This window comes from Armigeres subalbatus, chromosome 3 (assembly GCF_024139115.2).
Source record: "Armigeres subalbatus isolate Guangzhou_Male chromosome 3, GZ_Asu_2, whole genome shotgun sequence".
Taxonomy (NCBI): domain Eukaryota; kingdom Metazoa; phylum Arthropoda; class Insecta; order Diptera; family Culicidae; genus Armigeres; species Armigeres subalbatus.
The window spans coordinates 203,492,094-203,636,272 of NC_085141.1; the positions used below are offsets into that span (position 1 = coordinate 203,492,094).

The following is a 144,179-nucleotide window of genomic DNA, read 5'->3' on the forward strand; positions in this document are numbered from 1 at the left end:
AAAGGTGTAGCTTACGAAGCAGTTCGAAGTCGTCTTATGCTTCCACAGTCAGTGCCTCATGTCATCAATACTCTACAACTTCTCTACGGTCGGCCAGAGCTTCTGATCAACGTGTTGCTGGACAGAGTGCGTTCAACTCCTGCGCCTAGGGCCGAACGCCTAGAAACACTCATCGAATTTGGGATGTCGGTACAAAGCCTTTGTGACCACATGGAAGCAGCGGGACAGCAGTCTCATCTAACAAATCCGTGTTTATTGATGGAGTTGGTGGAGAAGCTGCCAGCTCACGTGAAAATGGAATGGGCTAACTACATGCAACGTTTCCCAGCCGTAAATCTTAAGACCTTCGGGGATTTCATGAACGGCGTGGTGATCTCTGCAACTAAGGTTACCTCGTACACGGGAGGATGCGGCAAAAGTAGTCAGGTGGACAAGTCGAGGGCGAAGAACAAGGGTTCAATTAACGCGCACGTTACCCAGTTGGAAAATTCTACGGAAGAAGAAAAGATGTGCGCCGTTTGTCCACAAAGAGGACACCGTGTCCGAGATTGTTACACCTTCAAGGCACTCTCCGTCGACAATCGGTGGAAGGCTGTGCAAACTAACGAACTCTGTCGCAGCTGCCTAAATGCACACGGCAGGCGTAGTTGCCGGTATGCCAGCCAATGTGGGATCAACGGATGGACCTTCCGCCACCACTCTCTGCTTCATTCAGACCCTAGTATTCAACCGTTGCGTGGCATGACAACGCCAATCGTTGAGTCTGCCGATAGTCATACACATCGAATGTCGACTCAGGCATTGCTTTTCCCATTATTCCCGTTATCCTGTACGGACCGAAAGAGATGGTAGAAACGTACGCCTTTCTGGATGAAGGGTCGTCCCTTACACTCGTGGAAGATGAGCTGGCGAATAATCTGGGAGTAGATGGGAATGTCGTGCCGTCTATTTTGGCTTATGAAAACGCGGTTCCAAGGCTGTTGATAGGAGTTGACAATCTCCGACTTACCCTTCCGCTAAGAGTAAGATAAGGTAAAATAAACGAACCTGTAGCCACAAAAACTCGGCTGGGTTGGTGTATGTATGGAGGAAGCGGTAAACCGTCGGTACGTTTGGTCAATTTCCATACATGTGAGTGCGATCGAGGCTTACAACAGTTGGTGAAGGACTACATTACACTGGAAGACGTCGGGACCAAACCGGGGGTAGAAGTGATATCGGCGGATGATCGTAGAGCCCAACGTATCCTAGAGCAAACAACCCAAGTAACACCAAGCATTACAATATTGCACATATATCAATCACAAATCGGCATGCTAAATGGTAATTGCATTAGATCTGTTTTAACGATGTGTTGTTGCATTTATTTATCAACTGTCAGACAACGATACTCTAAATCAGCAGTACGAATGCAGCGATGCATTACTGGTGCTTTATTTCAACATGCCAAAGTAATGAACCATTAATTCGATCTTATAATTGCCCTTTTCCACTTTAAGTCAACTTTTAGTGCTGTGTTTTTTACATGCATATATAGCTTCATGGTTACTTGGGAACTGTACGCGTAGGTGAAAGGTTCGAGACCGGTTTGTTGTGGCGTTTTGATGATATAGAGTTTCCGGATAGCTACGGAATGGCCTTCCGCAGATTGGAGTGTCTTGAGCGTCGGATGGAACAAAAGCCCGCGTTGAAGGAAAACTTGCATCGTCAGATTGAAGAATACCAGCAGAAAGGCTATGCACACAGAGTCTGCGAAGAAGAATTGAAAGCTCTAAATCCAAAGCGTATGTGGTACCTGCCTCTTGGAGTAGTTGTGAATCCCAAGAAACCCGAGAAAGTGCGCCTTATATGGGACGCCGCAGCTGCGGTCAACGGAATATCGTTAAACTCCCTACTCCTTAAAGGACCCGATCAGCTTACATCGCTGCCAGTAGTTTTGTCAAGATTCCGCCAATACGCGGTAGCCGTCTCAGCCGATATTAAAGAGATGTACCACCAGCTAAGAATCCGTGAAGAAGACCGCTGTGCATTGCTGTTCTTGTTCCGAACCAAATCTTCCCAGCAACCAGAAGTTTATATGATGGATGTTGCTACCTTTGGGGCAACTTGCTCCCCATCATCGGCACAATTTGTCAAAAACAAGAATGCTGCTGAATTCGTGAACGAACATCCAAGAGCAGTGGAAGGAATCATTTCAAACCACTATGTTGACGACTATTTGGACAGCTTTAGTACTGACGCGGAAGCAACGAAGATAGCAGAGCAAGTGAAAGAAATACACAGCAAAGGAGGATTCTTTTTGAGGAACTGGCAGTCTAATAGCGCACTCGTAATACAACGCCTGGGAGAACATAATGAGACGGGAAATAAACATTTGTTTATTGAAAAAAGTACCGAATATGGGAAGGTGTTGGGAATGATCTGGGTGACAGATGAAGATGTGCTGAGCTACAGCGCGCAATTTAAAGAAGACGTTCAACAAATAATTGTCGGTGTATCCCGCCCCACGAAGAGGCAAGTGCTTCGAAGCCTAATGAGTGTGTTTGATCCCCTGGGACTGTTGAGCTTTCTATTGGTCCATGGAAAGATATTGTTACAGGAAATATGGCGCGTTGGAACAGAATGGGACCAAGAAATCAACGAGGAACAATGGGATCGCTGGAGTAACTGGACTGCTTTGTTGCAACAAATTACGACCATAACCATTCCTCGATGCTATTTCCCAAACGCCACCACGCAGACCTATCGTCGTCAGTTACAACTACACGTGTTCGTGGACGCTAGCGAAGCTGCATACGCAGCAGTAGCGTACTTTAGAACTTTGGATATAAACTAAAGTAGCGCCATTGAAACACCTGTCTATCCCTCGGCTCGAACTTCAGGCTGCTGTGCTTGGGACAAGATTGATGCGCTCAGTCGTTGAATCTCATACCGTGAAAATAAACGACCGATATCTATGGTCAGATTCCACAACTGTTCTAGCCTGGCTGAAAGCGGATCCCCGCAAATATAAGCAATACGTTGCTTGTAGAGTTGGAGAAATATTGGAAGAAACAGAAACAAATGAGTGGCGGTGGGTTTCGTCGAAGCACAACCCTGCGGATTGTGCAACCAAATGGGGAAGCGGTCCGTCTCTGGATACTGATAGTGTGTGATTCAAAGGGCCAACGTTTTTGTATCAGTCACAAGAGGAATGGCCCAAGCAGAAGGTAATGCAGTTCCCCGTGGACGACGAGCTACGCGTTTGCAATGTCCATGCAGCTACTGTGTAGCTACCGCTAAGCTATTGGGAGAGGTTCTCCAAATGGGAGCGATTACACCGAGCGATGGCTTACGTTCATCGCTTCGTCGGGAACCTCAAATGCAAACTACACGGGCAGGCGAAAATTACTGGATATCTCACTCAAGAGGAATTACTCCAGGCAGAGACGACATTGATTAGGATAGCACAACAGCAAGCATATCCCGATGAAGTAATGGTACTCTCACGCGGTAACAATCATCCAAGATCCACAAAGGAAGGATTAGCTAAAAGTAGCGTTTTGTATTCGCTAACACCATTCATGGATGACATCGGTATTATGCGCGTTGATGGACGAATAAGAGCGGCGAAACACATATACTTCGAAATCAAATTTCCGATTATACTTCCCAAGCAACACAATATAACAGCTCTCCTTGTAGACGCGTACCACCGAAAGTTTCAGCATGCTAATTCGGAGACGGTAGTGAACGAGATGCGACAGAGATATCACGTGTCCTGCCTACGAGCAGTTGTCCGGAAGATTGGCAACGTATGTCAATTCTGCAAAATACAAAAGGCAGTACCTCGTATTCCACGGATGGCGGAGCTTCCTCCAGCACGATTAGCTTCGTTCACTCGACCATTCACCTTCGTCGGTTTGGATTTATTCGGGCCCTTGCAAGTGAAGGTAGGGCGTAGCAACGCCAAGAGGTGGGTAGCACTTTTTACCTGTTTAACCATCAGAGCGGTACATTGCGAAGTGGTGTACAGCTTGTCTACCGATGCCTGCATGAAGAGTATTCGTCGTTTCGTCTGTCGTAGAGGTGCCCCTTCAGAAATCTACTCCGATAACGGCACTAATTTCCGTGGAGCAGAACGGGTGTTAGTGAAGCAGATTCAGCAAGGACTAGCAGCTACAGTAACGAGTACAACAACAAAATTCATTCCTCCTTCGTCTCCTCATATGGGCGGGGCATGGGAGCGCATGGTGCGCTCGGTAAAACAGGCAATGATGGGAGCATACAATAGTGATCGAAAACTAAACGACGAGTCGCTGAACACGTTAATTATCGAAGCGGAGGCCATCGTTAACAGCAGGCCTCTTACTTATTTACCACTCGATGCAGAAGAAGATGAGGCGCTGTCACCCAACCACTTTCTTTTGGGAAGCTCGAATGGCATACGTCAACCTGTAGCAGAGCCAATGGGAAGTTCAGAAGCTGTGAAGAATTCCTGGAACATGATACAGCATCAGCTGGATAGCTTCTGGAGACGTTGGATTCGGGAAATGCTACCGGTGCTAACAAAGCGAACGAAGTGGTTTGGCGAAGAGAAGATGATGGAAACTGGAGACTTGGTGCTCATAGTTGAAGATAACAAGCGGAATGATTGGACCAGAGGAAGAGTGACCGAAGTAATTCCTGGAGGCGATGGCCGTGTCCGGCAAGCAATTGTAAAAACTGCGAGGGGATTGCTCCGCCGACCGGCGTCAAAACTAGCAATATTAGAGGTTGTAGGAGGTAAAACTGGGACTGGTGGCCAGTGTTACGAGGGGGAGGATGTTGCTGCCAACACTTCCATGCGGCGTTAATCTCGACGACGGCGTCGATGTGACAGAGGGGAGATGTCAAACTGGTCAAAGGTTGAATGGTCAAGGATATAAACGGATATCATTGTTATCAAACCCAAACAGAAGAACGCATGTGAGTGCTAGCCAGAGAAGTTATTTATTTTAGTTGAAATTGGAATAATCCTACTTAAACGTAGTAATTACAGCCTAACGAGTTGGAATCAGCTTAACCTACACACCAAAATCTTAAATCGCATTTCAGCAAAATGGTTTGCTGAAAATCAATCAGCAATTTTGTAGCTTACTGAATGTCAGTAAATTGATTTGTCCTAACTGAAAATCAGCATACTACTTCAGATTACTGATCGTTCAGCATTTCCCATCGACTTGATAGTTCCATTGAAGAGAAGCAGCCATTTTTTAGGAAAAGCAGGAGCTTTTCTAATTGTTGTTGTTAATGTGTGTTATTTGATGGAACACTGAATTCCCCTCAATCCAACATGATACTGGTAACTTGGTAAGTATTTTAACTAATACTTAGGATTAATATCGAATAGTTATATGGAAAATTATACATATTTTTCAGTCTATACAATCGCAGAGGACGTCTAGCGCTCAGGGCCATTTCATTCACACAGGTCTGATGGAAGTGTTGTATATGTTTATCATAATGATATCAAATTTTTGATGTTTTCTTTTGCAAATAAATACATATGAAAACTAAAATCGATTTGATATTTAGTATTTTGAATAGAAAAATCTAATAATAGCAACAATTACAAATATTCTACTGAATTTAATCAGCATAATGCTGTCAAATCCGGCAACGACCGAACCAACTGAATTTTCAGCAAACTTTTCGAATTTGCTGATTATCCAGTAAATAGTTGTCAAATGAAATGTCAGTTCACCTTGCTGAAATTTTCAGTAATTTCTTTTTGCTGAAATAATTGCTGATCATTCAGCTCGGCAAAATTCAGCAAAATTTTGCTGGTTTTCGGCGAAAAAAAATTGGTGTGTATTGTATCACAGTTATATAATCACAGTAACAGCATCGGATTATCACAGCAAGTAGGTGGGATTTGAGCTTATATGAACTATATCTAACCTAAAATATTGAATAGCAGGCTATTGTGTTAACGTTAAGGACGAGCACGAGATTGAATTGGATTAGGCTTGAAAACCGAAATTTGTAAGTATTCTTAAAACAAATGAAAACCTAAGACTTATGCACAACTAATAAATTACAGTTTAAAGCTGCATTTGCATCCAAAAACCAGTGTTGCGATTTGCTGTGAAAAATCGGAAAGAGCCCCTTTGTTCCCCGGAACAAAAGGCGACAAACTGGAGTGTGAGAACTTTCGAGCGATCACCATCCTTAATGCTGCCTACAAAGTGATATCCCAGATCATCTTCCGTCGTCTGTCACCATTAGTGAACGAGTTCGTGGGAAGTTATCAAGCCGGCTTCGTTGACGGCCGCTCGACAACGGACCAGATCTTTACTGTACGGCAAATCCTTCAATAATGCCGTGAATACCAGGTCCCAACGCACCATCTGTTCGTTGATTTCAAGGCGGCATACGACAGTATAGACCGCGTAGAGCTATGGAATTTATGGACGAGAACAGCTTCCCTGGGAAGCTTACCAGACTGATCAAAGCAACGGTGGATGGTGTGCAAAACTGTGTGAAGATTTTGGGTGATCACTCCAGTTCGTTCGAATCGCGCCGGGGACTAAGACAAGGTGATGGACTTTCGTGCCTGTTGTTCAACATTGCGCTAGAAGGTGTCATGCGGAGAGCCGGGTGTAACAGCCGGGGCACAGACAAACAGACTTAACACATTGAACATTTACTCATCAAATTCATCGTCGTACAAGCACTAACGACACCTGTTGCTTTCACTTAGTTGGGCAAATCACGAACCAGATGGCGTTAGTGAGCAAACGTCAAACTCGAGCAAATGCGATACGCACGCCACTTGTGACCGATTGGCCAACTAATGATTATTTAAAATGACTGGTAAATCAGTGAACGATGAGAATTTCATGAGTGTTATGTCTGTTTGTCTGTGGCCGGGGTACGATTTTCAACAGATCCAGTCAATTTATTTGTTTCGCGGATGACATGGACATTGTCGGCCAAACATTTGCAAAGGTGGCAGAACTGTACACCCGCCTGAAACGTGAATCAACAAAAGTTGGACTGGTGGTGAATGCGTCAAAGACAAAGTATATATCTATATATATAAAAATGAAATGGTCTGTGTTCGTATCCGCATAACTCGAAAACGGCTAGATGGATTTTCTTCATTCAGCAGATATGTTCGTTACCGTTTCCGACGGGTTTATATGACATTTCCTCATGCGAAAATTACGCGTAAGGTTGTGCAAATCGTAAAAAACTAAAATTAGGATTCGTATGGAAATTTCACATGGGCATTTTCGCCTACTACGCAGGACAACGTCTATATATATATATATATATATATATATATATATATATATATATATATATATATATATATATATATATATATACTGCTCAAGAGAATAAACAGCTCATAAATACCCAGCATTGGCCGTGCCTTAAATATTTATGCACATGGTAAAACCACAGAGAACAGACATGGAGGCTCGAACAAAATTTCTTGCGAAACATGTGTAAACAAACAAACCGAACACCAACGCCATCGACGTCGACATTGCAACTCACAACCTCATTTTGACAACACGATGGTGCCAGTATGCTCTTGCATGCATAACGACACTAGCGCACAGTGACATTTGTTGATGACTCTAGCGCTGATTCTGCACGGGATAACGGCGATATTCCAAAGTAATTTAAAATGAACAGTAAAAAGTCATCACAACATGGCGAGTGCAGCTTCAACGTCTGTTCTCTGTGCCAATACCATCAACAGATAGCCGAAGCCCCAAAGCTACGTGTTGGTGGTATTGGTTTGCGTAGGCGTGCTCTCAGATTCGTCAAATCGACGTTTGATTCTTTGTTTGCAAAAGCAGATAAGTCGTTTTGAAAATTTGGTATTGAATTATAATAACTATTTCGGAATTAAATTAATTACTGCTACATTATTTTCAGTGTAGTGATACATCTGTTGTCTGTGCATCAACGTCGACATTGCAACTTTAATATTTCACATGTAGACGGCGTTGCGGATTGAAATCAACTCGTGTTCCATTCTTTTTTGTTAAGCGTGTTGGTTGCACTTGATTTGACATTTTTCAATCATGTTTGCAAAACATTGGTATGTATTTTTGGAATTGATTCGATTAGATTTTATTATTGCTGAAATCCACGCTTTATAGTGAATGAAAACTCGAATGTAATTGCATTTGTACTGTTTATTTCGTGTGTTCCCCACGGGCATAGTATCAAGTGTGAAAATTAAACGTCAAATTGCCGGACGGCCTCAACATGGCTGAGAGTAATATTCATCTCGGTGGAAACTCCGGAGAACAGCAAATGGCCAAACCGCTGCATATTCAACGCTTGGAAGCAGCCCTCGATATGCGTCCATTTTTGTCGTACGCGAAGAAAATGTTATCGAAATCTCTGACCAGCAGCGACGATGAAGATGATGACGATTCCAGTGACGATTCCGATTCGGATTCTTCCAACGGAAATATCCGGAACTATCGCAAGTTGGCGTACGGCTTCAAAGTGTCGAAGCAGGGTACGATGGAGAAACTTGATACAACAGCAAGATACTAAATATACTTTTTTTTGTAGAGCGGAATGAAGACAAGCGCTATTTGTACAACTTGACATCCGTTGGTCCGGAACGGTTGTGGATTCAAAATCTTCTGCTATCCGATACCGAGACAGAGAGTGAGATCTCCGACGAGGATGATTATATAAAAGAAATGTTAAAGAATCATCTGAGGGACAAAAAGTATCGCGGGAAATATTACAGCACTATGAATGTAAGTAGGTGGCATAATAATTACCGAAATTTCATTGATCTTTAAATAGAATTGCGATCGACGGAAATTTAGGAAATTTTGAACCACGTTCCCATAAATCTGTTAAATTAAAATACTTTCAGAATTCCCAATACGGTTATTATGGAGCTGGGCTTTTGTCCAATTATGACATGTTCATCGAACATCAGCGATCAATAGTTGGCGTCCGGAAGCGCAAAATTAAACGAGAGAAGAAGATGGGAAAATTAAAACCTGGACGAAAAAAAGCTGTGAGTATTTATTTATGTATCAAATCATATTTTATATAGAAGGTACCTTAATTAGTCACTAAGAATGGTTGTTGTTGAAAATTTCATGGAAACGTAAATATTTTTACAATTTTTCGTAAAACCAGTAATCTGGTCGAGTTCAACAATCAATTGTAATGAAAACTATCCGCAGTATTTTGAAGCTGAAATTTATACGTTCCAAGAGTGAATACTAACAAGAGAATTTTCGTGGTCCTAATGCCAATCATCTGAAAAGACATTGTTCCTAATTTCGTTCATTTGCGTTCCTAATTCCAGTCACCCGAAAAACATTTTATTTCGTGGTAATGTCTCTGTTTGGAATTATTTGTACCGCTGTCTAATTCAAACAAAATGTTTGCTAATGGTTCATTAACACTTCGGAACACCTTCTTTAGGCTTCGCTAGGTTGGTGCTTTGCCGCTATCGAGTTCTTAAGATTTCAACAAAACTCCATTTTTCCTTTATAGCATTGCCAAATTAAACTTTTGTTTTTCGCAGGTCAAAAACGAAACGGAGGATCGCATTTCTGATCTGGGTGACATCGACTGGGAGGAGCAGTTAGCAGCCTTGAAGAATGACAATGATGACGACATCGATTCTAAGCCCACCAGCCCAGCGGGCACGAAATCGAAACGTGGGCGAAAATCGGCCGTCAAAACGCCGGAAATGATGGCGGCCAGACGACGCAAGATGTGGCAGCTGATGGCCAAGAAAGAGCTCGGTAAAGTGCAGCGCGCCAAGGTCAACAATCACAAGGATATGGTCACCAACTGTCGGCGGGTTGCATCCTTGTGTATGAAAGTTTCTCGCCAGAAAGCGATGCAATCGCAAAAAATAATGAAAGAAACCATTTGGAAGGCCAAACGGCTGACCCGTGAAATGCAGGGGTACTGGAAGCGGTACGATCGAGTGGAACGGGAAACAAGGCGGCGTATGGAAAAGGAAGCTGAAGAGCAACGCAAGATCGACGTCGAAATGGTTGAGGCGAAACGTCAGCAGCGCAAACTTAACTTCCTCATAACCCAAACGGAACTGTATGCCCATTTCATGTCAAAAAAATTGGGAAATGTGTCGAAAGAGGAGCAATTGAAAATCCTATCCCAGCTTGATGAAGAGTCTAACCCCAGACTGTCAGCCATTGATAATTATGATAGCGAGTTAATGAAGCATCAAGCCCACAAGAACGCAGTGGATGCCTTCAACAGTGAGCGAGCTCGTAAGCAACAATTTGATAATGCTGTCCAACAGCACGTCCCAGTTAATCAGAAAGTAGATGAATCAGGCATGATAATTGATTTGCCGCAACCGGGAATATTCCGAGGGTGTTTAAAAGGTTATCAACTGAAGGGTATGACATGGTTAGCAAATCTCTACGATCAAGGAATCAGTGGAATTCTTGCTGATGAGATGGGCCTTGGAAAAACAGTTCAGTCCATAGCATTTCTGTGTCACATTGCGGAAAGCTATGGAGTGTGGGGTCCGTTTCTTATAATTTCCCCAGCCTCAACACTGCACAATTGGCAACAGGAAATGGAGCGATTTGTTCCGGATTTCAACGTGGTTCCATATTGGGGTTCACCGAATGAACGTAAAATTCTCAGACAGTTCTGGGAACAGAAGGATCTTCATACGAAAGATGCCAGTTTTCACGTGGTTATCACCAGCTACCAATTGGTTGTCTCGGACTACAAATATTTCAATCGAATCAAGTGGCAATACATGGTCCTTGACGAAGCGCAAGCGATCAAAAGTTCTAGCTCGGTGCGTTGGAAGTTATTGCTAGGATTTAACTGCAGAAATCGATTGCTTCTGAGTGGTACCCCGATTCAAAATAGTATGGCTGAGCTGTGGGCCCTGCTGCACTTCATCATGCCAACGTTGTTCGATTCACACGAGGAGTTCAACGAATGGTTCTCAAAGGATATCGAAAGTCACGCTGAGAACAAGACGGGTATTGATGAAAGTGAGTATGATATTCGATATATTAATGTTATGAACTTGTTTTTGATAATTAAGTGATACGTAGTCTGGTATCCTGCGGATCAATATCGATGTTGATGTCCGACATTCTGACGGATACGTATCCGGCTCATTGCAGTTATTATTTGAATTACCGCTAGATATTGCAAAAAACTTCCTTTTAAAGAACTTTTGAACCCTGAACAAACTATTTAGGGTTAAAAATGATTCTTTGGTCTTCGGCAAATATCTATACTGTGATTATTTTTGAATTAATGTTATTCCGATGCTAATTTGAGGACAAGCCTCCAGGGATCCAAAACAAAATTCGCTTGCGTTTCCAAGGGCACATCACTGAATAAGGAAGCAACACACAATCATCATTTTCATTATTGCACACATATTCTGCAACGCAGCAAAGCTGGAATAATAAAAATGACATTTGTGCGTTGCTTCCACATTGAGTGGTGTGACCTTGAAAAAGCGAGTGAATGTTGTTTTGATTCCAGGATGCTTGTCCTAAACGTATTTAAGTCTCTAATTTAGAAATTATAGTTTTTTAAAATTCCTATATTTTGTATAAAAACCCCTGACTTTATTTTATCGTAGCTTAGAAATTTTTCTCTGTATCAAACGTCGACGTTTTCGACACGTACAGCACAGCAGGATTGAAACAAATCTCGTTTAACTTTTCAAAAGGACCTAAGTAACATTTTTTCATGAATTAATTTGAATACTGCAATCAATAGCTTTCATGTTGTTCTTTTGATTGCGCTATTCGAATTAAATCATGAAAAAAATGTTACTTAGGTCCTTTTGAAAAGTTAAGCAATGAATGCAGTCAAATATGAAAACGATCGAACACTTGACCTTTGCTTCGTTAGCGACGAACTGCGTGAGAGCTGTTCGAATATACAGGCTCCATCTCCACTCGGTCAAATCGGTCGACATCGTCCTCCCATACTGACACATCTTAAGATAAATCTGTACTGTCACTTCTACGAGCCGTCTGAAAGCGTTTCATACGACTTTAATAAGGCCAATTTCAACGGCATGAATAATTTTCTTGCACACGTTGACTGGGACGCTATTCTTTAAGACTTCGATGCCGATCTCGCTGCATCGACTGTGTCAAGCATATTACTGTACGCTATTGATCAGTTTGTTCCGCTGATATCTATATCCAAACCAGCCTGATCTAATGCTCATCTTAAAAACCTCAAATGAGTGAAGCGCGCGGCAGTTATTTGAAGGCAAACTCTGACTATCAGCAACTCAACGATCATCTTTATAACGTCTTTCAAAAATCGTCTTCAAAATCGACTCGAGACTAACCCTAAAAGTTTTTGGCGGTAAGTCAACGAACTACGAAAGGAATCAGGACTGCCCTTTTCGATGACAGATGGTTTATGCGAATGGTCAATTTGTTTCGTTCTCAATTCAGAAGTGTCTTTACAAATGAGCACCTCGGCTCCCGAGCTGAAGCCAACGCCACCCCCGTTTTGAGGCCGCTGAGCAGCCGTTCTTTGTTACCGACGATAATGTAATAACAGCTAGTAAGGTATTAAAAACTTCAATTGGTTGCGGCCAGGACTGTATTCCGTCTCTTATTGTGACACGCTGCGCTGATACGGTCGCTTGCAAAGCCGTTAGACACAGTATTCAACCTTTCATTGACTACCGGATTGTTTCCGAACTGCTGGAAACAGTCATATTTATTAAGAAAATTATTTTGAGCTTTTTAGTGGAATGTCTTCACTTGTCATAAGACGAGTTTGTACAATCCCATTTACTTCTACCACTTAAGAGTCATATTTATTCCCAGTTTTCAAAAAAGGATTTGAGACGACTGTTTTCAAATAACGGGGAATAGCTGTGCTAAGTGCCATTTCTAAGTTGTTTGAGCTGATTATTTATGAATAAACGATCGACGACTACTAACCTACCCAACTAACAATTTTGGTGCTAAATGCTTCAACTTCTAGCCTTTGGCTGTATAATATTTGAAAAAAAAGCAGCCAATGCTGAATAAAAGAAAAGCCTCCGCGAATAATCCCTTAAACTTCAACTCGACTATTACCCAAATATCTATCAGCTAATCAGTTTGTGCCGAATATAATCCATCTTTTATCGTTTATGCAGCTTCCATATAGTCATTGTTGCTCGCGATCTAAAAAATGGACTGTAATTTCATTATTCGTTTAGGTTTCGGTTAGAGAAATAATCAAACACGACCGATTCACTTGGAAGATGAAATAGAACTTATTTATTCAGTTTTTTTGTGGAGAATACAAAATGTATTGGAGAGTTTGTTTAGGGATGACTATTTTTTATAAAGATAATCGATCAGTAGGGGTGATAAAGTAATCAACATCCTCCCCGGGTTGAAATAGGTATTTCAATTGGTGTCTTGATCCAATGGCAGCAAACAGACTTCAGTTACTGCCCTCTTGAATTGGGCTCCGGTTGGAACCCTTACTGTAACAACGCGAATCGCGCCATCTTCACCTGGATGTATCGCAGTAACTCTTCCTAATGCCCACTGCAAAGGTGGAAGATTTTTGTCCATAAGCAATACTAAAGCGCCTACAGGTATTTCCTTCAGTTTCAGCCACTTCTGTCGATTCTGCAGCTCTGGGAGACATTCCGCAGTCCATCTCTTCCAAAAGTGCTGAACCATACACTGCACAAGCTGCCATCTCGAAAGAGTACCTTGCTTCAAATCCAAATACGACGGTTCCGCTACGGATTGCATCTCACGTCCGATCAAAAAATGAGCCGGTGTTATTGCACTGTAATCTGATGGGTCGTTTGAACACGGCGCCAAGGGTCTAGAATTTAGTACTGCTTCTACTTGCGCCAACGTAGTGTATAACTCTTCGTAGGACAACTTCCGCTCGCCAACGATTCGGGTCAAATGATGTTTGACTTGCTTCACTCCGGCCTCCCATATACCACCGAAGTGGGGGCTCCGTGTCTTGGCTCCGACAAAATTAGTCGCATTGTCGGAATGCATTGATTTTGGATACCCGCGTCGGCTCGTAAAGCGTCTCAATGCAGCAAGAAACGCATCAGTAGTTAGGTCTGATACCAATTCAAGGTGGATAGCACGAGTTTGCATACAAACAAATAGGCTCACATAAGCTTTGGTGATCAAAGGTTTACGCGCAACAGTAGATGATTTGATCCAAAACGGTCCAGCGTAATCAACGCCGGTGTTTGAAAAAACGGGAGCTGGTTGAACTCTATAGGAAGGCAAATCTCCCATCATCTGCGTAGTTTTCAATGAGTTTGCCCTGAAACAAGTCATGCAATTCCGAATCACCTTACGAATTGTAGCCTTCACGTTCAGTGGCCAGTATCGTTGTCGAACGATTGCTAAAAGACCCTTTTGTCCAATATGCAAGTTTTCCTTATGCAAATATCGAATGAGAGCCTCAGTAATCGGATGCTTCGCTGGAAGAAGCATTTGATGGCGACTATCGTAGGGAATAAAGGCTCGCTTGATTCGGCCGCCCACTCGTAGAATGCCGTCGTTGGGATCCAAAAACGCCTTCAATCCGTTGAGTCGATGTCCTTTATTTATTCCTTCCTTTAGTGCTAACATTTCTGGTTGAAAAGCTTCATGTTGAACCAACCGTACTATCAATACGATTGCCTTTGCAATTTCATCCGCAGTGAGTGGGCCCTTTACAACTTCATTCTTGTTGGTAATAATATATTTTGCAAATCGAGTCAAGTAAGCCATGCAATGCACGACCTTTTGAAAACTGCTAACCTTGTCAAAGATTATCATTCGTTCAACAGGAGCTGTCGAAGCAAGTACTATACCAGTTCGCATTTCTGGAAGATTTTCATCACAAATTTCGGCTCCTCCAAATTGCTCGATGTTCTTCTTCTTATTGGCATTACATTCTAAGCCAAGTTATCATTTTTGCATTCGTATATCATGAGGCTAACACGATGATACTTTTATGCCCAGGGAAGTCGAGACAATTTCCAATCCGAAAACTGCCTAGACCGGCACCGGGAATCGAACCCAGCCACCCTCAGCATGGTCTTGCTTTGTACCCGCGCGTCTTACCGCACGGCTAAGGAGGGCCCCTGTTAGTGCAGGCTCGATGTTAGTGCAGTTCAATATAGGCGGGCCATTCCACCACATATTGGACGTCACAAGTTTCTTCGGTTGTTCTCCCTAGAATTCGGGATTAAACGGTGTATTTCTCCCACCCGATTCGAGACGTAGGTGTTTAACATATTCGGTGTCTTTCCTATCCATGCCAAAACGATGTTTGAATCGCTCCATAGGTTGATCGATTCAAATTCCAGTTCCGTAGCTTCCAGGAATGTGGCAGCCAATCTAGCAAGTAACAATGCTGCCAAAAGCTCAGCACGAGGTGTCGTGATGGCCTTCTCTTTCTTTCTTTCTTCTGGCAGCTTCTGGAAATTCATCTTCATGATCCACGGCAGTTTGCTTAAGCGCCATGGTGGCTTGGAAAGGTGACGGCCCCAAGCCGTATGTAACTGTCGTCAGCTCGCGTACGGTCAAGGGATCGTGTCGAGTCGATTGTATCGCCAGAATATTCGTTGGTACTTGGCGTCTTCAAAATGCATGCTAACTTGTCGAAACATATTAAGAATAAGTCGTTCTGTATAGTTGGTCCTTTCATCAGGACATCGTTAATAGAAACGCCGGTTGCCGTTTTAGCAGAGCCATCGAAGACGACTCTTAATTTCGTGGTCGTACTTGCTGGTCTCAGTATGCAGTGATGCGGCAGGTAGAACGTAGAACTTCATCAGTTAAATCCTCTTGCACCTCACGCATATGTCCCAGCAGTTCATATTCTCGCAATTTTCAGATCAGGTTGCTTGTCCAGTTTTTTCTCCAAGTTTAGAAAGCGTTTTAATGCCATCTCACGAGAGTCACCCAGTTCTCGCTTTCTAGCATTAAATGGAAGCCTTACCACAAATCTTCCCTCTTCTGTTCGTTGGTGTATGCGCTGAAAAGGCTTTAGACATATTTCGTCGTCCATCGTAGGTGACGAGCGGATCATGGCGCAAGCTTCCACCTTGTAAAAACTTTTTAACAGCTCGATAAGCGGCTCGTCTTCAGCAGTCTGGCAAAATGTTCGCGCAACGACAGGGGCGTCGATCGCAATTACTCTTCCAGCAATCCATCCAAACTTGGTGTTCATCAACACAGGCAGATTCGGGCCGAGTTCGATTCGGTCGTTCTCCAGCAGCTGCCAGAAGTATTCAGCGCCGATAAGCATGTCGATGCGTCCTCGCTTATTAAACGTCGGATCAGCTAGTTCATGACGGTTAGTGATTGGCCATTCCGAAACATCAAAACCTTTTACTGGCAGGTCACCAGTAATTCGGGGAGTCACCATCAAGTCTAGATCGATTGCATAGTCTCCGTGGCCAGATCTAACTGTGGTGTGCAGCATATGGCGAATCCGTGTATTGCTACCATTCAACCCACTAACAGTGCAGTCAGCAGGTTCCAATTTCAGGGAAAGAAGATTCGCAAATCTCTCCGTGACAAAATTCATTTGCGAAGCAGAGTCCAGCAGAACGCGGCATGGGTATGGGGTGCTCCAAGATGAATACACAGCTAGGTGTTTCAATCTGCCCAATTTATGGGCGAGAAGAAGGCGGGGTGAAAAATTCATTTTCGGTGCAAAACATAAACAAACCGGCTGGCTCTCCCATATTAAAATCCAAGATGGCTGAATCGTGAATTTGGCAGATTGGAACACCTAGCTGTGTATTCATCTTGGGGTGCTCCATAGACCCTGGGCAAATACGACGGCAGTCGACAGCAGTGTTTGCTTCTTCGTATCTTTAACACTTGCGCACAGTGTAGTAGTAACATTTCCTCCGTTGTCAGCACTTTGTTGTCACAACTTTTACATCTGATGTCGAAGGCGGCAGCTTCAAAGAAGCCTTCTTTGCTCCATCTTCAACGTGCAGCAAAGTATGATGCCTCTTCGAACACTCACGGCAAGAATGGGTTGAAGAACACGCGTTGGTACGATGGCCTTTCGTCAAGCAATTAAAGCAAGCACCACATCGCTTCAGAATGTCATACTTTTCACTCACATTTTTGTTTCTGAACGACTCACACTTCAATATTCACACACACAATATTCAAAATGTTCGGATTCGGTTCGTCATCACTTTGTCGCAAGGCACTGTTCACACGCGTCAGCTTTCCTTTTACTGCCCCTCTCTGATGAACTAGCACCTTTTGCCGTTTCTTCTTTTGTTTTGTATTTGCTTCTGAGTGCTTATTGGTGTTCTCGGTATTTTCTTAGATGCCGTATACATCTTCTTCGCCGTCACAAACTATACTATGTTCACCAGCCATTCGCATGAACAAAACAGAGAACACCGAATATCGAAGACGACTCTTAATTTCGTGGTCGTACTTGCTGGTCTCAGTATGCAGTGATGCGGCAGGTAGAACGTAGAACTTGCTTCATCAGTTAAATCCTCTTGCACCTCACGCATATGTCCCAGCAGTTCATATTCTCGTATAAACTGGCAATACTGGTTTTTCAGATCAGGTTGCTTGTCCAGTTTTTTCTCCAAGTTTAGAAAGCGTTTTAATGCCATCTCACGAGAGTCACCCAGTTCTCGCTTTCTAGCATTAAATGGAAGCCTTACCACAAATCTTCCCTCTTCTGTTCGTTGGTGTGTGCGCTGAAAAGGCTTTAGGCATATTTCGTCGTCCATCGTAGGTGACGAGCGGATCATGGCGCAAGCTTCCACCTTGTAAAAACTTTTTAACAGCTCGATAAGCGGCTCGTCTTCAGCAGTCTGGCAAAATGTTCGCGCAACGACAAGGGCGTCGATCGCAATTACTCTTTCAGCAATCCATCCAAACTTGGTGTTCATCAACACAGGCAGATTCGGGCCGAGTTCGATTCGGTCGGCGCTTGACATTACTATCTTGCTAGTTCATTGATTTCAAAGCAGCGTACGATTCAGAGAAAAAAATGAGCTATGGCAGTAATTGCACAGGTAATTGTTCCATGGTTTTTCGGCGAAACTGATTAGACTGATACGTGCAACGCTTGACGGCTCGAAATCAAGTATTCGGATTGCAGACGAAGTGTCATAGATGGATTGAAGCAGGATGATGCACTTTCGAATTAATTGATCAAGATTGCGCGGAGAAAAATAAAAGAAAGCTGGAGACTCCAGATATTCCTTCTAGCTCTAACATTGAAAATAACTCTTCACCTATCGAACTGCGCAATCAGTTCGATTTGATTCATGACGAAATTGGGCAATTCGAAACTACCTCTAGCCCAGGTAATTCGATTCATGCAAAGAAGCAAAGGGTTCCGCCAATTGTGTATCTGTTGTCGAATGTTTAGGTTCTGTTGTCTTGCTTTAGGAATGAGATTTTGAGTTACCTTCAGGGGACCAAGGTTTCATTTCAGATTGGCAGGAAGGGTGACTGCCGCGTTTTGCCGGGATCCTTTGACGATCGCAAACGTCTTTTTCAGTATTTAACTAAGAAGCGGCATAAATTCTTCTTATCTTTATTAGGAGTAGAGAAAAGCCCGTTCGAGTAGTGCTCGTATATGCACTTTCTCGAATGGGCGAAAACCTTCTCATCTTTTCGTATTAACAGAATTTACATTGATTCCAATTGATACATTATAGTTTTAAATATACAATTATACACTACTTACAACTAACATATGTACAGAAATATTTTCAAGAAAAACACCGTACAATTAAAACAAACAAAAAACTTACTATCGTGTAGAGTTGGTAGTGGTAGTGATAAGATGGGTGAATTTCTTTTTGAGAGTACGACGACAAGACAAAACTGAACGATTGTTCAAAGTCGTCTTGAAAGATCTTCCCAGTGATGATAAATTACTGGAAGAGATTTAAACTGAAATTTCCCATTTCCTTTATGTTCACCAGTCTAAGTAATTAAGATGAAAAAGAAATCTCGCTGTGGTTCTTCCCAGAAGATTCCAATAAATTTAAATGTGCCAATAATATTTAAATGTGATCTTCAAATTCTTATTCGCAACAAATCCATTTGTTTTCATATTTGGTGACTTCAATGTCAAACACCGTTCATGCTCAAAGCAATTTCAATTGTAAAATTTTATTTGAAGATTGTTCTGCGGGATATTATACAATTCAATATCCCAATGTACCATCTCGTTTTTCTTCTAATAAAAATCCTTCGACATTTTATTTAGTTTTAACGGATTCAAACCAGCTGTGTAGCCAATTGGTAACTCATGCTGACTTTGACTTTGATCAACTTCCTGTGACGTTAGAAATCTCACAAGAAGCCATTAGCAATCCAATTTATTATTTCAGCTTTGCTACGTTGCAGCATGCGTGAAATGATAAAAACGACAATTGTGCGTTGCTTTCGCACTGAGTGGTGTGCCCTTGAAAACGCGAGTACATTTAAATTTGGATTCCGTGAGGCTTGCCCTTAAAAAGGGAAATAAAATTTTATTACCAAAGGGCGAAAAAGCTCAAAAACTTGCTCAGCAGTTTGAGAGTGCCCATAATTTTAGTCTAGGTCCCAATCAAGAGAATGTGTTTGACCCTTGGTTGGGAACTAATTTGGATGAAGTGAGATCTATTACTAGAAAATTTAAAATATGAAAGCCCTGGGTGATGATAGTATTTTCTAGAAATACTACAATAAGAGATCGGCGAAGACGCCATCTTGTTTCCAATTGAACCGTCAAAAGCGGTTCCAATAAGGCATTTTATGAGACGTTTCGCGGTGGCCCGACTATTTACTGGTATGATTCTGCGTGAACATTCCGTTAGGTCCGAACACAAAATAATGTTTGTAACGTTTTACTTTTCATTCGTGTTTTCGTCAGCATTTCATGCTTAGAATGCAATGGTATGAATAATTCAACGACATGTTATAAGAATCATATGAAAAACTTTGTTCTAAAGCCCCGTTGGACGAAAAGTTAAATAGGCAGAATTGATGGTGGGACCCATCGGAATGTTCAGCGCGAAATTACCAAACAAACGGGCTCCCACTGATTGTCAAAGTACATAAACACGAGAAAAACAGCTGTTTCGATCTGTCTCATAAAATGCCTTATTCGACTTGTTTACATTTTGCATCCATAAGAAGCAAGAAAAAAGTGCTGCCAGTCTTATTTTCACGATATCATGCATTTTCATACGCTGCCTTTTCGACAGTTTTTCACTCCGCCAATACCTAAAGTCACTTAATAGCTTGGAATCGAGGGGAAAGGAAGAAAGCGTGGACCTCCCGTACCAAACGCTTCCAATAATATAGATAGTATAGTATAGATAGATATATAATAAAAATCGTGTGCGTATTTATGTATGATGTATATAAGTTTGTTTATGTGTGTATATATGTATGTGTGTTTTTTTTTTCTTCCTAAACAATGGAGGGGGAATCTGCTCAACAGACATCCTGGGTTGACCAGGAAGTGCTGGGTTAGGGGCCACCTCCAATGAGGGAGGCAGGGCTGCATCCCCGACCAGCTAAACCGTTACCATTGCCGCCAAGCCCATCGTCCCTTCGGTACAACCAGAAAGTAATGCTTCAAAGGGGGGCCAGTGCATGACGCACCCTCGAGGTTAGCTGCGTGTCCTTGCAGCATCGAACATCGGGACTCGCTTTTTTGGAAGAACACCATGGTATCGTGCCAGCGCATTGCCGGCTTTCCAGGTGGCCTTACCACGCCCTATGTCCTCGGAAGGTGGGCAGGGTCGACTTCGCGCCTGCTTCCCTCTGCACGACTGGTATCAAGAATGATGATGCCGCGTGCACCCCAAATTGACCTTTCTGCGATAGGGCCTATTCGCCAGCACACAGAGGGACTTGCCGACGCGAGGCCTACGCCTGCCCCAGCCTTGACGAGGACCCCTTTCCGTCCTCGGGCTCGGAACCCGCCTGGTTGACCGACGCCGCGAAAGCGACGATACCATATTGTTCTTCGCGCGGCCACTTGTTCGATAAAAGGATCGAGTTCGACCACAGAGCATGACCACCGGTATGACCCATGAAGCCGACTCCGATCCCTTGGACCACCTCTTATTTGCGCCTGAACTAGCCATCCTTGAGTCCACGCGCCACCTTCTGTGTAGCCCCGAGACGATTTGGGCGATAGCCGATAAAACGGCGTTCCAGCCAACTTCGTCTTTACACATCCTCCGAACTAGGTTGTCCGGGGTAGTGTCCAGACCACATGTGGCAAGCATGTGGTCACGCATTGCGCGAAAACGTGAGCACACGAACAACACGTGTTCCGCCGTTTCCTCTAAACCTGCGCACACCAAACACTCGGACGAAGCCGAGCAAGCCAGCTGTTTTATCTGCACTTTGATTTTGCAGCACGCTTAAACGCCGGGCACATCGAGCCCCCCATGGGGTGCTTGCTGTTCACAGCTTTGCTGGAACAAATCAAACAATTGGGAGGGTTCGTGCAGCATTGTGCCTTATGTCCCTCCAATCCGCAGCGTCGGCAGAGATTGCTTCTGTCAGGGCCTTTGCAGTCCCATTGCTTGTGCCCCGGTTCCAGGCACTTGAAGCAAACTTCGGGTTGCTCGTATATGCGCACAGGGCATACCGACCATCCCACCTTGACGCTCCCTAACTTGACTACCTTGAGGCGTCCGCTGCAGATAGCCGAACCAATGCTACCTGCGTCCCTGCCGGACCTTTCCGTAGCCGAACGGCTGCGGTGGGCGTCTCCACTTCACACTGTCGCCGCAGTGCCGTGACGAGCTCTTCGACTTCAGTGATCTCGTCCAGGTCTTTAACCCTTAGATTCACCTCCGTCGTGAGTGCCCTCACCTTGACCGTCTCGCCTAGGACCTCCTCCGCCAACTTCTTGTAGGCGGCGCCCTTTGGCGAGACGCCCCGCTTCAGCTCGAGTATCATCTCGCCCATCCGGGTACGTCTTATTCGACGTACGTCGGCGCCGAGTTCACCGAGCTTGACGTCACTCCTCATCGCCTTCAAAACATCCGAGTACTTAGCCTCGTCCGCCGTGATGACTAGGGCATCGCCCCTGGAGCGATTGGCGCCTACCCTAGACTTCTTGCTACCCTCATTCGCCGGGGCCTTCTTTTCGGCCCTTGACGTCTTCGGTTTCCTCTTGTTCTTGACCAGGGTCCAGGAGGCGTCATTCCCCTCTATTTCCCTGGTCTGGTGCGGCTGAGAACTTTCAGCCTGCCGTAACCCCTTACCACCGTCTTTCCTGAGTGGACGGACCTTTCCAGGTCCTTCCCCCCCCGGTATTGGAGGTACCTGACCGGGGTTCAGCTTCCAGCCCCACTACCCTTGTTCGGGGTAGTAACCCTCCGCGTTTTGGAGCGGCCCCAGGGAGCTCATCCCTGGAGACTGTCTCCCCGTTTTGTGTCTGCTCCGTTGGAGTAGTCACCCCCGACGTACCCGCAAATACTTGAGCCTCAGTCTGGGTAGACTTTGGCACCACCGTCTTAGCTGGCACGCCTTCGGTCGACTCGACCTTGCCTGAGTCCGCGAATCCTTGGGCCTCAGTCTGGGTAGACCTCGACTCCACCGATTTCACGGGTTTACACTTGGCCGTCCTGACCGCCCTCTCCAGCTTGGCGTCCAGCATCGACTTTCGAAGTTTCTGCAAGCTCCTCTTGAGGTCCTTGCTGATATTATGCTTCGATGACGCAAAGTCGATGATGGCGTCCAGCTGTTCCGTCGCCACCTCGAAGGCCGAAAGCCCATCGCGTTTGCGGTTCATCGCCTTCACAAGCCATGGGCCGTCAATAACCCCTTCCGGCGTTTTTATAGCCGAGAGGAAGGTTGAGTGACCCACGCTGGCGCTGCGCACTGAGCTGCCGACTATTGCCTCTGGCCTCCTAGGCGGAGACCTGAACAACCCACCTCTTGCGAAGGGGTTGTCGCCTACACTAGTACCACTAATTGAAGAATTGACTTGGTTTTCCATTTTGGTCCCACGAGTTGCTCGGGAAAAGAGGTCCACCACGCCAGAGCCCAGCATGACGCGGTAAGGGACAATTACTGTGGAGGGTGCCCAGGTACCCCACAGGCTCCGTTAAAGGCCTAGCTTATTATTTCACCCCCCTGGCCATGCATCCCCTCGGCACGGGTCGCTTGACGCCTTGGGATTAGGGGTTAGGGACGATGGTCCCGGTCTAACTCGCAGTGGCCATGGGGAGGGGTCGTCAAGCCCTTGGACAAAGTCCCTGCTGCCCCCATATATGTATGTGTGTATGTGGGTTTATATGTGTAGTGGCGTTATTAAAGTTATTTAAATACGCACGCACCCACAGAAAAGCACACACACACATTGTGTGCTTTTCTGTGGGTGCGTGCGTATTTAAATAAATTTACAGTTTATCAAAACCTTACGTCTGCTCAAAAATTCTGACGTTGAACCGAGAGCCAACACGCACTGAACTAATTAACTTTATTACCGGCCGCGCATTGCAAAACACAAAATTTCGGCAAATCGCGCGATCGTAATGCCGTCCGAAACAAGAGCCAACACGCACTCGTTGCTAGTATTTTCTACATAATTATCAAAAAACTTCCCTATAGTTCTTCATCCTTTTTGGTTAATTTATTTAACCAATGTTTTCAATTGGCATACTTTCCAGTTAAATGGAAAAACGCCAAGTTGTTCCAATTTTGAAGCCGGACAAAAATCCAGCTGAGGCTAGTTATCGCCCAAATAGAATGAAGGTTCATATTAATGACTGTTTCGAAGGAGTAGATGACGATGAGCTGTGGTTTCTTCTGTGTTCAAAATCCAAGTGTCTTTTTATTTCGGTCTAAATTCGTCTTGACCTGGCAACTTAAAACTAATACTACTTCAATATTTTTAGATATAATAGTTCATGTAGAATGTCACTAAACTACTTGCAATTCTACCGGAAACGTTTTGACGCAGTCTTGGTTGTTTGTAGTGGTTCAAATAGTTCAGTTCTTAAGAGTTACGAATTTAATTCCACTCAATAAACTGGATGGACACTCGACTGGATTTGCTCTTCTTGATATAGAGAAAGCATTTGACAGTGTTTGGCATGAAGGTTTGATTGTAAAATTGATGAATTTTAATTTTCCTCTGTACATTATTAAACTGATCCAAAATTATTTATTAGATCGCTCACTGCAGGTAAACTATCAGAATTCGAAATTCGATAGATTACGTGTTCCCCAAGGCAGCATACTTGGGCCCATATTGTATAACATTTTTACTTCTGACTTACCTGATTTACCACCAGGGTGTTCAAAATGTTTGTTTGCAGATGACACGGGATTAATCCGGAGACTTTTGTTCCCATGTAAGCCCTGTCCACAGCGTTTTGATATAGTAAATATGATGACTGCATCTAGGATGCCAGAGAGTGGAACAAAAACGGATTTTAGTAATCACCAGATTCTGCCCTTCTACGCATAATTGTCCCATGTTACCTTTGATAAAATAATCCAAACTCGAGTTGATTTGTCCCACTGAAAAAAATGAAGTAGTCGTTTTATGATAATAGAGACTGAAAAACGTTTATACATAAGTAGTGATCCGTTTTGTTCTGGAAAAGTGTAGTCTACGCTCATTACATTCCAAAAATATTGGTTAAAGTTTCAGATCCAATTGATTCATCGGTGTATTATGGAAAGTGTAAGTTCTCGGATTTACGCTGATGACCTGGCCCAGCGACCCCCTTGTACATCATGAAAATGAAAATGAAAATGAAAATTTCAGATCCAATTGATTCATAAATCGGGACAAATTGACGCTGGATTGATTTTTTTTCAATTGTAACATGGGACAGTTATGCGTAGAATGGCAGAGATTGATGCTAACGTTAAACAAATACTATTTATATGCGACGTCAGATCTTTCGACACGTAAGGGAAATTAATACGTCACTAACTTTCGGCACTTATCCTTGGCCGATTTACTCGAAACAAATTGCATTCGACGAGGATCCTATCCAATTGTTTCCTATTGAAATTTAACCAAATCGGACTATGGAGGCTCAAAATTTCAAAATACTTTTTTTTTATAATGAACGAGTTCGGAGTAATATTAGTTCTACAGTCATATAATCATTAAAGTCGTTTTTTGTAAAATTGATTTGCTTTTTATTGAGTCATGTGGCTACCAATATTAACATGTTCACTTCTTCTTCTGCAATGGGCCGGACCGAGAATCGAACTCGCCATCTTTGGATTGGAAATACTATGCCTTTGCTCGAAAGGCTAACTGAAGATTCCACCCTTGTGTTTACTACATTTTATATTTCCCTATTAGTCTAATCATGTTGCATTTTTATGGTTTATAATTACAGAGCAAATCTCCCGCCTTCATATGATACTTAAACCGTTCATGTTGAGACGTATCAAGAAAGATGTTGAGAACGAGCTCTCTGACAAGATAGAAATAATGGTCTACTGTCCGTTGACGACGCGCCAGAAGTTGCTTTACGTAGCGCTGAAGAAGAAAATTCGGATCGAGGACCTGCTTCACCTAACTGGGCACGGCACGGGCGATGGACATTCGTTCGATAAAAATTTCACGTCCAACCTGATGAACTTGGTGATGCAGTTTCGAAAGGTGTGCAATCATCCGGAATTGTTCGAGCGTCGTGACGCCAAAAGTCCTTTTTTCTGCCGAACTGTGGAATATCCTATTGCGCGATTGGTTTTCAACGAGGCACTTTTGGGCAGATCATTACCGAGCAAAAGACATCTTTTGTTCAACCGGTTTCATGTGTTCAAAGGAGAAAATGTCCATCGAACTCTATTCCATAATCGCGATGGATCAAATGTAAATTACAGCTGCATAGAAGATCTGGGCGTGAACAATGCTTTTTCATTCTCCAGGCTTTGCTCGCTGTCGCCGCTGGAAGTAGAGCGCTTGACCCTAGAAGGGCTGATCTATTTGTGAGTACAGTCATAGTTAATTTATTTCAGCAGACAATATTCATCACATCATATCGGATATCTGATGGGATGTGATGAATTGTCCATGGTAGGAATCCTATCCACGATACGTAGAATTTATCCATTAGGTGCATCTGTGAACAACCATTATCCATGTTAGCAACAGTTTAAATAAAAGTAAAGTAATTAATGTAACTTTTCAACAGTGTCCAACATATACAACGATGGCACCAACATCTCAAACTATTGCATTATCGATGGGTCTGGTGGGAACAACATTCCTCCATCGATTGCATGTTGTTGGAACCATCCTTTGAACGGTGGACGTCAAAATTATTTGCACCGTTTTACAATGTGATGACAGATCTGATTTTCACCGGTACCAGCCAAAACAGCATCTACACCCACACTGAGCATCGGATATGTCCCATGCAGGAAACCATGGAACATCGTATTCTGCGGAGTCGCAAAGCGCTGAAGCTATCAGACAGCGAGCAGCAAATGCTGAAGGCAAGTGCAAGTATGAACTTCGAGGATATCGCTGATATTCCATCAGGTTCGGCTAAAGATAAACATTCCGGAACAAAAGCATCGGTGGCAAATATCCCTGTGCTTCCCGAGTTTATCCACAGGTTACAGGCTGAGCAAACGTTAAAATGCAAACAAACGGAAATGCCCAAATTTCTGTACAGTTTAATCCCACGTGTTGTTAGCTCTGGGAGGAAATATTAGTAAGTATTAACATCCTTGGTTTGCCGGTAGATTGTTAAAACTATTGCATTACAGTTGTGAAAGCCGCGAAGCTGCTTGGACTGCCATCCGTCATGAGCATTGCGAATCTGTTGATGGGTTCCGTTTGGTCAATCAATCTCTCAGTTTGTCGTATCCCAGCGCATTTGGATGGTCGAACATCGTTATTCCCGACAAGCAAACACTGGTTTCCGACGCAGGAAAGTTAGCGGTGTTAGATTCTCTGCTTACACGCTTGAAAGCCCAGGGTCATCGAGTGTTGATTTATTCACAAATGACCAAAATGATTGATTTGTTGGAGGTGAGTACATGTCACGTTTTAGGTGGTCACATTTTAGTAATGTAATTGTTTTTGTTCCGTAGGAATATATGTGGCATAGGAAACATCGTTATATGCGGTTAGATGGTTCTAGTAAAATATCGGCTCGAAGAGACATGGTTGCCGATTTCCAAAATCGTGCTGATATATTTGTCTTCCTACTGTCAACTAGAGCTGGGGGGCTTGGTATCAATTTGACTGCTGCTGATACGGTAAGTGTTTTCAATTGCTATCAAAATTTTGCTGTCAAAAAAAATCATGAAAAATTAATAAGTGGAGGGTATAAGAAGCCTTCACATCGCGAAGCTATGTGGATTGACAATCTCAAGCCTTCGCTGGCAAGACCAATGCTAGGGTACAAGGTATATTTACAGATAAATGTTTGACCATGCGTTATCAGATTAGAATAATTGAATAATTTATCTCAAATGGGGAAATATGAGCACCCCATTTTGAAACAATCAAATAATACGCAAAATAATAAAACTCTTTTGTACAACCTTTAATCATGATTTACTATGAATCTGTTGAGTAATGAGCATATCAAATTTGGGATGTACATTAGGGTGGACCAAACTTATATGAAAAAAAATCAAAATCATTTTTTTCGAGATACATACTTTCCACTTTTTCATCTCTAGGTGGCGCTGTAGTAATTCAATCCCGCTCATTTGTGACAATTACAATCTTTACATTATTGCTATCAAAAAATGAAAACAGTTATAGAATGTAGAGTAAATGTTGGTTTTTCAGCAGCCAGAAACCAATTTTTCTTATGCAAATAGAGTAACCAGAAGTTCAAATTAAAAATAAACCCCGTTAATTTGAATGAGGTACCGCTCGGCAAATGCTGGGTAAAGCGTACCATTGGTACTTCGCGTACCTGAAGGAACAAAATAGACCCCATCTTGCGGTCCTTAGCCTCTTACCCAGCAACTCTTATCCCTACCTCCTCGTGGTGCTGGCCGGTATACGAGCAATCTTAGGGAAGATCGGGTAACCAACCCCGGTGGGAGCTATGGTCGTATGCTGACAGGGAAGGGGGAGGTTTGCTCCTCTCCGGAGGTTCAAATCTTACTGAGCGTCTGTTCTCCATGTCAGAATCGGCTCACAACAGCGTCTGTTCTCCATGTTAGGGGCGGCTGATCATCGTCCGAGTGCCAGCGAGGGACTCTAAGTGAAACTGTGCACCATGGTTCACCGGGAATAAGGAGAAATGCTCCTCCGGAAATTTAGGGGGTTTTGTGTCAGGCCCTGCAAGCCAGCCTTTAGAAAACATAAGCAACCGCGACGAAATGCAAATCTCTCAACTTCATCGGGAGCACACGCATACTCGCCGATGTGCTCAAGGGCCGTGGATTCAGCATCGTAGCGCTGGTTTGTTGGAAGGGATCAATGGTGCGAACGTTTAGAGGTAATCATACCATCTACCAGAGCTGCGGCAACACACACGAGCTGGAAACAGCTTTCATAGTGATGGGCGATATGCAAAGGCGCGTGAACGGGTGGTGGCCAATTAATGAAAGAATGTGTAGGCTGAGGATCAAAGGCCGGTTCTTCAACTTCAGCATGGGCGTAGCCAGGATTTCGAGAAGGGGGGGGGGGGGGCAACTTTTTTGGTCTTCTAAATCGTAGTTTTATAGTAGTTTTATAGAAAACACATGAATATTAACACATGAAACCAAATCCAAACCAAATCGAAACAATAATGATTCAAACAATAATGGATTTAAAAATGCGTGATTTATTGCTCATCAGATATTTTTAAATAAAGTGAGAAAAATATTAACGAACTTAGTATTCAGAAAGAATATAAAATCGGCTATAAAAATTATTAAAAAAATCCTGCATTCTTCCATAAGTCTTGTCTTATGCATTCTTCCATAAGTTTAAGAAAACTAGAACCATACATCTGAATTTCTAAACAAATCCTCTCTGAAATGATATTTATTATAAAATAGACAGAAAAATCAATATGCAAGCTTTCTCCAGGAATTCCTTCGACAATTGCTCCTGGCATTCTATCCTAAATTCTATCAGGGATTATTTAGGAATGCCTCCAGCAACTTATTCGGCAGTGTCCTCAGGAATTCCACCATCAATTTTGCCGGGAATTGATCCGAAAGTTCCACCATTATTTACTTCAAGAAAATCTTCACGAACTTCTTTATAAGTTCTGCAGAATTCCCTGCAATAATTCAAATAATTTCGTGCTGTTTCCCATAATTTTTAAGAATAAGAATATTCCGTGGAAATTCCGCAGAATTGCCAGTAAACATTCCTGAGAATTTCACGAAAATCTTCGAATTTCTTGTGTAAATTCCATAAAATTTTCCGTGAATTGTTTCGAATAATTTCTTGTGAAAATTTCAAAGAATTTCTCCAGGAATTCCACCGGAAATTTATACAGAAATTATACCGAAAATGAAATCAACAATGGAATTTTCGGAGGAATTCCTAGATTAATTCGCAATGAAATCCTGAAAGAATTCCGGTGGAAACTTCAAGATTTCCACTGGGAGATCCTCCAGGAGTTTCTCCGAAAATTCCTCCTGGAATTCTTCCAGGAGTTCCACCGGCATTTCCAATTTCTCTAGGATTTCCTTCGAGAATTATTCCGGTAGTTCTATCGGCAGTTCCTCTGAAAATTCTTTCGGGAATTTCGGCAGAATTGGAATTTATTGAGGCTTCTTCAGGAATTTATATAGATTTTCCACCAGAAGCTCCTCTGAGAATTTCTCTGCGAGCTCCTCAGGGAATTCTCCGGGAGGTCCTCTGATGGTGATGATGGTCCAGCTACAAACCCTAACAAAGGTTTCTGCTAGACGAGATTTGTCTATAAGATGAATTCTCTTGTTTCCGAGAATGCTTCTGGTAGTTTCCCCGGGGTTCCTTTGAAAATTCTCCCGGGAGTTTCTTCAGAAATTCTTCCAGAAAATTCCTTCGAGAGTTCCTCCGGGAATTCTACCAGCAATTCATCCGGAAATTCCTCCGGGAGTTCCACCAGAAGCTATTCCAGGAAATTATTCAGGCTTTTTTTTCAGGAAATCATTTAGGCTTTCTTCAGAAATTAAGCTGGAAAATCCTCCAGAAGTTCTTCCGATAGTTTCTCTGGGAGCTCATCCGGGAGGTCCTCTAGGAATTCTTCTAGGAGTTCCTCCTGAAATACCTCCGGGAGTTCTTACGGGAGCTCCTCCGGCAGTTCCTTCGGGAATTCCTCCGGGAGATCTACCAGCAGTTTCTACGAGAATCCCTCCGGGAGTTTCACCGGCAGTTTCTCCGGGTGTTTCTCTGAAAAGGAACTCCCGGAGGAACTCCCAGAGTAATTTCCGGAGGAACTCCCGGGGGAACTTCTGGAGGAATTTGTTGAAGAACTACAAGAAGAATTTCCGGAGGAAATCTCGTAAGAATTCTTGGATTAACTCCCAAAGGAACTTCCGTAAGAATTCCAGGAGGAACTCCGGGAAGAATTCTTAAAAGAACCTCCCGGAGGAATTCCCGTAAGAACTCCCAGAGAAATTCTCCGAGGAACTTCTGGAGGAATTTGTAGATAATTGCCTAAAGAAATGCTAAATGAATTCCTGGAAGAAAGCCTGATTGAATTCCGGAAGGAACTACTGGTGGAAAGGAACATCCGGTGGAATACCCTAGAGGGAGAGAAAAAATATTTCTGAAGGAACTTCCGAAATCCCATTTCCCGTGAAATTCCTGCCAAATATCGTCCAGGAATTCCCTGTAAAGTTCCTGGAGGTATTACCGGAGAATTTCTTGGAAAAACTCCTGGAAGAACTCCCGGAGGAACTCCCACAAGCAGTTCCGAAGGAATTCCCACATGGAAGTCCAGAAATAATTCTTAGAGAAGTTCCTAAAGAAATTTCCGAAAAAATATCTGAAGGAATTCCCAGAAAAATACCAGGAGGAGTTAATGCAGAAATTCCTAGATGAAATCCTGAAAGTATTCCCAGATGAATTGCTGAAGAAAATCCCTGCGGATTGTTCCGAAGAAATTTCTGGAAGAACTCTTGGCAGATATCCGAGTAAATTCCGAGTGAAGTCCGGAAGGAATTCTAGTACACTTCCGCGGAAAATCTCCCGGGAAAATTCCTGAAGAAATTCCTGGAGAAGTACCTGAAGAAACTCCCGAAAAAAATACCTGTAAGAATTTCTGGGGAAATACTTGGACGAATTCCAGGAGAAATTCATGAAGATATTTCTAGAGGATTTCTTGAAGAATATTCTGAAGTAATTGCGAAAAGAATTCCAGATTGGAATGCTAGATGACTTCGCTATTGAATGTGTGGAGGTATTCCCGGAAAATTTCCTGGAAGTAATCCCGGAGGAATTAAAGGAAGAGTTCCGAGAGGAATGGCCGGAGAAGTTCCTAGAAGAATTTCCGAAGGAACTTTTTATAGATTTACAAATGAAATTATGGAGCTAAATTGGAGGATTTCCGTCATATATTTTTTAAGAAACTTCTGGTAGAATTTTGGGAAGAAATTCCGTATGTATTCTTGACGGAACTCTCGAATGCATGCCTGAAGGAAATGCCGGATTCTTCCTGAAGTGAGAATAGCCGAAGAAATATCTAGAAGTAAATCTTGGAGAGAAGAAAAGAAATCTTCAAGGAATTTCCTCGTGAATTTCTTAAAAAAAAAATGAGTGGGGGGTTTCTAGATAAGGAGGAATCACAATTACATGAGAAGGATTTTCGAACGATTTTCAGAGGAATTTGTGGATAACTTTCCGGAGGAATTCAGAAGTTCCCAGGGGAGCTTCTAGAAGGATTTCAAGGAGAATTTTTGAGTCCGAAATGTTTCGAGTTGTTTTGAACTTTCATATATTATCCCAAGCAGCACATATGTGGCATAGGGATTTATGTAACCTAAATGCAACTGAATTTGGTCACATTTGAGTTGCAGCAACCTAATCGGTCCGAATTGTGCTGCTAGGGATGGATCCTGGATGCCCTAATAAGTTTTGGGAATCTTTTGAATTTCAACCACCTATTTCTGTATATGATTGGATCGTAAAGTGCACATGTTTGAGGGAATTCATTTCAGTACCCGTTCAATCTTTCCACAATTTAGGGGGGGACGGCCCCCTGCCACCACCCCCCCTTGGCTACGCCCTTGAACTTCAGCATAATCAACGTTTATAGCCCACACTCCGGAATCACTGATGATGATAAGGACGCATTCTAGGCGCAGCTGGAACGTGAGTACGACAGCTGCCCAAGCCACGACGTCAAAATCATCATAGGAGATTTGAACGCTCAGGTTGCCCAAGAGGAGGAGTTTAGACCGACTATCGGGAAGTTCAGCGCTCACCGGCTGACGAACGAAAACGGCCTACGACTAATTGATTTCGCCGCCTCCAAGAATATGGCCATTCGCAGCATCTACTTCCAACACAGCCTCCCGTATCGGTACACCTGGAGATCACCACTGCAGACAGAATCACAAATCGACAACGTTCTGATTGATGGACGGCACTTCTCCGACATTATCGACGTCAGGACATATCGTGGCGCTAACATCGACTCTGACCACTATCTGGTGATGGTTAAACTGCGCCCAAAACTATCCGTCATCAACAATGTTCGGTACCGACGACAGCCGCGGTACGACCTAGAGCGACTGAAGCAACCTGATGTCGCCACTGCATACGTGCAGCATCTCGAGGCAGCGTTGCCGGAAGAGGGAGATCTCGATGGGGCCCCTCTTGAGGACTGCTGGAATACAGTCAAAGCAGCCAATAACGACGCAGAGGAGAACAATGTCGGGTATATGGGACGAAGTCGACGGAACGATTGGTTCGACGAAGAGTGCAGACAGATTTTGGAGGAGAAGGACGCAGCGCGGGCGGTCGCGCTGCAGCAAGGTATCCGGCAGAACGTGGAACGTTATAGACGGAAGCGGAGACAACAGACCCGCCTTTTTCAGGAGAAGAAAAGCCGCCTGGAAGAAGCGAAGTGCGAGGAGATGGAACAGCTGTGCCGTTCTCAACAAACACGCAAGTTCTATCAGAAGCTCAACGCATCCCGCAAAGGCTTCGTGCCGCGAGCCGAAATCTGCAGGGATAAGGATGGGATCATCTTGACGGACGAACGTGTGGTGATCGAAAGGTGGAAGCAGCACTACGAGGAACATTTGAATGGCGCTGAGAGTACAGGCAGTGAAAGTCAAGGCAGCGGGGGAGATAACGACGTCAGTTCAGCGGACGATGGAAGCCAACCAGCCCCCACCTTGAGGGAAGGTAAGGATGCCATTCAACAGCTGAAGACCAATAAAGCAACTGGTAAGAATGGTATCGGAGCTGAGCTCATTAAGATGGGCCCAGAAAAGCTGGCCACTTGCCTGTATAAATTGATAGTCAGAATCTGGGAAACTGAACAACTACCTGAGGAGCGGAAGGAAGGGGTTATACGCTCCATCTACAAGAAAGGCGACAAACTGGAGTGTGAGAACTTTCGAGCGATCACCATCCTTAATGCCGCCTACAAAGTGCATCATGATGTCCCAGATTATCTTCCGTCGTCTGTCACCATTAGTGAATGAGTTCGTGGGAAGTGATCAAGCCGGCTTCGTTGACGGCCGCTCGACAACGGACCAGATCTTTACTGTACGGCAAATCCTTCAAAAATGCCGTGAATACCAGGTCCCAACGCACCATCTGTTCGTTGATTTCAAGGCGGCGTACGACAGTATAGACCGCGTAGAGCTATGGAAACTTATGGACGAGAACAGCTTCCCTGGCAAGCTTACCAGACTGATCAAAGCAACGGTGCATGGTGTGCAAAACTGTGTGAACTGTGGGCGAACACTCCAGTTCGTTCGAATCGCGCCGGGGGCTAAGACAAGGCGATGGACTTTCGTGCCTGTTGTTCAACGTTGCGCTAGAAGGTGTCATGCGGAGAATCGGGTGTAACAGCCAGGGTACGATTTTCAACAGATCCAGTCAATTTATTTGTTTCGCGGATGACATGGACATTGTCGGCCGAACATTTGCAAAGGTGGCACAACTGTACACCTGCCTGAAACGTGACGCAATAAAAGTTGGACTGGTGGTGAATGCGTCAAAGACAAAGTACATATGCTTGCGGGCGGGACAGAGCGCGACAGGGCCCGCCTGGGAAGCAGTGTTACGATAGACGGGGATACCTTCGAGGTGGTCGAGGAATTCGTCTACCTCGGATCCTTGCTAACGGCTGTTAGCAAGTGAAATGTTAGTTAGTCGTGAAATACGATCAAAAAAGATTCGCGGTCAAAAAAGATTCGCCACCGCACCAAATGTGTACAAGACGCTAAGTGTTGTAGGGGTGAATTTATTTCTTTTCAAAATTTTATTTTGGTAGAATGTGGCAAGGTAAAATATTTCTCAGCATTGTTTCTTATGCGAAACACACTTTCTATAAAACGTGTAATCTCGTCGAGCAATGCAAAATTTAAACATTTTTAGTAACATAGTGAACGTATAAGTAATGTAGGTGATGTTATACTAACTGCGTTGAAATAAATAAGTTTGAAAATTAGACATTCTAACATGAACTTACAAATGGGGCAAGATGTCAGCACATACTGAAGGGCATAGTTCGTATTCAAAACATATTTTCCATTGCTGGTTTAATAATTTTAAGGTTACTTTTGCCATAATGATGTTATTTGTTTATTGAAAATGTCTATTTTTTGTCTTCAAAAAAGCAATACTCAGACGGCTTGTTTTTATAAGAATTTGTAGACATTTTTGAATGTAGAACCATTTCTTCATCCAAGGCTCAAACTTTTTTTTTATTCACTATAATCATTGGAAATAAAGCTATCTATTTGTGTGTAATTCAATATTGGGAATAAAAACATTATTAATTGCAGTATTTAAAGGTGACCCATCTTGCCCCGCTGTTTGACCTATCTTACCTCGTCATTTTTTGATTGACAGAAAAAAAGACTTCTACTTTAATGACTCGAAATTGAATAAAAAGTGGAGTTTTTGTTATTTCATACCTCTGGCTTACAGATTATGAGCTATTTTTATAGATCCATGTTGTTGAAAGTTGTTGAAAAAATGTTTCTGTTGAGTTGAAGTTGAAAAGTTGAATTAAAATGTTTCTGTTTTAAGATATTCAGTATTCGCCTTAGGCGACCCATCTTGCCCCATCATACCCTGCTTAAAAGCTATCGATCATCTATTGCACGCTTAGCTCATGGTAGTATACGAGTAGCATGTAAAAAGTAAAATTTGTGAATATACTAATTTAGCATTAAGGTGTACATATGTGTTTTTATTCATCAGTAATCTCCCATTCTTGACCAACATGTACCCATCATTTTGAACGTGTAACTTCAATTTGCCACCAAAACATTTGCATCATCGGAGACGAGCCAGCCTCGGGCTGAAAGTCTCCCTAATAAAGACATACAAAAAAACATTTGCAACATGATATAATGCGACATAATGAAGATAATATTAAAGAATATTCTAAAACCCAGATTAATCCACCTACAGTGAGATTTTGACCCTTCCTTAATTAAAAGGAAATATTTTCAGAATCCAGTATTTAAAACGAGATTAAACTACTCAACCTCCCAGGGCGATAGAAAGTGTAAATGACAAATTAATTGCCTACCAAAAGGCGGATTCCATGCGTTGAGTGACAACAAAACGAATGATTCCGCACTGTACGTCAGGTTGCCTATTTATCAGGCGCTCGTCGGATTGAATAGCTTTTGTAACATGTGGTAACGATGGCAGCATGTATACTCGTAATTTCCAGAGATCTTGATATTAATTAATCCAGAACTAACTTAATCAGTCATTGATCTGAACGAAACTCAATAGCGTTCAATAATAACATATATTTTGCCTTATGGCTGCCTAATTTTGTAAAACTAATGATGTTTAATACCTTAAAAATGAGCGAGATTTATATGGTAGTATTTTTTTTAATTTGCACACATACGCACACATACATGCATATATGTGGTCTATTAGTATCACAAAACCTGCTCACATTTGTTATCTAGCTTCCACTAAAGAAATTTTTGAAATCCCTTCAAATTTTTACGTTTTTGCTTTTCTGAGAAGGTTTTGTGGTACATGCTTCTATATGTTCCTCAATTAAAATCAATTGTTTCTTTGAAACAAATCCGAAAAATAAGCATATTTTCATATCATATCACTTGTTGTAATTATATTTTCAATATTAAAGTGAATTTGTTTCAATTGCCATACATTTTATTTCATAGTTCAAGAGGTTTATTGATAGATTAATACATAACACGCCTGCGTAACGCATACGAAGTGAAATTATAGACACTTCCGAAGGAAGGGTCAAAAATGTAATACCATGCAAAAGTTCAAAAAACGAGAATGGGTTTTTGGCCAGCTATTGGTTCTAGCTACCCCATCATGTGGCGTTTGAGTTTGCAGTTAAAATGGCTTCTATTTAGCAAAACTAGTACCCACAGTCACAATGTAGGTACATAAACAACGTGAAAATGAGTGAGTAAAAAAGGAAACCCATCTTCAACCAAAATTAGAGAGCGATTGCACATTAGGATGTACCCGGGTAGAAGAAAACAGCAAAATAATATCAAATTTTGCTATTAATATATGAATAACTGAATAGCAAAATCTGCTATTAGTTTGTTTGATATAGTTGCTAAAATAGCAAAAATAATAACAGACATTGCTCTAGCAAATAACTCATAAATAACTCATTTTGCTATTATAATAACAAACCAATAGCAAAATATTTGAAGAAAAGAAAATATCAAAATTAGTTATTATTGGTATGTTGAAAATGCAAATGATAAATGAATAACAAACTTTGCTATGATTGCAAAATGTGTTCTTCATTTGTTGTTCTGCTCCTTCTTACAATAACATATAAATAACTTATTTTACTATTATAACAAAATTTGTTGTTGGAATGTTATTTTATGTTATTTATGAATAACATAAGAATAACTAAATCTGATATCATAGCAAAATTTGTTATTATTATGTTATTTGTTTGTTATTCACCTCTACCCGGGTACCCGGGTAGAAGATAATAGCTCATTAACAGTAAAACGTGTTATTGATAACAAAACATGATATGAACTTGTTTGAAATAAGAGTAAAAATAACAAGCGAAAATAATAAAAATTTGCACCGAAATATCATAAAAATATAAGGTTTGACTATTAAGAAGAACTTATTAATATCTTGAGCTATTAGTTTGTTCTCGTTAATAGCAAAACCTGATATTTTTATGACATTTTGGTGCACATTTTTGCTTGTTATTTTACTCTTATTTCAAACAAGTTCATATCATGTTTTGTTATCAATATCACGGTTTCTACCCGGGTAGTGGATCGTATAGCTCAAAATTATTTTCTAATTGAAAACTTTCTTACTAATATAGAAACTAGTCAAAGTTGTATACCATTATCTTCTTTATCTTCTATTCTATATACAGTCCCTTCCAGATTTTGGCAACACGACCGGATTTTAATGTTGCCAAAATGGGGATGTTGCCAAAAACGGGAAAAAAATTTCATACAAAATTTCAATTTTTTTTTTGTTTGCCTGGTTGAAGCTAAACACTTAGAATATGTACTACAAAGTATGTGAAGTGTGTTTAAGTGATGCATGGCATCATATTTGTCATTTTTGCGATATTATTCATAACTTGGAGATTGTAGCTCAAACAAAATTAAAACAAACTCAAGAATGGTAATCAAAACATATGTAACTGATTAATAATAATAATATTTGAAATTAACAATAGCGTCGGCCATGTCCTTACAAAAAAATTGTAGTAATAAAAAAAACGTTTCTAAAGTACAGTAGCCGCTCGATAACTGCAAAATGTTTAACGAAAGCCGTTCGATAACTGCAACGCATTCTAGACGTCAAATGTTGTCAATCGACGTCAGATGCACATTTACAGCTCAATGCAGCTGTCATTGAGTTTGACACCAGTTTGAAGTTTTGCGGTCCGATAACTGCAAAACTGTTGCAACTATCGAATTGCAGTTAAAAAGCATTGCAGTTAAATGTAAAGTTAAATGTAAAATTGCGTCCACTGTAGTCCTGAGCTGACTTCAATCTGACATCTCATATAAAATTTAGTCCTCCGAAAATGCTTGTTTTTATCATAATTCTCTATATAAATCAAATAGCGATCCGACGGATACAAGATGACTAAATGTGCTACAAATTTCGGACATTGGTCAAGCGTATCCAATGTAGTGTGAGTATGGATTACTTACCCTCGACTCACTAAAACCAAATCCCTTTGCACTAGTCGGTCTCCTAGCACTCAACCCAGGAATATTTCAGGCGGCAATGACTGATCCATGCGCACTATGTGCACCTCGCACTACGAGTGATAGTGTGGCCAATTGGAAGCTGGAAGACCATTTGCGGCATGCCACCTCTGACACTCGATAGCAGTCAACCTACTGGTGCTCGCTGCAGCTTATCGCACTCCAGTTCTCCATGCTAGTGATTAACACGTTGAAGACGAAGTAGGCTCAAGAGAAGACAACGGCTATTCGACAAAAACAAGGTGGTTGAAGAATTCGTGTACTTGGGCTCACTTGACCTCCGATAACGATATCAGCAGACAAATTCGGAGACGCAACGTGGCAGGAAAGTGTACGTACGAGATCAATGCTTGTGGAGGACCAACGAGCACTTGGAGTAAAAATGGTTCTCTACAACGATCCGACAGGCACAATAAGGCGAGGTGTGCAGCGATCAAGGTAGATCGATCAGGTGGAAGACGATTTACGGACCCTCCGTAGACTGCGTGACTGTTAACGTACAGCAGTAGACGGAGACGACTGTTAAATACCGCAGAGGCCACTCACTCAGGCCTTAGGCTGAATAAATAATAATAAAACCACATGTGACGCATCACTCGCCTATCGAAGCAGCTAGAATTACACCAGCGATCTCATGGGAACTTCACTCTGATACTTCGCCATCACAAACAAAACACACGAGAGCAGGCATTGGAAGTGTGAGTGAGCATTGTGAGCATTGATCTTTTGCAATCTATGCTACATCCATAGCCAATAAGTGAACTGCCTCATTCAGATGGATGTCAAACAATGAGTAGGAGCGATCGTTGCTATGATAAACAATAAGCGACACCGTCTAACAAGCCAAGCCCTGGTGAGGTATCCATGTAAGCAACGATTTCGTACCCCGCTTGCTCTAGTACAATGAAACCAAACAATCAAACCACATCATGCGTTCTTCTTTATTCGCCCTTCTTTCAAGGTGATAAGATAGTCGAGAGAAGTATCAACGCCTCCCATTCAGTGTACTAGAGTTCCAGACTCATGGAGGTCTTCATTTTTAGAATGCTTGAATGACTTCTTCTATCAGCGCACCGGAACGACGCTCATTGTTGTGTTACCAAGTGATTCGCTTCACTCAATCAGCTTCCATTGGTGAGCATTGAAGATCAATAAACGATGAATCATCGCACATTCAATTTCAAAGATCTTAGGAAGCTCATAACTTGCCCCCCGGCAGAGCATCAAGTAGGCTTAGATTAACCCGATTTTTTTTTCATGATCTGATTTAAGTCAATGCCTGCTCGAGAGCTTTACGGTTACATGTTACCAAACTCTTACCATTAGTATTGAACTGTTGGCAAACATGCTGGAATCAAAAGGCTCGTTATGCAATTGACACATGTAATTGATGGCTAGACAGCGCATTTAGAAAATAGAATGTGCCAATCACTTGCATATAAACCTACGGGGGTTGCTTGTTACTGGATCACTCAGACAGTATCGGTTGCATTGTGATGTAAACAGCGGGCTTCGCTTTATAGTTGTTGTACTATGTACAACGGTGTTAGTCAGCTTATCGACGACAAAATCAGTGAGATGCCAAAAAATACGACATTCTACGGTGGGCTGGTTAGATAAGGGTAGTGTGAATAGGGACATGGAAAACGTGAATAAAAAGAGCAGAAAAGTTTCAATAGACAATGTTTGCAATGAGCGGTAATACGAGTGGTGGTTCATTAATTCATTGAAAGTGCCCACTATTCGTACAGAGCCCATAGTACGCATATAAGCCTTAATAACATTCGCTTTTAGTTTTGTTTATCCTATTACATAATTAAAAAAAGGTTTTAGCTCTAAAAAGTAATAAAAAAATATTTTCGAGGTTGTTGCCAAAATCGGGAAGAAAATGTTGCCAAAAACGGGTGTTGCCAAAATCGGGGGTAGACAAAAACGGGTGTTGCCAAAATCGGGATGGGACTGTAATAATTTTTTTTTTCATTCCTTCAGCATATATGTTTGTTATCATTTGCGACGGGTTTATATGATATTTCCTCATGCGAAATTCACGAGTTAGGTTGAGTAAAGCGTGAAAAACTAAAATTAAGATTCGTATGAGCAGCTCACCGCGCGTTTTCGCCTACTATGCAGGACAACGTCTGCCGGGTCAACTAGTCTTCTTCTTCTATCTTATATCTTCTATATGATAAAAATGAAATGGTCTGTGTTCGTATCCGCATAACACGAAAACGGCTGGACGGATTTTCTTCATTCCTTCAACAGTTAAGTTCGTTATAGTTTCCGACGGGTTTATATGATATTTCCCAATGTGAAAATCACGAGTAAAGTTGAGAAAATCGTGAGAAACTAAAATAAAGATTTGTATGGACATTTCGCATGGGCAGTTCACAACCCGCATTTTCGCCTACTATGCAGGAAAACGTCTGCAGGGTCAACTAGTGGTTGATAATTCAATTAAAAAGTTTTATTTTTAAAAATAAATTAACATGTTTCAAGCTATGACACCCACAGTCTGAAGAGTTCAAAAACTCTTTCCTTGGCAGCAACCATTTCTGGAGAATCTATGTCACTTATTGATCCAAAGTCGGCACAATGTGAAGCCACTGAAATTATATGAGAAGTTTGATTAAGTGCATTGCTTATAACTATCAGGTAGGACATACTTGGAATAATAATAGTTGGGGAGTGTTCATTCAAGTCTTCTTGTAGTCCCATCGGACGCCAGGGATCAAGCTGTCCATGTGTAAAAATAACATTGGTGACAGCTGGGTTCATATGTCCATAGATGACGTTAGTTCTTTCAATGTTTGCATCCAGTCTTGCCCAGGTGAATCTGAAATATGAAGTTGTGAATTGTAAATTTTGTATTGTGCTTCGTTTTTATTAGAATTTAGTAGTCCATGAGGATATGTTATTCACCTATAATCATACAAATCGTAGCACATGCTTACGTAGAGGTCGACAGGAAATCCTGTACCAAATATTTGATTTTCTGAGCCAGATGTTTGGTACCATCCATATTCAGCGCAGGTTTGATATAACCATGGTCGCACTACAAGCAAAATATTATGATTACTGCTAGAGAAGAAACTTGTTAAAACCCTTGCGAACAGATACAAATATGTTTATGTATTTTTCGCATGTCTATAATGCTAAAGAAAAAACATCATAAATATTTTTTCTGTACCATTTTTTTCACAAAGGTTTATTTTGAAGTGATCATACTTGCTCCTGTATTGGCGCTATGGTTCCAATCAGTTGATCTATAGTAACGAATTACGCCACCGTAGGACATATCCATGCATCCGCTAATGCCCATAGTAAACCAATTGGCCAACGCTTCCATATCGTTTGTGAAAGTCTCGTCCATAATGATTTCGCACACACCTTCAATATCTCCAGTAGAATGATACTGAACTATTCCAGCAAAATAGTTTGATATGGAACTTAGGAACATTGCGGAGTCCAAGGTATTGTTGAAGTTGATGTTATTACAGACTTTGAACATTTCCTTAATCACCTCATGTTCTCCTCTTTCCAGATAGTCTTCCATTTCCGCATATGCCTGCTCAATTCTATTGGCGCACGAATCTCCTCCTACTATCTGGATCGCTTCGGATACGACTTCCTTATATTCTGAAAGAATAGATACATATTTGTTATCTGATAATACTATTTGTATACTCCAACAAATAGTGATCCCATTTCCCGACACTGTTTCATGACCCGGACTTTTGAATCTGGAGGATTTTGTTTTCATCAGCGAAATGTGTGATTTTTTTTAGTAATAGCCTATTAGTCAAATTAGTTAAACGATTTCATTTAACAAATAGCTTCCAAGGACCGTAAGCTGTTGTTGAAGCTGAAGATGAAGAAATGGTCAGGATGTGAGGATGCGATTTGCACAAGTAAAGAGCTGCTAACTCAGCAGTATACACGGAACTAGGCTCTTTGAGCTCAAAGTAGGCATTATAAAAAAACGCGGAAACACCGAAACCAGCTGAGTCATCAAGTATTGACCAGTCTGTGGAAAAGTTTCTTCCTCGCTGGCGAGTCCGTGTTGGCTTGCAAATAGTGCAGGTATAACCTTCCCTTGAAGTATGTTGTTTTACGAACCTCATGCATCATGATCAGATTAAAAACACAGAGGATCTGTTTTGGAATTTAACTTGATTGGTGTCAACCGAAGATGAGCTTACTTCTTCTTCTTCTTCTTCTTATTGGCATTACATCCCCACACTGGGACAGAGCCGCCTCGCAGCTTAGTGTTCATTAGGCACTTCCACAGTTATTAACTGCGAGGTTTCTAAGCCAAGTTACCATTTTTGCATTCGTATATCATGAGGCTAACACGATGATACTTTTATGCCCAGGAAAGTCGAGACAATTTCCAATCCGAAAATTGTCTAGACCGGCTCCGGGAATCGAACCCAGCCACCCTCAGCATGGTCTTGCTTTGTAGCCGCGCGTCTTACCGCACGGCTAAGGAGGGCCCAAGATGAGCTTACCTCCTCTAGTATTTACCAGTAGGGATGAAAACTAATGAATCGACAATAATATGCAAAGCTTGTGATGATATAAATCTCACGATGTTCCTTCTGTCAAACAGCTGTATTAAAAGGGAGGGAAAGAGTATCAGTGTGGAAGCGAAGCTGATATCTCTGCTCTTCATAATGGAGTTTGTCAGAAGGAATGTCGTGAAATTTATATCATAACAAATATTGCCCTCCGCTCGCTTTCTAACGAAGCATTCCTCATGCATGCCGTATCCTAACGGAAATATCAAATCTGTAATTTCGCCTGTAATTCTATCATGAGCATGTACGTCGAAGTCTGGAAAAAATATATTAGCATTTACATATCATTGTAAAAATCGTTTAACTTGACGCTGAAGTAGTACTTCTTCTTCTTCTTCTTATTGGCATTACATCCCCACACTGGGACAGAGCCGCCTCGCAGCTTAGTGTTCATTAAGCACTTTCGCAGTTATTAACTGCGAGGTTTCTAAGCCAGGTTACCATTCTTACATTCGTATATCATGAGGCTAGCACGATAATACTTGTATGCCCAGGGAAGTCGAGACAATTTCCAATCCGAAAATTGCCTAAACCGGCACCGGGAATCGAACCCAGCCACCCTCAGCATGGTATTGGTTTGTAGCCGCGCGTCTTATCGCACGGCTAAGGAGGGCCCCTAGTGAAGTAGTACACTCATCTCATTAATTATAGTAACGAATCGAGTTTAAGTGTTTTGTTTGACCTACTTTCCGAAGATTTTAATGGCCATACTTCTAGACTCACCGTATGAGTATAAATCATACAACCTAATGTAATCCTTAAACGACAGTGCTGAATCCGTTGAAATTTGTTGTGTTTGTGTTTAGATAGAAACAGACAGAATGGTTGTTCGATTTCACGAGATAAGATCTTCGGAGTGCCCTGTTCGTGTTTTGCATAAAGTTCATACTTTTCTAGGATTTTTGAGTTTGATACACAATGTGTTTCCCGAAGGTGCATTTCGAGCCGAACCAGATCCGAGGTCATTCTATGAGTGATTGTTGGTTGTCAGTTGGTCCTGGAACTTTGTTGCCTTAAGCTTTTTTGCGAAGAAAACCATCTCAGTTTTCTCCGAAGATAATTCGATAACAACTCCAACCTGGTTGGCTACAGCGTCGTTACACCTACGTCTGGAGCATTGTAGAGCTCCAGAATCGTCGGCCTCGGGCGATGTTCTTCCAGTTTCCCCGAATATTTGGGGTCCCCATGTCCGATTCCATCGCCAGCAGCCAGCGTGTTCTTGTGATTGTGTCTCTGCACGCCAGATCTCCTAATCGTATCCTCGAGTGCGATGTTGAACAGTAAATTCGAAAGCGAATCACCCTGCTTTAATTCATCTAAGGTGACGTTTACAAATCCGAATACTGGATTTCGAGCCATCGAGCGTTTAGCTATGTACAGTAGGGTAAAACGTCCTATCGTTGTGGTATGTCCTAATGTTGCGGTAGTGTTAAAGTAGTCCCTTCTGGATATAATAGCATTAAAAATAACTGTGGATACGCTAAAACTCTTCGGATTAACGGCTAGAGCAACTTTTGTTTGACAAAATTCCATTCAAAATGATGAAAAATCAACATTTTTCGTTAAAAATATGAATCTTTTGTGCCTATTATTGCGGTAGTGCTAAGGTCCTATTGTTACGGTATCGCTCTCCATGAGAATTACATGCAATACCGCAACAATAGGACTGACCTTCAAAAAATATCGCAACGATGGGCAACTGCGTCCTATTATTGCGGTAGTTTGTTTTTATTGTGATAAAAACAAAACAACATAAGTTCAGCACAATTGACGTAATATTTACGAAACTATAGTTAACGAGCATCCTATTCAACTACTACAATGTGGAAATCGACCAACAGGTAATGTTTGAAGAATTTTTGAAATCAATTTTGTTTTGACACGGTGCTTAACCCCTCCATAATAGGTCGTTTTACCCTACAGAAATCATCTGCCACAGCTCATATCTTTTCACTGAATCGTACGTTGTTTTAAAATTAAAGAACAGATGGTGAGTCTGCAAGTTGCACTCCCGAAATTTCGGATTCTTCGCAGGCACATCTGATCTGTTGTTGATCCGACGAATGACTCCTCAACTACCGTAATCTAAAAAATGACGTATACGCCATTCCACAAAAATGGTGATAATGAGTAGTAGGGGAAGGTGATCGGTTGTCGGCACCCCGACGTATTTTTTGATAGAAAACAGATAATATCATATAATATATGACTCAATTTCCGTCAAAAGCAGGATTACTCATAGTTTTGAGGTGTCCTGCTTTTGACGGAAATTGAGTAAAATTTCCGCGGGATAGAAAGAGAGAGCAATACAATTTTACTCAGTCACTGAGTAGGTAAAAGTTAGCGTGTATATCATGCGTGCGCTATATAAGCATGATGTTTTTGTGTTAATTTCCGAAACATTCAGAAGCCTTTGTTTGGATTGGCAAAGAAAACATTTTTCATTAATAGGAAATCCACTCGAAAGTTTTTAGTACATTACTTATTTACGAAGTGAATTTACTCAATTTATGGTCCAATATCTAATGTTAACGTAGCGTTCGCAATGAAATATTTATTTCCACTTTTCAAAATGGTTACTAATTTTGGTTGTCGGTACCCAAACATGGGCGGTTTGCGGCACCCTTTTTTCGAAGGGAAACATCAAGACAAAACAAGGTTTATTACCTAATTTCTGGCTTTTAGTCATTACTAGTCAAACCTACGCGATATAACTCGGGTTTTATTTTTGATCGTCGCACTCTAGATCAATTTCAGTTCAAGATTGGTGGCTTTCTTCAGAACTCATCAAACCATTGCATTTTGGCAATTTTCCAACTTTCCCCGCCAAATTGATTCACCCTTACTTACTACATATATAGAAACACAGCTGATCCCAAGACGAATCTATTAGTGAGGAAATCTTGCAAATCGGTCCTTGCGTTATTGAGTTATATTGCCTCGAAGGAAATGCGAACTCATTTTTAAATATAGAGATTGGCTATTATTATTGAAGAAAAATAACAATATTTCAAAACATGATTAAATATGTATAACGTGTTTAAATGTAAATAATTGTATTGCTATTTACATAATAAATCTTAATGTTTTCAGCCATAACCCCCTCAATTAATATTTTACAATTTTAAGTGGATTCTTTGGGATGCCTACAAACGACCACTTTTTTTTAAACGGCATAAAATAAACACTACGCATTTTTTTTTTAATTTTCCAATGTATAGAATACATTAAATCTATTCGCCAGTAATTAGCTTATGCCTCTAGAGTCTAGATTGCCGTCGGTCAAATATCACCATTTAGTACAATTGGGCGAAAGATATCAACCGAACACAAAAGGGTGCCGACCACCGACCACCTTCCTCTACTTCTTTAACATGAAAATGGAAAACATGTAGGGGAAACTGGGGTAATATGCACCCCCGGGGCAAAACGACCCTTTGGCATTTTTGAGTACATTTTCGGCAGTTTTTCGATAGTATTTACTACAGAACATGTAGTTCGGGTCTCGAACTACCAACTCAGTAGTAAACATTCTTGAAAATATTCCTGGAACACCGCTAAAAAAGCCAAAAGGTCGTTTTGCCCCGGGGTGCATATTACCCCAGTTTACCCTATGCTGTAATTCGGTGCAAGCGTCACTTTTTTAGATTACGATAGTCTAGCGGTCTCAGTCTGTCAACAAAATACGTGACAGAATTTTAGACGCCAAGTTTAAAAGAGTATTCCTTCTGTAATCTGCACACTCTAGTCTAGATCCTAATTTGTATTTGTATTATTAATTAACATTAACAACAGATTAATAACAAATCGAACATAGAACTGAGCAGCTTGTTAAGGTTAGTTGTGTGTGGTTGAATTGTAAATTGAATGACTGGGGCCGGCAATGATTTTTCCTCTACACTGCAGTCATTTGAGCACAATATAACACACCTTCATTTTCACCATTCAACAAATCCTCGAAGTGGACTTTCCTTCTTCTTCTTCTTCTTCTTCTTATTGGCATTACATCCCCCACTGGGACATTAGTATTCATTCAGCACTTCCACAGTTATTAACCGCGAGGTTTCTAAGCCAAGTTACTATTTTTGGATTTGTATATCATGAGGCTAACACGATAATACTTTTATGCCCAGGGAAGTCGAGACAATTTCCAAACCGAAAATTGCCTAGACCGGCACCGGGACGATTTGTCCAAAGTATCTTGCAACGTTCCTTTCAGATCATCTGCGATTGGCTCAAAACAGAAATAACACAATCATCTGCAGACTGTCTTAACAACCAATGTTACATAAAACATTCATCAATATCTCTGACGTAGAAATTGTCTATGTCGCTGACGTAGGGGCCTCAAACATGAGCCTTGAGGGAGACCCATGCAGCCAATTTATGAAGTTGCTGTGTCACCATAGGAAAAATCATACGATTCTCTGATACCAAATTGTACAATGTACAATTATAAATTAGGAATCGTGTACAGTTTATACGCGTGGATTTTGTCTGACAAGACATCAACGCAAAATAAATGAAAAGTCCCATTAATGTCCAAAAACATCAAACCCATTTGTTTTTTTAGCGAAAGTAAGTTAAATTTCTGAAGAAAGCAACGCAAAACAGTGGTTCGTTCCCCAACGCAAAACAGTGGTTGCCTCTGAAAAACCATTAGGGGACATCCACAAAGTACGTCACGCAAAAACTGACGATTTGCAACCCCTCCATCCCCGCTCCGTCACACTTTTTGTATAAAACCTCTAACATTTTTATATGAATCGTCGCTGCTTTCTTGTGCATCACTATTTTTCTGTGCAATGTGAACCGATTACAGAATAACTTCGCCTGTACAGTTATTAATTGTCAAAATATTGGACCCAAGAAAGTTTTGATATTGGCTGAGTTTTTCACGTAACAAGTGATTAAGTTCACCATACTTACCAACAAAGTCGAGTTTAGCCAACAGCGGCGCACTAGACGCCCATCCGCCGTCAATTAAATGAGGATACTTTTGCCTGAACCAGGCCACCATCGTCGCAGAATAGGAACCACCGGCCATGATAACTCTGGAGTTTGAAGCATCTGGAATTGTTTTCTTCATTTCTTCGACGAAGTATGCTACATCCGCTAGAGCTTGATCAATATTCAAGAATTTTAACAAGTCAGTCCGAGTACTCCTGCATACAAAGAAATAAGATTTAGATTCCTTAAATCTCCATTAAACAATTTCTGATTCGGCTCACGCAGTTGGACGGCTTTGACCATAGTATCGATGTTCGGTGTAGAAAAGATATGCTCCCAGTTCTTTAGCCATATCATAAAAATGGCCATACGATACAAATCCACTGCTGATTTCCCACTCACCTCCCAGGAAAATGAACAGAGGGCCTCCGGGCTGATAATGTTCTCCATTTTGCAGGTACCGCTGCAAATAAATAAATATTTTAATAAAGATTATATTGTTTCATGACAAATCGTACGTACCATGCTCCATCTAGATTGATTTTGTGGGTCAAAATTGTCTACATATTGCATAATCCAATTCCATTCAACTTGCCGAGTACCGTTTCTTGGAATTCCTCGAACAGGTGGTTCCCGATGTAATTGTTCCCAATAAACATGGTTCAATGCCTCCAGGAGTCCAAATGATCCAAGCAAAAATACTACAGAGATGAACCTCATCTCAATGACCTTTGCTTTTACGGTGGTCACAAACAATCTGATGTAATACCCGTTCAGCAAATGAAGTGGACTTAAATAGTGGAGGGTATATTTGCTGCTAATCTTATCGGTCAGTAATGTTTGATTTTTATAGCACCATAAATAGCTAAATCGACACGATAACACGATCTGGCGGGAATTTCGCTGAACTTTTGGGTGTAGATTAGGGGGAATCAGAACATGCCCAGTCAACACAAAATCGTATATAATGGAGTGGAGGCGATATACGTACATATTGTATGGGGAAGTATCTATATGGCCTCCACATTAGTATCTTATATGATATCATATACGATCTGGGTGGGGTTGACTGGGTGTGTTTCATACTAGAAAGAAACTGAAATGTTTTAGCTAAAAGGTACTTCACGATATTATAACACAGATGGATGATTGTACAAATCGTGGGTGGCTATACAATATTCAACTTAGCAATCTACTGTATATTGCCGCAAATTGGTACTTAGGATTATTATCATTTCCTATACCGAAGCAGTTGTATACCTGGCCACGTCCGTACAATCACGAATAGAGGGAAAGGAATGTTAGTTCAACATCTACTAGTGAATATGCAGGGAACCCATACTACCTTCATAAAAGCTAGAACATTTAGAAATGGGGCACTTCATTTTAGAGATAGTAGCGTTCCAAGTGGTCGGATATACAAACTTTTCCCAGCGTTTTATAATCAGTTAACAGTTCTGCCTTATCATGCTAAAGATTCGCAACCTCGATCAAAATCGACTATTGGAACGACCATTCAATATGCATTGTCTATTGAGTTAAAGCTTTTGCATATTTCTAGGAACTTTTTTCAAATAGGCGTAACTGTATTTGACCTTGAAATTAGAAATGACTCCTACTCTCTCTATTCAGCATATTTCGTGCAACTGACGTAACTACCTGATAGATCGTAATCTATTCATTCTGTTGAGTACGTTAGTTGACTAAAATAGTTCGAGTTAAGAGCACAATCGTCATTCCAAAAATCAAGGTCAGAATCAATTACGCCCATTTGAAAAAAGTTCCTAGATTTCATCTCCCCCCTCACCAGCGCCCAATGACGGAGTGGCACAATCAGAATAATGTAAAATTCAACCTCGGCATATCAAGCCCCCTATTGAAACCAGCCCAAACCATCGAACGACACCCGCAATATGAAACATAATCGGTTGGCGAAGCAAAATCATTTTTTGAATCACCCTAATTATTAGTTTGCTGCTATCGGTGCCGGTTTTTACATTAGCTCCGCGATCAGTTTTTAATCGTTTTTTGGGCAAAAATAGCAGTTAATATTAAGTTTTCGCTTCGAACAAGTGACTGATTTCAAAAGGTGATGTTTAATTTGCATTCGACCAACATGTCTGTGTCTGGTTGTCTAAGGTTATCACTGGTTTTCTTTTCTGCATCTGATAGTAAAAAGGAATTGAAGTGTCAAATATTTTATTTTTTTGTGAGAATTTCCCCGCGTGCTGCGTCTGGTTAGCTAGTCACCGGATAGACAAACAGGGCTATTATATTTATGATGATTCGAAATACATAGAACTCTTTGAAGAAACATGTTCATTATCAAGCTAAAGCTAAGCTAAAGCTAAGCTAAAGCTAAGCTAAAGCTAAGCTAAAGCTAAGCTAAAGCTAAGCTAAAGCTAAGCTAAAGCTAAGCTAAAGCTAAGCTAAAGCTAAGCTAAAGCTAAGCTAAAGCTAAGCTAAAGCTAAGCTAAAGCTAAGCTAAAGCTAAGCTAAAGCTAAGCTAAAGCTAAGCTAAGCTAAAGCTAAGCTAAAGCTAAGCTAAAGCTAAGCTAAAGCTAAGCTAAAGCTAAGCTAAAGCTAAGCTAAAGCTAAGCTAAAGCTAAGCTAAAGCTAAGCTAAAGCTAAGCTAAAGCTAAGCTAAAGCTGAATAAAAGTCAAACAAAAATATAGCTCCGACTAAATAAAATCGAAAAAAGGGTTTAATGAAAATCAAATAATAAATAAGAGAACTAAACAAAAACTAGGCGAAACTTAAAAGAAAGTTGTTCGAAAGTTTGGGATCGCAAGAAAATCACATCTAAAGTTTAAAGGAGGCTGGGTTTTGTGACAGTCTGTGGCGGGGGAGTATGTCATCTTATCATTCCGGGATTTTAACTGGATAATAACCATCAGACGGTTATATTTCAATCTATTCAATGAGTTTCAATTTTCGTTGCGTTGAATTTTGAATCTAACATGTTCAGCGTTTTCTGACCTAGCAATGGTTAACCACATCCTGAAGGCATTAATCGTCTGTATTGATGCACAGCATTGTTCCTTTGAATCTCCGTGTTGTTTATTGTGGTTTTAAAGTAATTTCAAAACTTATTCCGTTTAACATGTTTCAATTAAAACGGATCAATTATGTTGAGGTTTTTCTCTCCCCTGCGGGCTTCTCATTGAAGTTGAGAAAGAAGACGTGCTTAAAAATACGATAAACCACAAGCACAGCTCATGCGTCAGGCGCCGTGTTTCATTATTGCATTTACTACTGCATGCACTAAACATATCGGGTGCAAAATCATTTCCTCAATATGAATATACAACAATGCCACCAGTCGGTAATCTTCACGATCATGTCTGTTTTTGACAACACACAAATTGAGGGAAGCACACTTGATGACGAAGATGAACAATCGACTGATGTTTCAGTATTGTATGAAAAGATTAAATATAGATTTTAAATGATCCACTGAATGTGTACAAATGTGTTATTTATTTATTGATATTCTTCATAAAAATCAGCAATAGGTTTAGCAATTATTCTGATTTTTGTGCCAAATTTTCTTACTTCTTTACATTTTTTTCTAATAATTGTATAATAACTAATAATATATCTATTAATGACTAAAGATTATAATTATATTGTTTTCTATAACTAAAAATCAAAAGTATGTAATGCCTGCTTAATTCATATTAATTTCTTTGCCCTCGTCTCCTTCCAGGTTATTTTTTACGACTCAGATTGGAACCCCACTGTCGATCAACAAGCTATGGATCGCGCTCATCGTCTTGGTCAAACGAAACAGGTTACTGTTTATCGTTTGATCTGCAAAGGGACGATCGAAGAACGGATATTGCAGCGAGCACGAGAGAAAAGCGAGGTAAGTGAATCCCATTGTTTTGGAAGGTTATTTTATTAACTTTACAACAGTTACCAATATTTAGTGATTCCATATCGAAAAATGTACACTCTATTCTGGAATCGATGCTGTTTGAAAAATGAGTGCCAATAAGGCTGTCCAAAAACACAGTGTTGAAAAAAGTCATGATGCTCGTCCCTTGATTGAGCTACATTCAAATCAGGTACATCTGTAATGGGTGCCATGCCATTGTGGGATCATAGGGAATAAAAAAGTTGATTTACTGGCAATACAAAGTTCAAGTGTCCAGTTCAGAGAAATTGAACATTTCTGCGAAGTCTTAGCCTTAGAGTCTTGCCTTAAGGCAATTTAAACAGGTTATCATTCAAAAAAAGCGAATAAATTATTAAATCCGAAAGAAAAATTCTCTGAGAATAGTTATGGGTCTGCTTACAGGTCATTGTCCGACAAGATATCATTTGGGAAAGATAAACAGAAGTTAAAGTGATATCTGACGCTTTTGTAACAGTAACATTTTCGCATTATATTTCGAGTGGAAAATTAGTAGGAATGCAAATAAAAAACACTCGTTATGAAATTTCACGAGATTCAACAGCTGATTGTAGCAAGAATGTATGTAAACAATCATAAAGTCATGCAGAGTCTTACGCATTTGTGCGCCCTCATGCAGGATGGGAAGAGAAATTCGAAGAGCGGGAAATGATTGACAGCTAAGTAACTGCAACAAAATTCTGCTTATGAGATTGATTTCAAAAAATCCCTCTTCTCGCTTGAGAACAGAAAAGTGGCTCTATCCTCAGCACCCAGCTAATAAGGGGTATATCACAGTAGATCACGTTTATGGGCGTAGAGGTTAAAATCCCATAAAAATGTACCTTTGTGGGTTAGGGTGCCAATGGAATGTATGGGAAAAATTTGACCATCGGATTTTTAAAAACGAGTAGTGCTCAAAACTTCCATCTCCTCGAAAAAAGCCCCCGCGCAAAAATGACTTTTTGGGGCTTCGAAAATTTTTGGGACTGAACATAGGGATTTTTTTCGTTTTTGAAATTGAAATTCGAAAAGTTGATTTTCATTGGCACCCTAATGTGGGTAGCACGAGTTTCGGGGGCGCTCTCGAGTCCTTTTCAAACGATCGCCAGATTTACATGACATTAATATTATGGGACGAAACAAAAATTGAAGATGTCATTGAAAATGGAGGAAATTTTTAGTAGGATGTAAGAAATTTAGCTGGAGAGTCAAATAAGCTCTAATAACACGTGTTAATATCTACAACGTGATGTTTTGAGTCTAAATGATGTTTTTACTCACGTGATAGGAACTTGGTCATATTTGGACATGATGCAGTAGTGTCCGGTACTCGAGGACACTTTTCTGAACCGTGAAAATTTTCACTAAATTTCACCATCAAAATACATCGTCGAAAAACGTGTTCAAATGATCAAATATAGTTTATATGAATCATCAATGATCATATTTTGTGTATATGGTATAATACAAGTAAACATAATTTTTCGGATAATTCGTGAGTTTTTTGTTAAATGGCTTATGTGTCCGGCACTGGGGGATCTCCATTTTTTCTCGAGTCACATAATATTTCAAAGAAAAATATTGCGAGCCATCTATGGTGAGTGCAGACGGGGGCGGTACCACAGATAAACAGACGTCGCCGATGGCGCTTATGTATCACGTTTGTTCACTATTGCCACCTGGTTGCTCCTTGTCCACCTATAGTGCATTTAGCATTGGGGGATAATGTTCCCGTAACGATGATTGCATTTTTTTCTAAGTGAGACGTTTGTTTCTCTGTGACGGCACGTCTGGCCAGGCACGTAACCGGACAATATTTCAAGCTCAATGTGAAAGGGCGAATGTCGCAAGAGAGAATTCTCTTCGTCGAGTGCCCCTCTTTTGAATGAAAGTGACAAGCAAAGGATTTCTTTGCAGTTTACCACCTCAGAATGCGAGTTCGCATTATTTTCTATCGTTCTAAGGTGATAACCCACATAGAAATCCGCTGCTTGTCACTTTTATTTAAAAAACCCAAATTAATCCACCTAGCGGTGACGATGCCTTTCTCGATTAAATCAAGATATACTGAAGGTGGTAACTTCGTTTTTTTCCAATGGATTATTTTTTAACTCACTTTGCACTCACCGCATCAAAACAAAGTCGCTACTGTATATGTAGTTTAACATGCGAGAGGTTTTGAAGGAACTGGTCTACGGTGGCGCTATCTACTCGTTTCATAGCGGCAAATTTAGCCTTTTCATTAATCCATTCCTTTTTACCAAAAATGTTGGCAATTTTGTTTTTCTGTAAAATAAGCATAATACATTATGTTATAATCATGTTATAACGATCGTGAAATTTTCTGTCATCAATTTTTGACAGAGAATTTATAACAAAATTATTTCAAGTATTGTTATTTGTAACACATATTGATATAATTGTTATGACTAACTGGTTGGTATATAACATCATGGGTCTCCAAGACTTCTATAGAAGGTTCGATTTTGGAGTGAAATGTACACGAACATTTTGGAAATTCAGCCAATAATTCTCAAGGACGACTTAAATATGACGTCAAATACATTTAAGATTTTTCAACCAACGACACCCCCACCCCCCTTTGCCAAGGCCCCGATGCAATTTTTGAACGATTCCTAAATATAAATAGAAGACAAACAAAACCGCATACATAATATAATATGGAAATAAGGAGATGTATAAAACGAAAACTGTATTCAATTTGCCCTTGAAATCACCCAAACTTCACCATAACTCCACACCACCCAAACCAAACAGCATGTTGAAGCATCAATAAAACCCCTCTTTTCCCCTTCCAATGTATGATACAAAACAAACGCAAACACAACCATAGCCACGAGCGTACACTGAAAAAAACTTTGTAGTAAAAATTACAATTTTGTGGTAAAATTAAGAACAGTACCGACGTTTTTCAACCGAAGGGACAAATCGCTTAATTTTACCATAAATGTAGTAAATATTATTAATATTATTTTCAATTTTACCACAAAAATTGTTTTTTAGCTTAGACTCAAACAAAATAGTTGATTTTACCACACAATTTTACTATATTTTCAGTAAGAACAACCATGTAAGCGGTTGAATATACTATTTTTATCGTAAAATAGACCATATTTTAGTCATTTTAAGACGATTGCCACTTCGGTTGAAAAACGTCGGTACTGTTCTTAATATTACCCCTAAAATGGTAGTTTCTACTAGAGGCCTGAATAAGAGAAACGCGGATAGGTATGTGCCGCCAATCGAACCGTCAAAAACATCAGCCAATCGAGCAGGAGACCTGTCAAGCAGCCAATATATTGGCTCAAATACTGAAAACGGCCAAATTCGATTTTATGCAATTTTTAAATAAACAAAATTGAATGTATTTTACATTAGTTTGCAATAATATATGCAAGTCATTTATAGATTATGAAATAAAATTCCATTGTTTATTGGATTCTATTGTTAGGTGGTGTGGACACATAAAATAGCGGATTGTGAGATTTCATCTACATAAACCATTTCTTCCTTTTCATGTGTTGTTCTTTGATGAAGAAGATTGAATGCAGTGTTGGCAGAGTCATATTTTCTATCCGCGTTTCTCTTATTCAGGCCTCTAGTTTCTACTATAAAATTTTTCTCAGTGTAGGAACCAGCAGGTAATCGTGTCGTTATCGAGTGCAATTTATGTTGCCAACGATGAAACATACAACTGTGTGGGAGCGAATGCTCCGATAAAGTATAATGGCAATAATCATCATCGAGTCGGCTCTCAACTTAAAAGCGCGTGCGTTGTTCGTCGATTAGTTTTCGTGTTCAACACGTTCCCTTATTCCAGATAGAGCTTGATTTGTGGGCTTCGTGGCCGTGCGGTGATTAGCGGTGTCAGTCGTCTAGCTAGACGCATGCGCTGTGGAGTGTGGACTGTGGGTTCGATTCCCGTGCTGGTAATGAGACAACCTTTCGTGAAGCGGAAAAATCTCTAATGGTCGAATAGGTGTTGTGTAAATATCCTTTCCGTTAACTCATGCTAGATGTGAAAGAGGAAGTAAAATTGGCAACCACGTGTTTTAAGTAAGTGTTTGTGCTCGGTGCAGCACTACCACAGCTATAACTCTGCGGAAGACGGAAAGAGACAAACAAACACTCCGTCGATGATTGATCGATCGAAAATCTCTTTCCTTCGTCCAATGTTGTTTAAGCCTTAAGAGTTCAGTCTGTGAGACCTCTGGTCGAAGATGGTGATTCTGTCTTTTCTTTTAAGAATCCCGCTGAACATATTTCTCAATAGCGATCGGACGGGAACAAAAAGGCTTGGTGCGCAATAATCAAGTGCTAAAGAAATTATATGAGTTTAGCTACATGACCCTTTATCTTTCAATTCAACAAGTTATCAAATCGATCTCAAGCTTTGCTCGGGCTGCCTGACAAGCTGTTGTAAGGTGCAGCTCTTGGGCCACTGACATAACCTAGGACATAACCTCCTTGATGGAACACAGCGGCTGGTTGATGTCTTCAGGGGATTCTTGGCACGCCTCGCAGTCGGCGTTGGAATCATCAAACTATCGAAACAGCTACCTTTACACTTGGTGATAATTTCTTCGAGATGCTGAGGCCGGTTTACAGCGGAAGCAGCCACAATCGGATCAGTGCTAAGATCCTGGTAGACAACCAATCACTACTTCTCCACCAGCTTGATATTGTTGGATGCTCTTGAGCGAGCAAGCGTTCCAGTAGACCAGGACAACCCAAGCAGCTCTTTTCAATAATTGACCTTTCCTGTCAAAAGTTTTTATTCGCTCAATCGATTCTTTGGCTTATTTAGGGTCAACTTTCCCGAAGAACCCATATTTTTGACGAATCTAAGTATTTTAAAGTTTAAATCAAAAATTGAAAAAGTGCTGTTGCTGTCCCAACGGGTGAATTTTTCAGGCCGGTTCACACGTGCAGCACTTTTTCGGTTTTTGTTTTCAATTTCAGAATAGTTAGAGGTTTCAAAAAATATGAGTTCTTTGGGAAAGTTGACCTTGAATAAGCCAAAGAATCGTTTGAGACAATAAAACGAGACATAATTTTTGACGGAAAAGGTCAATTAACATCCCAATAATAAAGACGGGCATTGAAACTGTCAAAACGGGCGTTGAAACTGCGAGGTAGTAGATTTTCCCGGTGGAAGAGCTTCAACTGTCGACGAAATCTAGGAGGAAGCGGGAGTCACTCACTGTTGGATGGAGCAGCTTGTGTTGCAACTTGGAACGCCGTAGCTGCCGCTCCTAATTGGCCGAGCAGTTGCAGAATATTCGAGAGACGGGTGCTTAGGACCATCTTTGGCGGTGTGTTGAATACCGAAAGGGTACGATGGGCAGGGCATGTTGCAAGAATGCCGGACAGCAACCCTGCAAAGATGGTGTTCGCTTCCGATCCGCTTCCGCTCAATCGGCATACTCTCTAGACATAAAAAATGTCTAGCTCAAACCGGGTCTCGTCTCAAAACCAGTTACTTTCAGCATGAGGCCTGGATGCACATGAACACGCTGTATTATAGTCTCTGTTTCTTGATTAGTATACTCGGATTCTAAATTCTCAAAAGATCTATCATATTTCTGAGTACAGAAGATCAAATTTCTTAGAAACTGACTTATAGTAATATTCTTTTTATACCTGTAATTTAGATCATAGCTCCAAAATTTTACTCCGAATTTCGCTTCTTTTGGTGAAAGTTGTTAAAATGTTAAAAGACAAAAAAGTTACAATAAAAAAGATTTTTATTTTCGTTTTCAAAATGGGGGTTGGTAACGGAAGTGTTAATGGAGGATTTCCGCTAAAAAGTCGTTCTACATAATTTGGATTCCCTACTACGCGGAAATGATCTGGATTTAATTTAATTTCTGCGCGGATTTGGTGTGGAAATAAATTCAAGATCCTCCTAACAACTCTGCATAATGCAATCTATAGGACAATTTTAGGTATTAAAAAATTAAACTCTGGTTTCACCGCAATATTTTTGATCCCGTGGATCAATATGATCATAACTTGAACGGTTGAACGAACACAGTTGAAAAAACACTTAGATATAGCCATTTTAAAATTTAGTTACAACGAGATACCAAACGAGTGAATCCTAGTGTTGAAAAGCAATTTTCGATCGGCACCCGTAACGGCTCATCGTAACAGTTTTTATACGAAAGATCCATTTACATATATGTACCTTCTTAGATTTTTTTATTTGTAGAGTGATTTTAGGCCCCTACGTAATACATCGCGCATCGGAACAGTCACGGAAACGGCAGGATTGACAGTCAGTCCATATATTTCTGTCAAATTGTTACCGTTGCCATTCCGCTGAATTACGTTTGGGGCTTTACAGCTCTAGGTTGGCTTATCTCTGTATAGGGGAGAACGGTCCAAAATGCACCCTTAAGCTTTTTCGATGTTTTCACCAATATAAACAAGAATACCGAACCATTTCAACGTGTAGATGCAAAATTTACAAAACCAGCTACATTTCACATTGATCTCCTATTCAAAACCATAAGGTTTGAAAAATAGGCATGGGGCAAAACATCCGAATGGTGGTGTAAAATAACTCGATTGCATGTAAAATAATGGTGAACGCATGGTTGTTTGTTGTTTCTTAATGTATTGAACTGCAATCTTACGGGAGAGTTAAATTTGTTAAATAGTTAAATTTGAGTGACTATGTAGGGATTTTCCTCATTTTTTCCAATGGAGTTCAATAATGGATAACTTATCATTAATTGTAATGGTAATATTCGTTCATGAATGTCCTACAACAGATTACATGAGTTTTTTATGAGTTAGGCCATTTTGCCCAGGGGTGCATTATGCACTGTTCTCCCCTACATATTTGGATTTCCTACCTCATCCTTTAGTGCTATGCTATTTTTGAACGAGCCCCAATGAGAACCGTTGAACGGAATCTGCAAGGAGGCGGCTTATCTTCGATGTAGGTAGGTAGGTAATGTTTGATTAATGATGATTCGGTGAGAACCTACCGCAACTTTTCCCAATGTATCTTAGTGCTTGGACAGGAACAACCATTCAATAAATTTAGCGCCATTGTTCAACACATTGTGCTCTTCATTATCATTACGCTTCTATTGAGGCGGGCTTCTTGATGATGGTTGTGGGCACATCAGAGCAGAGACTTGATCAGAACGATGTAGGCAGTTTTATAGATACAAAGAAGTAACTCGCAAGCCATTCAAAGTAGCGTAAAAAAAACAAGACATCCGCTAATCGATCCACTCACCTTGGCTCGGTGCGCGTGACAATCTTTTCGGTTTCTTGCAGGCGATAAGTAATTTGTAATCAATGCATTGTGATTGAATTTTATGGGAAATTTTACTGATTTCGATCCGGTAGCGGCGGCACTGTGAACACATAAATAGACCGATCATCGACTCACGTTGGCACGCACCACATAAAAGAGCCGCGAGCACGTTTTAGATGAGAACAAAAAGGGAAAATCTTGAGTGTTTAGTTGATGAAGCGTATTTCGTGGGTCTCTAGAAAAGGGTGAACACGTTTTGTCTGTCGCGGCACGTGCACACGTTTATGGAATAAGGCGCCTATCGTTAGCGACCGGAAGAAGGATGGGGGGAAATGATTAAAGACAATTGATAGATATATCCATTTATCGCTTAGATAGATTGTTCGTTCGAAAGGGAATGTCATCATAGAAGTGGGATAAGTTGCTCTTTTTATGTCATATACCAATATAATTGAAGAGAGCAACGAAAAAGCTTTTCTCAGCAGCGATAAAAATTGAAAACATGACTCTATTTCCGTTAATAAACTACTTCATATATAAATATTTTTTGTTTAATTGTGCTCTCTCTTATTTGCAGATTCAACGAATGGTCATAAGTGGTGGAAATTTTAAACCTGATACTCTGAAACCAAAAGAAGTGGTTTCTCTTTTATTGGATGACGAGGAGATCGAGTTAAAATGTAAGTTTATTATATATAGGATTTCATATCTAAAATGGTGGTTTAACAAAAGTAATAAGATATTTCCTACATATAATCGGGATTAACGACATATTTTATCCTCATGATTAGGGATATATTCTTTGAAATTACATCCACATGGTAACGAAATCGATGTTTTCGAAAAGATCTCCCGGGTAGAAGAAAACGGCAAAATAATATAAAATTTTACTATTAATATATGAATAATTGAATAGCAAAATCTGATACATATTAGTTTGTTTGATATAGTTGCTAAAATAGCAAAAATAATAACAGACATTGCTCTAGCAAATAACTCATAAATAACTCATTTTGCTATTATAAAAACAAACCAATAGCAAAACATTTGAAGAAAAGAAAATATCAAAATCAGTTATTATTTATATGTTGAAAATTCTAATGATAAATGAATAACAAACTTTGCTATGATTGCAAAACATGTTCTTCATTTGTTGTTGTGCTCTTTCTTACAATAACATATAAATAACTAATTTTATTATTATGACAAAAGTTGTTGTTGGGATATCCTATGGTATGGGATATGCTATTTTATATTATTTATGAATAACATAAGAAAAACTAAATCTGATATCATAGCAAAATTTGTTATTATTATGTTATTTGTTTGTTATTCACCTCTACCCGGGCTTGTACTTGTACTTGTAATCACAAGATTTCTTATGACGAACATCGTATCGTTTTTAATAGATGTCTTATATGGGGAACTGTCCCGTTTCCCATCTCACTGAACACATATTCATCAAAACGCAAAACAAAGAAACAGCACCAATATTGTCGCTTCTTTTCGCTAACATGCGTGCTCACTGCTGAAAAAAATCACAAAAATTTGAAATAAATCAAATTTCATTTCATTGTTTTGTTTTCGATGGAACGAACATGAGAGGTATCAGAACCGTTCCCCTATGTCTCATTGGAAATCACAACGATTCACATGACCGGGTAATTTTTGATTTTTAAATTGTCACGTTTAATCTTAGTTTAAAGCGGGAAATGAGAAATAGCCTCAATATCCCTCAACGAATTCCGACTTTTCCTGTTACCCCATATGAATATTGTGCAGTCACGAGGCTGTAAATAAAACATTTTAAAACGGAAAGAATAATTAATTCACTTATGCCTGTTTTATTGTTTCTCTTCTTGATTTGGTCGGGGCGATGCTACCTGCTGCTGACATAACATCAACCGCTGTACTGTATGGAAACATCCAAAACACCATCAGACCGACAAAAGACTGAGGAAAGGAAGTCCACGGCCGAAGATCTTCCAAAGAACGATAAGGAGCGGGATCGAAAGCGAAAGCAGAATGCCGCATCTAGCAAGGTAAGAGAAAACAGAACTAAGGGCATGTGGTGCTTAAATTTAATTTTTATTTTCTCATTTTTAAATGCACATATAAATGGCTCCCTAATTATCCCATCTCTTGCATGATGGTCGGTTGTCATGAAAGCAACATTGACCTTTCCTATCAACAAACGAGAAATAGTTGATGTGTTAGTTTAGGTTTTAGATTGCTCTAGAACTTAACCTGCTTACAAATAGAACACTCCAATTTTAAGTTATTGTATTTTAAATATTCTACAGTTGGTTGATCCGAAGAAGAATAGAACGGATGGGTTACTCGATGCGTACGATTTAGCCTTCTTGGAATCTGGGGCGCCTAGCCCCGCCATGAGTGAACAGTCGAACACAAGTGGCCACATCAAATTGTCGGATGTCGGAAACCGCGGTGATGATTCTAGCAACGATGAGCTTATGGCTGATTGTGACAGCACCAGTGGATCTCACACCCCAGGTAAGCGTCAATCTTTTATTTCTTTTATTTTGGTAAAAAACCTAGTACGATTGTGATTGAAATTGATTTATTTCCGGGGAATAAAACGTTGTCAACAAAATAAGAAATTACTGATTCACGAAGCCCCGGGTACAAGAAATTACAAAAAAAAAACCAAAACTTTGCCGTTAATATATTATGAACCGTCACCGCTGCCATTTTTTTGTATTACAATTAAAATTTGTTGAAACTTTGGCATAGTCCAGAAAAATATATTTTCACCAATTGCGGGCTTACGGGCTATTCGAAACAATCATCAATAATCGACTATAAGCTATTAAAAAGTGCACAGAATATTAAGGCCATAGGTGTGCAGAATATGGTTTCCAACATTAGATATTGAGTTGCTACAAAAATCAAGTTACTCTTTATCGTGATACTTATTATAATAAATGGCGTAATCTGAATAGGCAATTAGACAAGAAGCTTCACGCTTCGATTGTGTACTGTTCAATAAAAATGATCTCTATGCCTCCCTTTCATACTCTGTCGCTTCATACCTACTTGTTCGCGAACGGCTTTCAATCTGTTGATTTTTAATTATTGTTCAATTATCACTACGCATCAATTAAGAAAAAAATTCTCGCTTCAAGATGAAACCAAAAATTAACTGAGGTTTGGGGTCTCTAGTGACCCCTGGTGAAAGAATTTTTGAAAAAAGTTGGAACGCGGCTTCAAAATCCAAGACGCAAGTTTGTATGAAAAATTAGGGATGTTCAAGTCAAAAGGGATATCAAACATTGGTGGTTGACCAATAATTGTCTAACTTACGGGGATTAACAACCCGGTACTGCATTTATGTTTCTTCAGTTTTCATCGTTTTTCGATTGATTTTGATTCTGTTTTTTCAAGAATTAAGCTTTAAACAATTTCAGAAATGTGAACATGTATGCTACAGTAAGTATTACTACAGATGTTCTAGGTTATCCAAATTATCTGGAGTTTAGATCGTTTGGTCTTCCAAGGAAACTACAACTGATATGAAATCGAGTTAACTGCTTATGCCCATACAGGCACATAGAGTCCAAGGGTATGATTTACAATTCAATTTTGCCCTGCGCAAATGTTAGGCACTTCAAATTGTTCTGGAGCCCATACCGTTGGCAGTCATCTACATCTGGTTAAACCGTTAGAACCCCATCATAGCTATTATATTGTTCAAAAGATATGATTTTATACTTCCTAACAAGCTGAAGCTGAAATAATAGTTTGTGCAACTAGTTGCAAAAAGATGATTTTTTCAGCAAGAGTTGTACGTTTATCCAACGAGGCTTGCCGAGTTGGATAAATACTACGAGTGATGAAAAAATCGAGTTTTGCAACGAGTTGCACACGCTATTTTTTGCAATGATTAAAAATGAGCTTTGTTATGGTAAATCTGTAGCAAAATAGTTAAAACCGTTTTACTTCACATGATAATTCTTGCCAATAAATAATGTTGCTGCAGAGAACAATTAGATTCTATGTTATCGTGTCACATCGCATAGCTCTACAAGCCTTGAAGCGATAGATGAACTCGTGTTTGGAAAATTATGATGTTATGTCCATCAAACTATTTCATTTATTACGCGACGCAGAGAATACACCATCTGAACACTATCCCAAGCTAATTCAGCAAAATGTAGTCATGCAACTACTGTTCCGATGTTGGTTTTGCATTATAGCACCCAAATGAGTGCTATAATGGATATTATGCAACCCATTTGAGTTGCAGTTCATTAAAGCACTAGAGTGATTCAAATTTTGACTTTTTCGCTCCCCTGTGCTTAAACGATTGTTTTTGCTATTTTAATAGTCCTCCCAAATTTTTAGCTGATTTGGATGTAATTTGATTGTGCACGTGCCATTTGAAGGTTATATGAAAATTACTATGAGAATTGCCACTTGTAAAGGATCGTTTCGTGAAGCAGCCCAGAATTTATTTGAATATATTTAACGCATCGCCATCATAAAATAGATCCTAAGCTGAAAGTCAGTTGTTGTTGCGAAGCAATCTGACTTTTGTGAGCAAAATTATAAAGAAAACAGAAATGCTCTTTATTGATATTGATGTTATTCTTTTACGTGTTAAGGCTCCCCCAGACCTAAGCGATTTCATCGCCGCGACGACGACAAGTAGTCGCCGCGATTCTATCGCTGGGTCGCTGCAGGCAATGTTCTATTTACGCTTCCATACCAACGGCGACAGAATCGCTGTCGCCAAGCGATAGAATCGCGTCGCGTGTGTTTGGGGGAACCTTTAAATTGAATTTCTCACAATTCAGTATTTTCCTAATAATTTTTGTTGCCAGCATCAAATCTTTTAGCAACAACGACGATATTTTCCCTTGTTAAATTTCCTACGCTGGTAACGTATTCATACACTTTAAGAGCTTAATGGGCAATGATGAGGAACGGTTTTTCACAAAAATTACTGTTTTCATAATAATTTTCATACAAGTTTCAAACAGCTTGTGCTCAGTCAAATTACATCCAAATTAGCTCAAAATTTAAGACGATTATTAAAATAGCAAATGTCATCGTTTAAGCATAGGGGAGCAAAAAAGTCAAAAATTGAATCACTCTATTAAAGCACCCATTTTGTTGGTATGGAAAAGTAGGCGGTTTTATCACTCAAAGACAAACTGTAAGCCAGGTATGATTAGGAATTGCAAAAAAGAGGTTATTTCTTTGAAAATGAGCTTCTTCAGCTGAACAGTTCAGCTAAAATTGTTTTTTGGGTTGATTTTTGATGGAGTACAGCTCTTCGATGAACCTTCGCCGAATGGAGTATTCTTCTCCACTGTACTCGATCCTGGGCCTATCGCTTCCAGTCGTCTTGAACGATGAGTGCAGGTCCTCTTCAACTGCAAAAAGCCATCGTGTTCGTGGCCTTCCACGAAGCCCGAAGTCCCGTAGTTTGCAAACGAAGACAAAATTCGCGCTGTAGGTACTCTGATTCTTCCGGTGGCTTTATACGGACATGAAAGTCCACTTGAACATCCCTAATTTTCCATAAAAAACTTGCGTCTTGGATTTTGAAGCAGCGTCCCATTTTTTTTTCAAAAATTCTTTCACCAGGGGTCACTAGAGACCCCAAACCTCAGTAAATTTTTGGTTTCATCTTGAAGCGCAATCCAGTGTTGCGCAGTGTTATCTCCTCCCTCATACTTTGAGTAGAGCTGACCGATAAAGCCGATAAACTAATCGTTCATCACAATCACGGTCGTCAAACAAAAAAAAAATATGGATAGCAATAGCATAAAAAAATATGTTGCATTGTTTTTTTACGTTATTAGTGAAGAACAATAATATAACGAAACCAATTTTCTGGAGCGCTGATCAAGGACTGATCACATTGTTTTGTTTTTTTACCACTGTATAAAGAAGAAATAATTTATTCAGATCTAGATCTAGATTCAGATCTCGGGTTTTATTTTTGATCTGTTAATCATTTAGTTGATTGCAGCGTTGCACTCTAGATTTCAGTTCGAGCTTGGTGGCTTTCTTCAGAACTCATGAAACCGTTGCATTTTGACATTTTTTTATCAGCTGTTAATATGTACAAACACAGCTGATCCAAAAACGATTCGATCAGTGAGGAAATCTTGAAAATCGGCGCAACCGTTGTGAGTTATAATGCCTCAAAGAAAAAGCAAACTCATTATTATAATATGGAAGATGTTAAGCTTTTGGTTATAAGATCTTAGATCTCAGTGTTACGAGTTGGCAAATGCCACCGGACGTGCACGGCGTGATTCTTTTTCTCGTCGAGCAATTAGCTTAGTGTTTGGAGAATCGTTTGTTAGTGTTGCGTGTCGTTTCGGTCTGAGGGTGGCTGGGTTCGATTCCAGGTGCCGGTCTAGGCAATTTTCGGATTGGAAAGTGAGAAGTGAGTACTGGGAAATAGAAGTATTGAGTAGTAAGATGTGTGTAGTAAGATGTGAGTAGTGGGAGGTGAGAAATGAGAAGTGAGTGGTGAAGTGAATTGTGAGATGTGAGAGTTGTGAAGTGAGAAGTACGATGTGAGTAGTGAGACAAACAGAAGCAAGGGGTGAGAAGTGAAATATAATTGGGAAGTGAGAAGCAACATGTTGAGTAGTGGGAAGTGAGTGGAGAGATATATAACAGGAAGAAGAAAGAAGACAGAAGAAGGAAGAAGAAAAAATAAAGAAGGAAAGAAAAAGAATTCCCCAGCAGCACACATGTTTCACTTAGGTTACTGCAACTCGTATGTGACCAGATTTAGTCACAAACAAGTTGCTGCAACCGATTTTGCCTAACTTGTGCTGCTTGGGTTCCGCTTCCTACATCTCGTTCCTCGGTCCTCACTTCTCGGACACATTGCAACTTTTTGCTCTCACCCGACGGTTTGGACGTGAGCTTACTGATCCACATGCAATTCTCACAATTTATGTTAGCCTCGTTAGGACTAAACTGGATTTTGCGAGTGTGGTGTGGCGGCCACAATATGAAGTTCATATTCAACGGTTGGAGGCAGTACAGCGAAAGTTTTTAAGATTTGCTGTGAGAAACCTTGGATGGAGAGAAGAGTTACCGGTGTATGAGAATCTCTGCTCGTTATTTGACCTCGACACCATCAGTAGCAGACACAAGATTGCTGACATCGTCTTTTTCTGTAACATCTTGAGAGGGCGAATTAGTAGTCCATATCTCTATAACCGGCTCAACTTCAACACTAGCCCGGTTACTGTTCGTCGTCGGAGGGTCTTCGATCCTCCATTTAGATCAAGGAACTACACGCAGCAGGTTCATGGCTGAATTCAACAGACTATATAAGATGTCTGAACATGATGTCTGCATCATGATGAATTGAATCTGTTTATTTTGTCACGCATTAGACTAACTTTCAAAGATTTCGACATCAATTATGTAGTATGTCTGCTCAGCACACTTGCTTCATCAGCAACGGCGCTCAATGAAGTAGGGTTGTGTGAGGTTGTGCCAGTTTGGTCGTCAGATCCCAACACGACCACATTGAGCGCCGTTGCTGATGAAGCAAGTGTGTAGGAGCCGGACAATACTAAATACTCATCCTACTTGGTTGACATGATGTGTACAAAAATACATTTGAGAGAGTTAGTTCTGAAAATGTATTGCGAGAGATCGGCTGGTACCTGGTGCTGGGAATTTGGTTTCATCAGTACCCGCTAAGCTGCGGTGGACGACGGAGGTCCTTCGTAGCTTAGTAGGGAAAGCACCTGTCATGCGAACTGGGGTCGTGGGATCAAACCCCACCGAAGGGGCGGTTACCCTCCAATACCTTTTCCGAACTAAATCTATCACATGTTGTACATATGCATAATCAAGTTTCAGACATAGTAATTAATTTCCACTCCGGGTGGCTTAATACCCGGCATATAGGCAATTAACTTTGAATGTACTGATCTCGAGTGGCGATCTCTCTTCGCTTGTGTGGTCGTGTTGGGATCTGACGACCAAACTGGCACAACCTCACACAACCCTACTTCATTGAGCGCCGTTGCTGATGAAGCAAGTGTGTAGGAGCCGGACAATACTAAATACTCATCCTACTTGGTTGACATGATGTGTACAAAATACATTTGAGAGAGTTAGTTCTGAAAATGTATTGCGAGAGATCGGCTGGTACCTGGTGCTGGGAATTTGGTTTCATCAGTACCCGCTAAGCTGCGGTGGACGACGGAGGTCCTTCGTAGCTTAGTAGGGAAAGCACCTGTCATGCGAACTGGGGTCGTGGGATCAAACCCCACCGAAGGGGCGGTTACCCTCCAATACCTTTTCCGAACTAAATCTATCACATGTTGTACATATGCATAATCAAGTTTCAGACATAGTAATTAATTTCCACTCCGGGTGGCTTAATACCCGGCATATAGGCAATTAACTTTGAATGTACAGACTACAAGATGTAATTTCTACAAACATGACAACAGAAGTAATTCGTGATAGATTAAGACTGTTTTTAAGAGGACAATTGTATATGTGACAATAATTATGTGTATAATGTATAAGTAGGATAACGGGCTTGCAGCCTATAGTCCAATAAATCAAATCAAATCTTGTTCTTACTACTCTCTTCTTTCTTCTTATATCTCACTTATGATTTCTCATTTCGCACTTATCACTTTTCACATTTAACTTATAACTGTTTACTTCTCACTACTACTTTACATTTCGAATTTCTCAATTCTAACTTCTCAATTCTCATTTCTCACTCTCCTCTTCTCACTTCTCACTTATTTCGCACTTTTTACTTTTTAAAGACCAGATCATTTAGAAATGGGGCACTTTAAAATGCGTGTATTTTTTTTAAATTTCGGTTTGATCGAAAAACTTTCTAAGAACGAAACAAAAGTTATATTATTTTATTTTTATTTATAAGCTGTTCACGTCCCATAGCTCTACGCGGTCAATACTGTCGTATGCCAGTTTGAAACCGTTGAAAACAGATAGTGCGTTGGGACCTGGCATTCACGGCATTTTAAAGGATTTGCCGTACAGTAAAGATTTGGTCCGTTGTCGAGCGGCCGTCAACAAAGCCGGCTTGATAACTTCCCACGGACTTATTCACTATTGATGACAGACGACGGAAGATGATCTGGTATATGACTTTGTAGGAGCCATTAAGGATGGTGATCGCTTGAAAGTTCTCACACTCCAGCTTGTAGCATTTTTTGTAGATGGGGCATATGACCCATTCCTTCCACTTCTCCGGTAGCTGTTCAGTTTCCCAGATTCTGACTATCAATTTGTGCAGGCAAGTGGCTAGCTTTTCCGGGCCCATCTTGATGAGCTCAGCTCCTATACCATCCCTATCAGCTGCTTTGTTGGTCTTCAGCTGTTGGACGGCATCCTTAATTTCCAACAAGGTGGGGGCTGGTAAATTTCCACACGATTACCACACGTTCGTCCGCCAGGATACTCCCATCCTTATCCCTGCACTTCTCGGGTCGCGGCACGAAGCCTTTGCGGGATGCGTTGAGCTACTTGCGTGTTTCTTGAGAATGGTACTGCGAATGGCTATACTCTTGGAGGTGGCGAAATCAATTAGTCGTAGGCCGTTTTCTTTCGTCAGTCGGTGAACGCTGAAAATAGTCGGTCTAAATTCCTCCTCTTGACAAACCTGAGCTAATGCTACGTTTTGACAGGGAAAGTGAATTGAACAACTCAGTTGAATTCAATTGACTTGCCAAAAAGTTGAACATGTTAAACTTTCTTTTCATTCAAGTGAGTTTAACAAAGGTGTTTAAAAGTTCAGTTCGCGTTGAATTCGAGCGACTTTGTTTAATTCACTTGCCCTGTCCAAACGTAATAAAACTTGATTGACAACTTTCATTATACGCCCACTCACAGTAACATCTTCCATAAAAACTTGCTTTCTTCCACTCTATTCCTATTGACAGCTTTCAAACATTATCATTCTCTTTCTCTTTCTCTGATCTACATGTTAGTTAGCAAGGTTAATACTTAAAATATTATTTCTAGACCAACATTTGAAAAGGGCCTAACAGCCAAAATTTATTTCTTCTGATTCCTCGTCTACATATATAGCTATATATGTAGACCAAGAATCAGAAGGAATAAATTTTGGCTGTTACGCCCTTTTCAAATGTTGGTCTAGATTTGCTCAGTTTATCGAACTGAGTCGATTGGTATGCAATACTATGTATTTTTGTTTTTGGAGTGAAATTATAGCCTTCTGGTATAACTTTGTTGTACGAGAAAAGCAAAACGTAAGCTAGTAATCCTACAGGTCTTCCGATTTTATCATCGTCTTGCAAATAACTCATTTAGTATGGTGGGGAGTTTTGCCAGACCACAAGTTTTTGGGGGAGTTAAATTCAATTGGATTTACCAATAACTTGCAGAAGATTATTTCTTTGGGGCAGGACGAATTCTCTAATGCAATTACTATATTATGTTTATGGTCGGTTAATATACACACACTGTACAATAACTAGTGAGCTATTTACGCGATATTTAAATTTAAGTAGGTACATGAAATCGTTGTAGCTTCATCTTACACCAACCTTTCTTATTTGCAGCAATTATGTCTTTCGCCAAGAGGGTTCTATCTATTTGACCTATCCTGTCTGTGGTTTTCAAATTGGTTCTGTAGTAATCCTCCTGCTGTGTACCTTTCAGCCATCCAACAAATTTATATTCTATATCACGAATTCGTCGTGACATTCATAAAATGAAGTGCAGAGTAACACGAAAACTGGTATTGATTGCACTTCTGTTGAGTTATAGGTGAAACCTGTCTACAGCGATTGATCAAGCATAATGCTTTTCTTTTTGTTACACCCCAAGCGACATCAATAGTAGATACATGTACCAGTTAGATGCTATGTTTATATATGTTTCCTTCAATAAGTATATCCAACATAAAAACGAAAAGGTTCGATAGCTTCTGATTGTAAGCGGAAAATAGCACAAATTAATGGCATTTATTCAATGGCAGTAGCTTGACTTGTGGCACAAATCTGTAAATTAAGATATGTATATCTTCAATCGTTGCATCAGCTCGCATTCGAACACGAAGGCTGCAATGCAGTAATCCAACGGTTAGACGATCAATGGAACACAGATCGCAATCAGTTTGTTGTATTCTCTTCGTCTCTGAATTACAATTTCTGGTATAGATTAGTATCAGACAACTCAATCTAGTACCAATTCATAGATGCTTTTTGCAACAAGTCACTAATGGTATGTTAAGACAAGTATGCGTTGATGGTCTCGTTAAGAAAAAAAAAATGCATTACCGTACGTTTATTTGTTATATTATGGGTCAGTATCATGTAGTTAATTATTTTATTAGTTTGGGAATAGTGATGAGAAACATATTACGTAAAAATAATATTGCTCACTTTATCGTTCAATATTATGTGAAGTTTGATTTAACATAAAAATAATTAATATATATTTGATCAACTGTATTTTTGACTGTTGACCAATGTTAAATCACGTTCGTAACATTTTTGTTCCGTTTCATTTATTCGCAGTGTTATTTTCAACATATGATGGACTTGGCAAGCAACGTAAGCGCCATCATCCACGTGGAACCAAACGCGGAAGACCACGTGGGTCTCGGCGCGGTGGTGGAACGGGAAGTGCCGGGCGGGTTGAGTCTATCGGAGCAGCAACTGGTAAGTTTTTCCTTCCAACATGTATTTTATTTTATCGAAACTACAAATATAAAAGGCCCTTTACATCATAAGCAAGATAAGGAAGCCCACAGCTTTGTTGTAAAGCCCACCCTCGATTTTTATCATCGTTGTTGTTGAATCCATACATTGTTTAGGAGTAGTGTGTTTTTTGTAATTGTATCCCTTTTGTATGATTTATCTTACATGTATTATAAAAGGGTACCATGTTATGTTATCCCTCATCGATACAATACACCCGATTATTTTTTACATGGGGGATGCGTTCCAATAGAATCGGGTGTAATCGTATTCAGCATAGTTTGAGCAGCAAGCTCTATTCATAATTTAATTGCAGTCCGTAGATTTCGGATAGAGAAGTAGAAAGACATCGATTATTGATGGGATGGGATTCATTACGTGTAAGTGGTTAAGAAATTTATTCAATGTAATGTATTTTCTACTTTTAATTAGCTTTCTCAATATAGCTCAGGATTTCTGCAAATGGTGTAAATATTTCCATTTTTAAAGATTTTGTTTAGAGACTCATAACATTGCTAAGAATGGTCGAGAAGAATTGATTTAAGAATTCAAAATTCCAATAAGAATTTATAATTCCAATAAGATTTTACGATTCTACTACGATTTTTTTAATACTAATGAGAATTTATTATTCTGATGAGACTTTATAATTTTAATATAAATACCAGTATTGACTCGTTTTTATCACCCTCCAATTTTTTTATTTTTGTAAATATTACCGCAAACACCATGATATAACTTTTGTTTTCATGATATAACTTTCACCCCCTGAGTACCTATCAAGAACTTTGTAATAACGGGTTCCGTTCACATATTTTTGTTTTTATAATTCTAATTCTAATTCTAATGCATAATTCTTATAATAATAATGATTCTAATAATTCTATTTTATAATTCTATTTATTTTATTTTATTTTATTTTATTGATGTATAAGGGGGCCGGGGGCCAAGTCACCGATGTGAATTTGAAATTCATATCGTCCATGATACACCAGGGATTAAAGGATAAGCCTTCACAACATCTTTACCCATGGGGGTTTTAAGTTTTGCGGGATATACTGCTAGTATATCACTGCCTTAGGAGTATGGGCAGGTTGGGGATATTTTTATGATGAATATTAAAGCTGTGGAGAGATGTCGGTTATGATATTTGATTATATGTATTAACTTTGATTCCAATTATAAATCAAAAATAGCTTTCCTCATATTTAGGCGGTTAAACAAATTTGTTTGTTAGTATGTCGTGTTGATATCTGAGGGTCTGTCTCATTTGGAGAACCAAACCTAAAAGTGACAGTCCGAAAATTAAACAATCACCCCGTTATAAGAATGGCTGGTGCTACCCAGCAATTCCAATAGGACATCGATGGAAAATGATTCGATATCTGTCAAAAGTAATCTTGCTCTGCGAGCAGGGTTATTCGATAACCATCGAAATGTCACTTTTGAGTTCAATTTCAGTTTAATTATCCAATCAGCAATGCCAGATCTACGGAAATTTCCGTAGATCTACGGAATTGAGTGCTTTCTACGGATCTACGGACCCGTAGGTAAAAACTACGGAAATTTGAAAATTTCTGCGGAAATCTACGGATTTTTTCACTAGCACACTTTAAGTTTCAATTGATCTGGTTTCAAATTTAGATCAAGACTTGTAAAGTTAACTTGACTTGTAACAAGACTTGTAAGTTAAGTAAACACCCAAGTAACACATGCAACTTCATGTGATTGGAAAAATGATAAAAATAGTTGTAAATAAGTTGTGTTTTTGGTTCATTCAAACCATAAGTTTAAAGATAGTTGTAATGTTGTTTCCTGAGTTTTTATTTTTGTTGTTATGCCAAAGGTTTCGAAATTACATAATAAAAACACTTAGTTTTGAACTTAGCCTAATGCAACTGTTTAACAACTCAATTAAATCATGGAAAATTGCAATGTTATTATTAAAAAAAATCACAACCTTTTAACAACTGATGATCAGAATAGAATGAAAGAATAGATCTGATTTTTTTTTTCATTTTTATTCACTGATTCACATAGATAAATAAACTCCTTTTTTGTAAAACTTTTATTTGAAATTACCTACCACCGAACACTATTTCCGATACCGTATTAAATAATAATTTTCATGCTATGCACTAAACACACAACACATCACAGAAAACTCTGATTCTGAAGAGGTTTAGATTCCTTTGGGGGCACCCGGCTCCTGTTGATTATCACGCGAGGCCAGCAATGCTTCCGAAGCTGATTTCAGTTGAAGGACATTCGAAAAATGTTCTGATTATGAACACGAATGAATCCGGTTATTAAAGCTGACGTTGTCTGTGGACATTGAATAATCTTGCCTGGATAAAATTCAAATTGGTATATTGACCTAAAATTATTATATTTTATATTGTATTACTCACCTTCATCTTCGAAATAATAAGCTGATGTACAATTTTCGTTGTTTTTCATCGTAAATTGAATGAAAAGGTAAATCAAAATTGGATTCAAAAACTGTTGCCTGTGGATTTGTTATTGTTGCAACGAAACTTAGTTACGCCTTATCTAAGACAATCAACATGACTTACATTACCCAAGTGTTATTTAAACGTTGGCCTTGTAACTTATATAGGACAAACGGAATAAATGTTGATTGGCTTGGATAGGGTTACTATTTTTATCTACTTGTTCGATTGTACATTGTATTATGAAGCTTTAGTTAGTTTCAAACAAAATCATCTGACTACAACCAAATCGTGTGATCAGATCTTTCACCCCTAGGACAATGCATCATTTTTGTTGTTGTAAGTGTTCAAGATTTCATATCTCTCATACCTGGTTAACAGAAAGCATGAGTATCGATGAAAAAAATCCTTTACCTAAGGCGAATATCCTTTTCTTTGTATAATTCTCAAATACCAATAAATTATGCATGAGCTCATAGGAAATGCAAAGGTACATATAAGGGGTGGCCACATGTGCGACAATTTCTGAATATTCTAAGGATTAATTCAAATAAGGGAATATTTCTCTAAAAGCATTATTGTTCTCATAGGAAAGTATTACAGTATTACAGTTTGAGGGGATGATCATCATTTTCTCCTCATTGTGTTTTTTGGGTGGTACCTTTGTCGACTTACTATTGCTTGTACATTGAGGATGCATATTGTTACCAAGTAAGAATTTATTTATATTCTTTGCAAGAAAAGCTGGTTATCATGGAGTAAAAATGCGCTATGCATCTGACAAATGCAGCACCAAGCACTTCCCTAGCAAAATGAACTTATTAAAGTTATAGAAGATCCAAGAGGAAGAAAGATAGCGAAAAGTGTGGCGATATAATTTCCAATTTTCAAAATACGTTAACTGCTCATTTGCGAAGTAAATCAAAATTTGGTTACGGAAGGCATCCCTGATAAGGTTCCATTCTTGGCACAGGCTCGAAAACAAAAGATAGAAACATTATTTTGCCAATACTTCTCCGTTATCGTATGTGCTCACTCGAGAATTTACGATACAGCTAATTAAGATGGAAAAAGATGCAGTTGCGGCTTTAGAGCGCAATAGTTTGCCGGGAATATCTACCGATACCGTAAATGCGTTTTAAACTAAGAATAAAGTTCAATTAGGCAGACGAATCGGTTGGAGTTTCTAATAGATACTTCGCATGAGCTGTTGCAATAATGTTTAATATATTTAGTAACCCTATCTATGCAGTTTTAGGAGGCAATATGGTGATAATTCTGACAAAAAATTTGCCTATTTGATGCAATGATTTGCCTTTATTCAGGAAGCGCGTGCAAAATTCAAGAGTTTAATGTACATATCTTCTTCTATATAATAAAAATGAATTGAGTTCTCCTTCCTGACGATTTAACTCGCGAACGGGTTGACCGATTTACAAGATTTTTTCCCTAATCGATTCGTTTTGAGATCCGCAAGGTTTGTATATACAAAAACTTGATGAATTTAACGGGGAAATGTTAAAAATCATTAGAATACAATTTTGGGTCCGCTGTTGGGGAAAACAAAATAAACGCATGGAAATTGATCTAGAGTGCGGGGCTGCAAATAAATTCATTGTGACATTTGCAACACCCGGGCAAAGCTGGGTTTCTTTCGCTAGTTTACCATAAATCCAAATCCGCAATTGATTTTTTTATATAGCACCTATCAAAAGTTATTACCTTTTTCGATACTTTATTTTATCATCAACATTAGAATCATCAAAGACGACAAAAAACGAAATCTTTTTCCAAACTAGTGACTGATGTGTTGAAACAATTGTGATTTCTGGATATTTATTTACAATTTGCAGTGAGTTTTATATTAGTCATAATTGAGTTCCGAGAAAATGACAAATGCAACTTTGGATGTGTTTTATATTGGCTCCACCTCTTGCGCTTTTTCGGTTATAAATGAATTGTAAAGAAGTAGTAAAACCAAAATTTCGGCAATCAAAATTGTTGTGAATAAATCACAGAAACTTATTTATTATTTTGTGTGTTGCTTGGGGCAATATATAAGTTCCTGATATAGGTATGGGTTTATATTTAAAGGTAAGAACCGATATAAATATTTATTGAATATTATGTCCTATTGGTCTCCGAAGAGGAGATAATAATAATTATTTTTAAAATCAAAAAATCAAAACCCTTCTTGGTTTTTTAAAAAATGTTTTGAAAATTATAAAAAAAATAAAATTTTATTGCTGCCCCCTCTATTTGCTAATTTCAGACAAAAATAATACGAGGCGGCAACATTAGAATTGATAGTTCCATTGAGACACGGCCGAATTTTTTTTAATGGAAGTGTAGTTTAAAAAGCGAGCCATGGGCAATTTTCGTTACGATTTGAATCGAACGATCTTCTGTCTTGCTTCCATTTGAAGAGAAAGGGAAGAGTATCGAGATAAAGAGTGACCAATTTCCACGCTGATACCGTAGATGATGAAAGCAATCTTGAATTTTCTGGTCGATCATTGACCGAGATTACCACTGCCTAAAATCCAGAAAATAATCACATTGAAAATAATTCTTGTGTATGATCCATGAAGGTTGTTGCAAATAACTAATTCATTCAGTGAAATCGAACATCCTATTTAAATTCTTGAATAACACTTTTGCTCTTGTGTTATAATCCTGAAGATAAGTTTGAACAGCCGTGGGCCCTCCTTAGCCGTGCGGTAAGACGCTTTTCGAAAATCCACTCAAGTTATACTTCAAAAAATCCTTCAATAATTCATTTGAAAATTCCTCCAAAAATACTTTCGGGAGCTCCTCCAGGAATTCAAATTTTTTTTCATAAAATCCGCCGGTAATTGCATATTTTCCAAGGAGTACCTTCGGAAAAGTTCGAAGTAAATTTCTCCAGAAGTTTCTTCGAAAGTTTCTACTGGAAATGCTCTGAAAATTCTTCTTAAGACTTTTGTAATTCGTTCGGATACTCCTAGAGCTTCGTCCTAGAATTTTCTAGATAGAATTCCAAGTGGATAAACTTCTGAATTAATGGAATTGGCGTGTGGCGATTTCCATAAAAGAAAAATCCGAATTAATTCCTGTAGATATTTCTTAAAATATTACTAAAGGAATTTTTGGAGGAATTCTCTTAATAATCCTTAGAAGAATTTCTGAACAAATTTCCAGAAGAATTCTTTACGGAACTTACTAAGGTTGTCCTATAGAAATTTCCGAAGGATTTTTTGGGAAGTTAGTGGAATTCGAAAGCAACTCCTTTAGGAGGTTCCGAAGAAGTTTCAGAATTCATTTGCGAAGGATTTTCCAAAGGAAGTCCTGTTGGAATTTGAAAATGAATTCCTTGAATAGGTTTTGATGGAAAATTTAGAGGATTTCTGATAGTACTCCAAAAAAAATTAAAGTATGCCTAAAGAATATATTGGATGACTTACTGAATTAATTCCTGGAGGTTTGTCCCATAGAATTGTGTAAAGTATTTACAGAAAAATGATGAGAAGCCTTTCCAAAGAATTTTTGGATAAATTTACGAAATAACACCAGAATGATTATTTCAAGATTTTTTTAGAGGGTTTTCTGGAGGAACTCTTGGATTAAAAAGCTTTGCTGAAAGTATCAGAAGCGGTAATAGATGGATTGTAATCCTGATATTTTGAAGATTTTCTTCGTTTTCAATCTTAATTTCAATGTCAAAATAAGGTTTTGTTTTACTTCTGTACTGGATTAGTTATAGTTCTTATGCTGACGCCAAATTATGAATGAACTCATTACGTCCAAATTGTTGGTGAACCAACATTACCACAACTATGGCACCGCCAGCGCTAAAGCTCAATAATTTGAAATGTGAAAAATAAGAAGTCCACGATATTAAACTAATTCTATGTTAAATAAAGTTCAATAAATAAAATGTAGGTAGTATCAGCGTTGAATAAAGTTGCTGTCAAAAATATGTATAGCAACTGACATTACGGCGAATGTGGAAATGTGTATAGAGGGCACTATGCCTTGAATCTATTTCTGTTTGGTTTTTCATGAAAGTTAGAACACAGACAAACCGACGTAACACTGATGAAATTCCTATCGACCATGTGCTTAACGGTCGTTTCAAATTCAACTGATGACGAATTTCACAACCAGAGGCGCACGCATCGTATATCTTTGTATTTGACATCTCACACTTGCGCCTTCTGTTGACATTGTTGTACTAAACTTTATTTCGTGCAGCATGCACGTAAGGTGGTGGTAAAGTAATTGTGCGATGTTTGTCTGTGGTTAGAATATATTGAGAAGAATTAGAGATCTTAGACATTGACATTAGACATTGAGAAGAATTAGAGATCTGTCGTGTGATGTTTTCCCGAGCAGCAAAAGTAAAATAAAAATGGTTGCAGCAACTTGATTGTGAGTTGCAGTAACCTAGGTAAAACATGTGTGCTGTTAGGGTTGTATAATAGGATTGTGGAAGAGCGCCGCAATTGCGACAGCCACAATTTTTGAGCGAATCTACGGAATTGATGTTGAAGCAATCTGGTATCGCTGTATCCAATTGAGACAGATCCTGAATTCTTCCAATTAGAGTTGTCTGATGTTACAAATTTTAGTTGTCCAGCAAGGTAACCCTTACAAATCCAATGATCAGTCTATTCGTCATTACAGTCTGCTGTTAAGGCCTGATCTAAACAGTTCTTATAAAAAGTCTCTTTCAATATTGTTCGGACTATTCAGTGTGAGTGGTATTGTTTCGAAGTAGTTTTCTCATCAATAGCGTTTAAGTAATGTCCCCATCAAACAAAAGAAGCTTTAAAAGTTTGTTCAAAATCTTAATTTTCAATCGCGAGTCAGTGTTAATACAATTATGTTGATGTGTATATGGTATAGGTATACACGATACATCTCGTTAAATTTGAATTGCTGACTATATTTCTAATAAACACCTTTCATGAAAACTTATTTTGAAACTAAAATATCGTATTACTATATTTATATATCAATAATCGTCCAAAGTTTTGAAAATTATCTAGTGAAAGCAGTCGAAAATGAATCGAAAAGCCAAAATGGGCCACAGTTTAGAACCGTTCACGGAACAATCTTAAAAAAATTGAGCCTGCTATTTTAACAATTACATATTTTGATGTGGACTTATGACGGCCTTGCATAGCATCATCATCGTCTCAGAACTAGATTCAGTCAGTAAAGATTTCAAACCATTTCGTGAGCTTCCATTTGATGATGGGCTTAAAAAGACATTGATTGATCCTCCTCACGACCTTAGGTGGTCAAACTATTAGTCATGTAGAGAAAAGGATAGTGGTTGAAAGCATCATATGGTCTATTCTCATGTACATAGGTGGCTAAGGTCTCAGTTAAACGTGACTTTATCTCTTGTTTTATCGTCTAGTGCTGATCATGAGTTCATTCCCTATCGGTCATTTACTGTGTTATAAGGTAGTCAACTAATTTTATTTGTCTTTCAGAATACACTTAGTCACGTCTCCTATGTCCTTCAATCTTTCTTTACATTGGAGTATGTATTATTTTTTCCTAACCCAAAAAAATAAAGATCGAAACAGGTTTGTTTATACGTTGATCCATGCAGTAAAAGTAAGAGTAAAATAACAAAGATTACTGAGAAGAAATAACGGATACAATCACCATATATAATGCAAACTTAGTAAATCTACAGTATCTACTTTCACTACTTACTGTATACTGAACTATGAACTACAATTGGTGCAATGGATGATCGTTTGCTTCCCAGTCTTTTGTGTTAGTATTTTGTTAGTTAAGACTGGTACTAGACCCTGCCGGAACCTCCGCAGCATATACTCAAGAAGATGTTGTTAGATCATGCGACACCTTCTCTAAGTATTTGCATGGAGGTATGATATATCAAGTGTTTAATTATTTTCTATATATTGGCATAAAATACTCGACGCGTTTCTGTTAAATTGAAATGTTACCGGGATTAAAATACGTACTTCAGTACTGCTTTTAGTGTAACCTTACTCGGATGCAATAAAATTCATCTCGTTTTCGTCTAACGGTAATGTGGTGAGTACTAATAATACTAGCAATGTGTACTATAAAAGAACAAATTATTTCACAATTTTAACAATATGCAGACACTTGACTTATCAACGTTGACCCCATCATCCGTGGACAGGGAATAATTCTATTTTATAATTCTAATAATAATAATAATTAATACAGGTCGAACTCGATTATCCGGGGACTCGATTATCCGGGGTTCGATTTTCCGGAATTTTAGACTCGATCCGAGGTCTTTTTTTCTTCGATTTTTTTTAAATTTTAATTTTTAAATTTCAATATTATAATATACATTTTAACATTATGGGACGTTTCAAGATTGTTCGAGGGGGTTGAAAAGGGGCTGTTTTGTATATTGAAAATTGGCTATAGGCTTGAATGTCAAATTCATGAATTCAAATGAATATATTACTGCTATATTCATACAAAATATGATTATTTGAAGAAGCATGTACGTAGCTGGAATGGTGGGGACTGAGTTAGCGGTGTTTTATATATTTAATCTTAATTACATGAATAAACGCAAGTTCAGTTCGAGACAGCAACACGTACGGACGTGTTTTTTGCTCGCGCATTTTTTCGAAGTGTTTTTTCTCGTTCTTTCGCTGTTTACGTTTTCGCTTGTCGCGTTGGCGTTATTTTCTCCCGGACCTGTCATGGGAGACTCGGTGGCCGATTCGGTCGCTGGAAAAGTGCCTAAGCGCACTGCTCTTGGAGGCGCGGGTAACCCCCCCAAGCAGCTTTTGCAGAGCAACGTGTTCTCGCCGTTGCCGCTTGATGACGCCGGCAATCCGCCGAAAAAGAGGAAGAAGCAGCAATCGCAGCTGCCGCAGGTGCAACCGGAGCGGAAGGAGAAGTGCCCGCCCGTGTTTGTGAAGGGCGATCCGCCGGATTTACGCCCAAAAATTCGCCAGCTGATCGCTAAGGGGCTGAAATGTACTTTTCGGCTCTGCAGCGAGGGCGTGAAAGTGATGCCGGCCAACAGGGACCATCATCAATCCGTCGTGGAGTTCCTCGAGGTCCACAAGTATGAGTACTACACTCATGACCACCCCGGCACGAAGCCGCTCAAGGCTTTGCTGCGAGGACTTCACGACATGAAGGAGGAAGAGCTCCAAGCAGAGCTTGAAAGTTGCGGACTGAAGCCAGTAGCCGTCCACAAGATCGCTCGTCACGACAAGGCGAGGAAATATCGCGACCAGCTTTACCTGATCCATCTGGAGCACGGCTCCACTACCTGGAAGGACCTGAAGCTGGTTGGCGTTATAAATTACACCGTCGTTGACTGGGAGCGATATCGGCCAGTGCACCGCGATGTCACGCAATGCACCAACTGCTTCAATTTCGGGCACGGCACCAGGAACTGCCGCATGAAGCCGCGCTGCAACAAGTGTGGCGAACCCCATCCGACTGACGAGTGCGACAAAATGGAGGTGGCCGATCCCAAGTGCGCCAACTGTGGCGACAAACATCGGGCCACCACAAAGGGCTGCCCAAAGCGAGCCGAGTTCCTGGAAATCCGGAAGAAGGCTTCCACCAGGACCATTCCGAAGAAGAACCGTGTTCCTGTAATCAACGAGGTGAACTTTCCAGCTATCCCGGCTCCCCGTCGTGTGATTCCAATACTCCCACCGCTACAGCTGCACAAGCGACTGGCGGCAGCTGCATCGGTCCAAGCTCCAGCATCGTCGGCACCATCCACCAGCGAATGGCCCCCGCTTCCTCCTCCTGGGTTCCGTCGGCAGTCGGAGAACGAAGTCGTCCCACCGGAAGAATCTGCCCCGCTGTACACTCCGGAGCAACTGATGCCGATCTTCGCGCAGCTCGCCACTCGACTGCGCGGCTGCAAAACCCGATTCGACCAGGTCTTCACACTTGGCATGTTCATCATTGAAAATGGCTGCTAGGGTGGGCCTGGTCAACTGGAACGCTTGCTCGCTAAAGAGCAAAATAATCGAGCTGAAGGATTTCCTTGAGGAGAAGGAAATAGACGTGGCGTTCATCACCGAAACGCACCTAAAACCGGAGGTGAACGTCAACATCCCGGACTTCCGCATCGTGCGACTCGACCGGCCGACCAGAGCCTCCTCTGTGTGACTATCGCTCTTCGCCACAACATCAACTGTCGTCTGCTTCCAAGCTTCCAGCTCAGTGTCATCGAGGCCATCGGTGTCGAAATCACCACTTCGGTCGGCACAATCACGCTCATCGCGGCGTACTGTCCAACGCAAGCCAAAGCCGGCGATGGATCATCGGCTGCCCTTCGGAGGGACATCGTCAAGCTGACGCGGAGGCAAGGCCAGTATATCATTGCCGGCGACTTGAATGCCAAACATCAAGCCTGGGGCAACAGTCGCGGCAATCGAAACGGCACCATCTGGAGCAACGACATGGAGGAAGGCCACTACACGATCCTGAGCCCGGATTCCTCCACTCGGCTGAGTCGGTCCGGTGCCCACGCAACGCTCGACCTCTACGTAACAAACCTGAGTGACCACGTCTCGCAGCCGGTTGTATACCAGGAGCTCAGTTCGGATCACTATCCGGTGGTGGCGGAACTGGGCTCCTCGGTCAATCGGCACCAGCAGTTACGGCGGAACTACCACCGAGTGAACTGGCAGCGTTTCCAGCAGTGCGTCGATAACACCGTCGACTACGAGGTGCGTCCGGAGACGCCGGAAAGTATCGACCGCCAGCTGTGCGCTATCGAGGTGGCGATCACGGCGGCCCGAGAGCAACACGTACCGACGGCTCGGCAGGTAAGCAACTCCTTAAACATCGATACACTCACCAAAGATTTGATTCGATTGCGGAATGTCACTCGCAGGCAGTTTCAGCGTACTGGACTGCCTGAGCTTAAGGCACGCTGCAATCGAATCACAAAAATTATCAAGGCCAGAATGGTGGACCTCAAAAATAACGACTTCTCGAATAAGATCCGCACTCTCCCAGATTATGCTAAGCCGTTCTGGAAAATGACAAAAATTCTAAAATCCAAGCCTCGGCCCATTCCACCTTTGATCCCACTAGACAATAATGGCTCTAAGGATCGCTTGATAACTCCTGCAGAGAAGGTCACTGAAATAGGTCGTCACTTCGTCAGCTCACACAATCTTGGGCAGAACATCGTCAGTCCACACGAAGCAGCCGTCAACGAGCATGCTAACAACATCCATTTGATTCCCAACGACTTCTCGGAGGAGTTGGAGATCTCAGCTGACGAATTGACGGCCTATATCAAATCGTCGAAGAACATGAAGGCCCCAGGCTTCGACAGCATCCTGAATCTCGAGCTCAAACACATGAGTGCTCCGTTCTTTGAGCACCTCTCGCTGATCTTTAATCAGTGTCTCCGGCTTAGCTACTTCCCATCGTCCTGGAAGTCAGCGAAAGTCATCCCCATCCGGAAGCCTGGGAAGGATCCTTCCTCCCCCAAAAGTTATCGACCCATCAGCCTTCTCTCAGGGTTATCCAAGCTATTCGAAAAAGCTATTCATCATCGGTTACTTGAGTCTGCCGAAAATCTCAACATCTTGCTCGAGGTACAGTTTGGTTTCCGACGCGGTCGGTCAACTGTACACCAACTGACCCGAGTTACCAACGTCCTCAGACGGAACAAGTTTGTCTCGAAAACATCCGCCATGGCCTTACTCGATGTCGAGAAGGCATTTGACAATGTATGGCATGATGGCCTGGTGTACAAACTACAACGCTACAATCTTCCCAGCTACCTGGTGAAAATCATCAACAATTACCTGTCGGCAAGGACATTCCGGGTCTCAATCAGCGGAGCGAGTTCCAATGCGCACAACATCGTCGCAGGCGTTCCCCAGGGCAGTATCCTCGGGCCCCTGCTTTTCAATCTGTTCACTGCCAAAAATATCTATATAAGATATATGTGTCGCCGTTATAATTTTTTGCAATAGCTCCACCCTAATATAACCGATATAGAACCACACATAATTTAAATAATTGCTAATTCGAGACCACACATAAAGTTTATTTGGACATATATTTTATTAGTAGTTCGCGTGGAGAATTATTATGTGTGCGCTGATATACATCATAAGTTAAATCTATGGATTTTTGCCAATAAATATGTGTGGATTTTTAGTAGTGTTCACCTCCGACATGCCAGAACCTCCAGAAGGCGGCATTCTGTCTCTGTTCGCAGATGACACATCCATCGTCTACAACGGTAGAGTGATCAGAGCGCTAGTGGCAAAACTCCAACGTGGCCTGGATGCCCTGACAGAGTACCTCACCAGCTGGAAGATCTGTATCAACGCGGCGAAGACCCAGGTCATCATTTTCCCCCACTCCAAATCCCCTAAACTTGTTCCGCCTGGGGACTGTAAAATCATCCTCAATGGCACGACTGTGGAATGGGCCAATGAGGCCGGCTACCTTGGCATGACCCTCGACAGCAAGCTTATTTTCAGGCAACAGGTTGACAAAACGGTGACAAAGTGTAACGTTTTGTTGAAACTACTGTACTCTTTGATCAACCGCCGGTCGTCATTGTCCCTGAAAAATAAGCTTGCTGTCTACAAGCAAATCATCCTCCCTGTGATCGAATATGGCATGCCGGTCTGGGAGAGCTGCGCTAAAACCCACCACCTCAAACTTCAACGGGTCCAAAACAAATTCCTGAGGATGATCCTCAACACCCCTCCCAGGACAAGAACATCCGAGGTCCACCGTCTGGCCGGAATAAAAACCTTACATGAACGCTTTGGTGAGTGTAAAGAAAAGTTTAGGGTCCGTTGCTTGCATTCGGATCAGGCTCCAATTAGGGCGCTAGTTCCAATCTAGGTTATCAAATTTTTATTGTAAATATTAGTGTACATAGTAGTTAGGTTATCAAATTTTAAAAAACACACCAGCGCCTCCTAAAGGCTGTCATGATATATCATATTAACACTTAAATAACAATGTAAACATAAAAATTTAAAATTGAAGTTGGAGGGCCAAGCCGGCCGAGCACTGTACATGTAGAAAAATAATAATGGTAAAACAGAAAATGATTAAATAAAGAAGAATTTTACTACTACTACATGAATAAACGCGGCGTTCCAATTTTTTTTTCGAAAATTCTTTCATCAGGGGTCACTAGAGACCCCAAACCTCAGTTAATTTTTGGTTTCATCTTGAAGCGCAATCCAGTGTTGCGCAGTGAATTTATAGACGTTCATTAAGGTAAGCAGAGTTTAGGTTTAGTTAACAACTTCAGCAAAACCAAAATTGATAGTTGTGACCACGGCAACCCCTTCCAGCTTCCAGAGGAAATCTCACAAATTATCTTAAAAATTTCAACATTCAGATAATTTTCAATTTTTAACATTTTCAACATTATTTTAGATGTCTCGGAGATCCATAGTATTATATACCGACCGTCTATGGTCGGCGTAAGGTGATGTCTGTGTGTTTGAGTGCACAAAATCTAACCCATTTTGCGGTACTTATCCTTATCCGATTTGCATCCAACTGGTTGCATTTAATGCAACGTACACACCAGTCAAGCAGTTTGACGAACATTGACTCCGCCCCAAGAAAACGCTTCGGTTGCTGCTTTGTTTGAACGTGTGTGAAGTTGTTCGAACAACCATTTGACAGTTGGCGGCTCGGTTGGAAAAAATTAAAACGGTTTGATTTTGGTTTGAGTTGTCGGGGGTGGAGTCAAGGTTCGCCGAACATGTTTGAGCATTTGTAGTGAAGTTGCACAAATCCCCATATATTTATTGATGGTTGGTGCTCAAGTTGGCGCTTCGGTCGTTCGTGTGTGATATTGTTGGTCGAATAAATTGATTGTTCGTGCCGCTGTTGGTAAAACTTAATGGATGTTTGAATAAACGAGAGGTGGAGTCAATGTTGGTCAAACTGCTTGACCGTGTGTACGTTCCATAATGCAGCGTACACACCAAGCAGTTTGACGAACATTGACTCCGCCCCCAAGAAAACGCTTTGGTTGCTGCTTTGTTTGAACGTGTGTGCAGTTGTTCGAACAACCATTTGACAGTTGGCGGCTCGGTTGGAAAAAAATAAAACGGTTTGATTTTGGTTTGAATTGTCGAGGGCGGTACACACGGTCAAGCAGTTTGATCAACATTGACTCCACCTCTCGTTTATTCAAACGTCCATCATGTTTCATAATGGGGGATCCTGTTTCTTATTGCATTGTTTCGTATTGACAATTTCATGGATCGGACAATGGACTCAGAAGAATTAATAGCAAACATACTATATTTTGTACAAAAAAACTTTAATAATGTATCTATTTTATTGGCTCTTATTCTCAACCAACAAATTGCATTAAAATGGAAATCCTGTCTTATCATTTCATATTGAAAATTGGCTGGATCGGACCAAAGTTTCTGATTATAAAGTTGCGCCAAGAGGATCTTCTTACTCTTATTCTGAAACAAGCATTTGTTTAGTTTGCTCGATAGGTAGACGGTCTGTCAGTTCAATAGGTAGATTTGGCTTCACTCTTTGCGTAACTCTACATTAGAGTGGGTCGTCCAGGGCCGGATTTAGCTAGAAGGGGCCCCCGGGGCCGACAGCTTGTGGGGGCCCCAAAATGTACAAAAAAGGTTGGTTTCGGATTTGTGGGGGCCCGGGGCCACGGCCCCCCGGCCCCCCTATAAATCCGGCCCTGGTCGTCATGTTCATTTTTTCAAATCAATGGCTTTTCGAAGCCATTCTGGGTCCTGAACAACTGTGCAGAATTTGGGACCGATTGGTTGCTTCCTCGCTTTCCGCATCACGTTTGAAGTTATGTATGGAAATTAGTATGGGAGAACGTATATTTTTGCATTTCTACTACTAGAGGTTTCAGTTCCTCGTAAACCAAGTGGCACATTGGGTTAAAGTATAACCCAAAGAATGCTGAAAAACTTTGCTGAATAAGGCATGTTGTTGGAACGTCCACGAAAAAAGTTATAACGCTTCGAACATTGAGTGTTCAAACCATATGCAAAAAAATCGTTTATACTGCCAGCACTGCCGTACTATGTAGACCAATAATTTAACTGAGTGTTATTTCAAAATAATTGATCTTATATGGTTTTAGAGCTAATGGGAGCTATCCGAAATTATTTCACAAAGAAAAAAATCCGACAAGAAGGAAGAATGGTTTTGCCCTTCGATAACCATAGGTTGTCCGGTAGTGTTGGCAGAAACATTGATTTCTTGCATATGGTTTGAACAATCAATTTTCGAAACGTAATAACATTTTTTGTAGACCTTACAGATACGTACCTTCTTCGGCGAAGTCTTTCGGCATCTTCCAGACTATATGCTAACGTATTGAGTCACGTGATTGTTGATAAATTGAAGCCGTTAAAAGTAAAAATGTAAAAAAGTACGTTTTTCCATATTAATCTCCATGTAAATTTAAAACGCGATGCGGCATGCGTGGTTGCAACCAATCGAGCCCATATTTTGCACAGTTGATTGGGGTCCCAAAACGATTCAGAAAAACCTTGATCTCACTTGATCGGACGAAGTTAGCGTTTTTCCATACAACTGCGCCCCACTCTACTCTACATATATATATATATATATATATAATAGACTCTGGATTGGACTATGGACTCAAAAGTTTTGGCAAAAATACTATTTTTCCATATTACAAAAGAAAGTCACCGATACCGCTAGGTAGATTAATCAATGTTTTTCTTAAATAAATTCTGACAACACCATTAAAAATAAAATAAAATACAAGTCTTTTGTTATTTAATTGCAAATTTGATTTTTTTCGTGGTGATTCGATTATCCGGAGTGAAAATAAAATCGATACTCCGTATAATCGAGTCCGACCTGTATAACAATAATATTTCTTATAAATTATTCTAATTTATAATTCTAATAAAAATTTACACGTACTGTATATACACCATTTTTAATCTAATTGCAATTCGCAGATCTCGGATAGAGAAGCTCCCGAGCAAAACTTGAGAGCAAAACAATAACTCGTTTTGATGTCGTGAAATCGCCGAATATGATTAAGTAATATTGATATCTTTTTGATCGTTTTAACGGTTAAAATAACAAAATGTATAGCAGATATATAGTTCTAATCTCTTCTCTACTACTGAATCAATCGGCGTGATATTTTGTATACAGGGCAGGGTTTGCAGAAAACGCTCTCAATAGATAACTATCAACGATAAAAGAAAGCTAAAAACTATTCCGAAACATGAAAATACATGATAACAATTTTATCGAACTTGTACACAAATGCGAAAAAACAGAATCGGTAGTTTTTTTTTTCTTGTTCGTTTATTTGAGGCTCATTTGTTTTATATAAAACTCTATGGAGCCGCGAAACATATTAAATAACAAAGTTATCATAACTACAATACATTTTTTCGCGCTTTTTGCGAGCCGCATACTTTGCTTGTTCTCTCAGATCCTCCTCTTTCTTCTTCCGTTGTTTCTCCGCATATTCCCGCAACGTTTTCTTTTTTTTCTCGGTGTAATTAAGAATTCCTTTGCGCTCGTACCACAACTGATCCGTTTTATTTTTAAATACTATTTTCGTTGGATCCTGTTCTTCTTCTCCCATTTCTTCTTCTTCTTCTTCTTCCACAGACTGCTGCATCGCTTCATCCAGAATTTCGATCGTTTCTTCCTCAATGACTTCCTCATCAATGCCTTCTACAGTGTCCTGGCATCCGTTAACTATTCCGGCAAACGTGATTGCCGATTTCTTGGTCATCCGTCTATTTCGCAGAGGACATGCATCTTTGCGATGTCCTTCCTTTTGGCACTCGAAACATTTGTTCTTCAGATCATCATAAAAAAAATTCCCTTTATGATTTCCAATTCCCAGCGACGGCGGTATTTCACTTTTCACGTCTATAAAGACACCTCGTACACCCGTCAACAAGTGATCGAGGCCCAAATCCGCGGGAAATTTTTCTCGCACTGAATACTCCACTGTACCGTATTGTCCGAGTACCGAAGATAGATCCTCATCCGGTATTTCTGGTGGAAGATCAAACACCCTAACATACCGTATGTTACTTCCCGCAACAATCATTCGTACTTCCACAGTCTTTCCGCTCGAATAACAAAACTTCCGTGGTTCGCGATTCTTACGTAACGCGTCCTGCATGGCACCCGTCGAGGTAAATTTCACGCACAAAGATCTGTCTTCAGACGTTTTGTGAACAGTGTCCATAAGCTTTACATCAGTGTCCACCGTACCGTACCTATAATCACGCGAAAAAAACTTGTCGCTCTTCCGACTACACCGACGGCAAAATGCCATAAAGATGCCTATATGTTATGTGTACTATTGCAATGGCGGGCTGAGAAAGCTTTCAATTAAAATGCTAATAGATTACTTGTTGAAAAGCAGGTCAAGTTCCAGTTGTAATGTAGTGATATGGAAGCCGAAACCGATTGCTGAGCTGTTAGCAAGTTTTCAATAGTAAATAATATCATACATAAATATTGTAACACACTGGAGTCGGTTTTTCCGCGGAGGATATGGGCCGCGTAAATTAAAACAACGTAAAAAACCGCGGTAATCCCAAAATATGTCTGAATAAACTATGGAAATCCCGAAATTCGAGTGAAAAAATAACGAATAAAAATCAATTTGTGTAAAAAGCGCATACGAACGACTTCAGTGTACATCAGATAAGAAGCGTTGACTCTTTCTTGATCGAATGGTTCGAGCAATGGAAAATCCATCGAGAAGTGGCTGAGATATTAACATTCAAAGTATATCATATTTTCGTGACGTTTTTCGATTCTTTGCAATCGTAAAGTGTACCCCAATATAGAAAAGACATACGTAGTCCTACGTCAAAACGACAGCCATTACCCAGGTCGGTGGCACGCCGCCATGTTTTTGTAGCCAACATCTCAGTATAAAATTCATGATAGCATGTGTTTTGTTTACAAACATCACATTTGATTTCCATTACACTCAGCGAACTGGACTAGTGAAATTTATAACTGGCGCCTTATGAATCATCGTCTGATTATTCCACCAAGAGTGGTTCTTATACGCAGTAAGTTTCCCGAGTACACAAGCGTCGATGGGCGTGTGGTCTACCTACCAGCCTCCCGACCCCGACGTCCATGGTTCAAACCCAGTCTGCCGCACTTTACTTTTTTTTAAATGAAAATCATCGTTCATAAGGCAATATATTGAAATTCATACCGATTCCTTGTGGCAAATTTTCATAAGGCGTTTGATTGAAAATCATACGTCCATTTTCCTCAGTGTAGGATACAGAACTGTCAGTGGGATACGGTCGCTTCATGTTGGCTGCAAAACAAACCTATTGTGTGAGATAGGGATGCCACCGGGCGCCATTACCGCGCGCAGGGAATCAATTTTTATTCGATGCGCATGCGAAACAAGCGACAAAAAAAAATCCATCGACAAAACTTTGTTTTCATCCGAGATAATAATGACAAAGATCCGAAATTTTTTGTCAGCAACAAAAAGAAGACAATTTTGTTGCTAACTTTTCATCGCGTTACTTTATTGCATTTTCTCTACAGCAAATTTCGGTTTTATGCTATCATAGTTACTGCTTTTATGGAAATATTCGAGAAATATTCTATGATTACAAAATTAGCATCGTATTCTCAGAAATATTAGAGTATGCAAGGCAAATTGTTCTTGTCATATTATATTCGGGTTCTGATAAAGGCTTGTTGCGTGGTGCATTTGGCAGTAACAAACTCTGTTGACGACAAAGGGCTTATTGTTAGGCGTTTCTCGAATATTGATTCCCTATTGTACTATTGCAATGGCGGGCTGAGAAAGCTTTCAATTAAAATGCTAATAGATTACTTGTTGAAAAGCAGGTCAAGTTCCAGTTGTAATGTAGTGATATGGAAGCCGAAACCGATTGCTGAGCTGTTAGCAAGTTTTCAATAGTAAATAATATCATACATAAATATTGTAACACACTGGAGTCGGTTTTTCCGCGGAGGATATGGGCCGCGTAAATTAAAACAACGTAAAAAACCGCGGTAATCCCAAAATATCTCTGAATAAACTATGGAAATCCCGAAACTCGCGTGAAAAAATAACGAATAAAAATCAATTTGTGTAAAAAGCGCATACGAACGACTTCAGTGTACATCAGATAAGAAGCGTTGACTCTTCCTTGATCGAATGGTTCGAGCAATGGAAAATCCATCGAGAAGTGGCTGAGATATTAACATTCAAAGTATATCATATTTTCGTGACGTTTTTCGATTCTTTGCAATCGTAAAGTGTACCCCAATATAGAAAAGACATACGTAGTCCTACGTCAAAACGACAGCCATTACCCAGGTCGGTGGCACGCCGCCATGTTTTTGTAGCCAACATCTCAGTATAAAATTCATGATAGCATGTGTTTTGTTTACAAACATCACATTTGATTTCCATTACACTCAGCGAACTGGACTAGTGAAATTTATAACTGGCGCCTTATGAATCATCGTCTGATTATTCCACCAAGAGTGGTTCTTATACGCAGTAAGTTTCCCGAGTACACAAGCGTCGATGGGCGTGTGGTCTACCTACCAGCCTCCTAACCCCGACGTCCATGGTTCAAACCCAGTCTGCCGCATTTTACTTTTTTTTTAAATGAAAATCATCGTTCATAAGGCAATATATTGAAATTCATACCGATTCCTTGTGGCAAATTTTCATAAGGCGTTTGATTGAAAATCATACGTCCATTTTCCTCAGTGTAGGATACAGAACTGTCAGTGGGATACGGTCGCTTCATGTTGGCTGCAAAACAAACCTATTGTGTGAGATAGGGATGCCACCGGGTGCCATTACCGCGCGCGCAGGGAATCATTTTTTCTTGGATGCGCATGCGAAACAAGCGACAAAAGAGAACCAACGACAAAGCTTTGTTTTTGTCGGAGATAATAATGACAAAGATCCGAAAATTTTTGTCAGCAACAAAAAAGAAGACAATTTTGTTGCTAACTTTTCATCCCGTTATTTTTCATTATCTCTACAGCAAATTTCGGTTTTATGCTATCATAGTTTCTGCTTTTATGGAAATATTCGAGAATCTAACTATGGTTACAGAATTAGCGTCGTATTCTCGGAAATATCAGAGCATGCAAGGCAAATGATTCTTGTCATATTATGTTCGGGTTCTGATAAAGGCTTGTTGCGTGGTGCATTTGTCAGTAACAAACTCTGTTGACGACAAAGGGCTTATTGTTAGGCGTTTCTCGAATATTGATTCCCTGCGTGCGCGAAATGCTGGATACACTTAGTAGGGTAAAAGACCCAATAGTGGAGGAACTAAGCACGTTCTACCCCTTTTTTTGGTTCACACTAAGCCTATACTTCATTCCACTTACCTCAAGGGTGCACATGAAAGATTATTAATTATATTTTATCCGAAAGGTGTTCTAATGGCACCAGCATCCATCATTGTTACCTAAAATGGTACCTCCAATTATTGGTACAGTGTTCCAATAGTTGCGGTATTTTTTAATTCGTGTTCCTATAGTTGTGAATCCCATTGTTTTCATATGGGACTCGCAACTATAGGAGCACTACCACAGAGAAAAGGATAAGGTATTTTATTGATACTTTACCAATTTTGAAGCAATTCTTGACCCGTTTTCCTCTATTTCGTGTAATGACAGGTCAACAAATTGATATACTATATGGGTTGCTACGTTAAATACGTAGATTGTGTAAAAACAACACTACCGCAACTATAGGAACACCCACGACTATGGGAACTTTTACCCTACTACACTAAGTATACGAGAATGGCAAGCATGCAATTTTAAATTAAATTCCTATGTAGCTTCATGCGACAACATGCTCTAAAAGTGGCTCGCAATTTGTTGAACTGAGAATCTCTGTAAAACAATTGATTTTCTTCGAGAAAATACCATAGAGTAATGAGTCATTACTAATGACCGTTATTCGTGACAGGTGTGCCGCGCCCGGCACTCAAAACCAATGATAGCAATAGTATTTTGCCTAAAATCCACCTGCGCTTAATCGAGAATTTATGATTGCAGTTAAAGCTGAGCTTGAATGTAAAACCGTATTTTGGCACCGGGTGCGTGGTGCGATAGCGTACGGGAATGCCTATCGGATCCCTATATGTAATTTGTTCTTTTTGCCTTTCGCGTATACTACGTATACGTAAAGGCTATAGGATTTTTTCAAGTAATGTTGTGCTTTTTACTTGAGCAATGACAATCACAAAAAAGTAACAATCGTATCCAATCGCCATTTTTTAAGTTTATCCACAGCTTCTTGTGTGGTATCACATCGATATTTCCGACCCTTTCTATGCTTCACAATATTTTTTCTTTCCCCGTGTCTCGTGCTTTGAATTGATCATTATCATCAAGAATTATGTAGGTACGCTTCTTTCTTGATGCTTCCGTTTTTTTGTTCCATATCTTTGCTTTACTCAGTCAATCTGTAGACAGTGCCGCTATGTCTGACTGGTTGATACTTTTATATTGCCTTTCTACTATTACAGTCGGATAAGTATGCGCAATAAAGTGGAAGACATTTTCCTATTCCTGCATGCAAATTAAGTTTGCATACTTCTTTGCTGGCTGTTTGTTGGTTCCGTTGAGTGATTGAATCGTCCCAATGAATTTATTTAATACGTACAGTCAATGTCGAAGCCAGGCGACCATATCGAGGAATGGTGCTTTATATTTACCAGTAGTAAATTGTAAAAACGTTAATTCTACATTCCTTGAAGGCTAATACTTTCACTTGAACAAACATTCCAAAAGCAATCATTGGTTAGTTTTTTCTAACCTGCGATATAAACAAAAAAAAGCCATCAGAACTGACCCCCAGTTATTTTAAAAAGCAAAAAAAAACAGAGCTACCGTGAATAGCTAGGCACTTAATGCTTGCCCCCATGAATTAACAAGGCTGAGTAATGCTAGTTGGGAAAACAACTCCCAAGTCGTTAGTCGCTTTATAGTTGGATGAGTTGACTCGTAAATTGCTTCTCCTCGTTTTACGACAATCTTTTTAATACCCCACAAATTACAAGTACTTTATGAATGTTTATCCGACAATGCTGGATGGATGAGCTCTCAAGCTCGAGACATCTTCTTCGGAGTTACCCATGATAGACTTTTCTCGAACGAGCGGAAGAATTACCGAAATCGTCTATCTCAACTGAAACGGCTACTCTCCTCAAATTGTCCATTTGCCCAATTTCTCACGCGTGATTCATCATACTTTGGAACAAATGTTCTGGATAATTATATTTTCTGTTGAGTCATATCATTACACATGGAGGCTCCTTCACAATTTGGAAACTGTCTTCAATAAGTGTCACAGAAACTTCAAATGATTCTGGTATTTGAAATGATTGGAAAGTTCTCAATAATTGAACACGATTATTGAAGATACACTACTCTTGGCATTTTGGAGCTTCAGTCTGGTTTTGAAAGTAATTGGACACTGTGATTAGAGCAACCATATTTCATTGGAATCCCCTCTCATGACATCTATACCGCATGTAACCGCATAGCTGTCCTTTCTTGGCGGGGTTTCCTATTCATATGGGACATTTATACGATTACAGGCAGTATAATATTGTCTGTGATTGCATATCAGTCCCATGAAATGATTGGAAAGTTCTCAATAATTGAACATTATTATTGAAGATACACTACTCTTGGCATTTTGGAGCTTCAATCTGGTTTTAAAGTAATTGGACACTGGACTCGCTGGGTTTCCTATTCATATGGGACAGATATGTGATTGTGGGCAATATGCTACCCATGAAGAAGCCCGTAGAATGCAAGTGTTTTTCTCCAGAACTAATCCCTTTACTTGATAGAGAAGAGTTTATTCCGTCGGATACATACCGTGGTTTTCTCAGGACATACTCGCTTTAGCAGGAATTCGCCTTCCAATGCTTGTTTACTAATTCAAGCACGACCAAATCGCGAATCGGCCCCGGTTGGAGACAATTGTTGATTATGAGTTAAGCTTATAACTACTTTTTCTTCTTCTATGGCTCTACATTCCAACTGGAAATTGACCTGCTTTTCAACTTAATGTTCGATTAGCAGTTATTAATTGAAAGCTTTTCTATGCCCGTTATTGTATAAAAATGTATCTTGTGTGTTTTTTGCCTTTCTCGTATTTTTTTTTAGTCTTAACTTTAGGTATAGGTATTAATTTTTCAAACTGACAGGATAAAACCAGTGTTTCTGGAAATACTCGAAAAAATTACCAAGAAGTAACATTCAGTCGTTCTGTTGTTACCGACTGTGCGACCAGTGAACCGGGAAAAGTCGGGGATTGAATATCATCGGAAAAATATCGGGAAATATGCGGGAATTTTAATGAGCACCGGAAAAATGTGATATTCTACTTTTACTTAATCTCAAACTTCATGATAGAATAAGTGGACTCGACTGTGTGTTCTGTTTGAGAGCTTACATTTATTTTAGTTTTTCGTATACGTACTAAAAGTTCAACCAAATTATGAATTCACAGAATTTATTAATGTTAATTAATATAAATTTTGCTTTGTGTACATTTGAAAAATCTCAGATTAAATCCGATTTAATCTTTTCTCTCTTTAAAATTTGTCAGGAAATGTCCGGTTCTGCTGTTCTGGGCGAGTAAATAAGTTAGGAAGTGAAACCATCATTGCAAGTTTGTTCGTGTTTTAATTGTACGCGGAACGGTCGTGCCGGAGTGCATGATTTGACGCGTTCGAGTTAGGACACCGAATAATCGCAAAGTCCGGGTTATATATTAGTTCTTTATTAAAGTGATTTTTTTATTATAAGAATAAGTTCATCACTCGGAAGTCCGGGGTTGTGTTTTGTGCGGCCTGTTAATAAATGAATAAGTACGCAGAACGATCGCGCGTTTATCTTAAATAATGTGTTCTGCTTTGTGCGGCTGGTAGATGAATTAATTAGTGCGTGTTTGTATTTTGAGAATTGCGCAGAACTATCACGCGATCATTCGGAATATTTTGTTCTGCTTTGTGCGGCCGTGAAATTAATTAACTAGTGCGTGTATGGTCGTATTATAGATTACACTCCAGTTTTATAGGTCTGTACCTAAGACACCTGGCCAAGTGTATTATCAATATATCCTAAATGAATTTCCAAAGGAGTTGCAGAAGAACTTTCGAATTTCTGAAGGAATTTCCGAAAGAACCCATGAACGAATTCCTAGAGAAGAATGAGAAAGAATTCCTTTAGAAAATTGGGAGAAATGTCTAGAGGAATTTACGAAGAAATTACTAACGGAATGTCTAAAGAATTCCCTCAACCATCCGTGACTCGCTTCAACATTCATAACACGAGAACTCGCATGTTGTAAAAACCACAACAGTCCGGAATTCCGTTATACTGAAACCAATTAGAATTATATCAGTGTGATTTTTTTCGGGAAAATAATAAAGAGGATGTATACTCTCATTGGGGGCATTTTCTAAGTTATATGAAACTTATACTGATCCTCCGGAACATCCGGAACCAAGGAATTATTCCACTTGGCGGCACTAGTGTATATGAAACCATCAGATTGGTTCGATATCTCGGGATTTGTTGGATTTGGGAAGTTGCCGTCTTCCACAAAGTTGCTCGGGGGTTGAAAACCAATATATTGAGAAACTGTTTAGTTTAGAATTCATCCATTAATCATCCATAATTCATAATACACCACAATCACAAAATTTTGCACCTTCCATCCTTTATCCGCTTCTAACAATAAAAGGTACACCCAACCGGCGGATGCTAGATTTTCTAACAATTCTGTATAAGAATCTACCAGAACATGTATAAGAACTAAGCATATGCGAAATTGTTAGATTCTTATACAAGTAGGGGGACAAGGGGCAATATGGACACCCTAAGGTTTTAATCAATTTTAGCTGATTTAAATTGAGTATAATTCGGATTTCTAGCAATTACATGATACTATTACTCGTTAACTACCAGTTCTGATTTGAATCGTATTGAAAATAAGGCAATTTCAATCAAATAGGACGATTTTGTAATAGTTAATCATCATCAACATCCGAAAATCTATTTCCCTCTTCTTAAGCGAGGTCATATATGGTCGTTTTCTATATTAATTCCATGAGGAATAGAATAAGATTCATTACGTAACGCAAAAATATGTCACTTTCAGCCGGCCTCATACATGTATGTCGAACTTTTTGTATGAAGCATATGATTGTTTTTTTTTTATGAATCCTCACACTTATTGCAAGACCCCTTATCAATCAATTTACTCTAAGCATTGCATAATCTATGCATACTCTTATTCACTCTACTGGCATCGCCTATCCTTCCAATGGATTGTACCGATCAACTTGCCAACGAGATTGCCAAATCTATACAAAACACTTACTTTTTTTGTCGCACTTTCAGCGACTTTTATGGTATATATATGCTTCTATGGTTTATATGTCATGTACTGGAACTTTTATAGCGATTTATTATTCCGCACCATAATAACACGAAAATAACACGATATGAAAGCCAAGTTCGATGAGTTTGAGGTTATGTTTTTAATTTTTAAGGTGTCAGTTCTACCCCATATAGAGTGTTCAGTTTGCCCCAACAAGTGAACAAATTTAAAAACTGTTGGAAATTTTGTAAAAATCAAGGAAACTTGTCACAAATGCATGCCAGAGCACTGTAAATAACAGAATTTTGCTATGGGATGACCAATAATTGAGAAATCATCTTCTGTGGTAAAGTAAAGCTTATTTTATGGGAGGTGAAACTTATAATTTTTAACCACTTGGAAGACATTCTAACTTTTTTGTTAAATTTATGCGCTAAGAAAATAAAACAATGACTTCTACGCTATAAATTAGTTGCTTATGAAAGGATTATAGAGTTCGCTGCATTGAAAGTAGAAAAATGATCGAATTAACAAGAATATTGGGGATGGCCAATCTGCCCCGGGTGTTCATAATGCCCCCTGGTCCCCTATTGTATAAGAATCTAACAATTTTGTGAGCTTTTCTAACAATATTTGTTTGAGAGCTTACATTTTTCGTTTAAGAATCTAACAATTTCGCATATGTATAATCAATTTAGTGGTATGTGAATGGTGTGAATGGTGAAACTTAAAAAGTCTACTATAATTAATAACTATTATTTCAGTATTTTTTCTCAAAAGTGATTCCAGCCGTTAAAATCTTTGAAATAGTCGTGAGTTATTAAATAATACAATAAGGCACGTAATACAATTATATATAAGTATATAAGAACAACCCCGCATAAGCTAAGATCGTTGGTAATTTGATATCGATTACTCACAATGTTAAGCTATTGATTGTCTAATGTCTATCCTATTACTAAGAACTGTTATATTGAATTGTTGTTTGCAAAAGAATGACGATAAAAATAGATCGGATGTGATGATCGGCGTAAATGAAAATATGAGTATTGACAAACGCTCATTCCTCCGCACACGGGAACATATGTAGTGAGCTAGTTTGTCGAGCTTACCCATCCTATCAAGGGTCGGTTGTGGATCGATCACATAACCTTCACACATATAAAATGGACAAAGGTTCTACCGTTCATAATTTTTCAATAACTTATTTTCTTTGCATTTTATCTTCTTTTTATTCCCTAGACATTCCTTCTACATCTGATGCTCCGATAATACAGCAACTGCCGCAAGTGAAACGGGGCCCTGGTCGACCCCGACTGAAACCCAATGGACCCAGCCATCAAGGGTATCGTAGCCACAGTAGAAGTGCTCCACGACCACGCAAACCAGTGGGTCCGCTGGTTGTACCCCTGGGCCAAAGCCCGGCGGCTACTCCGATAGTTCAAAGCCCTGTTCTCAGTCCCTCGCAAAGCCCCGCGCGAGATAGAATGTCAAATGTGCTAACAGTAGACGAGGATAACTTTTAATTTACCTATGGTTTAATGAAAAGAAATGATTTCTTTTTTATTATTGTGACTACATTACATAATTAACATACCAATTAAATACATTGCAGTTTTAGCATGTTGAATTAGCTGTTTTCCTTTTCTTCGAATGCCATAACTTCTTCTGTTGTTGTATCAAATTTACTCAGCATTCGAGAATCAGTTGTGAGGACATTATACCAAAATCTAAAACGTAGAATATCATGCAGTTATTTCCATATACAAAGAAAGCAGGTTTTTTGTCAACAAATTCCCAGCTCGCAAACCAATGAAAGTGAACCTCAAGGCTATATACACAGAGAGCAGACGTTGAAGCTGTATTCGCTATGTTGTGATAGGTTTTCCCTTCGTGACCTCTCTTGAGCCTCTTCCTATCATGTACTTCGTCTTCGGCGTGTTGATTACTAGTCCAATCCGTCTAGCTTCGCTTTTCAGTCTGATGTAGGCTTCCTCCATCTTCTCAAAGTTACGTGCCATGATATCTGTGGTACCGAGATCCGAAGCGCACGCGTCCAACTCATAGAATGCCTGTCTGTACTTGCTCACCTGATAGTCAAGCGGTGGGGACGATTCCATTGCATTGGTACTAATACATATTCATTACTTATACTAGAAGGTGTATTATACATACGGTCTGTATTATCTACCACAATATCAATGTCGTCAGCGAAACCAAATAGCTGGACGGACTTCGTAAATTCGGAGCCGAAAGTCGCATGTCCTGCGCGCGTGCTCCTAGATTCATTACCATACCGCCACCGTTGTCTGCCACATCGCCATTCAGGTGCTCTTCGTAGTGCTGCCGGCACTTTTGGATCACCTCACGCTCGTTTGTAAGATGGTTCCCGTTTATGTCCTTACACATATCGGGCTGTGGCACGTGGCCCTTACGTGAACGGTTTAACTTCTCATAGAACTTTCGTGCGTTATTAGTGGGGTACAGTTGCTCTTACCCGTAATGCTGGGTAGACACCTTTACGTGGTGTGTTACGGGGCAAGATCTACCACGGTTACATTGCCAGCTACAGGCAAATCCTGACCCAACGAATACCTTCCTCATTATCCAACTCCGTGGTACTTATGAGGGTGTCGCTAAGTCGGTGGCCTCTCGTTAAGTAAGTACTACATCAACACTTCCTTCCTCTCCCTAGTTACGGTGAAGATGGGCGTGGCCAGGAGTAGTAATCCTCATGCTTTTGTTATTTTTGTTTAAGACTGGAATCAAGGACCACTCCCCTTCTTGATTTCTGATAGCATTCTAGATAAGGATCTCAAAAGTAAAACATGAGTATCACTAGTGTCCAATCTACGAATTACACCGTAAAAATGCTAATGCTAATGCTAATGCTAATGCTATTAGTGGGGTACAGTTGCTCCGTCTCTTCACGGTCTCGATCTTCCTGCTGGCGCTTTTTCCTCCGAAAATCGAGTTTTGTCTGTTCCGCGCCCGTTTGTATCGCGCCTCGTGCGGTGTTGCAGCAATCTCGCCCATGTTGCATTTTCTCCTCAACTTACTGTTCACATTCGCCGTCATACCAGACGTTTTCTGATCCGGGGCCACCGCACCGTGCCTAGTGCAGCGGTTGTGGTGCTCCCAATGCAATGGCGGATCGAATATCTCTCCAGCCATCTTATTTCCCTGCAGCATTCGATAAAATCAACCCCAACCGCTATTGCTAAGTTTGGACATCTTGGTTTCTCTGAGCCTTTCTTCTGCTGGCTTGAATCTTATCTATGCGATTGTGAAATGGCCATTGACGTAACTAATGAAAAATTCTATAGCTGTAACAAAGGAAGTTTATCATTTTCGCTCGATGCAACTGAAGTACACTGTACACAAGTTGGCCCAACAGACATCCATGGATGCCTCAAACATTTCAAATGATGCTCATCGACGGTCAGCCCTGACTTTAAAAATCTAGAAATTTCCTAAGATTCCCGTAAACCTTGATATGTTCAGAAAATAATATGTGTTGCGTTCGACGTTAATGGATTCGAGAATAGATTGAAGCCTAAATGGTTTAAGGCTACCTTACACCTCGGGAAAATTTTCCTCCGGATTTTGATCCCCGTGCATTTTAAATGGGGCCGGGATTTTGATTTTCCGGACCAAATTCCCGAGGTGTGAGGCTACCTTTATGGTTGGAGGTTAAAAATTCTTTTCTCCGGCCCCCAATTCAGTGGCCTGATAATTCCTGTTCAAACGATGTTCAAACGGCGATCTGACTGAAAGAAACTAACATTCAACTCTCTTGTTAGAAAAAAATCTATGATTATTTAAAAAAAAAATCAATTCTGCATCCTAATACATCTTACTTGTCGATACTTTTCAGTTTAGTTAACAAATTCAGCATATATTTTCAAATAAACTGTTCGTGAAAACTAACTAAATTTTTTTTACAGTTGCAACTGCGCCTACTGAGTCGTTTCACGAATTATATTGTTGCGGTGGCAATAAGAGATTAACAAAGCTAAATTTGAAGTTTTTTTTTAAATGTGGAGTTTATTCACCTTTTAGTTACCTTGCAATGCAACAGTTTCACTAATACTTTATCAAATCTCAAGAAGCATAGCGTGATAATTGGAAGTTATTTTTTTCGGGAAATAGCTATCCATAAAACACTTCACTAGACAAATCAACAGAAAAAATACCTTCAAAATTTCTAGATTTTATACAGGCTTCACTGTATCTTATTTGTAGAGATTATTCAGAAATGCAATGCTTTTTCAAGATCAGTTTTATTCAGAAAGCTAAAGAACATTCGCTCGATTTACTGTAAAATATTCACAAAACTCTGAAACAACTTGCATCCGTGTCGGAGACGAGCCAGCCTCGGGCTGAAAGTCTCCTTAATAAAGACAAAAAAAAAAAACTTGCATCCTGAGCCATTTGAAACTAAAACAACTTTGGGTGATTCAAATATGACGTCCATTACCTTTTGAGATTTTTAGACTACCCCTCCCTGTCACTTCAAGGGCCGTTAATTTTCCTGGTTTATCTCAACGACGTTCATCAACCTATCGAGTAATTCAAATTGTCCTTTGCCGACGTTTTCAGACTGTATTAGATTGCTATTACGACGTTTCTGATGCTTATTTCTTGTATTTCTTGGTACTTATTGCTGGTAAATGTTCAGTGATTTCGTTCTCACGTAAATGCTCTTCGATCGACTATTGCTACAAAATTGGTACAATGAATCTCAACCTCAAGGACCTGAGGATCTTTGCGTATTATTAGACTCAAAACTATCTTTCAACGATCATGTCGCTTTCGTATACTCCAAAGCTTAAAGATGCTTGGTTGCATTTTCCACATAGCTAAAGATGCCAAGAATGCGAAAGTGTTTATGGTTTTCTAATATTTCCCATGAAAATGGGAGAGATCAAAGTCTGACAACACGAAATCATCACTATTCGATTCAACGTACTTTCGGATGTTGCTGTCCCTTTTTTCCCACTGTGCAGCGTTGAAAGCGCCTGCAGTATAATAAATTAATACACTTTACTCATAATGTTCGTCATTCAACTTAATCGATTAGAAAACCCGTCGAACAATCGAATTCAAATGAGTTGATTTAATTTGGATACCATGTTAATACTCTTATATTCGTCTATTGCTCTATAGGGAATTTGTTGTACATATGTTTGTCGATTACTAATGAAGTTTTAAATTTTGTATCTAACTTTTTTCGTAGGATTTAATGAATTAGTGCGGTTATCAGTGAACTCCAGATTGTCAATCTCCGTCTTGCTTCTTAGATCCTTTCAAATCAGATAAGGTTGATGTTGATCATCAACGAATCGCGGAATTGCTACCAAATTAATTGATACCGCTATAAAAAACAGTCCGCAGGAATGTACACCGTCGCGTCGTCACCATCTGTATTTTATGAACCTATCACCAGACCCCCAACTGCGTTCATAATCACGCCTCATGTTATTTAGGATTGTTCATAAATGACCTAACGTTTCTGTGTTAGGAACGAATGTGATGGAAACACGGTTCATCCACTACTTCACAGAGTATTACATAAGAAATAAAACAGTATTTGCACATTATTTTTACGTTACGTAATATCTGATTGTTACTCTGTTTATTCGAAACCACTTCGTCTTCGATGCACAGGCACAGCTTTGGATAATTCAAATATGTACCAAAATCAAATTAATTATAAATTGTACTTCAGTTTTTAGCTTATACGGATCTTATCACAATGCACATAATTTGCCCGAAATAAGAATTTGGAATTGTTGATCGTATCGGGTCGGACATCGGGCTATGGATAAAAAGATTATGATTTAAAATCGGTTAGTTGCTTATTTTCAATTCCAGTCAACGGTGGTATCGTAATCCGGGGGAACATTGATCATTTTTTAATTGTTTTGTAAATATTTTCCCCTTAAGTGAAAACATAGATTTTTTCATATTTTTAAAACGAGTACTGCTACATGCAGAACGTATGTTCTTGATTATTTTATAATTTTAAACTTGTTTTTAAAATGTTTTTTGTCGAGTTTTTGCCTTTCTCGTATACTAAGTATACGTAAAGGCTATAATTTCACTCCAAAACCAAACTTTTGATAGAAGGCTCGGAGACCCATAGTGTTATATACCAATCGACTCAGCTCGACGAATTGAGGTGATGTCTGTTTGTGTGTATGTATGTATGTGTGTGTGTGTGTATGTGTGTATGTGTACAAATTTTGTAGACACACTTTTTGGAACTTAGCATTACCCGATTTACTCGCAACAAGTTGCATTCGACGGGGAATGCGGTCCCATTGTTTGCTATTGAAAATTGGCCTGATCGGACATTGCATTTCGGAATTATTGAAAAATCATTGTTTTCCCCTTGGAAAAAAATTTCAAAATAAAAAAAATTTTTTTCAAGAATGGTGGAAATGCATAGTAATTAATGCAAAAACATGCGAAATGATAGAAAATATGCGATCCATCCCCCTAAAGTGCTTTTTTGACCTTTCCTATGTGATTTTTTCAGTACATTTTACGATGCACGAGAAAGGCATCATCACCGCTAGGTGGATTAATCTGGGTTTTTTATTTTTAAATTTGGGGTAACTTTGATCAATCATGTATCTATAAAGAAAGCGTATGCAAATGCCTTAAGGTAGGCAATTATAGTTGGAATCTTACGCTGAAGCGATGTGCATCGATTGTTTCGAGAAAGAAATCATCACCGCTAGTGGAATTATCTGGTTTTTCAACAATATATATCTAAATTTTGAAGCAAAAACTATGGATTAACCAGGAAAATAAGATTGCTTATCACATAACTATAGGTAAGAGCTTATTTTTTGTGTTATTATACTTGTTTTGAGTGCTTTTTTGGCAGCTTGCTGTGAGTTTAAAAATTAATATTGATTTTATTGTTCAAATTTTGGTGAAAAATAAATGCAAATTCATTCGAAGGTTATATGGTTAATTAGCAAATTTAGTCAAGATTAAGATACCTAACTCACAATAAGTAATTATGATAACAGGAAATAATATTTTATTCATTTCTTGATAATGGTGAAAATGATCAATGTTACCCCGGTGATCAATGTTCCCCCAGAATTACGGTACCTACAATTAAATTTTAAGGTTCCCCCAAACACACGCGATGCGACAGTCGCGACGCGATTCTAGCGCTTGGCGACTGCAATTCTGTCGCCGTTGGTATGGAAGCGTAAATAGAACATTGTCTGCAGCGACCCACCGATAGAATCGCGGCGACTAGTTGTCGCCGTCGCGGCGATAAAATCACTTAGGTCTGGGGGAGCCTTTAAACTCAAACGCTTGAAGTACGGATTTTATTCTTAGTGATGCAATGCCAATTTTCATGATCTCAAGCCGGTAAGCCCTACTTGAATCATTTGAGATGCGAAAATGTCTAAAGTAATGACAGTACAAATCAAAGTAAGTTGCTTTATAGCATAAAGTAAAGCAAGTTGGAGTAAATTTGATCTCAGTTCACGTCATCATGCTAGTAAATTGTCGATGTTTCCTCCTTTTGTTTAATATTAACTAGATATACAAATACATATTGTCCAAAGTTTTTTTTTCCCAACATAGCTTCTCTGGCTCCATTTCCTGTTTTTAAGGATGTATTTCAGCACGAATATTGATGAAATCTTATAATATTTCATATTGTACAATATTATTTCCGTTACCAGCCATAGGGCTATGCTTTCATGTTTCTTCAGTTAATCGATATGTGAATCCCTATTATATATCTTTAGAATATGAACATGTTTTGATCCTATGCAGATTCGTATCAATTTTGTCACATATGTCACAAATATTTTCGTTTGACCCCTGACTTTATATTTGCTAATTTTCTCTTTATTAGCATAAATATCATTAAGAATTAGATATAATATAAATAAAATAAAATAAATAAAATTAGATACAACATTGATTATGTGTATGAGCTGAGGAAGTTCGGGGGGTTCGGTGTCAAATTTTTTAGGTCTTCTGAATCGTAGTTCTATATGTAGTAGCTTATAAAAACACATGAATATTAGTGCTTGGTACTTTTTCCTTCTAAGCTCCAAACACTTTGAAACCAAATCCACAACCAACAGTAAAGGCTGGATCACAATAGCGCGTTGAGCGTCAGCGTTGAAGTAAGCGTTTTGTACTAAAACGAAACGCCAATAAACGTGACGCATTCACGCCCAGATTCTTTAGGATTGCCTCCAGAAACTTCTTCGGCAATGTCTTCAGGAATTCCACCATCAATTTGATCCGAAAATTCCACCATTATTTACTCCAAGAAATCCTCCACGAATTTCTTTCTAAGTTCTGCAGGGAATTCTTCAGATAATTCTTTCGTGCTGTTAAAAATTTCTGAAACATTGCACCGTAGAATTCCTAAGAATTTTCCGTGGAAATTCCGCAGAAAGTTTCAAATAATTTCTTGTTAAAATTTCAAAGAATTTCTCCAGAAATTCCACCGAAAATTTATACAGAAATTGAAAAAAAAAATATACAGAAATGAAATCAACAATGGAATTTTCGGAGGAATTCCTAGATTAATTCCCAAAGAAATCCTGAAAGAATTCCGATGGAAACTTCAAGATTTCCACTGGAACATCCTCCAGGAGTTTCTCCGAAAATTTCTCCGGGAGTTCTTCCGGGAATTCTTTCAGGAGTTCCACCGGCAGTTCCTCCAAGAATTCCTCCAGGATTTCCTCCGAGAATTATTCCGGTAGCTCTATCGGCAGTTCCTACGGGGGTTCCTCTGAAAATTCTTCCGGGAATTTCTCCAGAATTTCCTCCGGGAATACATTCAGGCTTATTCAGGAATTTATACAGAAATTCATCCAGGAGCTCCTCCGAGAATTTCTCTCGGAGCTCCTCAAGGAATTCTCCGGGAGGTACTCTGATGATGATGATGGTCCAGCTACATACCCCTACAAAGGTTTCAGCTAAACGAGATTTGTCTATAAGATGAATTCTCCAAGATTTTTTCCGAGAATTCTATTGGAAGTTTCACTGGCAGTTCTCCGGGAGTCCCACCAGTAGTTCTTCCAGGAAATCATTCAGGCTTTTTTCAGGAAATAATTTAGGCTTTCTTCAGAAATTTAGCTGGAAATTCCTCCCGAAGTTCTTTCGATAGTTTCTCTGGGAGTTCCTCTGGGAGGTCCTCTAGGAATTCTTCTAGGAGTTTCTCCTGAAATTCCTGCGGGAGTTCTTACGAGAGCTCCTCCGGCAGCTCCTACGGGAATTCCTCCAGGTGATCCTCTGAGAACGAACTCCCGCAGTAATTTCCGGAGGAACTCCCCGAGGAACTCCCCGAGGAACTTCTTGATGAATTTCTTGAAGAACTACTTGAAGAATTTTCGGAGGAAATCCTGGAGGAACTCTCTTCAGAACTCCCAAATGAACTTCAGGAGGATCGCCTTGAAGAATTCTTAAAGGACCTCCCAGAGAAAATCTTCGAGGAACTTCTGGAGGAGTTTGTAGATAAATTCCCAGGAATTTTCAGAGGAACAGCCGTTGAAATCCCGGAGTTGAATTTCTAGTGGAACTTCCGAAATCTCATTTCCCTGTGAATTCCTGCCAAATATCCTCCAGGAATTCCCTGGAGGATATTTCCTGGAGGGATTACCAGAGGAACTCTAGGAAAAACTCCTGGAGGAGCTCTCACAAGCACTTCCGGAGGAATTCGCACAAGGAAGTTCTGAAATAATTCTTGGAGAAGTTCATGATGAAATTTCTGGAGAAATATCTGTAGGAATTCCCGGAAAAATACCAAGAGGAATTAATGCAGAAATTCCCAGATGAAATCCTGAAAGTATTCCCAGATGAATTGCTGTTCTTTTTTTGTTCTGAAGAAATTCCTGGAAGAACTCTTGGAAGATATCATGTAGGAACTCTCAAATTATTTCCCGAAAGAAATTCTGGAGTAAATTCCGAGTGAAGTCCGGAAAGAATTCTAAGACAATTCCGCGGAAAAATTCCCGGAGAAATTCCTGGAGAAGTACCTGAAGGTATTCCCGGGAAATACTTGTACGAATTCCTGGAGAAATTCCTAAAGAAATTTCTAGAGGAATTCTTGAAGAATATTCTGAAGTAATCGCGGAAAGAATTCCAGAATGAAAACCTAGAGGATTTCGCTATTGAATTGATGAAGGTATTCCCGGAAAAATTCCTGGAAGTTATTCCGGAAGAATTGAAGGAAGAGTTCCTGGAGGAATGGCCGGAGAAGTTTCTAGAAGAATTTCCGAAGGAATTTCTTATAGATTTACAAGTGAAATTATGGAGCGAAATCGGAGGATTTCCTTAATAAATTTCTGAAGGAACTTCTAGTGGAATTTTGGGAGGAAATTCTGTATGTATTCTCGAAGGAACTCTAGAATGCATTCCTGTAAGAAATGCCGGAGACTTTTCTGGAAGAATAGCCGAAGAAATGTCTAGAATTAAAATTTGGAGATAGAAGAATTCTTCAAGGAATTTCCTAATTATTTTCCTAAAAAAAAGTGAACAGTTTCTAGATGAGGAGAAATTACAATTACAGGAGAAAAATTTTCGAACAATTTTCAGAGAAATTTTTGGATAACTTTTCGAAGGAATTTAGAAGTTCCCAGGGAATCTTCTAAAAGGATTTCAAGGGGAATTCTTGAGCCCGAAATGTTTCGAGTTGTTTTGAACTTTCATATTTTATGGATCCTGGATACCCTTATAAGTTTTTGGGAATCTTTTGAATTTCAACCACCTATTTCTGAATATGATTGGTAAAGTAAAGTGCACATGTTTATGGGAATTCTCCGGGAGTTCCTCCGGGAATTCTTTCAGGAGTTCCACCGGAAGTTCCTCCAAGAATTTCTCCAGGATTTCCTCCGAGAATTATTCCGGTAGCTCTATCGGCAGTTCCTACGGGGTTCCTCTGAAAATTCCTCCGGGAATGTATTCAGGCTTATTCAGGAATTTATACAGAAATTCCTCCAGAAGCTCAATGAATTCTCCGGGAGGTCCTCTGATGATGATGATGGTCCAGCTACATACCCCTACAAAGGTTTCAACTAGATTTGTCTATAAGATGAATTCTCCAAGATTTTTTCCGAGAATTCTACTGGAAGTTTCACTGGCAGTTCTCCGGGAGTCCCACCAGTAGTTCTTCCAGGAAATCATTCAGGCTTTTTTCAGGAAATAATTTAGGCTTTCTTCAGAAATTTAGCTGGAAATTCCTCCCGAAGTTCTTTCGATAGTTTCTCTGGGAGTTCCTCCGGGAGGTCCTCTAGGAATTCTTCTAGGAGTTTCTCCTGAAATTCCTGCGGGAGTTCTTACGAGAGCTCCTCCGGCAGCTCCTACGGGAATTCCTCCAGGTGATCCTCTGAGAACGAACTCCCGCAGTAATTTCCAGAGGAACTCCCCGAGGAACTTCTTGATGAATTTCTTGAAGAACTACTTGAAGAATTTTCGGAGGAAATCCTGGAGGAACTCTCTTCAGAACTCCCAAATGAACTTCAGGAGGATCGCCTTGAAGAATTCTTAAAGGACCTCCCAGAGAAAATCTTCGAGGAACTTCTGGAGGAGTTTGTAGATAAATTCCCAGGAATTTTCAGAGGAACAGCCGTTGAAATCCCGGAGTTGAATTTCTAGTGGAGCTTCCGAAATCTCATTTCCCTGTGAATTCCTGCCAAATATCCTCCAGGAATTCCCTGGAGGATATTTCCTGGAGGGATTACCAGAGGAACTCTAGGAAAAACTCCTGGAGGAGCTCTCACAAGCACTTCCGGAGGAATTCGCACAAGGAAGTTCTGAAATAATTCTTGGAGAAGTTCATGATGAAATTTCTGGAGAAATATCTGTAGGAATTCCCGGAAAAATACCAAGAGGAATTAATGCAGAAATTCCCAGATGAAATCCTGAAAGTATTCCCAGATGAATTGCTGTTCTTTTTTTGTTCTGAAGAAATTCCTGGAAGAACTCTTGGAAGATATCATGTAGGAACTCTCAAATTATTTCCCGAAAGAAATTCTGGAGTAAATTCCGAGTGAAGTCCGGAAAGAATTCTAAGACAATTCCGCGGAAAAATTCCCGGAGAAATTCCTGGAGAAGTACCTGAAGGTATTCCCGGGAAATACTTGTACGAATTCCTGGAGAAATTCCTAAAGAAATTTCTAGAGGAATTCTTGAAGAATATTCTGAAGTAATCGCGGAAAGAATTTCAAAATGAAAACCTAGAGGATTTCGCTATTGAATTGATGAAGGTATTCCCGGAAAAATTCCTGGAAGTTATTCCGGAAGAATTGAAGGAAGAGTTCCTGGAGGAATTGCTGGAGAAGTTTCTAGAAGAATTTCCGAAGGAATTTCTTATAGATTTACAAGTGAAATTATGGAGCGAAATCGGAGGATTTCCTTAATAAATTTCTGAAGTGGAATTTTGGGAGGAAATTCTGTATGTATTCTCGAAGGAACTCTAGAATGCATTCCTGTAAGAAATGCCGGAGACTTTTCTGGAAGAATAGCCGAAGAAATGTCTAGAATTAAAATTTGGAGATAGAAGAATTCTTCAAGGAATTTCCTAATTATTTTCCTAAAAAAAAGTGAACAGTTTCTAGATGAGGAGAAATTACAATTACAGGAGAAAAATTTTCGAACAATTTTCAGAGAAATTTTTGGATAACTTTTCGAAGGAATTTAGAAGTTCCCAGGGAATCTTCTAAAAGGATTTCAAGGGGAATTCTTGAGCCCGAAATGTTTCGAGTTGTTTTGAACTTTCATATTTTATGGATCCTGGATACCCTTATAAGTTTTTGGGAATCTTTTGAATTTCAACCACCTATTTCTGAATATGATTGGTAAAGTAAAGTGCACATGTTTATGGGAATTCATTTCAGTACCCGTTCAATCTTTTCACCATTTAGGAGGGGGAGCGACGGCCCCCCTCCTGACCCGCACTGGCTACGCCCTTGAATTTGGAAGTTTGAATTCAATTCTTGGACCACATTTCTCCTTGATTTACAATTAATTGTATATTAAGGCAACCGCATTCAAATAATCTATGGATTTGTATAATTAGTCTTTGTATGTATTGCATAACGAAGATAATTCAATCGTTAGTATTTCGGAACAGTTTATGTGTGTATGGACAATTCAGCATAAAATGCGTAGTTTTTTTTTAAGAATGAGTTTGATCATACAAAATTTGTTTTATAAACAAGCCTTTAACTTTTTCTTACATTTATCAATGTTAAACCACTATGGTAAGGAAAGTTGTATTGCATCTGCTTTAAAAATCTTAGAAGCCCAAAAGTAGCGAATAACTTATCTCTTCAGTTTTCTACATATATGGAACTTTAGAACATTATGAATATGCCATAACAATAAAATCATGACATTTTTGCAGAAATAGAATTAACTGCAAATCATTTGTGTGAACAAATGGTGAAATGGCTGTTAGTCATGGCTGATAGTCAAAATTACAAGCCAAATAATATAAGTTTAGGTTCGAAATAATCATTTCGTTTAAAATTCATAGATGTAAATTTTCTTTAGCTTCTATGTATATTATACATTGCCCGACTGCATGAAATTGGATTCAAACATTTCGTGTCATAGAGATATAAATTACGAATATTTTCGTTTCTTCCTTTCCGAATTTATTAACGGTTGACTTCTGTCGTCACAGGGTCAACACTTCTCCTAATATAATGAGTATAGGGGCGGAAATTGGATTATAACCGCTGAGAAATGAAATATACAGTCAAATGTGAAAAGTTTTAAAGGGCAAATAAGTTGCATCATGATGAGCAAACACGACATTCGTCTATACCAATAACCTATTATACAGACTGTGCCGGCGCATCGTTCTTTTGGGTTCCTTCCAAACAAATTATAATTTAACGCATCACTTATCAGGGTAGATCGCTGTTTTGGATGGTCACGAAAGGAGCTTATAAAACGAAAAAAGGGAGATTACATGTGAATCGAAGCCACGATTGGGCCAGACAGAAAGTACGACATTTTGCTGTTACTGCCGCCTATTAGGCGCACTGCTCAGTGCCTGCTAAAATGTGTGCGTTTTTATTTATTCTAACAACACTACTCAAGAGCCGTAATTGCAGCAGCAGGTGACTTCTATCAAATGATTGTTTCATTATTGAAAGTATCCGATCCAATCTGCCTGCCAGTAGGTATGTTTATGACACAAGTTATGGTTGGGGTAAACTAATAAGTTTAAAGTGGTTTTATGCGAAGGGTATGTGGGATATCGACTCGATAATGCGAATTGCTTATTTAAAGGTGGCATACAACTCAAGCCACAATGTACTCTCCATGAAACACAGGACAGGTTAGCTACTAGGTAATCAAAATAAAAATAAATTTCAATTCTTTTTGCCTTTTTCGTATAAACAGTATACGTAAAGGCTATAGGATCACTTCGAAACCGAACTTTTGATAGAAGGCTCGGAGACCCATATAGTGTTATATACCAATCGACTCAGCTTGAAGAATCGAGGTGATGTCTGTATGTGTGTGTGTACAAAAATGTGATTATCCAATTTGCTCGCAACAACTTGCAGTCGATGCGGATTGCGGTCTAGTTGTTTCCATTTGAAAATTGGTTCGATCGGCCATTGCGTTCCAGAGTTATTCAAAAACCATTGTTTTTTTGGCCATGATTTTTTCAAAATCAAATTAATTTTTTTTACAGAAACCGATGCACTCAAGTGACCGCAAATAGACATAAATTGAAGGAAAAAGTAACATATATCCCCCTAAAGTGCAAATTCGACCTCTCTTATATGTTCTTCTCATTTTTATAATGCGCGAGATAGGTACCACCAACGCTAGGTGGATTAATTTGGGTTTTAATTTATGATCGTATGTCGTGTGTCGTGTGTCGTTTGCGTTCGTTCATTTTCGAAGACGGTGTGTAATAAATAAAATATCTGCTCGAATTGAAAGTTACTATTCGCGAAGTCGAAGCAAAATTCTTCACACAACCAATCACAGTTCTTTATGGGTTTTTACAGTAGATCAACAGAGAGAAGGAGATGGCGGCCATGTTTCACTCAAACTCTGACAGATAGCAATGGGGTTTCCCATAGGAGGGAAGAGCAGAATTTGCTTCGATTTCGCGAAATTATAAGCACACTAAAAATAGTCGGCAAATTGAAATGCATGTAATGTTCCATGAAAATTTCGATGCATCCTATAGATAATATCCATTTAATAAACGTGATGTATTTTTTCTGAATATTTTGCGTCAAATTTAGAAAATATTTAGCTTCTATTTTGGGTCAGAAAAATTGGTTTGCACAAATTGACCATTTTTAGGGTGCCTTTTTTAATTTTACACAGTAAAATTGCCTTTCGGTACAACTTTGTTGTACGAGAAAGGCAAAAACGTACACTAATTAAAATTGCGGCCCAACTGAAATTGAAAATTCTCTAAAAATACGATAGAAATCTAATGATAAATTTTATTAAGATAGTAGACGAAAGTGTGTACAACTAGACTTCATATTCCGAACGATCGCTTTTAAACTTGGGTTTTCAAACGCCAAACTGTTTGAAGGTAACTTCAATAACAGAACTAGTTCTGAAAAAAAATGTATATATATTGCCTATTCCTCGTGAAATAATATACTTCAAGAAATCTAACATTAGTTATCTGATAAGTACACTGTTCATCAACACCATCGTTGAAGATATTTTATAATTTACAATGTTATGAAAACTCATATGTGACTATGTACGTTATGTGGAAGATATTGATTTGGAAAATGTATTGGAGGTAACCACTTTCCCTTCGATGGGACTCGAACCCATGACCCAACAGTACGCTAGACTGGTGCTTTAACCAACTAAGCTACGAAGGACCATAACGTACATATTCACATATGAGTTTTCATAACATTGTAAATTAACGTCCAAGTCGGGTGGTTTAATCCCCGGAAATAGGCAATTAGCTTTGATTGATCTGACATTTTATAATTTTTCACTAGGTGGGTTACATTTCATTTGGTTTCCGATGCATGAAAGCACACCCGAGTAGCACACTTGTCACATATCAGTCATTGTAACTCATATGCAACTAAATCCAGTCACATTGGAGTTGCTGCAATCAAATCGATCTGAACTGTGCTACTAGGGACATAGTCACTCTCAATGCAGTTTGAGGTTCATAAGCCCCAGGAGGCTATGGGGATACAGCCCTTGATTACTAACGTTGCTGTCGTTGTTGATGGATACAGTCGTTGCTCACTAATGCTACGTTTAGACAAGGCAAGTGAATTCAGCAATCGCTTGAATCGAACGCAAATTGAACTTGTAAACTCCGTAATTCAATTCACTTGAACGAAAAGAAAGTTGAACATATTCAAATCAATTGAATTCAACTGAGTTGTTCAATTCACCTGCCATGTCAAAACGTACCATCATGCCGAAACTTCTACACCGAGAAATCTCACATTGATGGTTGCATAGTACTGTTCCTAACTAAGCTGGCAGGTCACCTTTGGACCTCTGAAAGCAGTAGGGTAAAAGTTCCGATAGTCATGGATGCTCTTATAGTTGCGGTACTGTAGTTTTTAGTGAATTTACATATTATGCAACGTACACACCAGTCAAGCAGTTTGACGAACATTGACTCCGCCCCCAAGAAAACGCTTCGGTTGCTGTTTTGTTTGAACGTGTGTGAAGTTGTCCGAACCTGTTCGAACAACCATTTGACAGTTGGTGGCTCGGTTGGAAAAAATTAAAACGGTTTGATTTTGGTTTGAGTAGTCGGGGGTGGAGTCAATGCTCGCCGAACATGTTTGAGCATTTGTAGTGAAGTTGCACAACCCCCATATATTTTTTTATGGTTGGTGCTCAAGTTGACGCTTCGGTCGTTTGTGTGTGATATTGTTGGTTGAATAAATTGATTGTTCGTGCCGCTGTTGCTAAAACTTGATGGATGTTTGAATAAACGAGAGGTGGAGTCAATGTTGGTCAAACTGCTTGACCGTGTGTACATTCCATTAAACGTAGCAACCCACATTGTTGATCAATTAAGTGAACTGTCACTATACGGAACAAACGACAATAGCTCAGGAATACACTCGAAGTCGGTAAATAATCCTCAAATACCTTATTTTCAATGGCCTTTGCACCAATATTTGCGGTAGTGTTCCTATAGTTGCGAGTCCCGTAAGAAAACAATTGGATTTGCAACTATAGGAACACGAAATAATCAATTATTATCAATTATCTTCTTCTTCTTATTGGCATTACATCCCCACACTGGGACAGAGCCGCCTCGCAGCTTAGTGTTCATTAAGCACTTCCACAGTTATTAACTGCGAGGTTTCTAAGCCAGGTTCCATTTTTGCATTCGTATATCATGAGGCTAACATGATGATACTTTTATGCCCAGGGAAGTCGAGACAATTTCCAATCCAAAAATTGCCTAGACCGGCACCGGGAATCGAACCCAGCCACCCTCAGCATGATCTTGCTTTGTAGCCGCGCGTCTTACCGCACAGCTAAGGAGGGCCCAATGAGGGACCGACTGCTTACTTCGATGACATTTACTTCCAGGGTGCAGCAGTCGTAAAAAGTGTAGACAACAACCTTTTGTGCACCATGTTTACGGTACTCGTCACTGAGTGGCGATACCGGCGTTTCTATCTGTGATGTTAAGTCTGCTACTCTATGTTCTGAGATTTTCACAATTTTAACCATGAGCTCATGGAAGAATGGTAGTTGGAAATTGATTTAATGTATGGAAAAATCAAGTATTTTGCAAATTTATGGAAAATGGTGGTGTTTTAGATGAAAGTAGTGATAAGGAATGAAGTATGAGGTGGAAAGATTATATCCTGCACTTAGTTTGTACTGATTAGTAGTCTAATAGTGATGAAATTTCGATTTTACTACCATTGAAAAAACGCCATCTCTTGCATTAATTGTTTTGACTGGTACCTTATTATCAATTATACTAATTGTTAATCAAACACTTATTTTTCGCTAAAAGATTTGTAAGGGGGTTTCTGCTAAGGACTCTCAAATTCTAGCTTATGCGCCAGACGGTGAACACCGTCTGCAAGAATTTATGATTTATTTGCCCAGCTAACTTTTTGTTCTACCCTTTAACAGGTCCACCTCTGAAAGCAGGTCAAAATCTACCCAAAATATTCCTCTCCAATCCATTAATTCTCGGGTACTTATTCAAAAGGACGTATGTGATTTTGTAAACAAAGATTCAAACGTCGATTTGTCCAATCTGATGGCACTCCCACGCAAACCAACACCACCAACGGGTAGCCGAAGCCTCCCCATATCTGTCTATGGTGATGGTTTGCGTGGGAGGGCTATCAGATCGGACAAATCGACGTTTGAATCTTTGTTTACATCACATACGCCCTTTTGAATAAGTACCCGAGAATTGTTCTTTCTCAAATTCAAATAGTCAAAAAACGTTTTTTTTTATTAATTCTTAAATTTAACAAATAGTTTATTAAAAAAGTGTAAGAGAAACCATTAAAAGGTAATGATTTATTTACAATTATTAACTAGGAGTTGCAAGCATTTCTGTTTTAAACCTATCATCCTTTCATTCATCGGTTGTTGGCTGTTCAAAATTAAAATTGTCTGTTCTCTAATGGTGACGTCACTCTATGTTTCTTCTTTTGAATTTCGTGAGTTTTTACATGCTTCAAAACTTTCTATCCTAACGACTATAATTTGATTATTCCTATTCCTATTGGTAGTGGTATTGCGAGTAGGTGCAATTATTCGTGTCGGGTACTTACAGCTCTGATGTTTGTAGGTAATTTACCTTCAATATCAGCGAAGGCTGGTGCGCTAGGTAGCAGGCACGTAGCTGTGTGGTCGTGGCGACCTCGATGGAGATGATGACCGTCAACGCTTACTTGTGTGGGGGGTGTCGAATGATCGATACGACTAGTTACGGGATCGGTTAGTGCGTCGTCAGGTCAAACGGAGAGAACGACGCCGGGTCTACGTTAGTGGCTCGTACCGGACGCCCGCATGCGTCGAAAAATTTGGTTTACCAGTTCGTTTTCTGGATATCCCTTTGCAGTGGAAGTGGGGTGCTGATCAAGACTGGATATTAACCATGGACATTATTTCCCGAGCGTAAGTATGGGCAATCACTCTGGGAATGGTCTTCGCAGATACTGCTCACTGTCTCAGAAACCACGTGTTGACGGGTGGTGCTAGTGAGGGCAAGATCTTTTCTAGATGACCATGCACTCTGTGTAGGCTCTATAGGGTAGCGCGCAGCTACGAGGCAGAAGGGCACACAGGGGATCGCCCCTTCAGTCTGATCTGTAGCCGACGTATTAACTTCACTGGCTACAGTATACAGAGCAGGCTTGAAAATAGCTAGATGCCGCTCCTTTAGGATATACTGCTCTGTCTTTCCCCACTTATTCAATCTTCCACCCAATGGTGGAACGTTGTCACGAGTCACGACGGTGACTGTAACATAGAACGAATTAGCACCCAAATATCACCACAAACTAACACAGAATAAAATAATAAAAAGTAAACAGCGCGTAAAACTTGAGATGCGGATATTTACACTATTCTACGCGGAAATGGACCTCTTCCTAACAAGTTTGCTTACAACTTTCAAGCAATATTGACGATTCACGTCAAATATTGTATACATTTCAGGTGCCGCCATGTTTTTGCGGCCAACATCTCAGTGTAAAATTCATGATAGTATGTGTTTTGTTTCGCAAGATGGTGGTAGAGGAATTGGACGATGGATTTTTCAGAAAAATGTTCAAGCTGTTTGTCTGTGGTTTAAGACTTACTTTCCTAGTATTAACAATTACAATTAATTACATGCTTGTTTCAATATTTTTCTTATTGCTTACTTTGTACTAGTTTTCTGCACAACACGACTCACTATTTGTTTCAGCTCCAGAACCAATTTCTGTATTCAGAAAGTAGCTTTAAGCACAGAGAACAGACGTTGAAGCTGCACTCGCCATGTTGTGATAAATTTTTACTGTTTATTTTGAAATAACTTTGGAATGTCGCCGTTATCCCGTGCATAATCAGAGCTAGCGTCGTCAAAAAATGCCACTGTGCGCTAGTGTCGTTATGCATGCAAGAGCATACTAGCGCCATCGTGTTGTCAAAATGAGATTGTGAGTTGCAATGTCGACGTCGATGGCGTTGAGGCTCGGTGTGTTTGTTTAAACATGTTTTGCAAGAAATTTTGTTCGAGCCTCCATGTCTGTTCTCTGTGCTTTAAGATAGAATAGATTAATTTCAAGTTTACTTTTTAAGATTTAATTGCAATTACTTTTAAATAGGCTTCACTTTTCACTAATTTGGATCTGAATCACAGCTAAGTTTTTTTTTTCCTTTAAAATAGACTTTACTACTCGGCGATCTGCACGGGAAAGAACGAGTATCCACTGGTTCATACCCGAGAGACCCAGAATTTTCTTTTTTCCTTTCATTTCCGGTTTCTAGATTTCTTGAAAATATTCTTCTAAATTTGCTTTGATTACCCGATCAAATAAACCAGCTTTTTGATTAACGCCCATCCTCACTTAAATCTCATTGATTGGAGCACTTTTTCATAGACTAACTATCAGGCGCAAAATTCCGTGAAACTAGGGTTGTCTATGAAACGAATGCAGGTCCGTTTCATATTTTATTTGATGATTTAGGTATTGGAAAATAAGGGAAATACATAGATAATGTCAAAAATTGAGTTTGAAAAATCAATGCTCTGGTGGACCTGTCCGAAGAATGTGTCTATGTGTGTTTCTACATATATGCTATGCGAATTCATATAGCAATATGTTTGAAAAACCCAGAAAAATGGCTTACGTAACACTCTCCGTACGAACTTTTCTCACCTTGTAAACGACAATCAGTAGTAGCTAGGGTTAGATTTAAGTTTATTGTTGGATGTAGTTTTAAGCCGAATTGTATCATTTGGATATTGTAATCTGTTGATGCATAGAAAGATGAGGAGGTTTTGCACCCGCGTGAGTGAGAGCTAATGAATTTCTAACTGTTCAGCTCAAGCGGGCTTTTCCCTGCTCCCAATAAATAAATAAATAAATCAATAATTAGTGTAGCAATAATTCGCCTTTTTCATTTTTTCGAAGACTGTGCATATCTGCAGCACGAGTCTCCAGCTCTTCAACGACCTTTACATCTTTCAGTTGCCGTGTGTATAAACAATCGTCCAACACCTTTTTCTGCAGAAGAATCCGCGCAACGTGGAGGCTTATTTCGCCGATGAAGAGATGATGATCAGACGCGATATCGGCACTATCGGATGACGGTCCTGACCACCATGTTGTTGTTACCACAGAACTCGGCAAATCGCTCTCCGTTTTTGCTCAATTTTTTCGAGGTCATGATTCTAACTGTCGGACCCTATCATCGCATTGAAATTACCCATACAGATCTTGATATTATCCTTCGGAATTCTATCTACGCTAGCTTGGGTTGATTGTAGCAGTTCTCTCTGTCTTGCAAATCGGTATAAGTGGTTGGTGTACGAACTTGCGTGAATATGGTAACGATCATCCTTTCATAACTTTTATAAGTTCCCACTTCATAACTACAGAGTCAGTTTCTCGTCGGAACAGTAGGTTGTTGGTGGTAAAAGACTCCCTATATACATGCTTCTGGGGAATAGCATTCCTTATTCAGCCGTTGTATATCAGAACAGACGCTGCCGCACCAGACGCTCGATCAGTCGTGTAACATTTGCTTAGAGTCCCACTCCTACACCAGGACCAGGCTTTGGGCTTTGAGTGCCACACCAGAGCTTTAAATAATTGATTATTTTTTATGAAGCCCTTCGGCCTTCTTTGTCACCTCATTTCTAAACGTATTCATATTCAATGAGTCAATGAGTATTTATTTAAATTTCCCAAATTTTTTAATTACCGTAAAACTGAACACATTTTTGATGATTTAGGTAAATACTTCTTCTACTTCAATGGCTCTACATTTCAACGGCTTTTCAACTTACTGTTCTATTATCATTCCCTCAGTTATTAATTGCTTTTCTATGCCCACTACTGCATGAATATGTATCTTGTGTAGCAAGTATAATGGATACACTACCAGGAAGAATGTTTCCAACCCGAAAACATCCTAAACCGGACCGAGAATCGAACTCGCCATCTCCGGATTGGTACTCCTATAGGTAATCCGTAAACGCGTTAGCTCATAAGGCCACTGAAGATACACACAGATCTAATCCTGATGATCCATTGGCCAAAAATGTCAATCTAATCAGGACTATTTATTTTTTTTTCACGCGCATTTACCACAATCAAATGAGTAAGTCATCAGCATTAATATGTTTTGAAGAATCAAAACACGAATGTCAAAACTCGGACCGAAGGTGCTTCATGAAGGTGAATATTTTATGCTCTTAGGCACACACGGTCCCTTTGGTAGGACCTGTTTTTTATAGAGCCCAAACACATCTTAGACATCCATTACCATTTGCTGGGATATTACTTTACAGTTGTTTTATGTCATCTATCTTTTTGGTTGAAGTATTCGGTCGGCTTTCTAATATTGTTATGATCCCACGAGAAAATCTACGGATCTGTAGCTGTGTCTTCTTCTGCATTGCGAATGAGTCACTCACTTCTGGGCTACTACGGAAAGTTTTGGAAATACGGCAAAATTTTCACCAACATTATTAGCACACTAGCACCGCGCAACGGAGGCATAACGACATACTTCAAAATGACCAGTACAAAGTTTTACACAACATGGCGACGTAAGATGAACGTCTGTTCTTTGTGACCCTACTATCTTCTTGAACCAGCAACATCACAAAAACGTTATCTGATCCATTCATTTTAAAATTACGCCCTATTTCTTTTCTCGTATACTAAGTATACGTAAAGGCTATATGATCACTTCAAAACCAAACTTTTGATAGAAGACTCAGCTCGACGAATTGAGGTGATGTCTGTTATGTGTGTATGTATGTATGTGTGTGTGTGTTTTTTTTTTCATTTATTTACTTTACACCTAAACAGGTAACACTGAATCAACAATTTGACGCCACAATACACGGTTCGAGGCCGCATCTCTCCATCCTCGAGTCGTTTTGCACCTGGTCTGCCCACCTCGCTCGCTGCGCTCCACGCCGGATCGGAAGCGAACACCATCTTTGCAGTGTTGCTGTCCGGCATTCTTGCAACATGACGTGCCCATCGTACCCTTCCGGCTTTAGCTACCTTCTGGATACTGGGTTCGCCGTAGAGCAGGGCGAGCTCGTGGTCCACTCTTCGCCGCCACATACCGTCTTCTTGCACACCGCCGGAGATAGTCCCAAGCACCCGTCTCTCGAATACTCCGTATTTACTGTGTATGTGTAACCAATTTTTTAGACACACTTTTTGTAACTTAGCATTGGCCGAATTACTCGCAACAAAACACTCACTAGCATTTTTTAGTACTTTTTTGCAACGAGAAAGACACCAACGCCGCTATGTGGATTAATCAGGGTTTCATATGAATAGAGTGACGTAAGAGTTATATTCGACTATTCACATGTGCGTCGACAATAATGTAATTCAAATGGTGATATTTGAGCAGAGAAAATATTTGGTTAAATTCTACGAAAATAGTGAGGGAGTACGCTACCCGTTAAGGCAAGAATGTTGAGTGCTCCAATTTTCTTTGCATTTTTGATTCGAGGAAGACTGTTAGACGTCGACTATATCAGGTTCTCTACACGAAAAATAAGCTCAATTCTCTCCCCTCACTATATTTACCACGTATATCATACCAACTACATTATCCAATATCGTTCAGTTCCCTATTGTTCGATTGAGATTGGGTTTCTCATTAACAATACTGTTTTGTAATCAATCGACGATGTTTTTTCATATAGACGTAAGTATTTTTCATATTTGTTTCGAGCACTTGTTCAAATAAAGTAATGCGAGACATATGTATTTCAATGAGCATATTGAAATAAATTAGATAATTTTAATATTTCTCATCAGTGTCAGACGAAAAGGAATATTCTCCTGCTCATACGGCAAAATTTGTTCAAATAATGTTATCGAATTGTTCAGCTGTCCTGATGCGCAAGCTGTTAGCCTTTCGACCAAGATTACCCCATTATTGCGTTGACATGTGCTCTGATTGTCCATGCGGCCGAAGCTCGAGGGAACCCTTTTGCACCTTGATCTGAATAGAAACCATTGCATTGTCCGTGTCGCACCAGCACCACCAGAATTTGCGTAGGCAGATTAGTCAAGATAGCATAATTGATTAATACCAGATGTCCCAAAAACAGACATTTGCGAAAGCAGTTGTGCAGCAGAAAGGTTCGGTGCCGCAAGAAATATAATCAATACATAATTATTCACAGTGGAATCGCTTTTTGGCAGCAGAAACACTGTGTTTGTCTGAAAATCGATTTACGAATATGCACAACATGTGACAGATTTAGTTCGAAAAATGTATTGGAGGGTAACTATTTACTTCCTTCGGTAGGGTTTGATCCCACGAAACCAGTACGCGGGATAGTGCCCCATATTTCCACCGGTGGTGTTTTCAATTTCATAAACATATTGTGTTCTCACCAAGCCAGTGCACTGCCAGAAATGTCATTTCGATGTCATGGGACTGAGTTATTTACAATTGTGTAGCCCCAGGTAGCCCTTTAAAAATCCTATATATTTTTTTATCTAATACGTCATTGTTCTTGTCTTGTCTTGTCTTGTCTTGTCTTAGCACATGCACAGCCAGTATTGAAAAGCATCCTGGAAATGTCGGTTGTGTTTCCGAGCACTTTCTTGTCAGCATTAATATTTGCAGCGTATCATAAATATGACACAAATATTAAAACGGCCAGGCCCACCGTGCAGGCTTGAAATTGGGAGATAATTCATAACTCCCCGGCAATCAGATTATTCAGTAATGAATAACATGATCAACAAAAAGTTTTGAATTCACGAAAGGAAGAAACGGGGACAGCCGTACCAACCGTTCCACATTCAAGGGGTATATGAAAAGGTGACGTTGGGAGTGACATTGCTAAGAAGATTAGTGTCACTCCTTGCTGATCAAACTTCCAGGGATGGGACACAGGTATTTCTCCCATGTGTCCTGACAATTATGCCTAGGCTAGAGCTCCATGACTCGCTCTCTGAAACGAGATAAAATAAAACAAAATCAAGCAAAATAACGTAAAATTAATCATAGAATAAAATTTTATATTTACCCAAAACTGTGGTCAGGTATTACTACTAATTCAATCAGCAATTAAACTGTTTGATGACATCGTACAACTAGTTATTTCCTTCAAAATATAGTTTTTGAAAATACTTTATCACTTTTTCACAAGATATTATACCTAGGGTTTATGGAATTGTAACACATTCACTCGTTCGAGAAACATGACTCTTACTTTCAGGAAGCAATTTATTCTAGCAGAAGATTGCATTAACATTCCATTAGTATGTATGGCGGTTTAACGAACAACATAACTAATAATATGTTGATTCTTTATATTTTAATAAAATAAAATAAAATAAAAAGAGAGATAAAAGTCATGCTTCTAGCGTAGAATTTCCAACTTAACAAACCAAAAATTTGATATGATAACTAAAATGATCGCAGATTATGTGAATCTGTTTGATCAATAAATATTTCGGATTGAATTCATCTAAAATGTTAATGAGCTCTCACCTAACAATCTATTTTGTAGAGTCACTTTTCGAACATTTTTTTTGAAAAACATTTCCTGCTCTAGTAACACTAAAACTCAATTTATGAATCGCATGAAAAAAAAAAAACCTAAACAGAATCAACGAAGTTATCGTAAATTATCCCAGTAATATAGAATTGTGCGTAAGAATATAACAGAACGATATTGTCCGTTAGCAATATTGAAAATAACTTCAATTTCATTAAATATCTTTTCTTTTACCTTAAGAGACATGTATAATCGAGCCTCAAAAAATAGATAATAATGACTCAATTCTGAATTGTAAAAGAAAAATTTTACTGGGACAGGAGATCGTATATATTAAGACCCCTTTTTCCTGAAAGAAAATAGTCAGAGAATGTGAATTTTTTCAACCGTAGTCGCATGTGTCAGTTTTCAAATAGTAATACGTCATTGTTCTTAATTTGAAATTGGCAGCGTATGAGCCGAATTAGTGTCAAATGTAAGGAATGTAATTGTCGCAGAAAAATGCAAAAAACAAGCAACAAAAGAGCATAGTGATAAGTGTTTGTCCGCATCTGCAGAGGATAAAGACAATGTTGCGTTCCATTTTATTTGCAACAACAAGGTAATTGCTGTGAACTTTTCGAACTACGAAAACTATATTTCAGAAGTAAAACACAAATCATGTTAAAAGATGGTTAAGTTTATCTCTAAACATTAACTGATACTTATTTAACCAATAACATCGTTGAAAACCGACTTCTTCTCTAAATGGGCGGCAGGCAATCATTGTCCAATACTGTTGCACTTTGGGGTAAACGCGTATTGCAAGTTGAATTTGTCCCAACATTTACAAAAGAGGACAATGTTGTGATTTTACATTCCCTGGTCAAAAGTCGGACTGTCTGTGGGCAAGTTGTACGACTGTTGGACAGTACAACTTGCCCACATACAGTACGATTTTACTTCAACCGAACCAAATTTCGGACCGTCTGTGGGCAAGTTGTACTGTCCAACTGTCGTACAACTTGCATACAGACAGCCCGGCTTTACTCCGACCGAACCAAATTTTCTGGGGGCGGAGTCAAAGTTGTACAACATGTCGGAACGTGTATGGGCCACATCAGGAGGAGGGGCTTCAAAAATGTTACTTTTTGTTACGAGGGGGAGGAGGTTTGTGTTACATAATTTGTGAACAGACTCCGAATCCAGTTTTCCACGAGCGGTAATGGCCGCCAGCTTGCCTGCGGGTTAGTCTCTGATTTGACATTTATGGAGGTCAACTGCACCCAGCGCTCCGAGAATTCCAATATGGCATAAAAGAAGGTGCTGATTAAGTGAATTTAAGCCTTTTTATATACCACATTGATCAAAATGCTTGAACGGTAGGTGCAGTTGACCTCCAGAAATGTCAAATAGCGTCCATTACCGCTCGCGGAAAACTGGATAGAATTTTCGTTAGTTTTTAATAAAATTGCACTCTCACATAACACAGAGCCTTTATTGTTATGTTTTTGCATTTCTTGTAAACAACAAAATTTTACCGAAAGGCTATCATTTCCCTCCAAAAACGAACTTTTCATAGGAGGCTCGGAGACCCATGATGTTATATACCAATTGACTCAGCTCGACGTATCGAGCAAATGACTTAATATCCGTGTGTATGTGTGTATGTGCACACGAAAACCGAAAAACATTAGCCACGACAAAATTAGCCGTTCAACATTTGGCTGTTTCCCCTACTATTCTAAATGACGTCTTTACTCATGTTACATGGTCTTGGTCATATTTGAACATGATGCAATAGTGTCCGGTACTTGGGGAAACTTTTCTGAACCGTGAAAATTATCATTTATTTAAATTAAAAATGATTCAAACGTCATTCAGCATTGAAACGTTTTCAGATTAAAAACGGTCAAATCATTGGGGTCCACGGTACATCCAAAATAGTTGATATGGTAACGGCTGTATTTTGAACCGGGCTCATATTTTGGACCACCTATCTGAATTTTGCATTTATGTCACACAAATAAAACATGCAGCATTTAAATTTTGGTCCAAAAAGAAACTATCCATAAGGTATCTCCTACATTTGTTTCTTATAAAATATAGCAATGATGGAACATATTGTCACGCATTTAACCATTCCGGCTGGATAAGACCAAAACCAAGACAACGTGGTAAAATTGAAGTCAACTTTCAAAAGCTGTAAGTTTATTTATACATAGATTTAAAACATTTGAATGATGTTGTTGACTTATTAAAACCTAATTGAAGTAATTTCATATTTCGAGCAAAACATTTGAAGTGTAAAAACAGTATTCTGAGGCATGTCCAAAATTGGTCATTTTTTATTGAACTGAACATATTTTCAACATATCTTCTTTTTAAGCTCTAGATCTCTTAAACTTTTGTTTTTACCAACCATTTGTTTCTCTAGTATCAAACCATTCATAAATTACAGTTCAAACCGCATTTAAAAATTACCGTTCATTGATGTAAGTCCTAGAAAAATGTCTACTAAACCAACATGTAACTGTTTTCATTATTTCCATACGATCGTTTGGAAAAGAATGTGCACGGAGCAAGGAAGATCCGGGCAACACACTACTAACAATGACGTAAATGAAACAAATCTTGCAAACTACATAAAAAAATATGGCAGGATTGGAGTGATCAGGTGCATACATCACGGCCATGGGCCGCACGTTTTTTGTGTCTTAATGATGCTGCACCGAGTGGTACTGAATTTAATATTAGCTTCAATAGCCTTAGCTGATAGATATTGTTCTAAACTCTAAAGTGCTTATAAAAATGTATTGCTTAACAAGGAATTTAAGTATGAAAACGGTGGAATTTACATCATTTTTATCTACAAAGCCTACCTAGCATTCACCACTTTTTAGTTGTATAGGGAAACGATTCAGCATTTTTACAAAATTCAACTTTTATTCGAAATATTGTTCGGTCATCTCCTAAAGTGGTCCAAAATACCTCCCTTACCCTACGCCGTAAAATGGGCAATTTATTTTTTGATATCGCACTGCATCAACAGCGCTAGGTGGATTTATCTTGGGCTTTATTTTTACTGAACTGCATTTTATTGAACAGTTTCTGTTTGCAATTAGTTTTTTTATGAAATCTGCTTCAAGGGGCAGCAGGGACTATGTCCAAGAGCTTGACGACCCCTCCCCATGGCCACTGCGAGTTAGGGGGCCTGCCTAGGATGTGGTGGGGTTTGACAGTGGGCTCTGTTAAACCTCTACAAAAAGCTGCATGTGTCCATAAGCAGGCCCTATCAAACCCAGTCAACACATGAACGTATATGGTGTCGTGTAGGATGCTGAAGTGCAGGCGATAGAGGTACTTTTCCACACAACATGTATGTATATCGTCTCCAATTTAGCATCTTGTATTGCACCATGTGCGATTTTATGTAGACTGGGAAGCGACCGTGTGCCGCTCAAAGCGCACAAGCCCAACACGAGTGCCAACCGGCACATCAGGATTAATACCAGTGATATCCTGATTACGGTATACTGGTCAAGGCAAGTGACAGACACGCGCGCGTGAAAGTAATGCAAAATAAACGACATGTAAAATGAACGTAAATTTACATTCTTACTTAACGTCAAATAGAGATAAAATAAGGGTTGCTGAATAACATTAGCTTTCCGATTACTATAAATTATTTTCAATCCCGTTTCTTTTTTACTTTTCTTACGTTAATGAAATGATAACGCGGGCGCCCAATCCGAAATTCAAATGAACAATCGCTCACTTTGAGCGATTGATTGTTTATTCTCGCGAAGAATGAACAATTGAACAAATTAAGGAAATGCTAATACTGCTGTGTAGAAGTTTCATAGGTCACATTACTTTCCATGGTGAATCCCGATCTATGTTACTGATTACCCCACCCAACTAACACTACTTCCTTCCCGTGGTAAATGTGGAGATGCAGAGGTATTCTCGGTCTCTAGTAGCAACAATTACCACACACTCACATTCCTCCCTTTCCCAACTGACTGTAAGGACTTGGCCGGCGCCGTTATTGATCAATATTTGCGAGCTGCTGAAACGTGCACTTCGAGAATAGTTGGTAAATCCCAACCACTATTTACTTGGATCGTAGTGCAATTTGCACCAGTTCTGATCAATCACGGAGTAGCAACCATTGATATGTACAGTCAGTCTAAGCTAAGCTAAGCTAAGCAATTAGTTTTTTTTATGAAATCTGCTTCAATTTTAAACGTGTTTCAAGCTTAGCTGAACACAGGTGCATGGCTAGAGTAAGACGTTGCACTGTTAAACTGATAGTATGCTGTGTGGTCGGTTGAATCTGAAAAATTTCAAAGCAAATAGAACCCTGATCAGAAAACGCATGGTGAAATTACTTTTTCCCTTCCATGCCTTTGCTTTTCATTATTTTGATGATACCAATGCACCTAGCAACACGACTGACTGAACCCTGTAGGTTGGCTCGATTTGTTCCTTTCACTTTGAATGCATTATACTTGCAGTCGTTCCTTCCCAACACCACCGGTAGGTATAATCTGGGACGGGACAAGCAAAGACGCTGCTTCTTTTCCCTTGTTTTGACACTTGTTCTTCTTTTTATCACAGTTGATCAACGATTCTCAACTGTTTCCTTGACTGTTTCACCTAAGCCCCGAGTGGACTCTTCTGAGCACAATAAAATTGTTTGCAATTTGCGGATTTGTAAACTTGTTTTCGTAATGATTTCTATATCGGGAATAAAACACATATTCATAATTGCTCAATAATGAGCTGTCCGGCTATTTTAGAATACTTTTCAAAGTGAAAAAGTACTCGTAAAACAAAATCACACGAAATACTTTATGAGGGATACCAATACTTTCACACAAAAAGGTGCTGGTTGCACCTGACAGTTCGTGACAGCGATTGCCTGGAAGCAGATGAAGTTACATTTTTTCCTCTTTGCAAGTCCCGTCCCAGGGTATAATACGTTTCTTTTTACTAATTATCTCGTTTTGTGAACCATAACGGAATTCGTTACCTTGCATGTTAACCTCTTACTTTTCGAACCCGAAAGCAGGAGCCCTTTAAATGTTTGCACTTGATTTTTGAGCAAGTATACGTACGAATTATTCTGCTGCATTTGTGCATCAAAGATGGAAAATGTAATAAGGAAAATAATCAGCTTCGCTTAAATCTTAAACGGTGCTTTCCCATCCTATCCCAGAAATCAGCACTTATCGTCATAATTGTACTGTTGAATTATTAGTTTTTCCCTAATCAGGTACTATTATGAATAAAAAGTTCGAAATGTTATGCTTTTCAAATTAAAAATGGACCATTTGCTAAACAACTAAAATCTTTCTCTTTTTTACTACGTATTTGTAATGAATCTCATTCACCACATTTTTATGATTGGGTGTAATATTTTAAATGGTGGTTTAAATAAAATACCGTCGGAGGCTCGCCATAACTATGACATCGTGAACTTACTTTCGATTACCAAAGCCGGTAAATGTTTACTGAATTTTTGAACAGCTGAATAAAGTCGGTAAATTTTTCCATAACCAAAAACTCGGTAACCCGAAATGATCATAAAGTGTCAAAAAGTACCGAGCAATTCAGTAAAGAGCCCCGCACATAGGATACGTTTGCGTTTAACACATTTACCATGGGACTATTACTATTTCTTACTATCTCTGTATTTTTTGTTTACTCCTTGATTGCTGAGTTTTTTCAAAGTAAAAAATATAACAAAATATGATACAATAATAGAAAACAAAAATGTTAAAACATTCAAATCCAAGCATACTCTTCTTTCCAAATTATATTTCTTATAAGAGATGAGAAAAAATGTCCCTATTACTTATCGTTGCCATCGCCAAGTTATTGATGTTCAGTAGTTATGGCCTAACTCTCCCAACTCCCCATACCAAAATTCGCTGATGTTTTTTTTCTAATGCGCTGTTCTATCTGAGGTTCTAATATCATTAATACGCACTTTATGCTTTTGCTGGTTGGCGGAAATCTAAAATCAGATGAACTTTTTAAACAGTTTTAAAATTTGCTTGCTCCAACAGCATCGAAAAAAAAAATGAGGGGCACGATGTGATAATGACAAAATGAAAAGCCGCGCTAAAAATTAGGTTAATTGCGAACCTGCGCCGCGCCTGCCTACGGGCAAGAAGGCGGATGCAGCGAGCTCGCACAGAAGAGAAGCGTGTTGAACGACGGGCGGCGTTTGTGGCTGCTAGAGCCGCTCTGAAGACTGAGATTAGATCAAGAAAAAAAGCCTGCTTCGAGGGCCTGTGTCAAAGTGCCAATGCGAATCCATGGGGTGACGCATATAGGGTCGTAATGGCCAAGACACGTGGGGCGATGGCCCCTACAGAGCGGTCTCCAGAGATGCTGGAGAGGATCATCGCGGGGCTCTTCCCACGTCACGACCGAAGTCCCTGGCCTCACTTTGTGGAGCTGCCAGGGGCCAAGGGTGGCCGACGAGGGGAGAGTAACTGTGGCGGAACTTGCGGGGATTGCACAGTCCCTTAGTGTAGGTAAAGCGCCAGAAACGGATGGTATTCCGAACCTGGCCATCAAAGCGGCCATTGCTGAGGCTCCCGAGATGTTTAGATCTGTCACGCAGAGATACCTGGACGAGGGAGTCTACCCTGAAGCATGAAAAAGGCAGAGCTTGGTCCTATTGTCAAAGGCGGGAAAACCACCGGGGGATCCGTCGGCATATAGACCAATATGCCTGCTTGATACGGCGAGGAAGGTGCTCGAGAAGATCATCCTCAACAGGTTGTTGATACGCACGGAGGGTGCGGATGGTCTATCGAGTAACCAGTTTGGCTTCCGAAAGGGTAAGTCGACCGTAGACGCTATCTTGTCGGTTACCAAATCCGCGGAGATAGCTATCGGCTGTTTATCGGCTGTTCGGCCACATTGAGAGTTGACGTAAAGTCAATGTCAACTTCTCTCCACGAACAGCCTAGATAGCCGTGTGGTGTCGGCAGCTGGTTATCTGGCTAAGAATAACATTACGGATTGCCTGTTCCAGTGGTAAAAGTCCACCATACAGATGACCCCTAATTTTCGGTGTGATGCGGCTTTATGCTTACCGTGCCTACGAATGAATGGTTAGGGGGGTCTAATAAGAACCTAACCGCAAACGGAGCCTGTGAAGCACCAGGGCCCCTTCACAGTATTTGAGCCCTCGCTGCGCTAACCGGAGCTATGGCGTAGTTGACTTTTACTTCTCCGAGATAATCGGCTACTCTTATTCAACCTCATCGTGAGGTTAAATAAGAGTAGGGTTATGAATATGTCTTTTAATTAGTTTTCAACAAATTGTCACCTATATGGATTCGCATTATGCGTTTTTTACAATGTGCTTTGTGTATGTTACCTATATGGATTCGCATTATGCGTTTTTTCACAGAGTACTCTGTGTCTCTTCCTTGACGTTAGGCTTCGGCAACTCTTGTTTAATCTCAACGTGAGGTTAAATAAGAGTGGGGTTATGAATAAGTGTTTTACTTAGTTTTCAACAAATTGTCACCAATATGGATTCGCATTATGCGTATTTCACAGTGTACTCTGTGTCTCGTCTTTGACGTTTGGCTTTGGCTACTCTTGTTCATCCTCAACGTGAGTGTGGGGTTATGAATATGTGTTCTACTTAGTTTTTCAACAAACTTCCACCTATATGGATTCGCATTATGCATTTTTTTTTACAATGTATTTTGTGTTTGTCACCTATATGAATTCGCATTATGCGCTTTTCACAGTGTACTCTGTGTTTCGTCTTTGACGTTCGGCTTCAGCTACTTTTGTTTAATCTCAACTTGAGGTTGAATAAGGGTGGGATTATGAATATGTTTTTACTTAGTTTTTCAACAAATTTTCACCTATATGGATTTGCATTATGAGTTTTTTACAACGTACTTTGTGTTTGTGTAATCTGTGTTTCGTCTTTGATGTTTGGCTTCAGCTACTCTTGTTTAATCTCAACTTGAGGTTGATTAAGGATTGGGTTATGAAAATGTTTTTTTTTTACTTAGTTTCTTTTTTGACCCTTCCTTCGGAAGTGTCTATAATTTCACTTTGTATGCGTTACGCAGGTGTGTTACGTATTAATCTATCAAGAAATCTCGTTAATTATTAAATAAAATGTATGGTATTTGAAACAAATTCACTTTGACATTGAAAATATAATTATGACAAATGATATGATATGGAATTATGCCTATTTTTCTGATTTGTTTCAAAGAAACGAATGATTTTTATTGAGGAACATATAGAAGCATGTACAAAAAAATCTTCTCAGAAAAGCAAAAACGTAAAAATTGAAAGGGATTTCAAAAATTTCTTCAGTAGAAGCTAGATAGCAAATGTGAGCATGTTTTGAGACACTAATAGATCACTTGTATGCATGTATGTGTGCGTATGTGTGCAAATTCTGAAATTTACTACCATAAAAATCTCGCTCATTTTTAAGGTATTGAACAAGTTTAGTTTTACCAAATTAGGCATCCATAAGGTGAAATATATGTTATTATTGAACGCTATTGAGTTTCGCTCAGATCAATGACTGATTTAGTTAGTTCTGGATTAATTAATATTGAAGTCTCTGGAAATTACGAAAACAATATATGCAACCAGCGTTACGATAGTTGCTAACCATGTCACAATAGTTATTCAATCCGACGAGCGCCTTATAGATAGGCAGCATGAAGTACAGTACGTTATCATTCGTTAAGTTGTCACTCAACCCAAGACATCCGCCTTTGGGTAGGCAATTATTTTGTCACTTTCACGGTAAATCGCCGTGGGAAGCTGAGTAGTTTTATCTCGTTTTAAATACTGGAGTCTGGAAAAAAATCCTTATAACTAAGGAAGGGTCAAAATCTCACTGTAGGTGGATTAATCTGGGTTTTTCAATAAATTGTCACCTATATGGATTCGCATTTTGCGTCTTTTTTACAATGTACTTTGTGTATGTTACCTTTATGGATTCGCATTATGCGTTTTTCACAGTGTACTCTGTGTTTCGTTCTTGACGTTCGGGTTCGGCTACTCTTGTTCTATCTCAACGTGAGGTTCAATAAGAATGGGGCTATGAATATGTGTTTTACTTAGTTTTCAACAAATTGCCACCTATATGGATTCGCATTATGCGATTTTTACAATGTATTTTGTGATTGTCACCTATATGGATTCGCATTATGCGTTTTTCACAGTGCACTCTGTGTTTCGTCTTTGACGTTCGTCCATTGTTACGTCCTCTGTGTTTTTGTGACCTCTCTTTAGTCCCTAGCTGAATGCGTGTGAGTCCACATAATTGGCTTTCCTATAAAAGGTTCCATTCTCCTTTCCAACTTCACTTCCTCTTCCTTTCCCCTTTTCACTTCCTTTTCCGTCAGGTAAATGATGAGAAAGGCCAGTGAAGGCGATGGCACAAATCTCCCAAATTGAGGGGAACGTGCCTCCTGAGCCGACGTTCTGATACCTGATACCTGAAGGTGCTCGAGAAGATCATCCTCAACAGGTTGTTGATACGCACGGAGGGTGCGGATGGTCTATCGAGTAACCAGTTTGGCTTCCGAAAGGGTAAGTCGACCGTAGACGCTATCTTGTCGGTTACCAAATCCGCGGAGATAGCTATCCAGCGTAAGAGGAGGGGAGTTCGCTATTGTGCAGAAGTGACTCTCGATGTGAGGAACGGACACGGAGGCGGGTCGGAAGTTCTTTGACATAACCTCAGGGGTTCCGCAAGGTTCCATACTGGGTCCGGTGCTATAGAACGTCATGTACGCCGGTGTCTTGAGGTTGAAGTTCCCGGTGGGCGTGGTAATCGTCGGCTTCACTGACGATATAACGCTGGAGGTCTACGGCGAATCGATCGAAGAGGTGGAGTTGACTGCAGCCCACTCGATCGTAATTATGGAGGAGTGGATGAGTTCCAGGAAGTTAGAACTGGCTCACCACAAGACAGAGGTGGTTGTTTTTAACAACCGAAAGTCGGAGCAACAAGCGGTGATAAGGGCAGGCAACTGCACGGTCACCTCTGAACGCTTCATCAAATTCTTGGTGTAATGATCGACGGTAAGCTCACCTTTGGTAGCCACGTCAATTACGCCTGCAAGCGTGCCTCCACAGCTATAGTGACATTGTCCCGGATGATGTCCAATAGCTCTGCGGTTTATGCCAGCAAGCGCAAGCTTGTGGCTATTGTCGCTCTGTCCATACTGAGGTGTGGGGGCCAGCTTGGGGCACGGCCTTGCGTATTAACTGCTACAGAGCGAAGTTAGAAAGTACGTATAGGCTCATGTGCCTAAGAGTTGCGAGCGCGTACCGTACCATATCGTACGACGCACTTTGTGTCATCAACGGTATGATGCCTATTGTCATCGTTATCGGTGAAGACATAGAGTGCTTCGAAATGCACGGCACGAGAGGCATCCGTAGGACTGTCTGGTTGGCCTCAATGGTCAAATGGCAGCGTGCGTGGGACAGTTCCACTACGGGTAGATGGACACATAGGTTGATACCGGAGATAGGTACGTGGGTCAAGAAGCGCCATGAGGAAATCACTTTCCACCTGACCCAGGTCCTTACAGGACATGGTTGGTTCAGACAGTATCTACACCGGCTCGGACACTTGGCCTCGCCCGAGTGTCCAGTGTGCGCAGGTTTAGAGTAAACGGCTGAACACGTGTTGCCTGCGATTTCGCACAATGCGTGACCACATGCTTGCCACATGTGGTCTGGACACTACCCCGGACAACCTAGTCCGGAGGATGTGTAAAGATGAAGTTGGCTGGAACGCCGTTTTATCGGCTATCGTCCAAATCGTCTCGGAGCTACACAGAAGGTGGCGCGTGGACTCGAGGAATGGCTAGTTCAGGCGCAAATAAGAGGTGGTCCAAGGGTTCGGAGTCGGCTTCATGGGTGATTCCGGTGCCCTGTGGCCGAACTCGATCCTTTTATCGAATAAGTTACCGAAGAACAACATGGTATCGTCGCTTTCGCGGTGTCGGTTAACCGGGCGGGTTCCGAGCCCGAGGACAGAAAGGGGTCCTCGTCAAGACTGGGGCAGGCGTAGGCACCGCGTCGACAAGTCCCTCTGTGTGTTGGTGAATAGGCCCTATCGCAGAGAGGTCAATTTGGGGTGCACGCGGCATCATCATTCTTGATATCAGTCGTGCAGAGGGAAGCAGGCGCGAAGTTGACCCTTCCCACCTTTCGAGGACATAGGGCGTGGTAAGGCCACCTGGAAAGCCGGCAGTCCGCTGGCACGATACCATGGTGTTCTTCTAAAAAAAGCGAGTCACGATGTTCGATGCTGCAAGGACACGCAGCTAACCTCGAGGGTGCGTTGTGCACTGGCCCCCCTTTGAAGCATTACTTTCTGGTTGTACCGAAGGGACGATGGGCTTGGCGGCAATGGAAACGGTTTAGCGGGTCGGGGATGCAGTCCTGCCTCCCTCGTTTGCTGTTGTAGGTGGCCCCTAACCCCGCATTTCCTGGACAACCGAGGATGTCTGTTGAGCAGATCCCCCTTCCCCCATCCCTCCTCCTTGCTTAGGAAGAAAAAAAATACAAGTCAGACTCACATGGTGTGACAGAGCATGTAGGGTGTGTTAGAAGGTGCGATAGAGCGAGCATCCAAGTAAGACTCGCATGGGACGGCTGCCTGTGTGAGCGAGAATGAGCGAGTACGTTAAATACTGCCATCCCCCAGAAGTAGTACTGGGAGATGTAGTACTGATAGTAACTGGGAGTTCCTGGGGAAACGATGGCGGAGCCCAAGGGAGTTTAGTCGGTATTACCGGTACGGTCAAGTCACTCCAGTACACTTCCGTGTGGTAGTCTGGCAACTACAATGCACGTGTGCTGGGTTAGTGTGTAAATGCATTCTCCCTTGTAAAAAAAAAGATAGTAACATATCCATGCAGGAACTTAGAGGCCATGCGTACAATTTAGGTATGTATGTCCAAACCAGATGTTCTAAGTCCTCTAAATCATTCTGTATTTCAGCCCATTTGGTCTACCAACTTTGCCCAGAACAAAATCGATAGTGAACCATCATGTCCATACAAGCTTTTTAAGGCCATGCGTATGGTTTTTGATTTATAAATGTCCAAATACGCTGATCAAGCCCCTCAAATAATTATGGAGTTCGAATCAATTGTTCTAGTAGGTCATGTAGGCGCGGGTAGCAATGTATAGCAACGCATCATGTCCATACAAGCCCTTCGGGGCCATGAGTATGCTGTTTGATTTAGGCATGATCGATGATCTAAGCCCTTCACATCGTTATGGACTTAAATTTTCTATCATGTCAACTATACTAGGTAGAAAATTGACAGCAACTAATCATGACCACACAGACCCTCAGACACAGAGAACAGACATGAATGCTCGAACAAAATTTCATTAAAAACGTGTGTAAAGATTTAAATCACACCTCAGCGCCGCCAACGCAGGCTGCCCGACATAAAAACTCAACCTCACTAAGTGATGGGGTTGGCATACACTACATAAACAATGTAGTACTGCCACCTAGGAGTGAGCCTAGGAGCAATCCGGAATGAACACTAGCGCTAAAAAGTAAAACACGGCAAATTATAACCATATTTATCAGCACGGGAGCATAACGACATACTTCAAAGTGATCAGTACAAACTTTTACACAAGCACGCGAATGAAGATGAACGTCTTTTCTCTGTGCCTCAGAGGCCATGCGTACAACATCCGGTTTGGACATATTTAAATCATAAATCGTACGCATGGTCTGTAATGGCCTGATGGGTGGGTTTGCTATCAATTTTCTGACAGGCCTAGCTGACCTGGTAGATGATCTGGTCTTAGTTTCAGAATGATTTGAAGGACTTATGTGCCTTCCAGACTACGAGCTATATCACTTGATAAAGAATAGCTTGACATCAAAGTTCACTTATCTTATTTTCAATGCAAATAATGCATATGCCATCTCATGTCAAGATTCTCTATATCAAGATTCTCTATACCAGTCTGAACGTAGTCTTATGTGCCATTCAGACTACAAGCTATATCACTTGATATAGAGTAGCTTGACATCAAAGTTCACATACTTATTTTCTCTGCAAATAATGCTTATGAGATCTCATGTCAAGATTCCCTACATCAAGTAGCTATATCACCAGTCTGAACGTAGTCTTATAGTACGTTCATATTATGAGTTATATCACTTGATATAGCGAATCTTGACATGAGATGCCATATGCATTATTTCCAGTAAAAACTAGATGTACAAACACTGATGGCAAGATGCTCTATATCAAGTGATATAGCTCATATTCTGAACGTACTATTAGCACGTCTCAGAGTATCGTGTTTAGAAAAAACGAAATCCCGTTTGTTTGTCACAGCTCACTGTTAGATGACTTTACCCATTAATGGGTACTGTGTTATTGTTGATATTATTCCCACCGTGAAAAATTCACCCATTTTCTTGAAAAAGTGCCACTACCCATTTTAATGAGTAGTGGCGCTTTTTGAAGAAAATGGGTGAATTTTTCACGGTGGGAATAATATCAACAATAACACAGTACCCATTAATGGGTAAAGTCATCTAACCGTGCTGGTTTGGATATATCTGAATCGTAAATAATTCGCATTATAGATAGTGGAATATATAGATGAGCGAAGATAAATCCTCTGTCTCCAAACGAACTGTCAAACGTGTCTCCAAACGAGCATGACGTCACGATTTCAATGGAAACGTTAAGGGCTGTGACGTTATACGCGCGTGTGCACGGGCAAATAAATCGACTCAGCCATGCTTTCGCTCATCTATAGATTCTACTATTGTCGCGCTTATCTTTTTCTAGAATGCTGCGGCGGTCTTACACTCGCAGGCTCGACTGCGAAGGTAAACGTCAAGATAGCCGCCGTGTTAAAAGATAGGCAGAATTTTCCCGCTCAAAACAAAACCACGTGCTTTTCGTGAAATGACAGCAGTGTTCGATTGTATTAGTGAGAGGCAACCGGAGTCACTGAGTACATGGACAGTGTTTATCATGGCAAGTGCATACGGTGGGTGAGATTTTCATTGACTCTGTTGTGTTTAGTGACCGTTGCGATTACCTGAGAAGCAACCAGCAGGAAATCGCAGTATTCTATTTTATCTCGAGATGTATAATATCTATAATTCGCATTGCCTCTAAGGTCCTGTATTGTACACGCAACACCAGATCTACCCAATTTTTTCATGCTCTTTCTCTCATACCACAGACAAACAGACGTAACAGTTAGAACAATTTTCTAAAAAATCCAGCGCCCAGTTACTTTATCACCATCTCGCGTGCATGTTGCACGAAATGTTATTTAGTACGACAATGTCAACAGAAGGCGCTAGTGTGAGATGTCAAATCAGGTCAAATCCAACGATAAACGATGCGCTCACCTCTAGCTGTGATGCATGGACGATGGGAATTTCATCAGTGTTACGTATGTGCTCACACGCTAACCTGAAATAACTCAGTCGCTGGGTCGTTTGTACTCGGATTTTTCTGATATTAGCAGTTGTCAAAATCTGGGTATGTCAACAAAATGGATCTGAGTCAGACGAACCCGAAATCTGGGTAACTGGGGACTTAAACATTTTCAGATGTATCAACATGGCGTCGACCGGCGTCGAAGCCGCATGCCAGAATAAATGTTAGGATTTTTCGCAGAATGCAGCAAGAAACAGGTAAGAAGTGTTGAATTTATCATGGCGGAGCATTGTCGGCACAGCCGGCAAATGATATGCGTTGGGGAATTTGTTTTATTTAATATTTTTTACACAATAATAATTTTCTGGAGCGAAAAGAGCTGGGTACCGGTTACCCAGATTTTTTCGCTTGTACGGTTACCCAGATTTGAATCAAGGTACCCTTACCCATATTAGAGTAACCCAGGGAATCAATATTCGAGCAACGCCTAACAATATACCCTTTGTCGTCAACAGAGTTTGTTACTGACAAACGCACCTAGCGACAAACCTTTATCAGAACCCGAACACAATATGACAAGAATCATTTGCCTTGCATGCTCTGCTATTCCCGAGAATACGATGCTAATTTTGTAATCATTGTTCGATTCTCGAATATTTCCATAAAAGCAGAAACTATGATAGCATAAAACCGAAATTTGCTCTAGAAATAATGCAAAATAACGGTATGAAAAGTTAGCAACGAGATTGTCTTCTTTTTTGTTGCTGACGAAAATTGTCGGATCTTTGTCATTATTATCTCCGACAAAAACAAAGCTTTGTCGTTGGTTCTCTTTTGTCGCTTGTTTCGCAAGCGCATTTCAGAAAAATTGATTCCCTGGAGTAACCACGATTTTGCCGAATCTGGGTCACTTTGACATCATTTTGGGTAGATCCAGGTTAGCGTGCATACTGTTGACAAATCGACCCAAATTGATGAATTTTTTTTTATTAATGTGAATCGATTTTACAGCAGTATAAACGAAACAGCATGAAAAATCTGGTTTGATCTGGAATAGCGTATATCAATATAATCAATATATCAATAATCAAGAATGATTCTGCGAACATGGAACATCTATGCAGGACTATTGGCTGCATAACGTTTTCCATTATTTGTAAAATAGTTTTAGCACACCTTGAAAAAATTAAATCGTAGTAGCGGTTTTATTGTGCAATTTCCGTCCATATAAAAGGGATCAATTTTCGATACTTCCACTGTTGATTACAGAGCGTGGCCGATTGTTAATCTAAGGCCATGATTAACATTGGATTCCATTCCACTTTTTATTTCTAAATTTTGTGGGCTTAATTTCGAAAAAAACCAACTTAAATTTTACTACATAAATTTAAGAAAAATGTGTATCTTAAGGTAATATTTTAGTAGATAAACATTGAAAAATTGCTTGTTCCAAACACCTACGATGCAAGATCTACTCAAAATCTATGTACTGAGCTAACAATGCCCGAAATCGGATGTAAGATGGCAAAAATACGCCAAAAACCTTTTGCCCATATTTTTCGATGGTGAGCCCAAACTTTTGTCATGGGATGAATTCTACTGAATTGAATGGAACAAATAGGGAGCTGTTCCGTTTTCCATCTTACTGAACATATATTTATCTCTTCGCAAAATAAAGAAATACAGCACCAATCTCGTCACTTGTTTTGCTAACATGCGTGCTCACTGCTAAAAATAATCACAAAAATAAGAAACAAATCAAATTCCTTTTCATTGCTTTGTTTGTGATAGAATGAATGTAGGAGCTAAGTGCCAACCGTGCAATTAGCGATCAATGTGCTCTATATGCATTTCCCGCAATCCTAATGCTGAATTAAAATGTAGGTATGTCTAAAAAGATTAGTATTTAAAGAAAGAGAGTTCACTGTATGCTAGAGTATGTCGAGTTGGTCAGTGCTTTTTAATTGATGATTGTGGTTTGCAACTGTTGACCGCAATTCGTGTTTCCGGTTTATACCACGAGGAAATAGGCTATTATCGAATGGTTATTTTTGCTGTTTTATCGTACGCATGATCCCGTGAACCGGGAGGCAGAATTGCTGAAAATTAAATGATTTCGCCGCCAAAGCGAACGTCGCCGTGTGTCAGTATGTGAAGTTGCTCGATAAAAGGATGTTGACGGTTTGGCCCAGAATGTGTCGCAAGTTGGCGGCGGCGTACAAAGCATGAATAACATACCTACACATTTTTCGACATACTTGTTCAATGCTTTTAGGTGAATCGAAAATTGAAATGCTGTTCAATAAGAATAAACAAGTAGAACGTGATAACAACGGGCTGTTTATCAGTGTGGAACATCTTGCCACTGATTGGACACATGATTATTAAGCAGTATTTTACAGATGTCCATTTTTCAAGTTTCGAAAACATTGTTATTCGTCATATAGGGTATCTGTTCCACTATTAATAACATGCTCCTATATCAATTACATTCGCAAAACAGGCAATTTAGGCTCAATTTGTGTCGTGTTTTGTTGTAATCCGGCGTGCTCACTGCTGAAAAAAATCACAAAAATGAGAAATAAAATAAATTGCGCACCGATTCTTTGTTTTCGAATGGTATTGATTTGGGTACATGGTATGAATTCAAGGAGCAGTTTCCCTATATATATATATATATATATATATATATATATATATATATATATAGAATTAAAAAAATAAAATTGTTTGGTATTAAAAGTAGAACAACTTACTTGTTTCAAGTCCTAAAGTGTCAATAACTCTTACAACAAAAATGAATTCAAAATGCTTCTAGGGTAACGATGGTATTTTGGCCATCTGAATATATTTCGGACTTTTGGCTATATTTTGTTTAATTTGTGTCATAAACACAGTTCGAAATGTGATTATTTACGAGGTGAACCAGACACATGATTCCTATTTGTTTAAAGAAAGCTAAGTAAAAAAAAGCAATAAATTTATCCCCCAGTGGTGATTATGCCTTTCTCGATTCGATGTGTTGAATTCGATTTAGTATGGTAAATGCAACGTAAATTGCCTACATTTTGGTGGTTAACTTAAAAGCTTTGATGCGATTATATTCGCGACTACGAAAGTAAATTCTTCACGCCCAGTCTGACAGTTCCTTATGGGATTTTACTGTGGAGGAACAAGAAGGGGTAATTGGCGGCAATGTTTCACGCACAGTCTGACAGATAGCAATTAGATGTTGCCATAAGAGTGAGTAGAGGCATTACCTTTGTATTCGCGAATAACGTTGCTTAAGAATTACTCAACTATGAGAGTAATGGATTGCGTCACGGCTAAATTGATTAATGATTTAAAGTGTGCATGTAAACAGCGTATTTGTTAAAAGAAAAATAGAAATAGTGTTCAAATCGCATGAGTTATTAGCAAACAAAAGAATAGTGTCCGACTAGGAAACTTTCTCCGTCGAATAAAACTAGTTGCACTCGAATCGGTCAAGTCCTTCTATATGAAACGTGTTTAACAAAAAAATCCCGGGGCTACACACATACATACACACACACGCACAGACGGACATTTGCTTAGTTTTTCGAGCTGAGTCGATTGGTATATAACACTATGGGTATCCGAGCCTCCTATGAAAATTTGACTTTTGGAGTGAAATTATAGCCTTCTGGTACAACTTTGTTGTACGAGAAAGGCAAAACACGCAAAATATAACCAAAAGTCCAAAATATATTCAGATGTCCTAAATACATCATTTACATTACTGTTCAAGATTTCATTCTTTCTTCTACGAATCCTGTCAAATTTCATATTGAACTGCAAGAACCTGTTATCATGGTGGCCACTAAACCGGGAAAGCAGGGAGAACTGGACTTTGATTGACGCTGAACAATTTTAAAATTCTGTTTCAACAGATGATATAAAAAGTTAACTAACAAAATTTCTATTTTTTGAAACAATCTTTCTGTTGATTATTTGTTTTTGCCTTTCTCGTACAACAAAGTTGTACCGAAAGGCTATCATTTCACTCCGAAAACGAACTTTTTACAGAAGCCTCAGAGACGCATAGTGTCATATCAAGCTCTATCTGGAATAAGGGCGAATGTCGCAAGAGAGGATTCTCTTCGTCGACTTCCCCTCTTTTAAATAAAAGTGACAAGCAGCGGATTTCTATGTGGTTTATCACCTCAGAACGGTAGAAAACAATGCGAACTTGCATTCTGAGGTGGTAAGCTACAAAGAAACCCTCTGCTTGTCACTTTTATTCAAAAGAGGGGAAGTCGACGAAGAGAATTCTCTCTTGCGACATTCGCCCTTTTACCAGATAGAGCTTGATATATCAATCGACTGAGCTCGACGAGCTGAGCAAATGTCCGTCTGTCCGTGTGTATGTATGTGTGTGTGTTTTTTTTCTTCCTAAGCAATGGAGGGGGAATCTGCTCAACAGACATCCTGGGTTGTCCAGGAAGTGCGGGGTTGGGGACCACCTCCAACAGTAAACGAGGGAGGCAGGACTACATCCCCGACCCGATAAACCGTTTCCATTGCCGCCAAACCCATAGAGTAGAGTGGGGCAAGAGTGCGCGTGGGGTAAGAGTACGTTTTCGATTTTTTGAAGTAATAAAAAAAGATAAACTAGCAGCACTGCATCAGTTTGACAGGTATTCTGGCCAAAAACGATTTGAATAAACAACAAGGGAGATATTGAGTTAGATAACTTTTTGGTCATTTTGCTAAAAATAATTGGATTTCCGCAACTAGTATTTCATTACCATTTATACGTTCAATCAGGTGAACATTATACCATTTCGATAACCTATTGTATAGAGTACTTTATGGTACAGAACACCAATCCGGTTGGTTTTCCAAGAAGTCAAAACCATTACTTGAATAATTTTTGGGACTGTAGGGTAAAAGTACGCAGGAACCGGTGGGGCAAGAGTACGCATATGAATCTTCAAGTTATGATGTCAAACCCGTATCTCCGGCCGAAATAAGACTTCTTCCAAAGCGTAAAGATCCACAACTAAGAAAAAGGGACAGAATTCGAAATTATCACAAGTTTTTAGGATAAGTTGAAGTAATTCGGTGTTAGAAAGGACTTGCCGACGCGGTGCCTACGCCTGCCCCAGCCTTGACGAGGACCCCTTTCCGTCCTCGGGCTAAGAACCCGCCCGGTTAACCGACGCCGCGAAAGCGACGATACCATGTTGTTCTTCGCGCGGCCATTTGTTCGATAAAAGGATTCGACCACAGGGCACCAGTATGACCCATGAAGCCGACTCCGTACCCTTGGACCACCTCTTATTTGCGCTTGAACTAGCCATCCTTTAGTCCACGCGCCACCTTCTGTGTAGCTCCGAGACGATTTGAACGATAACCGCTAAAAGGGCGTTCCAGCCAACTTCATCTTTACACATCCTCCGAACTAGGTTGTCCGGGGTAGTGTCCAGACCACATGTGGCAAGCACGTGGTCACGCATTGCGCGAAAACGTGGGCACACGAACAACACGTGTACCGCCGTTTCCTCTAAACCAGCGCACACCGGACACTCGGGCGAGGCCGAGCAAGCCAGCTGCGTTACCTGCACTGTGATTTTGCAGCACGCTTAAGCGCCGGGCACATCGAAACCCCCATGGGGGCAGCAGGGGCCATGCCCAAGGGCTTGACGACCCCTCCCCAGCTGTCAGGAAGAACTGCCTAGAACGTGGTGGTTTTTAGCAGTGGGCTCTGTTAAATCCCTCCCAAAAAACCACAAGTGTCCGTAAGCAGACTCTATCAAAGCGACTATGTGCCGCTTCAAAAGCACAAGCCCAGGGAGTGCCACTGGAACATCAGGGTTGATCCCAGTAAGACCCTGTGTTCAGTGATGAACTTGACCCCTCAGACTACATCCCTGGACGACCCTCATTCTCGTTGCTCTCTGTTCCACTGTCCAGAAGAGGTTCTATTCTCTCGACCTTCACACCATCGTGGCGAATATGAAGGAAGAAACGAGAGATGGCCAATCATCATAGGAGTCAACGGTCAGCGATGGTCATCACTGGAGATATGAGGGAGATCTCATCTCCGACGCTCTGCTAGGCGGTCGTTGTGGAGAACATCGCACAACCCGATGGTATATTCGACTGACCACCACTCTGATGTTCAACAAGTTAGTTCGATTGAGTCTACCGCCAAGGACAGTTGAGCATGGGAACTGCGCGCGCGATTGCTTTGGATAGCTTCTACGTAATTATAAGAACATAGTTTGTAGTTAATATATATGTTGAAAGTAAAGTGTTTGGTGTTTTGCTCATGTTAAGTGTTTTAAATTAAGTGAAATACGAAAGACTTTGAGAAAGTGCTCCTGTCTCTCGATGTCTAGTGACGACAGCAAATTGGGGTTCCGTCAGCAGATAAGATCAGCATGAAGTTATGATTCTCCAGTTCAATCTTCGATGTTGGTGTGCTGTTTGAGACTATCGAAGACCGCACGGATACAGTACCCCTTCATTTTGGTCCTTTCGAGCCGGATCCGTGGACCAAGGATTTCGGTGATTCGGACTGAAGACCATAGGACTTGGCGCCAAGGTGTCGCCATCGCTTTGACGGAACAATATCCAGAGAATATCAAAGCAATTCGCGCCATTGCTCAGGTGGAACAATTAAGCTCACGGTTAATTATCCTCGCGAACAACAGCACAATTGGACCTTTGTTGCTGCAGTGCGCCAAATAGGTTGGCGATTGGATTGGCCGCGTGTAAGGATCGACGAGATAAGGGATCTCGGATCTAGGACTGCGAGTTGGAAGGGAACCCTGCAGCATATACTGACCAGCGAGGGACATTTTTTCCCAGGTAAATAATAAAGTGCAGTATATGTCTTGCCGAGGCGTGGATTGCAATCCACTAACACCACTATTTCGTTTTTCTTTGGTTGACCACGACGAGATCAAACGACGAGGTTTTCCCTATTGGACCACACTTCCTGTAAGGCACGGATTGGTCAGAAGCACCAGTTCACTGGTCACCCGCAGAACTGATCAGGACATCGGTTCATCGAAGCTACTAATAGGACCATTAATAGGCGGCTTTTCATTGGATTCCGTGAGGAGTGTCCTTAACGGCACTGTGGCATTTCGGAAGCCTACTCATTCGACATTGGACCTAAATTTCATCGCTACGGACTGTAGCATTATGGATGCGCGACAGATTTGAAGCATTCGTCATCCACCACTGCAGGAAGAGAAGGGACGAGGAAGAGGCCGCATTGATTGATGTTTTCCTGGGTGAGTGACATAAGGCAGTATATGTCTGCCGGAGCATTACAGATAATATAC

The 144,179-nt window shown here is 40.0% G+C and overlaps 3 protein-coding genes across 3 annotated transcripts; 2 read left to right on the forward strand and 1 right to left on the reverse strand.

Annotated features, from left to right (window-relative positions):
- Positions 1 to 3,326: 3,326 nt before the first annotated feature.
- Positions 3,327 to 4,835, forward strand: LOC134222247 (uncharacterized). Its single transcript, XM_062701390.1, has one exon. It carries the CDS (start codon positions 3,327 to 3,329, stop codon positions 4,833 to 4,835), a length of 1,509 nt encoding a protein of 502 aa, XP_062557374.1.
- Positions 4,836 to 7,970: 3,135 nt separating this feature from the next.
- LOC134226837 (chromatin-remodeling ATPase INO80) lies at positions 7,971 to 98,299 on the forward strand. Its single transcript, XM_062707859.1, has 15 exons — positions 7,971 to 8,083; positions 8,209 to 8,512; positions 8,569 to 8,762; positions 8,885 to 9,031; positions 9,551 to 11,015; positions 25,361 to 25,955; positions 26,162 to 26,686; positions 26,742 to 27,006; positions 27,069 to 27,236; positions 51,574 to 51,732; positions 59,640 to 59,742; positions 61,004 to 61,104; positions 61,366 to 61,576; positions 70,603 to 70,746; positions 97,912 to 98,299. Exons 2-15 carry the CDS (start codon positions 8,254 to 8,256, stop codon positions 98,193 to 98,195), a joined length of 4,620 nt encoding a protein of 1,539 aa, XP_062563843.1. The 5' UTR covers positions 7,971 to 8,083; positions 8,209 to 8,253; the 3' UTR covers positions 98,196 to 98,299.
- On the reverse strand, positions 40,779 to 59,175 carry LOC134226838 (putative serine protease K12H4.7). Its single transcript, XM_062707860.1, has 8 exons — positions 59,042 to 59,175; positions 48,386 to 48,592; positions 48,145 to 48,326; positions 47,843 to 48,078; positions 41,562 to 41,972; positions 41,256 to 41,388; positions 41,000 to 41,169; positions 40,779 to 40,939 (listed from the first exon to the last, which is right to left on the reverse strand). The coding sequence occupies exons 2-8, from the start codon at positions 48,581 to 48,583 to the stop codon at positions 40,833 to 40,835; spliced, it is 1,437 nt and encodes a 478-aa protein (XP_062563844.1). The 5' UTR covers positions 48,584 to 48,592; positions 59,042 to 59,175; the 3' UTR covers positions 40,779 to 40,832.
- Positions 98,300 to 144,179: the final 45,880 nt, after the last annotated feature.

Excerpts from the sequence above, each read along its gene's own strand:
- LOC134226838 (XM_062707860.1), bottom strand. The coding sequence starts at position 48,583 with ATGAGGTTCATCTCTGTAGTATTTTTGCTTGGATCATTTGGACTCCTG. Across the intron at positions 48,327-48,385 it reads ATCAATCTAGATGGAGCATG|CGGTACCTGCAAAATGGAGA; the intron begins GTACGTACGATT and ends ATTTATTTGCAG. Across the intron at positions 48,079-48,144 it reads GGTCAAAGCCGTCCAACTGC|GAGTACTCGGACTGACTTGT; the intron begins GTGAGCCGAATC and ends CTTTGTATGCAG.
- LOC134222247 (XM_062701390.1), top strand. The coding sequence starts at position 3,327 with ATGGCTTACGTTCATCGCTTCGTCGGGAACCTCAAATGCAAACTACAC.
- LOC134226837 (XM_062707859.1), top strand. The coding sequence starts at position 8,254 with ATGGCTGAGAGTAATATTCATCTCGGTGGAAACTCCGGAGAACAGCAA. Across the intron at positions 51,733-59,639 it reads GAGCACGAGAGAAAAGCGAG|ATTCAACGAATGGTCATAAG; the intron begins GTAAGTGAATCC and ends TCTTATTTGCAG. Across the intron at positions 70,747-97,911 it reads GTCTATCGGAGCAGCAACTG|ACATTCCTTCTACATCTGAT; the intron begins GTAAGTTTTTCC and ends TTTATTCCCTAG.